Source organism: Thamnophis elegans, chromosome Z (genome assembly GCF_009769535.1).
Source record: "Thamnophis elegans isolate rThaEle1 chromosome Z, rThaEle1.pri, whole genome shotgun sequence".
NCBI lineage: Eukaryota > Metazoa > Chordata > Lepidosauria > Squamata > Colubridae > Thamnophis > Thamnophis elegans.
Genome location: NC_045558.1, coordinates 126,919,206 through 127,063,384, shown reverse-complemented (window position 1 = coordinate 127,063,384; position 144,179 = coordinate 126,919,206). Strand labels below are relative to the sequence as shown.

Here is a 144,179-nt window from a genome sequence, read left to right as displayed (position 1 = left end):
TTTGGATTCAGATTCCCTTACTTTTGGGACTCGGTACTTTGCTTGTTCATATTAAGCCAGAATACCAGATTCTGTAACAGCTTTGTTCCCTATGCCATCTATCCGGTAAAGTCAAAAGATTCATTTTTCTCCCTATGTACAAGTATACATCTGAACTACATTGTGTTGTTTCTCTGTGTCATAGAATATATGTGGGTATATGTATTTGTATTCATTTGTTGATTTATTTTGTCATGCTTATGTAGTGTATATTGGAGATGGTGATCCTTCGAGAGCTACTGTATATGCAGCAAAATTTCACTTTAATGTATGCCAATTAGTGTACATTCAAAGTGACAATAAAGTTATTATTCTATTCTATTCTATTCTATTCTATTCTATTCTATTCTATTCTATTCTATTCTATTCTATTCTATTCTATTTTACTCTACTCTACTCTACTCCATTCCCTATTCTGTTCTGTTCTGTTCTGTTCTGTTCTGTTCTATTCTATTCTATTCCATTCCATTCCATTCCATGCCATGCCATTACTTATTCTCTTCTGTCCTGTTCTATTCTATTCTATTCTATTCTATTCCATTCCATTCCCTGTTCTGTTCTATTCCATTCCATTCTATTCTATTCTATTCTATTCTATTCTATTCCATTCCATTCCATTCCATTCTATTCCATTCCAATCCATGCCATTACTTATTCTCTTCTGTCCTGTCCTATTCTATTCTATTCCATTCCATTCCATTCCCTGTTCTGTTCTATTCCATTCCATTCCATTCTATTCTATTCTATTCCATTCCATTCCATTCCATGCCATTACTTATTCTCTTCTGTCCTGTCCTATTCTATTCTATTCTATTCTATTCCATTCCATTCCCTGTTCTGTTCCATTCCATTCCATTCCATTCCATTCCATTCTATTCTATTCTATTCTATTCCATTCTATTCTATTCCATTCCCTCTTCTCTTCTCTTCTCTTCTCTCCTGTCCTATTCTATTCTATTCTATTCTATATGGTGCCGCCATCTTGTTTTTTGCTTCTGCACCTGTGCAGAATTGTTTTTATTTCTGTGCATGCGCACATAGTGCGCATCAAGCGTGCATGTGCACATGCTCCCATAAGCGCATCCCTGAACGAACCAGCAGTAAAAGAAGCCAGAACCCACACCCGCTGCCTTAGCCTGCTCCTCCCCGCATTCCTCTGAAGCCAATGAAGTCACTCCCCCGATCCATGTTTGCTCTAGCTCTGACTTCTCCTCACCTGCAGATTCAGGCTCCGATGGGGGCCATGACAGGTGTAGTAAAATTATATCATGTTGATTAGTATCTTAAGATTGCATCCTGTTAAGTTTACATTACAAAAAAAAAAACACATCCTACAGTATCCAGTATCCATGAATGCATAAAATACCTTTAAAATGTTATTATGAACAGATTGAAATGGAAGAAGAAAGAAAACAGATGGGAAAAAAAAAAGATTTCATCTCAGTTATAACCAGAAATAAAGTTCACGGCTTTTTTTTAAATTTTATTTTTATTATGGTCAACCACAAGTAATCTTCCGCTTACGACTGCAATTGAGCCCGAAATGTCCCTTGCTAAGCAAGTTAAGTGACTTTTGTCCCATTTTACCATCTTCCTTGCCACAGTTGTTGAGTGAGGTTATGCACTTGTGAAGTGAATCTGACTTCCCCATTTAGGTTGCTTGTCAGAAGGTCCACGAAAGGTGATCTCATGACCCCGGGACCCTGCAACCGTCACAAATACGTGCCAGTTGCCAAGCCTCTGAATTTTGATGATGCCACTACCTTAAGTGTGAAAACATTTCATTAGTCTGTTGTAACTTCAAATAGTCACTAAACAAATGGTTGCAATGGTAGAGGACTATCTGTATATAGGAAAAGAAAAACAAATATTTGACCAGAACCAGAAGCTAAATAATAACTTTATGTAGTTACGAACATGAAAACAGTATAGGTGAAAATTGTTCTCCTGTTTGGATTTCTACCTATTTCCATATCCTTTGTTTCCTCTGAAAATAAGATCCAAATGGAAAATAAGTCCTAGCATGATTTTTCAGGACCCCAATCGCCAAAACAAAAGGGATGTGGTGGCTCAGTGGCTAAGATGCTGAGCTTGTTGATCAGAAAGGTCGGCAATTCAGAGGTTTGAATCCCTAGTGCCGTGTAATGGCGTGAGCTCCCATTACTTGACCCAGCTGCTGCCAACCTAGTAATTTGAAAGCATGTAAAAAATGCAAGTAGAAAAATAGGAACCACCTTTGGTGGGAAGGTAATGCTCCATGCGCCTTCGGTGTTTAGCCATGCCGGCCACATGACCACAGAGACATCTTCGGACAGCACTGGCTCTTCAGCTTTGAAACTGAGATGAGCACCGCCCCTTAGAGTCGAAAATGACTAGCACATATGTGCGAGGGGAACGTTTACCTTTTATCCCCCAAACAAGCCCCAGTTAAGATTATAGCAATAGCAATAGCAGTTAGACTTATATACCGCTTCATAGGGCTTTCAGCCCTCTCTAAGCGGTTTACAGAGTCAGCATATTGCCCCCAACAATCCGGGTCCTCATTTATTATTAGATTATCAGTTGGACAGATGCATTTAATGCCATATTAATAAGACATAACTGGAAAATAAGCCCTAATGCATTTTTGGAGCAAAAATTAATGTAAAACCCATTCTTATTTTTGGGGAAACATGGGTATATATGTAAACTTGAAGCTTTAAAAAGGGAAGATTAAACACTAATACAAATTAATATAAAATAAGGGAAAGGGGGGAGGAATCCCACCTATTTTCCATCACTGTCAACAATTATTTCCTTGCTTCTCAGCTTGCTCATGGCCATCTTCACTTCTTTGTTTCTCAAAGTATAGATCAAGGGATTCAACATAGGAGTGATAATATTGTAAAGGAGGGAGACCAGTTTGTCCACTGAGAAAGTGGAGAAGGGACGAGCATAGATGAAGATACATGGCCCAAAGAACAAAGTCACTACAATTAGGTGGGAAGCGCAGACGCTGAGAGCTTTGCGGCGCCCATCAGGAGAACGTATTTTCACTAGGATGGTAGTGTAGGAGGTCAACAAGATGATAAAGCAGCTGGTGGAGATAAGACCACTATTGGAGACCATGAGGAGCTCGATGATATATGTGTCGGTGCAAGCCAGTTTAATGACTGGTGGCACATCACAGAAGAAGTTGTCCACCCAGTTGGGTCCACAGAAGGGTAACCTCATGGTGAGGATAGTCTGGACTGTGGAATGGGTTAAACCACCCATCCATGAGGCTGCTACAAGCCAACTGCAGAGCTGCCTGTTCATGATACTGGGATAATGCAAAGGCTTGCAAATGGCAACATACCTGTCATAGGCCATGACGGTGAGGAGAAACATCTCTGCAGCACCTACAAAGTGGAGAAAAAAGAGTTGGACCATGCAGCCCTCAAAGGAGATGCTTCTCTTCTCAACCAAAAAGTCAACCAGCATTTTGGGAGCTGTCACTGTAGAGTAGCAAAGATCCAGGAAGGACAGATTCCCTAGCAGGAAATACATGGGGGTGCGTAACTGGGGAGTAAATCCCACTGTTAACATTATGAGGGTGTTTCCTACGATGGTGGCTATGTAGACTAGGAGGAAGACCACGAAGAGAACAACTTGGGATTGCCACGTGGGAGAAATGGCTGCCAACAGGAATTCATTGATCCTTGTGCCATTCTTTTTCTGGAAATCCATCTTATCGGCATTTGGAGGTTGAATGGTGGTGGAAGAGAACAGATTCATTCTACGAGACAGCGGGATTCTTTCTTCAGATATGATTTGCTTCCAAGGGAAGGGAAAGCCCAAAGGAAAAAAATATATAATATCATTATTAATAAGATGTTGAGACTCTAGAAAGAGTGCAGAGAAGAGTAATAAAGATGATTAGGGACTGGAGGCTAAAACATATGAAGAACAGTTGCAGCAGTAGTGCGTTGCAGGTAGTACGCCCTGGTACGGGCATACCAGAGCCTGCCCGGAGTACCGGGTACAGTTCTGGTACAGTGCTCCGGAGGGTCTACCCACCCACCTGCGCTCCTTACCTGTCCTTTAAAGCCTTCAGCGCTTCCACGCACGAGCATGGCCCGTACAGCACCTGTGCAATGCTCCGCCAAGAAGCTGGAGCATCGCGGAGGTTTACGGAGGCATTGCTGGAAGGTAAGACGCATGTGTGTGCTGCACATGTTCATGTGGAGGACCCCGGGCCCCGTTGCAACTGTACCAGTTGCAACGGGATCTGGAACCCAACACTGAGCTGCAGAATTTGGCATGTCTAGTTTAATGAAAAGAAGGACTAGGAGAGATGTGATAGCAGTGTTTCAATATCTCAGGTGCTGCCACAAAGAAGAGGAGGTCAAACTATTCTCCAAAGCACCTGAGGGTAGAACAAGAAGCAATGGGTGGAAACTCATCAAGGAGAGAAGCAACCTAGAACTAAGGACAAGTTTCCTGACAGTTAGAACAATTAATCAGTGGAACAACTTGCCTCCAGAAGTTGTAGTTGCTCCAACACTGGAAGTTTTAAAGATGTTGAATAACCATTTGTCTGAAGTGGTGTAGGGTTTCCTGCCTAAGCAGGAGGTTGGACTAGAAGACCTCCAAGGTCCCTTCCAACACTGTTATCTGATTCTATTCTATTAGTCAACAGGACTCAACTTTAATTCTGGAGGTACCACTCTTGCTGAAAAGAAGAGCTGAAAACAAAGCTTTAGATGGCTGGAGACTAAGACATATGAAGAACAGTAGGAGGAAGTGGTTATGGCTTGTCCATTGAAAAGAAGGACCAGGGGTAGCAGTGTTAGGTAGCAGTGACAGCAGTTATTTGAGGGGCTATCTCAAAGAAAAGGGAGTCAAGCTATCCTCCAAAGCACCCAAGGGCAGGACAAGAAGCAATGGGTGGAAACTAACCAAGGAGAGAAGCAACCTAGAACTAAGGAGATATTTCCTGACAGAACAATTAATCAACAGAACATCTTGCCTCAAGAATTAGTCAATGCTCCATCACTGGAAGTTTTTAAGAAGATGTTGGATAACCATTTGTCTGAAATGGTATAGGGTTTCCTGCCTATGTGGGGGGGTGGGCTAGAAGACCTTCAAGTTCTCTGCCAACTCTGTAATTCTCTTATTTCTCATCCATGTAGCTTCTGTCTGTTCCTGCCTTCATTAAACAAACTTTCCTCAATAAGAGTCTTTTCAAATATTTTGGGATTACAATCCCAAAAATTTGGAGACAAACGTGTAAATATCTCAGTATTGATGTATGAATATCAAACTCACATTCATACTTGAAATTCAAAATTTGTTGAAATGAGTAGAATTATAAATATGAGGATAATCATGTTAATATGTAATAATTAGGTAATAAATCTCGAGCTCTGATTCAGTTAAATTCTTGGAATGCAAAATACTTTCTAATAACTAGTGCTACCAGTTAGGGTTTCCTACTTTCAATATTATCGTTCACAATAATTTATTGAAACATTACAAAACATAGAGATAATGAGCAGATCAAAACTTTGGATAGCAATAGGAGCCAGCCTAATCATTCCTTTAGTGTATTATGTAGCTATAATTCCTCCTTTTTAGAATTTCTTTTTATTGATTTTTATTAACATACACAAAAAACCAAAACACGAAAATAATAGCGATGGCGATGTACACATTGTTAAAGAGAAAAAACAGCATAAAAATGCTTTAACAATAAAAGTGAAAAAAGTATGACAAAGAAAAAAGAAAATATAATAAGGTACTTATTATTTGTTATTAAGGTACTTATTATTATTATTATTATTATTAGTAGTAGTAGTAGTAGTAGAACTGAAATAGTTTATTGTTATAATGCCATATTCTTCTCTGAACCTCTGCAAACAATGTCAATATTCACATCTAACAACTTTTAAGAGAGTAGCAAATCCATCAAGCAGTTCTTCAAAATCTAATTTTCTGTAGTTTAATACTGGTTTGAAAGAAAGGGAAAAATAATAATTTCTATGATTGGTATACTCAATATGTCAAGAGTAATTGCCTCTCTGGAGAGGGGTACATTTTAAAACAAATTCTAGAAGTTAAATACATTGAATTATGTGCTGGTCATTCAAAATATTAAAGAGAAAATTAGTTAAATCAAAGAAACAATGGCAAATAATTGTTTTCATTCATGGTGGATTCCTTTTCATAGTTTCACACTTTAACTTGTTTAAGATTTCATGCACACACATATAAGGAACTTTTTTTTTAGAAATGCAGATGCTAGTCTTCAAATGAAAATGTTTCCATCAACTGAATTATACTCATAATTTTCTCCATGTCTGGAGAAGCGGGGAAGGAGAGAGGGAGGGAGGGAGAGACAGACAGACAGACAGACAGACACAGAGACACAGAGAGAGACAGAGATAGAGGCAGACAGACAGACAGAAAGACAGAAGAGACAGAGAGCGAGACAGAGAGAGAGATGTGAAAACAGAAGGAATAGAGAAACAAATGAATAAATACTTGATATAATACCCCAGATTTAGCCCCAGCTTACCTGTGAATTCTATGATTTGGAGAGAAAAATAGGCAACAACTGATTGCATCAAGTCCTACTTATTAGATGCTTTTGTCTGGTCTTTGAAGGAAAGAGAATACTGCAATAAAATCTTTTATTCCTATAACTTGGATTCAATAACAATAACAACAATTACAGTACCATCTCTATGTGGTTTGCAAAAATCTCTAAAGCCAGATTTATGGTAAATATTGCAGAGTTAATGTTCAGATTCCAACTTTTATGTGCTTCTTCTTTGAAGAAAAATTTAAAGAGATTAAGATTATTCTACCCGATCTGTCTGCTTTACCTTACATACTTGCCCTGGAGGTTACACATATTTGCCACTGTCAAATCACATCTTAAAATGAGGTCTTTGGGGCATCAGTGAATTGCTTTTGAATTTGCCTGGACTCTAATCATAAAACTGACAAATGGAAGTATGGGGAAAAAAATAACTAATAGATCTCTTTGGACCTCAGCAAGATAGTTGGGAGTTCTCATTAAAGATCTGAGTAGATTGATTGCTTGATCCATCAGCCTCAAAGAAAATGATGACAAAGTTTTAGCCAACTTACATTTTAGCACAATTAAGTTAAAACTAGTAGAGTATTTTGGCCAATTGAAAAGTTATTCTTATTTGTTCTTTTGCTTGCTTACTTGGTTATACATTTCCTGTTCTTTTGTTATACATCAAATGCATCAAATCAAATTTTATTACAGTCATAGACCACCATATGGTTATAACAGGGGTGGGTTCTGGCAAAGGCTACTGCCGGTTCCCTTAGGGATGCATCATGCGCGCTTGATGTGTCCTGTGTGTGCATGCACAGTACAACTAAAATTGCTCTCTGCATGCACAGAAGCAAAAAATAAGAGGGTGGCGCCATAGGGAGAACTGGTTTGAAGGTATGGCAGACCTGGGTCACTGCCGGTTCCAGTGACCCAAGCCGCCAAGGTGCTACAGGTTTGACTGAACTGGTCTGAACCAATAGGAACCCACCACTGGGTTATAAGTACTGTAGATCGAGCAATATGCAACATTGATCATTATAATGATTATAATCATGGGCACACTTTATCATGGACTTGTGTTAAAGCAAAAAAAAACTGGGCAAAAATACATAGATGGCTAGAAATGATAATAGGGAAACATGTAGATTTTAAACCTGAACTGTTTTTATTAGGGATTAGGGGAAAAACTGATAAGAAAAGTATGTATTTAATATTACATGTCCTAATAGCAGCGAGGATTATCTTTGCACAATGAAGAATCCACAACCTTCATAGAATAACTAGTCCTCTGTTATTCAGATCTGATCACCATGATGTTTTTCTTTATATTTAAACAAAATTTAAATGGTTGCAACTTTTACCCATTATTGCTATCCTCACTTTTTGGGTCCATAGAAGATAATTTTGTAGCTTCTTTTGAGAAATCTGAAGATAGCTTTTATGTTGTTTGCCCTTTGAGGTAGACCAGACAAGAAGCATAGACAAGAGTGTGAACTCTTATCTTTATGGTAAGATTATATTAACAGAATCTTGGAAGTCTCAAAGTATTTCTCCCTCCTTTCCTTTTAGTGTCTTTAGAAAACTAGGGAGGGTCTCTTCTGAAATGTTTCCCATGACATATTCCCTTTTGTGGGTTCAGACATCTTTAAATGTTGGTTGTCCAGTCTGATACTCTCCCTCCTGGTCATTCTCACATACTATGATGCATCTCACCCTCTCTTCTTTTGAGATTGAACATCTCAAGTTCCTTCAACCTACTGTCATTGGCTTGGTCCTCAGGCCCCAGTGTGTTAGCAATAGCAATAGCAGTTAGACTTGTATACCACTTCATAGGGCTTCTCTAAGCGGTTTACAGAGTCAGCATATCGCCCCCACAGTCTGGGTCCTCATTTCACCCACCTCGGAAGGATGGAAGGCTGAGTCAACCTTGAGCCGGTATTTAGGTATTTTAGGTATTTATTGGGATTTATAGGCCGCCCTTTTCCCTGAGGGGACTCAGGGCGGCTTACATTCGTAGGGAAAGGGGAAGTGCAATATAACACAAAAACAGTATGTGACTAAAATAAACAGTAAAAAACACAACTTTCATTCAGCATTCAACACTCGGGCGGGGTGAATTAGGAACTTATCCCCAGGCCTGGCGGGATAGCCAGGTCTTGAGGGCTGTGCGGAAGGTCTGGACGGTGGTGAGGGTGCGAATCTCAATGGGGAGGTCGTTCCACAGGGTCGGAGCTGCTACTGAAAAGGCTCTCCTCCGCGTAGTCGCCAGTCGGCATTGACTGGCGGATGGGATTCGAAGGAGGCCCAATCTGTGTGATCTAATTGGTCGGAGGGAGGTGATCGGCAGGAGGCGGTCTCTCAGGTATCCAGATCCACTACCATGGAGGGCTTTAAAGATGGTGAGTAATACCCTGAAGCGCACCCGGAAATCGACAGGTAGCCAGTGCAGCTCGCGGAGGATGGGTGTTATGTGGGCGAACCGCAGTGCGCCCACTATCACTCGCGCGGCTGCATTCTGGACTAACTGCAGTCGCCGAATGCACTTCAAAGGCAGCCCCATGTAGAGCACATTGCAGTATTCCAGCCTAGAGATCACAAGGGCTCGAGTGATTGTTGCGAGTGCCTCCCGATTCAGGTAGGGTCGCAACTGGCGGACCAGGCGAACCTGGGCAAATGCCCCCCTGGTCACAGCTGACAAATGATGGTCAAAAGTCAGCTGTGGGTCCAGGAAGACTCCCAAGTTGCGAACCCTATCTGAGGGGTGTAAAATTTGACCCCCCAGCCTGAGCCGGTGAGATTTGAACCGCTGAACTGCAGATAACAGTCAGCTGAAGTGGCCTGCAGTACTTCACCCTAACCACTGCGCCACCTCGGCTCTTTTTTTTGTTGTGATCTGCCAGCAGTCTGCAGAGCTGGCAGCAGTGTCAGACAGTGAGGAGGGGAGGGGAGGAACATGGGCCAGTCCTGGAGTCTGGGGAAGGCTCGGACAAGGGCACTGAATTTGAGGCAGAGATGGGGCCAAGGTCATTTAGTGGTGATATGCTGCCTCCAGAGTCTGACATCAGCAAGGCAGAAGAACAATGTGAGCCTGTTCCCAGTGTGCACATGCACAGAGCTGCCAGAAAGCAAGAATAGTTAAGATAAAAGGAGTGACTTGGAAGTAAGGCTTGGAGATGATTGGCCCCTCTCATAAGACATAAAAGAGGAGCAAATGGATGTGAGCCTTTGCAGGAAGCAATTTTGTTCATTCTGGTCGGTTCATACTCCGAAACTCTGTTTGACTCTGTGCTCCATTTGGCCTTGCAAAACTAATTGGCAATTAAGTCCCTGGCAGCATTTCAAGGGAGATAAAGGTGGGTGCTTATCAGCCTTACCCTGAAAGACTATGGCAGACTTCTGTTGGACTCTTCTCAGACTGTTTCTGAATCATTACGGGTTGTGAATGACCATAATTCACAGCCATTTAAATAAAAAGAGGGTTTTGGGACAAAGAGTGTGATTTATGCTTTCTCAGGAAGCCTAGGTCAGAACACAGTGTCATCTTCATGGTTATTGGGATTTCGTTGCATTTAAGTACAATGAAAATAAGGATTATACTTAATTATCTGCATATGTCCTAATTGGTTAATGTGACTGAGAATGTGGTCTCACCAGTGCCAAGTACATAGTGATTGTATGTATGTGCATATGTGGTTAAACAATTTATATGGCTGTCCATCACATAGCAATATCTATAGCAACATCTGGATGGCGTACAAGCAGATAAAACCAAAAAGCAACAATAAGTCTTTGGTATAACACTTCTTCCAATGCATCACAGAACTGAGTTAGTCATTCTGGAAGCTGCCTTAGACTACTTGTTCATGTTCAGCTAATTGTCATTCTCCACACCCAAGACCTTCTCTGATACAGGGGTGAAATTCAGCAGGTTCTGACAGGTTCTAGAGAATGGGTAGTGGAAATTTTGAGTAGTTCAGAGAACCAGCAAATACCACCTCTGACTTGCTCCAGGGTGGGGTGGGAATGGGGATTTTTAAGTATCTTTCCCCTGCCATGCCCACCAAGCCACGGCCACAGAACCAGTAGTAAACATTTTTGAATTTCACCACTGCTCTGATCCAGTGTTTCCAAGCCATGGCCATATCAAAAACAGTTATGCACACAAGGAAGCTTCTTTGGCATTATCTTTGCCGAAGAGTGAAAGTATAAAGTAGATTTAACTATTGTTGGGAAAAAAAATTCCAGGAAATTCTTCGAATGAGAGAAGTTTTGAGATCATCTCTTGGAATTCTGCTGAATGCTCCATTCTAAGTATTACTCCTCCTCCATTCCCATTAGATACCTCAAAGCAGAGTGTATGTAGTTAATTGTGTGGTTCCCACCAGGGGTGAAATCCACTTAACTTTGCTACCGGTTTGGTAGAAATGTGAGCATGAGTGTTTACATGCACATTCATCTCCACACCTGCACAGGACCTTCTGTGAATATTAAAATGACATCCAGGCAGGTGGGTGGAGGCTGTTATCAAGTGCGCCTGGCAAGTGAGTAAGCGAATAGTGAGGGGAAGAAATCCGCTGTGCCACGCAACTTAGATTACCTAGAAAGCAGGAAATATTGTTTTCTAGCTAATACAGGTGAAACTCAAAAATTTAGAATATCGTGCAAAAGTTCATTTATTTCAGTAATGCAACTTAAAAGGTGAAACTAATATATGAGATAGACTCATTACATGCAAAGCAAGATAGTTCAAGCCGTGATTTGTCATAATTGTGATGATTAAGACTTACAACTCATGAAAACCCCAAATCCTTCGCTCGGTGAACACTCTGATGGGGCGCAGGAGTTCATGGCTTCCATGACAGCCATGGGCTTGACCCAGGTAATTCGGGGCCCAACCCATTCAGCGGGTCACATGCTCAACCTCGTATTTCTCTCGGAGCAGTGGACTTGTGATCTTGGTCTGAGGGGTAATGAGATCATACCCCTGTCGTGGTCAGACCACTGCCTACTGAGGCTCGACTTTCGGAGGCCAAACCCCCACTGTAGGGAGGAGGAACCGACCAAGTGGTTCCGCCCCAGGCGACTTATGGAGCCTCTGAGGTTCCAGACGGAGCTTGGGGTTATTCCTGATACTCTCGCCCACAGTCCGGTGGAGACTCTGGTTGCTGCCTGGCACTCGGCAGCATCGGAGACCCTTGACCGGATTGCGCCACTACGGCCCCTCCGAGGCGGCGGATCCCGGAGACCTCCCTGGTTCACTGAGGAGCTCCGGGAGATGAAGCGCCGGAGGAGACGCCTAGAGCACCTATGGAGGTCCGATAAGTCCGAGTCGAACCGAGCAATCCTAACAACCAGCACCAAGGAGTACATCAGGGCACTTAGGGCAGCAAAAAGATCTCACATTGCCACCTTGGTTGCGTCCGCTGAGTCCCGCCCAGCCACCCTGTTTAGGATAACCCACTCCCTCCTAAATAGGAGGGATACAGGGGAACCCTTGCAGGGTAGAGCTGAGGATTATGCCCAATTCTTAGCGGACAAAATTGCTCGGTTTCGGTCGGATTTGGACTCCATCCCTGCAGTTCCAGCCGAGACACAAGAGGATGAATTGGTAGACCACCTCTGGGTTGAGTTTCAGGATGTTGCCCCTGGGGATGTGGACAAGGCCATGAGAGCTGTGAGTGCCTCCACCTGTGTACTGGACCCGTGTCCCTCATGGCTGGTTGCCAACAGCAGTGAGGTGACACGAGGCTGGATCCAGGCGGTTGTTACCGCCTCTCTTCGGGAGGGGCACTTCCCCGCCGCACTTAAAGCGGCGGTGGTGAGACCCCTCCTGAAGAAGCCATCTCTGGATCCAGCTGTTCTTAACAACTATCGACCAGTCTCCAACCTCCCTTTTGTAGGGAAGGTTGTCGAGAAGGTGGTGGCCTTCCAGCTCCAACGGTCCTTGGAGGAAGCAAGCTATCTCGACCCCTTCCAGTCGGGCTTCAGACCCGGCTACAGCACAGAAACCGCTTTGGTTGCATTGACCGATGATCTCTGGAGAGCCAGAGACCGAGGCCATCCCTCTATCCTGGTTCTCCTCGACCTCTCGGCGGCTTTCGATACCATCGACCATGGTATCCTTCTGCGACGACTGTGGGAGGTGGGGGTGGGAGGCACTGTTTTGCAGTGGTTCTCCTCCTACCTCTCGGACAGGTCGCAGTCGGTGTTAGTGGGGGGGCAGAGATCGACCCCTAGGCCCCTATCATATGGGGTGCCGCAGGGTTCGGTCTTATCCCCCCTACTATTTAACATCTACATGAAACCGCTGGGTGAGATCATTCGGTGGCACGGGATAAAATACAATCAATACGCGGACGATACTCAGTTGTATCTGTCCACCCCGTGCCAACTCAATGAAGCGGTGGACGTGATGAGCCGGGGTCTTGAGGCCGTTATGGACTGGATGAGGGCTAACAAGCTTGTACTCAACCCGGAGAAGACCGAGTGGTTGTTGTGTTTCCCTCCCAATAATTCGATCAGTGTTCCATCACTCAGGCTGGGGGGTCAAACTTTATACCCCTCAGAGAGGGTTCGCAACTTGGGAGTCCTCCTGGATCCACAGCTGACTTTCGACCATCATCTGACGGCTGTGACCAGGGGGGCATTTGCCCAGGTTCGCCTGGTACGCCAGTTGCGACCCTACCTGAATCGGGAGGCCCTCACAACAGTCACTCGGGCCCTTGTGACCTCTAGGCTGGAATACTGCAATGTGCTCTACATGGGGCTGCCCTTGAAGAGCATCCGGCGACTTCAGCTAGTCCAGAACGCGGCTGCGCGAGTGATTGTGGGTGCACCTCGGTTTGCCCACATAACACCTATCCTCCGCGAGCTGCGCTGGCTACCTGTTGATCTCCGGGTGCGCTTCAAGGTGCTACTTGTCACTCATAAAGCCCTCCATGGTAGTGGATCTGCGTACTTGAGAGACCGCCTCCTGCCAATTACCTCCCTGCGACCAATTAGATCACATAGATTAGGCCTCCTCCGAGTACCATCTGCCAGTCAGTGTCGACTGGCAACCACACGGAGGAGAGCCTTTTCAGTAGTTGCTCCGACCCTTTGGAATGATCTCCCCGTGGAGATTCGTACCCTCACCACCGTCCAGACCTTCCGCACAGCCCTTAAGACCTGGCTAGCCCGTCAGGCCTGGGGATGAAGATAATCTGTCCCCACCCGAATGATGAATGAATGTTGTTTACTATTTTACCTTTATGTACTATTTTGTGTCTATTGTCTGTACTCTCCCTTCCCCATTTTATGTAAGCCGCCCTGAGTCCCCTCAGGGAAAAGGGCGGCCTATAAATATTAATAAAATCACTAAAAAAAAAAATCACTAAATCCACAATCTCAGAAAATTAGAATATTGTGAAAAGGTGCAATATTCTAGGCTCAATGTGTCCCACTCTAAGCAGCTAATTAAGCCATAACACCTGCAAAGAGTTCCTGAGCCCTTAAATGGTCTCTCAGTCTGGTTCAGTAGGAATCAGAATCATGGGAAAGACTGCTGACCTGACAGTTGTGCAGAAAACCATCATTGACACCCTCCATAAGGAGGAAAAGCCTCAAACAGTAATTGCAAAAGAAGTTGGATGTTCCCAAAGTGCTGTATCACAGCACATTAATAGAAGGTTATGTGGAAGGGAAAAGGATGGAAGAAAAAGGTGCACAAGCAGCAGGGATGACCGCATCCTGGAGAGGATTATCAGGAAAAGGCTATTCAAAAGTGTTGGGGATTTTCGCAAGGAATGGACTGAGGCTGGAGTCAGTGCATCAAGAGCCACCACACACAGACAGATCCTGGACATGGGCTTCAAATGTCATACTCTTCTTGTCAAGCCACTCCTGAACAACAAAGAACATCAGAAGCATCTTACCTGGGCTAAAGAAAAACAGACTTGGTCTGTTGCTCAGTGGTCCAAAGTCCTCTTTTCTGATGAGAGCAACTTTTGGCATCTCATTTGGAAACCAAGGACCCAGAGTATGGAGAAAGAATGGAGAGGACACAATGCAAGATGCTTGAAGTCCAGTGTGAAGTTTTCACAGTCTGTGTTGATTTGGGGAGCCATGTCATCTGCTGGTGTTGGTCGACTGTGCTTCATTAAGTTCAGGGTCAATGCAGCCGTCCATCAGGAGATTTTGGAGCACTTCATGCTTCCTTCAGCAGATGAGCTTTATGGGGATGCTGACTTCATTTTCCAGCAGGGCTTGGCACCTGCCCATACTGCCAAATGCACCAAAACCTGGTTCAATGACCATGGGATTACTGTGCTTGATTGGCCAGCAAACTCGCCTGACCTGAACCCTATAGAGTATCTATGGGGCATTGCCAAGAGAAAGATGAGAGACATGAGGCCGAAAAATGCAAAAGAGCTGAAGGCTGCTATTAAAGCATCCTGGTCTTCCATAACACCTCAGCAGTGCCACAGGCTGATAGCTTCCATGCCACGCCGCATTGAGGCAGTAATTGCTGCAAAAGGGGTCCAAACCAAGTACTGAGTACATATGCATGCTTATACTTTTCAGAGGTCTGATATTGTTCTATGGACAATCCTTGTTTTATTGATTGCATGTAATATTCTAATTTTCTGAAATTGTGGATTTGGGGTTTTCATGAGCTATAAGCCATAATCATCACAGTTATGACAAATCGGCTTGAACTATCTTGCTTTCCATGTAATGAGTCTATCTCATATATTAGTTTCACCTTTTAAGTTGCACTACTGAAATAAATGAACTTTTGCACAAAATTCTAATTCTAAGTCTACTACTACTGCTATTTTCGAGTTTCACCTGTATAAATCACGCGGCACAGCTGTCTGTCAGAAAAACTGGCTCATCATTTTTTTTACTACTGGTTTAGGTGAATAGCTGGCATCTTTGCTACCAGTTCGGGCAAACCGATCCAAACCGGTAGCATTTTACCCCTCGTTCCCACACAAAACACATACAGATGTACCGTGAGAAGACAGCAGAAATAAATGAGACTCACCCAGTGTTTTACTGCATGACAGAGAGGAAATCAAGTTTCAAGTGATCTATACATAGTCCTCAACTTACAACCATTTGTTAGTGACTGTTAAAAGTTACAAAGGCACTGAAAAAAATGATTTATGACCACTTTTCACATTTACGACCATTGCTGCATCCCCATGGTCACGTGACCAAAATTTGGATGCTTGGCAACTGATATTTATGACGGTTGCAGTGTCCTGGGGTCATGTGATCACTTTTGCAACTTTGTGACAAGCAAAGTCAATGGGGAAGCCAGATTCCCTTAACAACTGTGTTAGTAACTTAACAACCACAGTGGCTCATAAAACTGAAAAGACAGGTCGTGAAATAGGGACAAGAAGTTTGTTTTGCTTAGCAGATTTCATGGTTTTTCAGAGTTTAAGTACTATTTACTATCAGCCTGGTCAACAAGAATGCAAATTATAAATCCACAAAATGGGTAAATATATCATCTTATATGTCCCAAAGATGCTTTTTCGAGAGGCAACTGGTGTAAGCGTTCCAAATACCATGTAAAATTAAATCAGAATCGAAGCCAAAACTATGCTTAAAGTTCCAATTTAATAAAGCAGGCATGTTGGCATAGTGCTATGGGATTCCGACTCTGGAAGTTACATCAGAATCCCACCCAGTTAAAAGTTCATGATCTTGCTCCCACACCCACAGTCCATCACATGGTCCAATCTTCTTCTTCCACGCTGGAGTCTACGCCTAACTGCTTCCGTCCAGGTGTAAAGGTTTGGGAGACAAAAGATGACCTTGAGCTTCTAGGAAGGAATTTCTTATTTTGAAAACAACACATTCTACCCTTTGCTAAATCCCCCGTCTTAATAAGAGTGTGGCAGGCCAAAGATTCTTAAAGGAACCGCTGCAGGCCTGACAACTGGACTTTCTGGTTTTTCTTTGAAGATGTTTCGCTTCTCATCCAAGAAGCTTCTTCAGCTCCAGAAAGTCCTAGTTGGCTCTTGAAAAAGCACCTTCGGGACAACCATGGCCTGGATGATTGAGAATATCCATAGACATCATCCTACATGTTTCCTGCAGAGGAGGTACTGGAGAACCATCTTTTTCATGGCGGTTGTTATTTCCTTGTTCCGGAGGGTATAAATGATGGGGTTGAGAAGGGGAAATATGATGGTATGGAAGACAGAGACCACTTTATCGGGTGCATATTCATCAAAAGGACGGGCATAGATGTAGATGGCAGGACCAAACATGAAAACGACAATGGTGATGTGAGAATAGCAGGTGGAGAGAGCTTTGCTAGCTGATTCGCCCACATTCTTCTTAAGCACACTCAGCAAGAAGGCATAGGAAATCAACAGTGCCACAAAGCAGACCACAGAAATCAGACCACTGCTGAAGATCATGACCATCTCCTCCCTGAAGGAATCACTACAGGTGATCCTCAGCACTTGGGTGATGTCACAGAAATAATTGTCCAATTCATTAGGCCCACAGAACGGGAGGCGGATAATCAGCACAACCTGGATCAAGGAATGGATAAAGCCTCCAGCCCAGGAAGCCACCACTAATACGATGCAAAGTCTTCGGCTCATCTGGACTGAGTAATGCAAAGGCTTGCAGATGGCAACATAGCGATCGTAGGCCATGACGGTGAGTAGGAACATCTCTGCAGCCCCCACAAAATGGAGGAAGAAAAGCTGAGCAATGCAGCCCCCGAAAGAAATGACTTTGCGCTCGGCGAAGAAGTCAACCAACATCTTTGGTGCAGTGATGGAGGAATACCAGATGTCCAAAAAAGCCAAGTTGGCTAACAGAAAATACATGGGGGAGTTGAGGTGTGCATCTCCTCGGATGGTAATAATAATCAGCACATTGCTTGGTAAGACGATGAGATAAAAGATGAGGAAGAGAGCAAAGAGAAAAAGCTGGATGCCACGTTCATGGGACAGACCCATCAGTATGAACTCAGTCACGTAAGAACTGTTCTTCACTCCCATAGATGGTGGGTGAAATAGGGCAGAAGGTGACTCTACCATCACAGATTCAACCACTCTTGTTCCAGTGTTCAATTTCTGGATACAAAAGAAACACCCAGAAAAAAGTGAATAAATGGTGGGGAAAAGAGTGGGAAATAAGAAACTGATCAACTGAATTAATAAGACAAAGGACCGAGATAAACTAAGGACAGAATTATTCACATACATCTCCAATAATTTTACCTTCTGCTACTTTATGAAAGGTAGATTCCCTGGGAAGCGTTTACTGAAATAAGGGAAGAAGAAAAAACCAAAAACAAACAGAAACCATGGAAGAGGAGGGGAAGAAAAAAAGAGAAAAGGACAATATTATAGTAGATAGTAAGCAATTCAGTTTTTAAACGTTGTGTTAAATGTTGACGACAGGATAGAATTGTGACAATTCCCCCATCCCCACTATATTTGGAACTTTCATTATATTTGCAATGATGTGACCTTCTGGTTTACATTTATGTAGTACCCTCATAGAATAAGGCAATTATTTCATGGGAAGGGATTAGAGTTGGAAAATAAACAAATACAATAATTCTGTTGTTTTGCAAAGTGATCTCAATTATGTGTCTGAATGGTCATCTATTTGGCAACTTCAAATTTCAATTAATAAATGCTCTGTCTTGCATATTGGTAAACGTAATCAAGATGTCAAGTATAAACTAAGTGGCATTGATCTAGCAGCTGACTCTCACTTTGATAAGGACCTAGGTGTACTTATCTCTGACGAGTTATGCTCCACAGCTCACTGTTGCTAAAAAAAGCCTTAAGAGTTGTAAGCTTAATTTTGGGAAGCTTTTTTCCCTGGAAACATTGTATTGCTAATTAAGAGCTTATAAAACTTACGTATGCTAGACCAATCTTGAGTATTGTTCAACTGTTTGGAATTCCCACCATATATCCGACATCAGTACAAATGAGCGGGTTCAGAAGTATTTCACGAGAAAAATCTTGCACTCCTCCGTACACAATATATGTAGTGATATTTTACATGTAAATGACTTTCTCTGTTTTAATCGCAATAATACATGTACAAACAGCCGCTTTAAACACAATATAAATCATTCTAAACTTGACTGTAAAAATATGATTTATGTAGTAGAGTTGTCAAAGTCTGGAATGCCCTACCTGATTCAGTTGTCTCAGCTATAAATTTTCACAGTTTCAGTCACAGTTTGACTTCCGTGGACCCAATTCATATTTAAGTGGTCAGCAGAGGGGGTGTGCATAAGTGCACTAATGTCCCTATTGTCCCTGTCACTATATTTTTCTCCTACTCTTGTTCCCATTTTTGTTTGATAAATTCCAATAAATAAACTTTTAAAGATAGTTATTTCCTACTGCATGCATGGAACATTCTCTGTGAGGTAAATGGCTATTGGGAAATAAAGGCGTATCTGATATCAATGAGTCACAGCTCCATTTATTGTGATTAATAAAGTTTTAGTAATACCTACCAGCAACAAAGTTGAAGCAATCTCTTTCTACCAGAAAAGGATCGGCTGCTCTGAGAGGACCATCTTCTCAACAACATATAGATTGATCTACAAAGTGCAACAACATCCTAGCTTAAGGATCTGGGCTCAGGCAACACTTAAGGAATCACAGTAGGCAACTCGAAGAGATGTGAATTCTGTGGGGAATCATTAAAAGTGCAACTTGCTTCTTTCCCTTGAGGGATGAAGAAGGCAAAGTTTTAAGGAGGTCCCCAGATGGATCTAAAGGTTATACTCAGAGCTGAACAATATGAGGGGTTTGTGAGCAACATGCTGAGATTAAAGGACATTGATGTGTTCCTTGTTATCCGGACTCCTGTCTATTTTGTTTTGCATTTTCAAGTTTTTTTTTAAAATTATGTTAATACCTGCATAATGTATGAAATCAAATACCATAGAAATACCATGTCATGACTAGGGATGACACGACAGATGTGTCTCTATGAGAGGTTGCTACACAGAACAGGGGGATCAACTCATTCTCCAAAGCACCTAAAGGCAGGTCAAAAGTAACAGACAGAAACTTATCATGAGAGATTCAACTTAGAACTAAATTGAAATTTGTTGACAACAATTAATCAGTGGAATTGGCTTGCCTCCGGAAGTTGTAGGTGTTCCATCATTGGGTGTTTTTAAGTAGTGATCAGATATCAGTTTGTCTAGAATTCTATAGGAACAATTGATTGAACAGAGGTTGGACTTGGAATCCTTTATGGTCCTTTCCAACTCTGTTATTCTGTTATTTTGTCATGGTATTTACAGAAATGTCATTGTAGCCTGTTCTGACCCCCTCCTCCGTCCAGTAACAAATGCCGAGACAAGCTTAACTGGAATTTCACAGCACTTTAATTAACCGGAAACATAAACTTCGGTGGCTGAAAGCCCAAGCATAAACAAACAGATAAGAACCTTGGCAGCAACTCAGACTTCGACATAGGCAGATAACAGCTTCTCCAGCGTTATGAATGAAGTCAAATCCTGCAAATCAGACTCCTCCCAAAGTCCCTCCTTAAATACAATCTTGAGAGGAGCCTAATTACAACCAGCTGAGTCCAATTATCTTTTGTAACTGCATAGCTGTGTTCTCTGTCGATCTGCCTGGCGTTGCCTGGCATCCAGGACCACCTCCCTTGTCTCCTCGTCACTACTCCAAGGCCTGATGTCATGAGCACCTTCCCTTCGGCTCTCACCACTGCTCCATGCCTCAAGTGCCTCCTGGTGGCCAGAAAGCCTCTCTGTGCCCTGCTCAGAGTCAGAACCCTGTCCAGGGTCCTCCACCTCTCCCTCAGCCGACTCATAAGGCCCCTCACTATCGGAGTCTATTTGCACCTGCTGGGCCACAACAGTAGCCATACAAATACCATGCCATATCATGGTTCTTGTCCACAAGGGAAAGTTCAAGAGAAAAGTCGAAAATACCCTTGACCAGTCCTAACCTTGGAAAAACCAAAATGACCTTTCTCAGATTGAAATCCTTAGAGGAAAAAGTATAGGACCACAAACAAATTTCTCTCTCTCTTGTGTTTAGATTTTTATGGTCTTTAAGGAAGCATTCTATTCTCGGCTTCACTCTCCAGTTTCAGGGATCCAGATTAAAAGGGACTAGAAAAGGAAGGAAGGAAGGAAGGAAGGAAGACTATCTGCACGAGAAGCTAGAAAACAGCTCCTGATTTGAGTTGGCAATATTAGATGAAGACTTGCAACTATTCCTTTCAAAACCATGTGTCAGGGTTCCAAATAGCATCCAAAAGTAAATTAGAGTCAAGGCAAAGTATTGCTCAAAGTTCCAATTTATTAAGAGAGCCACCTTGGCACATCTGGGAAAATTTAAAAGCTTCCCCGTTTTCCCCACCAAGTTAAAAGTTCAGGATGTTGTCCCCATGCCCACAAGTCCATCATATGATCCAATCTTCGACTGCCATGCTGGCAGTTCCACCGTTCTAGTTCCAGGCAAGTGCAGAGACAAAGGATGACCTTGGCTTTCTAGAAAGAATTTTGTTGTGACTACATAGTATGTGACTCCTTACAACCCCCCCTCCCATTTTCCCACAATAGAAAATGCATAGAAGAATAATAGAAAGTATGGCAGTCCAAAAATCCAAAAGAAAAGATGGCTGCAGACCTGACACCGTGAGGGTTTCAACATCTCTTATATTTAACTGCAGCTTTAGGAAGAAACTAGACAGAGGTGGGTTTAACATAATTTTACCACCAGTTCACCGTGCATCGAAAATGTGAGCACACACCTGCGCATACGTGCAGCTTTCTGTGCATGCATTTTGCTCACATGCACAGCTTTCATGCATGCACGTGGCATAGAAAACGTGGCTAAATAGGACAGCATAGCACCGGGGTGGGTGAGTGGGCCCAGCTGCAGGTTGCCACTATCAGTTTGCCTGAACTGGTCCGAACCGGCTGAATACCTCCACTGGAAGTAGGTAATCTGTAAAACAAACCCCTGGATTCTACAACCCTGTTTGGTTGCAAGAACAGTTCTAAGGGTCTTATACACCTGTGGACAGACTATAGTGCTTTTTTGGGGGGGAACACATCTATCTATCCTCTCACAAAGACAAAATAAAAGCTAGGGTGATAGGAAGCAATTTCATCATCACTAGGTAGTGCTAACCCTAGCAATAGCTCTTGACTTATATATCACTTCATAGTGCTTTTAAAGCCCTCACTAAGCAGTTTACAGAGTCAGCCTATTGCCCTCAACAATCTGGGTCCTCCTTTTACCAACCTCGGAAAGATGAAAGGCTGAGTCATCCTTGAGCTGGTCAGGATTGAACTGCTGACAGTAGGCAGTGTCGGCCTGCATTAATGCATTCTAACCACTGTGCCCCCACAACTCTGGTAGGAAGAACTTCACCAATAAATTACATTTTTTAAAAAGAAACCAGTGAACTATTTTGGGTCATATTTTATGTCCACTCCCATCAAGATGCCCAAATGTGACCAAGCACCTCAAAAATATGAAGAACAAATAATCCAATCTGCAATAAACGGCTTTCCTATAATTAATAATTTATATTTCTTATAATTAATAAGAGCCGAGGTGGCGCAGTGGTTAGATTGCAGTACTGCAGGCCACGTTAGCTGACTGTGATCTGCAGTTCAGCGGTTCAAATCTCACCGGCTCAAGGTCGACTCAGCCTTCCATCCTTCCGAGGTGGGTGAAATGAGGACCCGGACTGTGGGGGCAATTTGCTGACTCAATTTGCTAAAAAAATTTGTAAACCGCTTAGAGAGGGCTGAAAGCCCTATGAAGCAGTATATAAGTCAAATAAATAAATAAATAAATAAATAAATAAATAAATAAATAAATAAATAAATAAATAAATCCACATCACCTCGAACCATGTACCTTTAATATCATTCACTGTCCACTTTTTTTTTAAAAAAAAGAACAAATGTCCAGTAAGAACACATTTCCTGTAAGATGCCAAGTTATTATGCAGCAGTGAGCTATATTTTAAGAAAAGGGAAGTCTCATTCAAATCAAGTTCAACTCTTGATAACTTCATGAACATGCCCATGTATTGATAACCTGTACAGATTTAATTTTTAAATGCTCTTTTTGGGGAGGAATTGTTATCTCTTAGTCTATGTTAGAGGGATGCGGTGACTCAGTGGCTAAGATGCTGAGCTTGTCGATCAGAAAGGTTGGTAGTTTGGTGGTTTGAATCCCTAGTGCCGCGCAACGGAGTGAGCTCCCATTACTTGTCCCAGCTTCTGCCAAGCTAGCGATTCGAAAGCATGTAAAAATGCAAGTAGAAAAATAGGGAACCACCTTTGGTGGGAAGGTAACAATGTTACATGCGTTTAGTTGTGCCGGCCACATGATCATTGAGACGTATTCGGACAATGCTGGCTTTTCGGCTTTGAAATGGAGATGAGCATCACCCCCTAGAGTTGGGAACAACTAGCGCATAAGTGCGAGGGGAACCTTTACCTTAGTTCAGTGTTTCCCAAAGTGTGGTACGCATACCTCCAGGGGTACAGGAAGAGTTTGGTGGGGGTACGCGTTGCACCGGAGTTTGGTGGGGATCACCTGGGAATATCCACTGCACCGTGCTTAGCTGCACCCACAGAACAAGGAAAGAAATAGGTGCGTATCACAGTTTTTACATGGGAACTGGGCCCATCGTAGATTGTATCGCAACTCATTATGGTGGGAACTTCTGCGCATCCTTCGCGCAGCTCGGGTTCAGCCATTTTTAAACTGCGGGAACATTAACAATTGACGTTGAGCCATGGAGCTGTTTAAACGCTGGAGAATTGCAGTGTTATCTAATGGTTAGACAGTCTTGTGAGGCATGACACGGCGTGAATATACTGCACTTTGTTACAGAGACAACTTACTTCTTTAATAGTTAGTTCCGGGCACCTGTTATCGTGCTTTAGTAAGTTCCACTGATTTTGATTATTGAACCGCATCTCAGTTTAAAATTAACAACCAGGGAACCAAATTATGATGATCTGTCATCTCAACATAAACAATTTCATCCTTCTCATTGAATCAAATAAATGTTCTTTATAATATAACTTTCGTTTATTTTGCGTATGTACCAAAAAAATAAAAAATAAAAATATTTTGATTTTTATTAAAGCATATGTTTTTTATGAGGGGTACTCAGCATTACGAAAATTATAGAAGGGGTACACATATGTCAAAAGTTTGGGAAACACTGCCTTAGTCTATCTTACTGCTTATTGCTGATTACCTTTTCAATACTAACTAGGCCCAGCCCTGCTTAGATAATAAAGCTGGCTAAATACTTCTATGGAGATGGCCAGGCCAATATTGTAAGTAATGTCTGGGAAATCTTATGGGCCACTGAAGGGTTTTTCAGGGGTGGTTTGTCATTGCCTTCTTTTTAGGGCTGAGAGAAAGTGTCTGGCCCAAGGTCACTCAGATGGCTTTCCCTCTCAAGTGGGTCTAGAACTTGTGGTCTCCTGGTTTCTACCCTGGTGCCCTAACCACTACACCTCTTTCCTTCAAATTACAGAAAAAGGCAAATGAGAGGCCTCAAGTGTATTGGTTTGAAAAAAATAGACTAAGTAAATACATGTACATAACTCTGTGAGCCAAATGTATTTCTTCCCTGCCTCTGGATTTGTGAGAAAGTAACTCATTTCAGTAGGGATGTGGTGGCTCAGTGGCTAAGAGGCTGAGCTTGTCGATCAGAAGGTCAGTGTTTGAATCCCTAGTGCCGCGTAACGGAGTGAGCTCCCTTTACTTGTCCCAGCTTCTGCAAACCTAGCAGTTTGAAAACATAGTTAAAAAATGTAAGTAGAAAAATAGGAACCACCTTTGGCGGGGAGATAACAGCGTTCTATGCACTTTCGGCCTTTAGTCATGTTGGCCACATGACCAATGAGACATCTTTGGACAGTGCTGGCACTTCAGCTTTGAAATGGAGATTAGCACCGCCCTCTAGAGACAGGAACAACTAGAAGATATGTGCAAGGGGAACCTTTACCTTAACTCATTTCAGTGACAATTAAGAACAGAGCAAGGGCAATATACATCCTTCTTTCCTAATAATGCTGCATCTACACTCAATCATGAGCTTTCCTTGTAGGTGGAGACCCATGCCTGTGGTGTCAAAAGAAAATTAGGAGTTTGGTAGCAGGTTTTCTGACTAGCAATTTCTTTTTTTAAAAAAAAGCATATTCTTTGATAAGCAGCAGTTCCCTTGATTTGGTGCATAGAATGTCTACATCACAGATTCTTAACTGGGCAACTTTAAGAACTTTGACTCCCAGAATTCTCCAACCAGACATGCTGGAAAATGGAAAGTTTATAGCAGTTCTTGCTCACTTTCCTTTCAAATAGAAAACAATGTAGGTGGATCCCAATGACTTTTCATGCAGCGGACTTAAAGGTATTGGCTATTAACACTCCCATGAAATGTATCTACCCTTCACTTCATTTTAATCAAAGCAATTGAACTTTCCTGAATGAAAAGGACACGTCTAGAGACAGAGGGTAAATTTTCCTTGAGCTTTTCCAAAGCCACTTTCAAATCTTGGTTCCTCGGGGTATAAATGAAAGGATTCAGGACAGGTGTGGTGATTCTGTAGAGAGCAGAAGCTGCTTTATCCAAGGGAAAGCTGCAGAAAGGATGGGGATAAATGTAGATGCAAGGACTCAAAACTCAGGGTTACTATCATGATATGAGATGTACAAGCAGAGATAGCCTTGCTCTGGCCTGGAGAAGACTGTCTTGAGCTGAGTATCCCTGAGAGAAAGGGATACCCAAGCTAGTGTTACCTTAGACATGGGAGCCAATAGGATGACTTTGACCCAATTCGGAAGGAAATAGCAAATGACTTCTGAGAATATTGTAAAAAAAAAAACCTCTCTATGGTCTTGCCCATGTAGTTCCTCAGGAGTCAAAACTGATTTGAGGCACACACACACACACACACACACACACACACACACACACACACTCAGAGTATCATGAGGAACAGGACCTTTTGGGAATGGTCCCATAGTTATGGAATGACCTTCCAAAGAAATTATCCTTGGCATTCAGGGTTAAGTATCTTCTGAAAGGTCTGTTAGAGTCAAGGGTTCAGACTTTGCATGACAAGTCTCTTCTTGCCCCAAAGGTGCTTTTTCAAGAGGCAACTGGACTTTCTGGTTTTTCGTTGAAGACATTTCACTTCTCATCCAAGAAGCTTCTTCAGTTCTGACTGGATAGAGGGGAATGGAAGGATTTATACTCCTTGCAGACAGCTGGTCATTTGCATTCTTTAAGTGAGTCATTAAGATCCCCCCCCTGTAGGGTTATCTGTGTCAACAGGGTCAACTGAGTGGTAAAAATGGGTGTGGAGCCTTCTTGGAACTATGTTGCAGGACTGAAGAAGCTTCTTGGATGAGAAGCGAAACATCTTCAAGGAAAGTCCAGTTGCCTCTTGAAAAAGCATCTTTGGGACAACCATGACCTGGATGACTTAGAATCTCCATAGACAATAAGTCTCTTCTTGGTATTGCAAAGCAGAATGTTAACATAGAATGAAAAAAAACAACACAATTGGAAGGGACATTGGAGGTCATCTAAAATCCAATCCTCTACTCAAGCAGGACAAGCTATTCCATGGCTGTCAAACTCAATTGCATCATGTGACGTATTGTGCCATATCACAACATTTTTTTGCCCTTGCAGGGTGGGTGTGACCTGTGCATGATGCCTCCGCCCCAGGGGGCCACCAGTTTGAAAGGCCTGACTTGTTCCAATTCAGACAAATGGTTTTCACTCCCATCTTTTTTTGAAAGCCTGCAGTACTGGAGCACCAACCATTTCTGAAGGCAAGCCATTCCATTAGTTGATTGCTCTCCCTATTAGGAAATTTCTCTTTAGTTTTAGGTTGCTTCTTTTTTGTTTGATTGTTTCCATCAATTGTTTTTTGCCTTGCCTTCTGGTGCTTTGGAAAATAGTTTGACCCATTTGTCTTTCTAGGAGCACTTCAAATATTAGAATATTGCTATCACATCTCCACTAGTCGTTCTTCTCACTTGACTAGACATATAAAATTCCTGCAACTGTTCTTTTTATTTATGTATTTGCCTCCAGCCCTCTAATCATCTTTATTGCCCTTCTCTGCACTCTTTCCAGAGTTTCAACCACTTTTTTTTAATATTGTAGTGACCAGAACTAGATGCATTATCCCACGCGTGGTCTTATTAAGGTTTTATAAAGTGTTGTTAGAATTTCATATGATCTTGATTCTATCCCTCTATTAATGAAACCTAGGATTGCCAGGAAATGTATATGAACAAATGAATATTACACATTTAGGTAAAGATGAATGATACTGTTTTATTGAATTATTGTTATTAAGATATCATTTGCAACACCTAGATAATTCTACATGCATATCAATATTGTGAATAAATGAAATATATTTTAAAAATTATGATGACTTCCAGCAAACAGTTTTCTCATGACTAATTTCTAATTCTCCAAGCGAGGAAAATACTTCTAGAAAACCCTGAATCTGCTCCATCTGACAGAGTCCAGGATTTGATTTGATTTTGATTTTATTAATATTTGTATGCCGCCCTTTTCCCTGAGGGGACTCAGGGCGGCTCACACAAAATCAGGGGAAGGGAAAACAAACATTGACAAAGAAACATACAATAAAATAGTCAGCAACATACATTCATCATTCGGGAGGGGCAGCTATCCTTGTCCCCAGGCCTGACGGGCTAGCCAGTTCTTAAGGGCTGTGCGGAAGGCCTGGACGGTGGAGAGGGTACGAATCTCCACGGGGAGCTCGTTCCAAAGGGTCGGGGCTACTACTGAGAAGGCCCTCCTCCTTGTAGTTGCCAGCCGACACTGGCTGGCCGATGGAATACGGAGGAGGCCTAATCTATGTGATCTTATTGGTCGCAGGGAGGTAATTGGCAGAAGGCGGTCTCTCAAGTATCCAGATCCACTACCATGTAGGGCTTTATGGGTGACTAGTAGCACCTTGAAGCGCATCCGGAGATCGACAGGTAGCCAGCGCAGCTCGCGGAGGATAGGTGTTATGTGGGTGAACCGAGGTGCACCCACAATCACTCGCGCGGCCGCGTTCTGTACTAGCTGAAGTCACCGGATGCTCTTCAAGGGCAGCCCCATGTAGAGCACATTGCAGTATTCCAGCCTAGAGGTCACAAGGGCCCGGGTGACTGTTGTGAGAGCCTCCCGATTCAGGTAGGGTCGCAACTGGCGCACCAGGCGAACCTGGGCGAAAGCCCCCCTGGTCACAGCCGTCAAGTGGTGGTCAAACGATAGCTGTGAATCCAGGAGGACTCCCAAGTTGCGAACCCTCTCTGAGGGGTATAAAATTTGACCCCCCAGCCTGAGTGATGGAATATTGATCGAATCTTTGGGAGGGAAGCACAACAGCCACTCGGTCTTTTCTGGGTTGAGCACAAGCTTGTTAACCCTCATCCAGTCCATAACGGCTTCAAGGCCTCGGTTCATCACGTCTGCCGCTTCATTGAGTTGGCACGGGGCGGACAAATACAATTGAGTATCGTCCGCATATTGATGGTATCTAATCCCGTGCCTGCGGATGATCTCTCCCAGCGGTTTCATGTAGATGTTGAATAGTAGGGGGGATAAGACCGAGCCCTGAGGCACCCCATAAGTTAGGGGCCTAGGGGACGATCTCTGCCCCCCCACTAACACCGACTGCGACCTGTCCGAGAGGTAGGAGGAGAACCACCGCAAGACGGTGCCTCCCACTCCCACCTCCCGCAGTCGTCGCAGAAGGATACCATGGTCGATGGTATCGAAAGCCGCTGAGAGGTCAAGGAGGACCAGGATGGAGGAATGTCCTCCATCTCTGGCTCTCCAGAGATCATCGGTCAATGCGACCAAAGCGGTTTCAGTGCTGTAACCGGGTCTGAAGCCTGACTGGAAGGGGTCTAGATAGTTTGCTTCCTCCAAGGACCGTTGGAGCTGGAAGGCCAGGAGACTCTGGATTTGTTGTATGCTTATTTGGTTGATTGGTTGCTTGTTAATAAAATTTTCTATGCCACCCATCTCCCCTGTAAAGTGACTCAGGGCAACCTACAGGTTCTAAAACAAATATAAAAATAATAAAAACATGAAAGCATTAAAATTGCACAGATTAATATTTTAAAAAAACAGATGGGTTGCCATATCTGCAAGAAATACTCACCTGCAATGTTCAGAAAAGATAACAAAAGAGAACCATCAGCCCCCTCCCCCCCAAAAAAATTGTTGTCCAATTCCTCATATTTTCTTCTGTGGTGCAACAATGGGACAAATGTATTTTTTCTGCACTTGGCTCATAGCCTCCCTCATATCTCGATTTCTCAAGGTATATATGATGGGGTTGAGAAGAGGAGTGATTATTGTGTAGAATATGGATGCCAGATTATCCACACTGGTGTTAAACAGTGGGACAAGGTACACAAAAAGACATGGTACAAAAATGAGACTGACTACTGTTAAATGAGAGCTGCAGGTGTACAGAGCTTTCCCTCCACTCTCTCTGAAATGTCCTTGGAGTGTGGTCAAGATGATGGCATAGGAGATCAGCAAGATAACGAAGCACACCAGGGACAGCAGACCACTGTTAGCCACCATGAGTATCTCAGTCACTCGGATATCAACACAAGCCAGTTTGACAATCTGTGGAACGTCACAAAAGAAATTGTCCACTTCATTTGGCCCACAGAATGGCAGTCGCAGGACCAGGAGCAACTGGCTGCCAGAGTGAAGGAGTCCTCCAGCCCAACAGAAACACAACAGCCTAATGCAGCATGGACGGTTCATTGTAGTTGTGTATGTCAGTGGGTGGCAAATGGCCACATAGCGATCGTAGGCCATGAGGGTCAGGAGGAGCATCTCCGAACCTCCAAGGAAGTGTAGAAAAAAGAGCTGGGACATACATCCCCCAAATGAGATTGTCCTGCCACAGGTGATGAGATCTGTTGCTACCTTGGGAATGACCACTGAACCCAAGGCAGTATCGATGAAGGATAAATTAGCTAAGAAAAAATACATGGGTGACTTTAGAAGGTGTGGATCTATATGCACTGTCAATATTATGAGAATGTTACCCAACAGTGTGGCAGCATAACACAGCACGAGTAAGATAGATAGAAGGAGTTGGATGGGTCGAGATTTGGAAAGACCCAAGAAGGTGAATTCAGCAACTCTGGAGGCATTCATGAAGGTGCCAGGACCTTGCAAGGGAAACAAGAGTAGTTTAGCTCTGCAACTTTCAGCACCTTCTCCTATTAATTCTTTGATAAATGGATCAATGAATAAATTTGTATAGAAATAAAATGAACCCATGATGCCACATAGTGCAAAGAGAACCAATATTAACTTCAGAATCTATCACAAGACACTCTCCAGAATGTCTTTCACATGTCTACGTCCATTCATAGAAATCCGAATTTATATAGGTCAGTAGATGCTGGGGACTATACTTCTTTGCAATCTTTGGAAAGCTACCAATTCCCAGCTAAGAAAGAAGCCAGAACTCCTGAAAGGAGATTCTAAATTTCCCTCCCACCCAGAATAGATTGATTTATTCATTAATCTATTCCATTTTCATATCGGAAGAATCAAAACAAATCATTTCACATGCAGCTCATGAAGCATAATATTTTTCTGGACAGATCACAGATAGTCTCACATGAACAGTTTCTCAAACACTGAATCTTTTCCACCAGTACTTCAGACATCTGCAGATGTTTTTTAAAAAAATAACAGTACCAATGACAGCAGTAGTGCTCCACGTTGCTGATATGATCTAATTATAAGAAGCAGAGAAATCTAGTATAGAAAGGAACCATTCACCATTAAGTAGCAGCATCCTACAATTGTCCATCTAAGGATGACAAAGAATGACTTTCCCTAGCTAACCAAAGTCCATTTAAGATATGATTCTTTGCGAGAATTACCTGATTCCGAACCTCTATGGAAAGTAGTGAGTGGGAGTTAGATCCCCATTCTGTTTTTTTCCTAACCCACTTCTTGGAATTTTTCAAGGGAAAAAATGTAACACTTTAAATAGATCATGTCTGCTAAGTAGGAATTAACTCCCACTGGGAAAAAAGTCTTAGATGTAAGTCCATGTGTGTAGCATACATAGTTCTAGATGACAGATATTCATCTGGCTTAATCCTGAAAACACAATCCTATATCCAATCTGACACTTCCGACCAGGAGACAAAGTGAAGTATGAGTGTCAAGATTTATTTACGCACTCATTGTAGCAAATCATTTTCAGAGTCTTGAAAAATGTGTATGGCAAGCTGATCTCAATGATCAGGAGTCAGCAAATTGTGTTGGGAGAATTATGCACCAGTTAAGTAGGCATGTAGCTGCAATCTGCTAGAAAATCTGTAGGTGTCTGTGTGTATCTCTGTTATGTTTAGATTTGCATTCTCTTTTCTTCCTTGGGGTAGCCACTTACTTGCTTGTTTTTAAATCTGTACTAGGTCTTAGGTCAGTAAACTATTTCTATGGTATTAGAAAGAGAGCAACTAGCATAGTAGGGACAGAATACTCATTATCATCCCACTCATTCCACCAAATAATATAGGGCACATCTGTATGTGCCTGGAGGGAGGGAGGGAAGGAGGGAAAGAGAAAGAGAGAGAGAGAGAGAGAGAGAGAGAGAGAGAGAGAGAGAGAGAGAGAGAGAGAGAGAGAGAGAGAGAGAGAGAGAGAGAGAGAGCTAACACTGTTTTATAGCTATTCTGTAGGAGATGACCAGGCTGAGCCTGAGGGAAGGGTCAAACACATCATCAGTCATGAGTTCCTGCATACCCACAAGAGCTCTAAGTCCAGCCCACCCTGAATTTATTTCTATTCTTAACTTCTGCTAATTTCCCTTGACTGTTAGTAGTTCAGATTCTTGTAGAGATCTTAAGCTTGCAATAAATCTTTATACTCATTTGGACTGTCTGAATCTTCTGATTTCTCCTGCACTTGACATGTTACCCCAAAGAATGGACAAAACAATGGGTTGGCATCTCATCCTAAGGTCTCTAGCAAAGTGCACCTTTAAAGCATCCAACTTTCAGGCTCCCTAATTGTCCATGGCTTCTATCTCAAGACATCATTTCAGCTCTGATTCCCAAGATGTATTGTTAACCTGCCTTATAGCACCTTTGTGATCCCTTGAGGGAATAAGGAAATCGATAAAGGAAAGTTTAAGAGGGAAAAATAAAGAATAAAAGAAGTGTTTCTGAGCAATGATTTCAGGTGCTTGTGTAACAAGTAGCCCTCCATCTCGCCATAGTGGCCAGAAACTAATGACTTAGTTTCTTAGTATTAGTGCAGAAATGGAGCTTGCAAAACCTTGTTCTCAAGTTCCTCAAACCTCCTTCCCAAAACAGGCAAGGTCCACCCTGCACATCAAAGTCACCCCAAAGTTCTTAAAATGGAATCAGTAGCCCTGCTTTGTTCAGGACTAACCTACCTTCTACAAAGTTACTTTCTTTCTGAAACCAAGTGGGAGAATCTCATGTTATCTGCTCATTCTAGTTGCTTAGCGAGACTTCCAAGACGCCCTAAAGATCACACCCACAGATGAGTTTCTAGAGAAGTCTACTATGGTTACCTTTTTTTCTCCCTCTCTCTTTTGAAAATCAAGGACAGGGTGACTCCTGCTTCTCCTGCCTCTACCGCACCAAGCAACGCATAAGAAATAGTTCAGTAGGCTCATTAAACCTTGGGGAAGCCAGTCTTTTGAGGCCCTTCCCTGGTCCCCAATCAAAACCAGATAATTGCAAAAGCAAAGGGAGATACTGTTGTAGGAAAGAGAGCAGATGAGGGCGATATGGATTTTTGTTTTGATGTGCCCCTAGATACAACCAAGTGAATTACGTTGTGGTTTAGGATGATGAGAGTTAATGAGGTACAGTGATTCTAGGCAGTGGTGGAATTCAAATAATTTAACAACCGCTTCTCTGCTCTAATGATTTCTTCCAACAGCAACTTCACCAAACTGCTCAGAAAGTTAACAACCAGTTCTCCTGGAATGGCACAAACTGGCTGAATCGCACCACTGATTCTAAGGCTTGACTGGCAGTTGAGAGACCCAGGTTCTAGTTTATACTTAGCAGTGGAAACTCATTAAGACTCTCAACAAATCACTCTTTCTCAGCCCATCATACCTTGGGAGAAAAATAGGAAGAGGAAGCATAGAAGTAGGCCTCCTCCGAATTCCATCCGCCAGTCAGTGCCGACTGGCGACTACGCGGAGGAGAGCCTTCTCAGTAGCAGCTCCGACGCTTTGGAACGATCTCCCCATGGAGATTCGTACCCTCACCACCATCCAGACCTTCCGCACAGCCCTCAAGATCTGGCTATCCCGTCAGGCCTGGGGATAAGACCCTAATCTCGCCCCACCCGAATGCTGAATGAATGTTGTGTTTTATTGTTTTATTTTATTATACTCCACATTTTCTTTTTGTGTTTTGTCTTGCACTCCCTTCCTACAAATTGTAAGCCGCCCTGAGTCCCCTCAGGGAAAAGAGCAGCCTATAAATGTCAAAAAAAAAAAGAAGCAACATGTATATTTAAAAAGATGGAACACAAATCAAATAAATAAAGGATGACTCCCTATTGTCTCCTATACTAAACATAGAAATGTATTGGTTAAGTACATGTAGCTCTCAACTTAAAACTGGTCAGTTACGGACCCTCCCTCCCCAAGAAGTACCTACACAACACATATTTAAAGTTCCAATGACCTTTGTTGGTTTCTCCCCCCCCCAGTCATGTGATTGCATTTTGTATGTTTGTCAACTGGCCACATTTATGACAGTTTGCAATATCCTGTGGTCATATGACTGTGATTTATGTTTATTGCCAGAAACAAGTGCTTACTTCTGCCAGTTGAAGACTATTTCACTATATAATTTTGGCATCACCTAACAACTGCCTCAAAAATGTTGTAAAATTGGGCCATCCTCCCAAGTAACAAGACCCTATGCCAAGTAAGGCCTCATAGGTCATAAGAAGAGCATGGAAGGAACTACCAAGACAGTGCAGATTGCAAAGCAAAGTTATGCCTACCATTGACACATTGTGGGTGTCTTGATTTTGACCATCATGACATACAACAGAAATCTCAGGCTCCATTATAGTTGTAAGTTGAGAACTACCTGTAGTTAGACCTTATAAAGTCTTGCTCATGGAGTTCTGAATGAGAAGGTAATGTTGAATATTGACCTCCTTCCTGCTCAGGAAGCATATTTAATAGGGATGTGTCATCATTTTGACTGTGTTTGTGTTAATACTTGGGCTCCATTTCAAAGGAAAATCAAAATGGAAGTCCATTACTGCAAATTATTCAAATAAAGTATAATTAGCTATTTAATAGAAGTTGTGAATGTTCCATCAGTGGAATGTGTTAGGAAGAGATTGGATAACCATTTGTCCATCTCAGGGGTGTCAAACTTGATTTAATAGAGGGCCACATCAGGGTTGTGTTTGACCTCAAGGGGCTGGGGGGAATGGCTAGGGTGGGTGTGATACAGAGGTGGGTTCCTACCAGTTCATACCAGTTCGGTAGAACCGGTTCGTCAAATCTACCGAACTGGTTAGAAGATGTTCCACCAGTGGACCTGGAAAGCAGGCCACACCTACAGAAGAGGTTCAAAAATTTTTTGAAACCCACCACTGACACACACACACACAGACAGACAGACAGACAGACTCACACAGAGAGAGAAAGAGAAAGAGAAAGAAAGGAAGAAAGAAAGAAAGAAAGAAAGAAAAAAAGGAAAAAGGAAAAAGAAAGAAAAAGAGAGAGAGATGAAAGAAAAAAAGGAAAAAGGGACAGAGACAAAAGGAAGGAAAGAGAGAGAGAGAGAGAAAGAAAGGAAGAAAGAAAGAAAACACATGGTCGGCAAGCCACTCCCACCAGGTCACATGGCCGGCAAGCCACTCCCACAAAGGAGGCCACACCCACAGAGTAGGTTCGAAAATTTTTTGAAACCCAGGACTGGTGTGATAGCTCGACATCATTCATTGAGGCTCCGTTTTCAGCCACAATGGCCTCCTGCAGCCCTCTGCCAGTGAAAACAGAACCCAGGTGAGGGGCATGTGTGGCCCATCTGGACTTCATTTTCAGTTGCGATGGCCTTTTGCAACCCTCTGCTAGTGAAACGGAGCTCCGCTTTCATTGGCAGAGGCACCGTGGGCAAGTCTGCTGTTTCTGGGGTGGCCCCATGGGTTAGATCTCAACATACCACAGACCATGAATTTTACGCCACTGGCCTAGCTCATCTAGTTGTATTTCCTGTCTGGTCTGCCTATTAAGTCAAACAATTGTTGAGAAGGTGGTTACTCAGAAGTTTATGAGAACCTTGGAAGAAGTTATTTATCCAGACCTTTTGCACTTGGGATTCAGGCCAGGATTTAGTATAGACAATGGCCTTGGTTACATTTGTGGATTATCCGTGGAAGAAGCAGGATGAAGGTGATGTAACCAACTTTATGCTCCTTGATCTCTCAGTGGATTTCAAGATTGTGGACCACAATATCAGACTGGGTTGTCTCTAGGGGTTCGAAATAGGGGGTATGATTCTACAGAAGCCATTCCTTCCTCTAGGCTAGTTTCAGTTGGTATTGGTTGGGGGGGGGGAGACATGTGATTCGCCTGGCTCTTCATTGTGGGTGCCACAGGATTCACCTCTGTCCTCCTCTAATGTTCAAAATCTACATGAAACACCTGGTGGGATCATTGACTGATTTGTAATTCAATATCATTTGTTTATGTTTATCCCAGGCCAGGTCAACCTTCAGTACCAATGTTTGCAAGTTATGTGAGCTTGATCTGCTCAGTTCGACCAAGACCGAGTGGCTGTGGATGTTAAGTAATTTTTCATCTTTAACCATAGATGGGGTAATACTTCCCCATTTAAGAGTAGTGTACAATCTTCTTGAGGTCTTCTTTCATTCCCAATTCCTGCTGGATGAACAGTGGCCAGAAAAGTATTTGCACAGTTTCTTCTCGTTTGCCATAGCTACAATTCTTTTCTAGATCAGAAGTCCTTCAGATGGTTGATCCTTAGAAAAGAGATATAAATAGAAAGAGAAAGGAACAAGGCATAAAATAAACAACTCAGATGACACATTATCAAATCGGGGTGGGAGGGGGATAGGAAAGTATTAAAATACAAGTATACAAGTTAAAAACGGTGCAAGTAGATTTATTATTGGAAAGTAAAATGTTATACAGAGAAAATTATTTTTATGTAAATACAAAGCTCGGATAGCTGAAATGCCATCCCAAGAACCCATCAGAGAAAGTAATAAGCAAGGGCAACAATGGAAAGGAGGGAGGAGGAGGAGGGAAAGGAAGGAAGGGTAAAGCAGAGGAAGTAAGGGAGGGGAAGCAAGAGTAGGAGGGAGGGTAAGAAGGAGGAGAAGAGAAGAGGAGGAGGGGAAGAGAGGGGAAGAAGAAAGGAGAGGAGGGAAGAAGAAGGCAGAAAAGGGAGGTTGAGAAGATAGAAGGAGCAAGGTTATTGCAAAATAAGATTGGGACACGGAGTGGCAAGAAATTGACCCAAACTGTATGCTATATATTTGTAAGAAGATAATGATAAATAATAATGATTAAAGGATAAATGTTAATAGGACCTAAAAGAATGTATATTTGTGAATGAATTTGAAAGGGAAAAAATAAAAAACTTTTTTTTAAAAAAGATGGTTGCTCCTGTCTTAGTCATCCGAGGCCTTAATGACATGTTGTACATGAGGCTCAGAGGTGGGTTCCTACCAGTTCGCATCTATTCAGTAGAACCGGTTCGTCAAATCTACCGAACCGGTTTGAAGAGGTTCCACCAGTGGACCCGGAAAGCAGGCCACACCTACAGAAGAGGTTCCAAAATTTTTTGAAACCCACCACTGGTCCTTGGATATGATTATTCTACACTATCATGCTCATATTTATAAAACTCAGTGCCTCTGTGAAAGGTAAGGATGACTACTGCGTTTGTGGTGCAATCAGAACATTGCGTGTGTTGAAGTTGTTTTAACGCAAACCAAAGATGCTTTTTAAAAAACAAGTTTACATCATATTCTTATGCATGCCAGGGCTGTGTGTGAGGTAATTTAAGGTGGTTCTGACAAGTGTCGTCGGCATCTTCATATCCGGTCACATGGGTGGCAAGCCACTCCCATCCAGTCACATGGGCAGCAAGCCACTCCCACAAAGGAGAACACACCCACATAGTAGGTTCGAACAATTTTTGAAACCCGTCACTGTTCCAGGCCCTCCTTAAAACCTACATGACATAAGATCTGGTTATTTGGGGGGGAATCACCTATTTCCTATGGCATCCAGTGGGCAGGCCACAATTTGTTCTGACAGGGTTGGCACACTCCAAGCAATATTATCTATCGGGACTCTGGAAGTATGCTTTTACTGTCATGGATATGAACCCTTCTCCTGCAAACTCCACTCCCTTTCGCACCTCTTTTATTTCCCCTCGGAGGGGCCATTCATCATCTGGTCTTAATCCCAAGTCGACCCCTGTTCTTTAATTGTTCCCTTCATCTGGAAACTCTGCACATGCGCACACTGGGAACAGGCTCCAACTGTTTGTCTGTCTCACTGATGTCTGACTCCGAAGGCAGCTGATCACTGGCATATGGCTCTGGCCCCCTCTCTGCCTCCAACACAGAGCCCTCATCAGAGGCTTCCCCAGACTCCAGGACTGGCCCATGTCCCTCCCCAACCTCCTCATTGTCTGAATCTCCTGCCAGCTCCACTAGTCACAGGTGGGCCACAACAGGTTGCAACATTTGAGGGTTTTTTTTAAAAAAAAAAAATCTAGAAAGGAGGTGAGAATGAGGAGGTCACCCAGTGAAATTAAATCTTGTAGAAATAAAGTAAAAAGATTTTAATATGCATACAACATTTAATTCAGTTTTGGAAGTTGCTACCATGAGATTTGTTGCTGGCTATCAGCTGGGATGGCTTCAAGAAAAAGTTGGACCAATTTACGAAAGTCATGGGGATCAAAGGGTGCTAGCCTTGTTGGCAGAGTGACCGCCTCCAAAGGCCATCTGGTGTGAGACTAATGGGATTCTTTATGCAGTTGGTTGGTCACTGTAATCTGGACTAGGTGGGCAAGGGATCTAACCCAGCAGGGCGCTGCATATGTTTTTCTATTAACTTACATTGCAAAGCATGATTAGCATTATTCTTGGTTTCACTGATGAGTTTATAATTCAGTGTCTAGTGTGAATATCAGAAAATTGTTAGATCTGCATCCAAAGTAAGATTCATCTATAAATCTAACCCCCCCCCAGTTCTGTATTTCCTTGGGATAGAGATGGAGAGATGGACCATATTGTCATTACATAAATTATATAACATAAGTATTTGTATCCATTTTCGGGCTCTTGAAAATCCACCGTATTATTAATGGCAGCAGCAAGCTGTTTCCCTCTACATTTTTCAGTTCTGCAATTTAGGAATTACATCCTAAAACATGTCATAATCCCAAAAATCGAGGAGGCAAAATATTGGGACTTATTGTTTATATTGGGGCAATTTAGAGGTGGAATTTAATGACAAAATAGGTGATGTTAGTCTTGTGAAAGAATATCAAATGTCATTGGCTAAGGTGGCCATAGGTAATAGAACACTACTGGCATTAATAGACTGTATCCTGCATTCTGCAGGGAGATCTCCCACTAGCAGAGTTTATAATGTGTTGATTATAAATAGAAGCAGACTCCCAAAAAATGTTTGCATGAAAGACGGGTAAATCTTGAATTTGCAAACTCATGAACTTCTTTGCTATAGCAACCCTCTATGGTTGTGTTTGTTCCTATGTTTAAATGCTGCCCCATTTGGAATATTTGAGGTCTCACTAGGTTTCTTACCAGCAAAAAATAAAATAATGTGTCAACTTCTAAAGCGTTGCCATGACTATTATCAGGCTTCCACGGGAGGGAGGATTCCATGCATGCCTTCAGCCAGAGTCGGATATCATGTGTCTACAACCTAGTTAGAGAATGTGAGTTATGACGCATGACAGAAGGGAGGGGATACAGGGGTAAAGTTCAAACGCAATTAAGTGAACACAGTTTTGACTCTGCAAGAGCTCACGCCAGAATGTTGATCCTAATAAATGATTGGATTTCTTTTGAACTTTGTCTCGAGGCTCGTAAATTAATTAGGTCATCTTCTGGGAACTTCACATAATGTTTATTATTACTTTTGGTTAAAAGAAAAAAGCCTTTTAATACAGCTTTGTGGTTTGCTTTTGTATTTTCTCCCTGTGATGGACTACAGAGAAGCAGCAGTTCCCCAGGAATGGAGGAGCATATTATAAGGAGGGGGACAAGTTAAGTGGCAACTGTAGGAGATGACCAAGATAAGCCTGAGGGAGGGGTCAAGTGTGTAATCAGTCTCAAGTCCCTTCATACCCACAAGAGATCTAAGTCAAGCCCACCTTGAATTTTGTTGGCTCTTATCTATTGCCAATTTGCTTTGACCATTAGTAGTTCAGATTCTTGTAGAGAGTGCTAGCATGCAATAAAACAGTATTCATTTGAACTACCTTGACTCCTGATTTTCCATTCAGAGCTGATAAGAGACAGAGGAAGAGAATTAGAATAGCCACTTCCTAGAATCTCCCTCGATATATCCATTAGGGCGAGAGCAGTATTGGTTTAGTCTGGCAAGATTCTGTCTATTGATTGTGACAGAGTAAATGGGATTGTGGGATTCTTCTATGTCATTCTTGGGCTGGTCCTGATATTCTTTGGCTATATAATAATCTTTAGGTGTTGAATTTTATATTCTAAGTGGTGAAAATCCCACAACAGCAAGGATTTTGCTAGCCTAGTCTTTGCAATCAAGTGATTTATTTAATGGTATGTTTGTTCCTCAGCTAATTAGTCTGTTTTGTATTTAATATTAATTCCAATCAGCAAAGAACATAAGACATTAGTGGAAGGCTAAACAATAAAGGATTCACATTACCAGCAAAATCAGTTCGGTCAGAAATGGTGAGCCCTACTGTATCTGAACTATGTATTTCAACTCTGGTGCTGGAGAAGACTCCTGTGAGTCCCTTGGACTGCAAGGCGATCCAACCGGTCAGTCCTAGAGGAGATCAACCTTGATGGCTCTTTAGAAGGCTAGATCCTGAAGATGAAACTCAGATACTTTGGCCACCTAATGAGAAGGAAGGACTCACTGGAGAAGAGCCTAATACTGGGAAAGACTGAGGGCAAAAGAAGAAGGGGACGACAGAGAATGAGGTGGCTGGATGGAGTCACTGAAGCAGTAGGTGTGACCTTAAATAGACTCCAGAGGATGGTAGAGAACAGGAAGGCCTGGAGGAACATTGTCCATGGGGTCGTGATGGGTCGGACATGACTTCTCAACTAATGACAACAATAACTGTATGTGGAGAACACTAGTGGCCCCCCAAAAATGAGGCTTGAACCATCCCTATTATTATCTATCAAGTGGTAAGAAAGTATTCTCAGGGACAAACAATATTTATATTTTCCCTTCCTTTTGAAAACAGCGGGCAAGCATGTTTTTCTTAGTCACACGGCCCATTGCCTCTTTCATTTCCTGATTTCTTAGAGTGTATATCATAGCATTAAGGAATGGAGTGATTGTGGTATAAAATACGGATGCTACTTTGTCCAGAGTGGAGCTGAAGATGGGAACAAGATATACAAAGAGGCAAGGCAGGAAGAAAAGACTAACCACCATCAAGTGAGAGCTACAGGTGTACAGAGCTTTCCCTCCACTCTCCTTGAAGCGGCCTTGAAGCGTGCTCAGGATAATGCCATAGGAGATCAGCAAGATGACGAAACAAAACAGGGAGATCAGGCCACTATTGGCCACCATGAGTATCTCAGTCACTTGGGTGTCAACACAAGCCAGTTTGACTATTTGTGGAACGTCACAAAAGAAATTGTCCAGCTTATTTGGCCCACAGAATGGTAGCTGCAGGACCAAGAACAGCTGGCTACCAGAGTGAAGGAGTCCTCCAGCCCAGCAGAAGCACAAGAGTCTAACGCAGTGTGGACGGTTCATCTTGATTGTGTATGTCAGTGGATGGCAAATGGCCACATAGCGATCGTAGGCCATGAGGGTAAGAAGAAACATCTCTGAACATCCAAGGAAGTGTAGAAAAAAGAGCTGGGACATACATCCCCCAAATGAGATTGTCCTGCCACAAGTGATGAGATCTGTTGCCACCTTGGGAACGACCACTGAACCCAAGGCAGTATCGATGATGGATAAATTAGCTAAGAAAAAATACATGGGTGACTTTAGAAGGCGTGGATCTATATGCACTGTCAATACAATGAGAAGGTTGCCCAACAGAATAGCAGTGTAGCACATGATGACTAGGACAGATAGAAGGAGCTGGATGGGACGAGATCTGGAAAGTCCCAGGAAGACAAATTCTGTGACTTCGGAGACGTTCATGAAAATGACAGGGCCTTACAAGGAAAAAGAGGAATTATTTAGTTCTCCAGATTTTAACACCTTCATCTATTAATCAAGTGATAACATGAACCAATGAACCAATGGTACTCTTTAAAATTGAATAAAAGTAATGTGAATGCACAGTGTCCTATATTGCCAAGAAACAGAATATTTACTTGAATATACATTACATGATACTTTATAATAGAATAATATTCAGAGGTGGAGTTCCCCATTCTGTTCCAAGTTAGATCATAGAGGCTGAAACTGAAATGCCAAGTAATAATGGATGTTAAATAGCGATATCACTTAATCTATATACCTTTTCACAGTGCTTTACTAGATAGATAATGAGATGATAGATAAATGATGATAGATGATAGATGATAGATGATAGATAGATAGATAGATAGATAGATAGATAGATAGATAGATAGATAATGAGATGATCAATAGATAATGAGATGATAGATAGATAGATAGATAGATAGATGATAGATAGATAGATAGATAGATAGATAGATAGATAGATAGATAGATAGATAGATAGATAGATAGAGATAATGGGATGATGGATGATGATAGATAGATAGATAGATAGATAGATAGATAGATAGATAGATAATGAGATGATCGATAGATAATGAAATGATAAATAGATGATGATAGATGATAGATAGCTAGACAGACAGACAGACAGTCAGATAGATAATGGGATGATAGATGATGATAGATGATGATAGACATAGAGAGAGAAAGAAAGAAAGATGATGATAGATAGATGATAGTTAAAGATGAAATAAACAAATAAACAAATAAATGAATGTGATAGGGATAGATGATACACAGACAGATATGCTACTGAATGAGAGAAACATGTTCCTTTCCCATTAATACCTAGGCAACAAAATCCACAAAATCTCAAATCCACCAAACAGCGCAGAAGACCTACCCCATATTGTTCCTTGCTTCCAAGAGATCAATTCACTTCCTTTTTTCAAATAGGCATAAGTAGCCTGTCTTACAATTTAATTAGGGTTATGAATCTATCTTGAATGATAAAGAAAACAAATTAATGAAATTGAGAAGGAATGAATAAAAGAAGGCAAGAGTATTTGAATAAAAATATCAAAGATCTGTGTAGCAAGAGTGTCCATCTACCATAGCATACGCCAAGAAGCTAATCACCCAAGGTATCATCATGTAGGAAATACAGAAATAATATCCTTAGTTTTCAGCTTTTTCAAGCTTCCCAAAATAAATTAAACTCTTTTTTTGACATTCACTCTGTTTTCATCAGAATAGCTGGGTTACTTTGGCCCAGTCATTCAGTCCTATTCACCTCACACAATTATTTGTTTGGTGGGGAGGGAGAGAAAAGAAGTATTAATAATTTTTCTGCCTTGAGTTACTTATAAAGTAATAAAGGTAGGATAAAATCAAATTAATAAGTATATAAGTAAATGAATAATTAGCCTTCAAAAGCTTTCAAAATGCAATGCATAGCTTTTCTTTGTTCATTGCTCACCTATCTTCCAAAAACTTACTCTCTTTCTGAATTCAATACAGATCCATATTGCCTGTTCTTTCTAAATACTTAAGAGCAATCTCTCAAACCAAATAAAGGTAAAACCTGTAGGTAAATGTGTGAAGAAATTTATAATTACCTTTTTTTTTCTCTTTAGGAAATCAACCACTCAGTTTGACAACGAAATGAGTCCTCCTTTTCCTTCTGCTAAGAAGCACAGTTGAAATATTCAATGGCTAGCTGTCGGGCCTTTGGGATACTGGTCCTATGGGGTCGTGCCTAAGTCCCAAACCAGAAGAGATAATTGTCGAAGTTAATGGAGATATTCTTAAGGTAAAAAAAAAAGACTCCAGAATTTAATATATTTCTTTTTATTTTTTTATAGTCTGTAGCTGAATGATAATGACAATGATGAAGATAAGACTTGCCATGGCATAATGGTGAAGAAGATGTTTGGCTGCCTGCTGGTCTATCTTCATGGAGGTTGACTTGGTGACATTGGGCCAACCATTTTTTCCTTACCCGGTGTTGAGAACTCAGAAAGTCCTCGACTTATGACCTAGCGCCCAGCAACAAGCCAACCGTGTCCTGATTGGCTAAGGCATGCCTTGGCTAAGCGCGGGCCACTAGGGGCGCGCTTATTGGTTTTCCCTGCTTGACAACTCCCTATAAATAGCTGTCAAGCAGGGAAAGGTGCTGAATCGCCTTGTACAAAGTTCTAGCTTAGAAACAGAGCAGTTGTTCCTACTGCAGTCTTGTCTCCTGCATTGTCCTTTACCGAACTCGCAAAACCCACGATTCTATATTGACTTGTTTTGGGGGGAAACAGGGAGGGGAGAACTCTATGTTGCGTTATGCTCCTATATAAATGGAGGGAGAAAATAAATCTGATAAGTAAATGAAAACAATATATCCCTTTTGCCTTCTGTGCTGTACGTTTAAAAGGGGGATGAAATAGTCATAGCCAGTAATGATATCCTATTTTCTTCACTCACCCAGGGGTTCGGTAGCAGGAGTGCACACATCTCGGCATTCGCAGAAGGTCCTTGATGATGTCTGGGTGGGCGGGTGGAGCTTGCGCCATCACCACTACCGGTTTGCCTGAACCAGTGTGAAACAGCAGCATATCATCCCTGGTCATGACTCAGAAATGCTTGCTAATGTAGTTACTGCAATTAGGAAACAATGGCAGCACGATACCAATAATAGATAAATGTCCTTTCAATCCTGCTTAGAAAGCATCTTGAATATTCAGGAATGTGTCATAGAGTTTGATTCTCTGCTTGCCAGATTTACTGAACTCCATTCCAACCCAAGCCACAAAAAGGAAAATCAAAATGGAGGACCACTATTGTTAAAATTTCCAAGCAAAATACAAACAGACTCCTCTTTCCGCTCACCTACTCCCTCCCTCCCTTCCTCAAAGATTATAAAAATATTTGAAAAGAATACGCTGACTCCATACATATTTAAGCAATTCCACTCATATCTTTTGCCCTAAACCAGTTGTGCATCATGGTCAGTATCATTGAGGAGCAGTGACGTGTGGTGAGGTTTATGGCTGGTGAGGCACTGACACAGGGGTTTCAAATTTTTTTAGACTTGTGGACTTCAACTCCCAGAATTCCACAGCCAGGCATGCTCAGTTCTGATTTAAAGCAACAGCATTTGTTTTTCTCCTTTGCAAAATAGTTTTCCTTCATTCTTTTTCTTCTCCCTCCCCCTCCTTCCTCCCTCTCTCCCTCCCTCCCCCCTCTCTCAAACAAACACAAACACAGAAGTTGGATTGGATATATTTTCCAATGGCTTGAAAGCAGCTCCTCTGCCATACCCCCCCTTCCCCTGCTGCCTTCCAATCCGAGCCTTTGATTACAGGTGGAGCCACGTTGCCTTTTCAAACTTGTAATCAGTGATGCTGGGCTTATATACTTTTATTTTTGTGTGTGTGTTTGTGTTTGAAAAGGCAGCATGGCTCTACATGCAATCAAACTTTTTGAATTCCTCCCCCTCCCTCCGACCCACACACGTACCTTTTCCAGCTGTTTCAGAGAGGATTTCAACTCTGCTCTTGCTGCCATCATGAAAAGAGAAAAAAATGAGCTGAAGTCTGGCTGAACTAGTTGCTGCCAGAGCATCTAAAAAGCCTCTAAAAATGCCCTCTACAGGAGGCAGGAGAATGACGTATGTCAGGAATTTTTTGGCTTTTAACCCTTGCTTAGCTCTGCTCGAGTGATTATAAAGTCAGACTAGATGAGGCACCTCGTTCTCCTGCCGCTTCCTGTAGAGGGCACTTTTTTAGTGGCTTTTTAAAATAGTTAAGCACTAAGCAGAGTCATCCACTGTGACTCTGGCAGCAACTAGCTCAGCCTTTTTCCTTTTACATTTTTTTTTCTTTTCATGATGACAGTGGTGAGGCTCTGCCTCCCCTGCCTCCCCTGACTGCACGCCCCTGTTGAGGAGCTTTTAAGAGTCTAATCCCCTGAGACATTTGGCTTGGAAAATATCCACATTAATGTCTTCATATCCGTTTAGGCTAGGGGTGCCAAACTCAATTTCATTAAGGGCCCATCAGAATTGTGTTTGACCTCGGAGGATGGGGAAGTGGCCAATGGGTGTGACCAGCTTGACATCACTCATGCAGGGGGTGCCTGTGGTGGCCCGAGAGCTCTGCCAGCAAAAAGGGGTTCCCAAGCTCCATTTTTGGTTATGACAGTTCCTTGCAAACCTCTGCCATCAAAAATGGAGCTCAGGAGGGCCACCTGCAGTCTTCCTGAGCTCTGTTTTCACTGGCAGAGGCACCATAGGCCAGTCTTTCAGAGGGCAGCCCTGCGGGCCAGATCTAAGCACTGAACCCGGCCCGCAGGCCTTGAGTTTGACACCCCTGTTTAGGCCATACTGCTGTCAAATGAACACATATTGTGATTAAAGAAGCCCTTCCCCATCAAAGTTCTGCTCCAATGAATTTAGCAGGTTTCTCCTGGCTGAGCAAGGCAGAAAGATTAGAGCCCACTCATAAATTCCAATTTTGTCAAATGCAAAACAAGTGATTTCAACCTTGGTGCACATTGACCTACAAACCAGGGGTGGGATCCAGAAGTGGGTTCCTACAGGTTCGGCCTGGTTGGGCTGAATAGGTAGTAACTCGGCGGGACACGTGACCGAACTGGTTCTATCCTTGGCGGCGCCATCTTGATTTTCTGTTCTGCGCATGCGCAGAACAATCTTCCTTGAAAAAATGTCGTCCCCCCCCTTTTTAATGTTGTGCGCATGTGGAGACCTTTTAAAGTGTAAAAGCACACATGCGTGGAGTACTTTTCGGGCACTGAACTGGTAGTAATACCAGCAGGAACACGTCCTGGTGGAATCCTACCAGTTTAACCACCAGTTCACTATCCGTGTGTGTGCAATTCACAGGAAAATAGCTGAGGTGCAGAAATCTACTCTGCTGTGCCTATCAGCTGGTCTAAAAACCAAGGAAATATAGTGGGTATATCCCAGGGATGGGCAGGCGGACTCACTTGATGATTAAAGTGAACCAGTTCACTCTCAGCTGATCTTCGGAGCTACTGATTCTGCCCAACCAGTAGAATCCCAGCCCTGCTACAAACCTTACCTTCCAGATACAGATAATCCTCGACTTTTAACAGCTTAGTGACAATGGCACTGAAAAAAAGTTACCATTTTTCACACTTGTGACCATTGTAGCATCCCCATGGTCACATGATTTACATTCAGATGCTTGACAGGTGACTCATCTTTAAGATGGTTGCAACCTCCCAACGTCACCTCTGCAATCTTATGACGAGCAAAGTCAATGGGGCAAACCAGATTCACTTAACAACTGTGTTACTAATTTAACTACTGCAGTGATTCACTTAACAAGTGTGGCAGAAAAAGTCGTAAAATGGGGCAGAACTCATTTAACAAATTTCTCATTTAGCAACATAAATTTTGGGCTCAATTGTGATTGTACATTGAGGACTACCTGTAGCTATTTACTTGACGAATATAGTTATGTGTGATGTGTGCTATTGAGTTTGGTATACAATGATTCAATTATTATATTATGATAAGTTTAATACTGTTTTTGATTGATTACAAGAGGTTTTATTAAATAGTCCTCATCGTTAGCTCCATGCTTTTCACATGTAACATGAGTAGCTATGTACATTTTCTACAAACAAACAAACAAACATACATTGGCTTTGAGAAAGATTGCCCTCTTCTCCTTGGTGGATTTGAGTGATCATACATGGAAACTTGGATGTGTGTTGAACAGCTCTGCAATTACTCCTTTAGTCATAAGAAGAATTATTCCTAAGAAGCTAATCTGTGAAATCACAAGGATTTCTGAAGCAGCCTACTCATGGTTTCCCATTTTTCTAAAACCACTGGGGGGAAATGAATTTCTTCTTTACCCGTCCCATTGCCTCCTTCATTTCTTGATTTCTTAGAGAGTATATCATAGGATTAAGGAAAGGAGTGATTGTGGTATAAAATACGGAAGACACCTTGTCCAGAGTGGCACTGAAGATGGGAACAAGGTACACAAAAAGGCAAGGTAGGAAGAAAAGGCTGACCACCATCAAGTGAGAGCTACAGGTATGCAGAGCCTTCTTTCCACTCTCCTTGAAGCGACCTTGAAGTGTGCTCAGGATGATGCCGTAGGAGATCAACAAGATGATGAAACAAACCAGGGAGAGCAAGCCACTGTTGGCCACCATGAGTATCTCAGTCACATGAGTATCAACACAAGCCAATTTGACTACCTGTGGAACGTCACAAAAGAAATTGTCCACCTCATTTGGCCCACAGAATGGAAGCCGTAGGACCAGGAACACCTGGCTGGAAGAGTGAAGAAGACCTCCAACCCAACAGAAGCACAGCAATCTAATGCAGTGTGGTCGGTTCATCGTGGTTGTGTATTTCAGTGGATGGCAAATAGCCACATAGCGATCATAGGCCATGAGGGTTAGGAGGAGCATCTCTGAACCCCCAAAGAAGTGTAAGAAAAAGAGCTGGGACATACAGCTCCCAAATGAAATAGTCCTGCTTTGGGTGATCAAGTCTGCTGCCAACTTGGGAACAACTACGGAACCCAAAGCAGTATCAAGGATGGATAAATTAGCTAAGAAAAAATACATGGGTGAACTTAGAAGACGTGAATCTATATACACAGTCAATACAATGAGGAGGTTTCCCAACAGGATGGCAGTATAACACATCGTTACCAGGATAGATAGAAGAAGTTGAGTTGGCCCAGATTTGGAGAGACCCAAGAAGGTGAATTCTGTGACTCTGGAGGCATTCATGAAGGTGATAGGACCTTACAAATACAAAAGACAATTATTTACTATTGCCAATTCCAGCACATTTTCACAGTAACCAGCAAAGTGTCATAGGGTACAAAGAGAAGTAATATCAACTTCAATATCTATTACTAGCTGATCTCCCTGGTTCTTCTCTTAGATTATAGAGGACTGAGTTATTGTGATCCAGTGGATTCTTGAAACTATAGTCCTGCAATTTTTTAGTAGCTACCACTTCCTCGCTGAGAATGCAGTCTCCAACTACTGCAGTCTCCAATCGAGATACAAAAAAGACATAAAAGAATAGGGAATATAGACAGAATTACAACAAATAGATAAAATTTTAATTGGCCCGGAAAATAAATTCATAACAAAAATTTACAAATATTTATTAGAAGTAACATTAGAAGAAGAAAAAGTTAAAGGCTGCATGGGCCAAAAACTTTGGTTATAACATAGATCTAGTTGATTGGGAAAGAATTTGGAGCACAAATTATAAAGGTTTAGGTTTAGGTTTCATTCAACTTGTATGCCGCCCTATTCCCGAGGGACTCAGGGCGGCTAACAAAACCAAGGGAAGGCGGAGGGGACAATACAAAAGGGAAGGCAACAGCAGCACTTAAAGAAAATATGTACAAAATGTTTTATCGTTGGCATTTATCACCAACAAGATATGAAGCCGACCTGCTGGAAATGTAAAAAAGTACAAGGGACTTGTTATCACATATAGTGGACCTGCCCTGAAACACAAAAATATTGGACAAAAATTTGGAAATGGGTGCAAGAAATTACAGAACAGATAAAATACAAACCTGAAATCTTTCTGCTGGGAATAATCAAAGGGAAATATATAAAGAAAATTAAGTACATATTAACACATCTGCTAACTACAGCTAGAATAGCATTTGCCCAATGCTGGAAACAAAATAATACCCCCTCAGATGAATTAGTGATAAAAAAAACTTTGGATTGTGCAGATCCAAATTAACATTGAAATTAAAAGATAAAGAAGAGTCGGCATATTATGAAATTTGGAACAATTGGTACAAATGGCTGCAAAACAAGAATAAAATTAATTAAGCCAAAAAACAATATTTATAAATATATATAGAACTGTGAATAAAGTGTGTAAATATAGAAGCAAAATATTATATACATGTACAGATATGATCACATAACATTGTTGATGTAATGACTGTAAGGTGTTGTAGAAGGGAAAAAATAATAAAAGAAATGTGCTAAAAAAAAAGAGAGAGAATGCAATCAGAACTTTCATTGAACCAGAGAGAAAATTCTCAACTGCCTTTACACCCAAATTTTGTTTTATTAAGCTATACCATTTTTGTAGGTCAGGATCACAAAGAATCTGATTTCAAAGAATTTCATATTTAGCTTGTGAAGCACATTTTTTCTGAAGAGATCCTAATGTTGTGCAATTTGCCTTTGCCAAACATTAAATGAAGTAGATGAGTAGATATCCACCCATGTCTTGAATCTCTTCCACTTGTATTTCAGAAATGTCTGGAAACTTAAAAATGAAGAGCAGTAGCACAAGCAGCAGTATGATATGCAGTATGATATGCAGTTTGATATACAATATACTATGAGCCAGCAGTGTGTAGTGGCAGCCAAAAGAGCCAATTCAATCCTTAGCTTAACAGAGGGATACAATCAAGATAAAGTGAAGTACTAATACCACTCTATAAAACTTCAATAAGACCACACCTAGAATACTGCATCCACTTTTGGTCACCACACTATAAAAAACAATGTTGAGACTCTAGAAAAAGTGCAGAGGAGAGCAACCAGGATGATTAAGGGACTGAAGGCTAAAACATATGATGAATGGTTACAGAAACTGGGCATGGCCACTCTAGTGAAGAGAAGGACCAGGGGATACATGATAGCAGTGTTCCAATATTTGAGGGGCTGCACAGAGAGGAGGGGGTCACACTATTTTCCAAAGCACCTGAAGGCCAGACAACGATGGATGGAAACTGACCAAGGAGAGATTCAATTTAGAAACAAGGAGGAACTTTCTGACAGTGAGCACAATCAACCAATGGAACAGCTTGCCTTCAGAAGTTGTGGGGGCTTCATCAGTTGAGACTTTCAAGAAGAGATTGGACTGCCATTTGTCAGAAATGGTGTAGGGTCTCCTGCTTGAGCAGGAGGTTGGACTAGAAGGTTTCTTCCAACTCTGTTAATCTGTTACTCTCCAAGGCTTCTTGGGAGACAATTGAACACATATTTTGCACCATGTGTTTGTGAAATTATATTCTGGCAGTTATCTAGGGAATGCTAATACATGTATGTACCCACATACATTGTCTAACTGAAATCCATATTACTGGCTGTCTACCTATTTCTATCTGTCTGTCCATTATCTATCTATCTATCTATCTATCTATCTATCTATCTATCTATCTATCTATCTATCTATCTATCTATCTATCATCTATCTATCTACCTACCTACCTACCTACCTACCTACCTACCTATCTATATCTTTCTTTCTTTCTTATTCTTATTACTATTATTATTTGTCTATCTTCCTTACTTCCTTCTTACCTACATCTTTCTTTCTTTCTTTCTTTCTTTCTTTCTTTCTTTCTTCTTCTTCTTCTTCTTCTTCTTCTTCTTCTTCTTCTTCTTATCTATAGTTATATCTATATCTTATTATATCTATCTATCTATCTATCTATCTATCTTTATCTTTCTTTCTTATACTTATTCTTATTACTATTATTATTTTTCTATCTTCCTTACTTCCTTCTTACCTACATCTTTCTTTCTTTCTTTCTTTCTTTTTTCTTTCTTTCTTATTCTTATCTATAGTTATATTTATATCTTATTATCTATCTCTATCTATCTATCTATCTATCTATCTATCTATCTATCTATCTATCTTCATCAACAACGTTATCATTATCACCACCATCATCTATCTATCATTCACAGAGTTCTATGATCCACAATACACTAAACAGATGGCTCTCTTGCTTCTAAATCTACTTTAGACTTTATGCTAGCAATAACCTACATCATTGGTATTAGAATGAGAGCTACCTGCCCCCTCCTCATCTGCATATAAACACAGCACAATTCTACAACCCCACCAATTCCAGACAACAGTATAGGACAGCTACAGCTCACATTCCATATTAAAAAGGTATCATGTCTATCAACTCCATTTTAGATCTCTTCACCAAAGAGAAGTATCTCCCACCTTTTAGTAGACCATAAGACTACTTTCACCCATCATGTCAAATTTTGTCCCACTGTTTTAAAGATTTCTTTGATATCTTTAAAATATTTTCCTTTTCCTTCTTTTCCTCCTCTTCAGCCTGCTTAACCTTTTCATTTGCCATTTTAATGTGTGTTTTATGTATGCATTCACATGTTGCTTAGAGACTGGAAGAAAAGTTTACCGTAATTGCCTCTCTTCCTAGACATCATCCCACTTCATATTCTTTATCTGTATAGTTAGCCAGTGTCGGATTTTTGAAGTGTGCTCTCATGAGCAATAAAAGAAAGAAATAAAATCAAAAAGGAAAAAATAAAATAAAAGAGGAAACAATCTGAGAAAAAAACCTTATGATGACTGTATGAGAAGACTATCCCAGTGTAATGGCAAATATAATCAATCAAGGACAGAATTAAGTAGAAAATATAAAAATTCCTGTCCATTGTTACTGTTAGCCTTCCTGAACATCTATCCAAACTAGACTAGATGTTCCTTTGGACTTGTCCTATAGGTGATAACCAGGCTGAGCCTGAGGCAGGGTCAAATGCATTATCAGTCATGAGTCCCTTCATGTGCACAAGAGATCTGAGTCCAGCCTACCTTGAAATTCTTTGATTCTTATCTACCACCAATTTGCTTTGACTGTTAGTAGTTCAGATTCTTGTAATGAGCTTAAGCTTGCAATAAATCTTTATACCCATTTGAACTGCATTAACCTCCTGATTTCCCTGGCGTTTTAAACTATGTGTTCTAGGTTTTTCTCACTAAACTGTCAATATGAGCTCAGACACTCTTAGTAGAAACCCATAAATTGTTTCAACATATCCTCAAAAAGACGCTATAGGGCACTGCACACCAGAACAACTAGACACAAGGATAGTTTTTCCCTGAATGCCATTCACTCTACTAAACAACTAATTCCCACAACACAGTCAATAATTTACTAGGAATGTATTACTATTCTTCTCTTCCTTCCGAGTATCTATCTCTCCCCACTTATGACTATAACCATGTTGCTTGTATCTTTCAATTTATATTGTCTTTATTTGTTTCCTAATACGATTTGATAGCTTATTAGTAACCTTGACTATCACTAAGTGTTGTAGCTTATGAATCTTGATGAATGTATTTCATTCTCTTTATGTACATTGAGAGCATATGCACCAAAGACAAATTCCTTGTCTGCCTAAACACACTTGGCCAATAAAGAATTCTATTCTATTCTTTATTACCTGTTCATCCCAGTTGCTAAGAGGATCTCCAAGCTGAAATAAAGGTAACACCTATAGGTTAACATCTGGAGAAGTTCATTACCTTTTTCTCTTCAGAAAAACAGGTAATCAGACTAACAAGGAACAACACCTACTTCTGTTTTTCAACAGTGTATCAAGAAATGCTTAAGAAATATTTCAGTGACTTACTATTATACTCTTGGGAGACATTCTTATGAAGTTGTTCCCAGGTTGCCAATCAGGAAAGATAATTGCAAAAGCAAAAGAAGATATTGAAATGAAAATATTAGATTTTATTGCATTTTTAAAATATGCATCATTATAGTCTATGTCATGTGGAAGAAAGATGATAATAATGATGAGAGTTAATGTGGGACAGTGGTTAAAAGGATTGAAAATGAGCAGGGGGGTCCCAATTCTAGTTTATCTTCAACTATGGAAGCTGATTTGTCAATTTTGGACCATTTTCTCTGACAGCCCAACCTATTTCTTAGGGCTGTTGTTTGATTGAAAAATATGGGGAAGCACTTGAGCTCCTATGTGGAAAAAGTAGAATACAAATCTAATAAATAAATGATGAAGGAGATGAAGATGAGAATATGAATGATGATGTGAAGATGATGGTGACAATAATGGTCTCCTTTTCTTTCCCATATTGCAGGATGAAATGGAATTTAAATAGAACCAGAGAAGGTTGCTCTTGGGATTGTTGCAATAAAATGATGCTGGCAACTCTTCAGATAATACCAAACTTTATCCTCCATTATGCTCTGGAAGCATATCTCAAATTCAGTAACATGTCCTACATTTTATTCCTGAATGTTTGTGGGAATGATTAAGCTCTATTCTAAGAGCTTAATGATATCAACAAACATTTACATTGATGGGAAATTAAGAGAATAGACCATGAGTGCAAATCATTATTAACCAAAATATGGACCTACTCCTTCCTTTCTCCCTTCCTGCCTGCCTGCCTGCTTCCCTTCCTTCCTCCCTTCCCCCTCTCTCCCCTCTTTTCTCCCACCCTCCCCTCTTTCCTTCCTTCTTTCCTCCCTCCCTCTCCTCTTTCCTCCCTCCCTCCCTTCCCTCTTTCCCTTCCTTCCTTCCTTCCTTCCTCCCTCCCCTTTCCTTTCTTTCTTCCTCCATCTCTCCCCTCTTTTCTTCCTCTCTCTTGTCTTTCCTTCCTTTCTCCCCTCTTTCCTCCCTCCCTCTCTCCCTTTTCTTTCTTCCCTCCTGCCCCTTTTTCCCTCCCTCTTTCCTTCCTTCCTCCCCTCTTTCCTCCCTCCCTTTTCTTTCTTCCCTCCCTCCCTTCCTTCCTTCCTTCCTTCCTTCCTTCCTTCCTTCCTTCCTTCCTTCCTTCATCAAAGAGAATGGAAGCATTTATAAGCAGTATACTGAAACCACATGACTTCCTAAGCAATTGAGCCTGTGTTCTTTGTCCAAATTCATGCATGCATCAGCTTGGTCAACAAAGTGGAGGAGTAACATGTGTTGGGGCTTTTAAAAGTCCATTCTACTGAAAGCAGGACATCGGAATAATTCAGCACTATATATCTATGTCATCCATACATGCTACACTATTTGAAATTTGAAACTGATGCACATTAAGTTTTAAAGTTTGGAAGCCTTCTCCATCAGTATTCTTCTTTAACAAAGATGTTACTTCCCTGTAGACTAAACAGGACAGAGATAAGGCAACCCACTTACAAAAACAATGGGAACCTATTTTTACTTCCTTTCAAGGGAGGAGTTTCCTTTCTCAAAAGCATAATAATCCCAATATGGGTCGCCAATTGCTCACATTGCATTTACTGCCTAATGCTGGATTGATGATGGCCCTTGTTGAAAGAGGAACATCCTTTCCAGTGTGAGATCATGAACATGTTCACAGACACTGTTGAGCAATTGCAACTTTTGAAGCTTTTTTGGATGAAAAGTGAAAGAACTACTACTACTACTACTTCCTCCTCCTCCTCCCTTTTCTTTCTTTCTTTCTTTCTTTCTTTCTTTCTTTCTTTCTTTCTTTCTTCTTCTTCTTCTTCTTCTTCTTCTTCTTCTTCTTCTTCTTCTTCTTCTTCTTCTCCTTCCTCCTCTTCCTCCTCCTCATGGAAAACAAGTTGCCTTTAGAAAAAAAAGCACCTTTGAGATAGCTATGAATTGGATGGCTGAGAATCTCCATAGATGTCGAGCAATTATTTTACAGGTAGTTCTTCAATAACAACCATTTGTTTAGAAATCATTCGAAGTTAAAACAAGACCAAAAAATGACATGACTGGTCCTCACACTTATAACAGCACAGCATCCCCTTAGTCGCATGTCCAAAATCGCAGGTGCTTGGCAACTGCCATGTTTTTATGACAATTGAAGTGTCCTCAGGTCATGCGGCTGCAATTGCAACCTTCCCAACTTGCTTCCAATAAGCAAAATCATTAGGAAAATTTGGGTTTGCTTCTATCATTGGGAACATGGAAATAAGGCAACTTAAGAAAATAAAAGATTTTGACTCAGTAGAAATGCAAACTAGCTGAAGTGTAAAGTGAATGAGTTATATTTTAACAACATGAAAATGTTCAATAGTTTAGAATTTTTCTCCCCATATCACTATAATATTCAAAGACATTTCTATTTCGCATCTTTCACCTTCTAAATAAGGGAAATATGAATAACAAAACAGATGAAAGATGGGAAATAGAAAAGAAACATTTTTGAGTATTATAGTCATATGGGAAAAAATAGTTAAGATAGAGATAAAAATAAGTGGGAAATAATAGTCTACAGTATATATATTAATATATTAAGATATATGAAAGAACAAGAGGTAGGTTTAGAAACTGAAAGGCAATAGTAAAAGGTATGTGTAAACAATATGAAATAATGAACTGAAATGTAATAACTATGAGTAATAATATTTGCCTATTTGTATTGAAATGTATGATACCCAGGTATCACACCATTCATGCATTGATTGTCAACTCATAAAGCATTTGCATGTCTGTTATCAAGTTGCCATGGTGAGGAATGTGGGGGGGGGAGCATTCCATGCATACCTTTGGCTAAAGTCAGATCTCAGATTACTACAGCAGGCTTGTGAGGCATGCACCTCATTGGAGATTGTGATTTATGACACAGACTGAAGGGAGGAAAGAAACAGGGGCAAAGTTCAGCCATAATTTAAATGAGGTCACATCTGACTGCAATGGGGTATTGCTGAAATGGTGCCTTAATAAATGACTGGATTTCTTTTGAAACTTGGCTCGAGGCTCATGAATTAATTAGGGCATCTTTCATAAACCTGACATTGATATGTATAAATAGTATAAAATAAAAAACTTGACTTGAAAAAGAAGATTTTTTTCCCAGTGGAAAGTTTGGAAAAACTTACTGGCAATCCAGCTACTTTGGTCAGCTGACTTCCACAAGAGATGTTGAGTAGACATCTCCATTGAGTGGAAGGTGGAGAATTTAATGAAAAAAGATATGACATTAGCCTTGGTACCTGCAACGAGCAATAAACATTACCCTAAAATAGGAAGATTTTGCAAGATTTTTTTAGGTTATATAAAGCACTTACTTTTATTTATTTATTTATTTTTTCAAGCGTGAATTAAATAACATATAAGTATATGTATAAACATAATTATGTACACATGAAATGAATACGAATACAAGAGAATATTAGGACAGGGACGGTAGGCATGCTGGTGCGCTTATGCACACCCCTTAGGAATGGGGTGAGGTCAACAGTAGATAGTATAAGGTTAAAGATTTGGGAGTTTGGGGAAGAAACCACAGTGTCAGGTAGTGCATTCCACGTATTGACCATTCTGTTGCAAAAGTTGTATTTTCTGCAATCAGGTTTGGAGCGATTTACCATAAGTTTGTGTCTATTGTGAGCTCATGTGTTGTTGTGATTAAAGCTGAAGTATTCATTGATAATTTTACGTACTACCCTTAGGTCGGATCGAAGGTGGTGAAGTTCTAAGTTGTCTAAGCCCAAAATGTCAAGTCTGGTAGCATAAGGTATTCTGTTGCGAGCAGAAGAGTGGAGGACTCTTCTCGTGAAATATCTCTGGACTCGTTCGATTGTATTAATGTCTGATATGCAGTGCGGGTTCCAGACAGATGAGCTGTATTCAAGAATTGGTCTAGCAAAAGTTATCTTTGCAGATAATAATCTCTTTACTATTTTAATTGACTTATTCCATATCTACTGACTCCTTCCCCTATTTGAGCACTTAGTGCTTCAAGGACTTCAGAGACCAAAGCTACATTTTTTTTCAAAATGTTTTTCACAATGACACTCACATTGTCATTAACCACAAAGTTCAAATATACCACAAAAAATATACACCTGGATCAAGTATTTTGGGGGTGATTTGTGATTTATAATATATATATATGTCTGCCCATCTAATAATTAATAAACAAGCATTGGTTTTAAAAGCATTATTCCTGTTATAGAGTAGAGTAGGGTAGGGTAGGGTAAGGTAGGGTAGGGTAGGGTAGAATAGGCTAGGATAGGATAGGATAGGATAGGCTAGGCTAGGCTAGGATAGAATAGAATAGAATAGAACAGAATAGAAAATATGGAAGAAGGGAAGGGAATAGAATAGAATTCTATATTGGCCAAGTGTGACTGGACACACAAGGAATTTGTCTTTGGTGCATAAGTTCTCAATGTACATAAAAAGACAAGATACATTCCTCAAGAATCATAAGGTACAACATTTAATGATAGTCATGGGGTACAAATAAGTAACAATCAATATCAATATAAATCATAAGGATACAAGCAACAAAGTTACAGTCCTGCAGTCATAAGTGGGAGGAGATGGGTGATAGGAACGATGAGAGGACTAATAGTAATAATTAGAGAACATTTCACTAAGGCAGCTGTTGTTGGCACCATCTTGGATCATGAAGATGATCTTTATCTGACCGATCTATAAGTCATAGATCGGTGGACCATGTCCCCTATTACTTATGTAGTGATAAGGATAACTCCAGAAAAGATGATCTCAAGGACCAAAATGGAATTTTGGAAATTCAACTTACATTTTTCCTTTCTTCTGATACCAATGGTTAAACATGAATTTCTTTGTCACCCAGCCCATTGCATCCTTCATTTCCTGATTTCTTAGAGAATATATCATCGGATTAAGGAAAGGAGTGATTGTGGTATAAAATAAAGAAGATATCTTGTTCAAACTGGAGTTGAAGATGGGAATGAGGTACACAAAGAGGCAAGGTAGGAAGAAAAGACTAACCACCATCAGGTGAGAACTACAAGTGTACAGAGCTTTCCCGCCACTCTCCTTGAAGCGGCCTTGAAGTGTGTACAGGATGATACCATAGGAGATCAGCAAGATGATGAAACAAAGCAGGGAGAGCAAGCCACTGTTGGCCACCATGAGTATCTCAGTCACATGGGTGTCTGCACAAGCCAGCTTGACTACCTGTGGAACGTCACAAAAGAAATTGTCCACTTCATTTGGCCCACAGAATGGCAGCCTCAGGACCAGGAACAGCTGGCTGCCAGAGTGAAGGAGGCCTCCAGCCCAACAGCAACACAGGAGTCTAACACAGTGAGGACGGTTCATCTTGATTGTGTATGCCAGTGGATTGCAAATGGCCACATAGCGATCATAGGCCATAAGAGTGAGAAGAAAAACTTCGGAACCTCCAAAGACATGTAGAAAAAAGAGCTGGGACATACAGTCTGCATAGGAGATGGTGCCACCATGGGTGATCAGATCTGTTGCCATCTTAGGAACCACCACTGAACTTAAGGCAGTATCAATGATGGATAAATTGGCTAAGAAAAAATACATGGGTGACTTTAGAAGGCGTGGATCTATATGCACAGTTACTACAATGTGGAGGTTGCCCAACAGAATGGCAGTGTAACACATCATTACCAGGACAAATAGGAGGAGCTGGATGGGCCGAGAGCTGGAAAGACCCAGGAAGACAAATTCTGTGATTTTTGAGGCATTCATGAAGGCAATGGGACCTTAAAAAGAGAAAAGACAGTTATTTAGTATTGCCACTTTCAGGATCTTCTCTTCCTAATCAGTGGCCACATGGCTTTCTCTTCAGGTATGAATAAAAATGAAGAGAGCTCAGTAAGCCACATAGCAGAAAGAGAAATAATGTCAATTTCAGTATCTATTATAAACTTCCTGGTACTCCTATAAATTAGAAACATAGAAGACTGATGGTAGGTAAAGACCTAGAGGTCCATCAACTCTACCCTTTGAGTTTTTTGTTTTGCTTTTTGTTGTGTTTTTAATTTATGTCTTTATGTATTTTTAATTGTTTATTTTAATTTTTGATAGTGAGGGACATGTTTATCCCAAGCCTGTTTAAACCCATGACTGACCCACTACCTCCTCTTTAACATCCACTACTCTTTCTGCAAAGTAATAATTTCTAACACTACGTTAGAACTTCCTTCCTTCCTTCCTTCTTTCCTTCCTTCATTCTGTCCCTCCCTCCCTCCTTCCTTTTATTTCTCTCTCCCTCCATTCCTTCCATCCTTCCTTTTCTCTCTCCTTCCTTCCTTCCTTCCTTCCTTCCAGTTTGAGGTTATGACCTTGTGTTCTTGATTTTTGCTTAATATTGAAAATACTGCCTTTGAGAATCTTTTTTCACATCCTTGATATATTTAAAGGTTTCCCTCTATCCCTTTGGTCCTTGAGGCTGTACCACCAGGCTTGAAATTTTGGGCTTAGACAACACGGAACAACATTGCCTGTGGTCTGACCTAAGCATAGTACACAGAATTATGTGCTACAATGTCCTACCTGTCAACAACTACTTCAGCTTCAACCACAATAATACACAGGCAAACAAAAGATACAAACTCAAGATAAACCACTCCAATCTATTTTGCAGAAAATACGACTTCAGCAGCAGAGTGGTCAATGCCTGGAATGCTCTACCTGACTCAGTTGTTACGTCCTCAAACCCCCACAGCTTCAACCTTAAACTGTCTACTGTTGACCTCACCCCATTCCTAAGAGGTCTATAAAGGGAGTGTGCATAAGTGCACCAGAGTACTTACCGTCCCTGTCCTACTCTCTCCATTTATTTGTACTCATTTCCTTTTTCATGTCCATGTTTAAACTTACACCTGTTATCTTGTACATGTTTGACAAATTAAATGAATAAAATAAATATTCAGTACCTCCAATTTCTCCTGATACGTTTTTGCATCATTTTTGTTGCCCTTACTTAAAAAAAAAAAACATAGATTATGGAGGTTACCATGATCCAGTGGATTCTTCAATATCTTCAATATTTAGTGGGCTACCACTTCCCTACTGGAATGGAGCCAAAACTTGCATTGAACTAGAGAGCAAATTCTCAACTCTGTTTCCATCCAATTTTTGTTTTATTAATCTTTACCATTTTCATAATGACAGAAACAGAAAGTATATGATTTCAAAGAATTTGCCCTGTCAGTATTGGTGTGTTCTTGGTGGTTCCTTGATTAGACTGTTGTTTGATTGCTTGTCTGTTTTGGTGGTTCTTTGATTTGGGGCATTGTTTACTGCTTAACTGTTGGCTTAGTACCAATATTTGGTGTTAATTTTTGCTTATCTGGGTGTTGATTGCTGGCAGGAGGTTTTTACACATGGCTTGCACCTTATGTTTGGGATACGGTTCTCTGGTAGTAAACTAGGCAATGCCAATCCATTTACATACATTTTCTAGCTGACCTGCATATTTCTCTGTCTGTCTGTCTGTCTGTCCGTCTCTTTCTCTTTCATATGTCCATCCATCCATCCATCCATCCATCCATCCATCCATCCATCATCTCTTAGCCGCCCGGAGTCCTTCGGGATTGGGTGCCATACAAATGCTATTAAACTTAAACTTAAACATACATCCATCCATCCATCCATCCATCCATCCATCCATGCATCATTCCCTCCAATCTATCATCTCAACCGCATAGAGTTTTTTGACCCACAGTCAACTTCTCACTTGCTTCTAAAGCTACTTTAGATTTTATGTTAGTAATCCATGTCACTGCTAGTAGAATGAAAGCAACTTGTTCCCTCCCCATTGACACATAAGGAAATCCCACAGTCCTGCCAATTCGATTCAGCAATATAGGACAACCGATTTGAAAATATAGCACATCTATTCATCCTGTTTTAGAGATAAGTATCTTATAACATTTAGCAGTTCATAAAACCACTATCACCCATCATGTCAAGTTTGCCTCGATGATGCATTTGTTTGATATCATTAAAACACTTTCCTTTCCCCTTCACCTTTATTTTACTTCATATATATGAAGCAAAATTCAGATTTTTGGACTGTGCTCCCACGAGCAATGAAAAAAATAAAGTCCAAAAAGGGGGAAAAAGAAGAGATTATTAAGAGATATGGGATAAATGGTATAGGTGGATGGAGGAAAGAAACAAGAATCAATGAAAGATAACATAACAAAACTCAAAAAATAATAGTTATGAGTAAAATAAGAGGGTTAAGAATGGTGAAATCCGAATGAAATACAATAGAAGGGGAAATAATATAAGGTGAGCGGTATCGATTGATAATTGCTATTAGAAAGAACAGGAAGCTCCTGTTCGTATTGTATTGTGTAAATGTGGTGTACGTCTAAGTTTTGTGTTTGTATACAATTTACATGTTTGTTAATAAAAAAAAAAATTTAAAAAAGAAAAGATTATTTGACAAAAAAAATCAGATGTCTGTATAATAGGAGTATAATTATCCAGGACAGTACAAATAGGAAATATAAAAATAGAATCTACTGGCTTTTATTCTCAGCCTTTCCAAACATCTATCCAAAATAGATGAGATCTTTCTTTGCATTTGACATGTTTTATTTTTTTTCTTCTCAGTAACCTCTCAAAATGATCTCAAAAATTCTGAAACTAATGCCTAATATCCATTAGAAAGTTCTCTTTTGTTCATTGCTTACCCGCCTTCTTAACAATTATTCTTTTCTGAAGTCAGGTAGCAGACACCCATATTACTTTTCCATTCCAGTTGCTAAGAGGACCTCCAAGATGGAATAAATATAACACCTATAGGATAAATTCTGGAATAAAGACAATGCCTATAGAAGAAATTCTGGAATAAAGACAACACCTATAGGAGAAATTTCTCATCTGGAGAAATTCACCATTACCTTTTTTTTTCTTCAGAAAAGCAAGCAATCAAACTAACAAGGAACAACACCTACTTCTCCTTCCAACAGTGTACACTTAAGAAATATTTCAGTATCTTATTATTATACTCTCAGGAGACATTCTTATGAAGCCGTTCCCAGGTTGCCAATCAGGAAAGATCGTTCATACAAACCTTTAAGACAGGTGTTCCTTATCTATTCTTCTTTACTTCCTCTTTTATTATTTTGGGTGTTGAGGGAATTTATGTATTTATTTAGTACTAGCTGATAACCTGGCATAGCCCAGGTATGTATTTATCCCAAACCTGTATTAGAAGTAGCCCCCTTGTAGACTGTTGCAAAGCCATTACCATGGCAACTCCACTGTGCTGTACAGTAGAAGCCATTTTAAGGCACAACATGCTGTATTTCAACAGAACCTCAATCCAAAATGCACACCATCGCTCTCAGAGGTACTATGACTTGACACTATAGATATAATTCAGTCCTTTTCATTTTAGCAGCCCAGGTGTTCCAGAGTTACGCTGGAACACACCCACACATGGACACACATGGACACACAGACACACAAAAAGACAAGTATTTGTTTCTAGAGAGTAAGGACTATGTGTACCAAGTTTGGTTGAGATTGCTCGAGGCATTCCAGAGTTGTGCTAGAACACACACACACACACACACTTATAGATAGATAGATAGATAGATAGATAGATAGATAGATAGATAATAGATAGATAGATAGAGCTGCCCATTATTACCAAAGGTGAATCATCATACCTCCCTTTAGGTTAACCTTAATGTACAAATCTCCCCTAAAAATCCAAACACCAAAATGGACATAAATGGATGATGAAAACAATTCAATGAAATATTTGAATTTATTGCAATAATGTACATCTAAAAAGTTCTTCACATTGTTCAATATGTTTGCATTTTGACTTTCCATATGTGAATTCAACTACCACGTATGCTTGTGTTCTTATGTTCTTATCAATATACTGTGCAAAGCATGATTAGTTTTACCATTTGCTTCGTTGATGAATTTATGAATCCCGCTTCAAGGTGCTAGTCGTTAGTTTTAAAGCCCTACATGGTACTGGACCTGGCTACCTGAGAGACCGCCTCCTGCCATTTACCTCCCAACAACCTATAAGATCACACAGGTTGGGCCTCCTTCGGGTGCCGTCGACCGGACAATGCCAGCTGGTGGCTCCCCGAGGGAGGGCCTTCTCTGTAGCTGCGCCAGCCTTATGGAACGAGCTACCCACTGAGATCCGGGCCCTTACCACTCTCCCGGCCTTTCGTAAAGCGACCAAGACCTGGCTGTTCCGGCAGGCCTGGGGCTGTTGATTAAAATCCAGCCCCACTTGGTTGAATGGATGATGTCTTATTTTAAATAACTGTATTTTAATTTTTATGTTTTACTTTTGTTGTGACCAACCCAGAGTCCCTAGGGAGTGGGCGGCATACAAATCTTATTAAAGTTGCAAAGTACATGATATGAACAACAAATAGTTCACCTTTCAATATAAGCTTGTTGTACAAATAAAACCCATATCTTTGTGTTTTTCAGGGTCCAGGTTCTTGTGAATTCATTCCTTAGAAGAGAAAACCTTTTTAGTTATGTTGTTTTGTTTTAATTGGATCTACAGTCAAAAACAGTATGATATTCCTAGAATTGATGAGCTCAAAATGTTGACACCATTTTTTTCCATTTGGAAGAGGTATGGGTACAGTTTCATTGGAAAGTGGGAAACCTGAGCCTTGATAGTCACATTGCTCTATAAAACTTACTCTCCAAATAGGAAAACATAGCCAGTTCTTTGCAGTCCACATATTCCTTTATTTGTTCATTAGAATTATTCATCTCTTTGAGTATTTCATTTTAATCCATAAATGACATGCTATGACTAACTGCTCAAGACCTTCAGGGAACAGTGAAGGGCTAAAGCCTCTATAAAGTATAAAGCATTCATGTTTCCACTAAAGCCAGTGTTTCAATGTATCTAAGAGGAAATATTGACTTATATGTTTAATTGTGCTTATCTCAGCAGCTATAAATGGGACAGGTGAAATTCAGCAGGTTCTGACAGATTCTGGAGAACCAGTAGCAGAAATTTTTAGTAGTTCAGAGAGCCGGCAAATACCACTTCTGGCTGGCCCCAGAGCGGGGTGGGAATGGGGATTTTGCAATATCCTTCGCCCAGGAATGGGGAGGGAATGGAGATTTTGCAGTATCCTTTCCCTGGAGTAGGATGGGAATGGAGATTTTGCAGTATCCTTCCCCTGGAGTGGGATGGGAATGGAGATTTTGCAGTATCCTTCACCCAGGAATAGGGATTTTGCAGTATCCTTCCCCTGGAGTGGGATGAGAATGGAGATTTTGTAGTATCCTTCCCCTGCTATGCCCACAAAGCCACGCCCACAGAACAGGTAGTTAAAACATATGAATTTCACCACTGGAAGTTAGGTGCTGAGGTTCACTACTATGGCCATTACATATACAATAGTAGGAACTACAATACCAAATAAGATTATCGGAAACAAGCAAGCTTTTTTTGAAACATCTACTCATCCTTCTGATTCTTTTTGAGACCAGTGGGAAAACGTCAATTTCTTCCTCAGCCGTCCCATTGCCTCTTTCATTTCCCGATTTCTTAGAGAATATATCATCGGGTTAAGGAAAGGAGTGATTGTGGTGTAAAATACAGATGCTACTTTGTCCAGACTGGTACTGAAGATGGGAACAAGATACACAAAGAGGCAAGGTAGGAAGAAAAGACTAACCACTGTCAAGTGAGAGCTACAGGTGTACAGAGCCTTCCCTCCACTCTCCTTGAAGCGGCCTTGAAGCGTGCTCAGGATGACACCATAGGAGATCAGCAAGATGATGAAACAAACCAGGGAGAGCAAGCCACTGTTGGCCACCATGAGTATCTCAGTCACATGGGTGTCAACACAAGCCAGTTTGACTACCTGTGGAACATCACAAAAGAAATTGTCCACCCCATTTGGCCCACAGAATGGAAGCCGTAGGACCAGGAACACCTGGCTGGAAGAGTGGAGGAGGCCTCCAACCCAACAGAAGCACAGGAGTCTAATGCAGCGTGGTCGGTTCATCGTGGTTGTGTATGTCAGTGGATGGCAAATCGCCACATAGCGATCGTAGGCCATGAGGGTTAGGAGGAGCATCTCTGTACCTCCAAAGAAGTGTAGGAAAAAGAGTTGGGACATGCAGCACCCAAATGAGATTGTCCTGCCACTGGTGATCAGATCTGTTGCTACTTTGGGGACTACCACTGAACCCACAGATGTGTCAATGATGGATAAATTAGCTAAGAAAAAATACATGGGCAGCTTTTTAAGATGTGGATCTACATGTACAGTCAGTACAATGAGAAGGTTGCCCAACAGAATGGCAGTATAGCACAATGTGACCAGGGCAAACAGAAGGAGTTGGATTGACTGAGACCTGGAAAGGCCCAGTAAGATGAATTCGGTGACCCTGGAGGCATTCATGAAGGTGACAGGACCTTGGAAGAAGAAAAAAAATAAACCTTTGTCATTACAACCTTCTCATACTAATCAATGACAACATGGAATAGGGAACAATTTTTCTAGTTGAATAAAAAGTAAAATGTACCCCTTCAGTCTTGTATTGCAAAGAGAAAGTATTGAATTTTTTTTAAAGAATAGTTTGCAATGAACCGTTTCCTTTCAGATTTTATTCTGGCTTACATTACTCCTGAAGCCCTAGGGATACTGTTTTTTTATTATTATTATTGAATTTTTTTTTAAAAAAAGGCTTTTACAAATATTTACCTCCCCTCCCCCACCCTCCCCACCCGAACCCAACCGCCACCACCCCCGACTTCCCAGAACAAATACACGGTGTAAATCTTTAACAAAGATGTTCTAAAATAAAGTTAAAGAAAGTTAGTATCATCTTTCATTTGAGCTTTAACTCCTCTTTTGCTAGGCTAGCTCTAAAGAGATTATATCATTCCTTGCTTCTTCAGTCGTAAACTATCTGGAATTTCTTAGTCCCGTATTTATTTTGAATATAGTCAATCCATCTTCTCCACTCCAGTTTATATCTCTCATTTGAATGGTCCTTGAGATATGCTGATATTTTAGCCATCTCTGCTAAGTTTGTTACTTTTAATGTCCATTCTTGAATAGTAGGCAAATCTGCCTTCAAAAATATGGAACGCTTCACGAATTTGCATGTCATCCTTGTGCAGGGGCCATCTTCTCTGTATCTTTCCAATTTTAGTATATGTGCTGCCAAAGCGAGCATTAGGGATACTGGGTTTTGTAGTTCTGGAATGTTTGGCTGATTACAGTTCTACACTCCAGCTGGGGGGAAATCCCACATTTTAACTAAAGTGAGGTGAGATTCTGGAACCCTGATATCAACATCACCAAATATTGTGCTTTATGTCCTCAATATTTCATTTCGTAGATCACCAAGTCTCATTAAAGCTTCTTTTGTTAAACTGACATTAAATAAAGTGAATGTTATTCACTTTATTAAAGAAGTTAATTTATTATTGCATGACTGTCTTCCCCAGGCCTGGCAGATTTATAGAAGAAGCATTTTCTTGTAGAATATTGTATATGTCTGTAATACATTATTACATATTAATATTAGTAGCAGTAAATTCTAAGGGAATGGATTTGTTTTACATTTGAAAAACAAGGAAATCTAAAGTCATATGTAACTATGAAGATATAGCTAATAAGGCAAAAAAAATTGGGTTGAGGGTAATAAAAATTGATTCCTGAATCCAACTAAGATCCATCTAAGCCATGACTCTTGGCAAGACTCTCCCAGTTTCACATTTCTATGGGGGGGACATATAGCAAAATACCACTCATGCAACATCACAAAATCTCCAGAGCCCTAAAGCCTACAAACATGAAATTTGGCATGTATCTTCCTCTTCTAGGTGCTCGCTTAGAAAGGATTTTTCAAAATGACCATTAGTATTTCTTATACAGTAATTAACACATTCTGATGTTAAGGCATTCAACTGCCCCTCCCCACCTGAAAAGAACTCTGTTCCAACTGCCAGTTGCCTCACATTCCATTACCTCAGTTCAAACTGTCTGACATTCCATTCCTTCACTTAGGAGCAGCCTGGGGCTTCTTACAGTACTAAACATCAGAATCTCACCAAAATGTCTATGTTTTCCACCTATGGAACTGCTTCCGGACTCATGGCAATGGGACCAATATTCCCTTATGTGTTTCAATCACCAACCACCACTGAGCCAACGGATTGTGTACCGAATTTCTCCTGCATAGCCCAATCATATAGTTTCGTCATGAAGCATGGGTATCCAGCTAGTATCTAATAAGTTAGATACTGATATCCTTTCTCCTCTTTTCCAAACAACTTTCCCATTTTTTTCAAGGGGAAAGTTAGCACCCTTTAAAAAATTCATACCCATTTGCCCAGAAACAATTCCACTGCAGAAAATATTTACATCTTGAACATATTTCCAAGTAATCACAAAAGTTCAAGACATAGTCCTGAAAACCTGATCCTGTAGACAAGCTACTTACTGCTACCAGGAGGGAAAAAGAGGTATGATATTAAAGTAAGATAGACCCAGCGAATAAAGCAAATACTTTTCAGACTCATGTGAAATGTGTGTTTTGTTCATGAAATCATGCACGCGACTGATCAGAAGTTAGTACAATGTTTCTGTGCAACTATTCTCCACAATGTAAGCATATACTTGCAATATAAAAGCATATAGATAATGCAATTAAAATTGTAAAGATATACAATACATATAGATATACATACAGATATACACATGGTATACATATACTCTTTTATATTGCAGCACAGTAGCAATGTTAAAATATTCTGTGCTACATTCACACACATACACACCACTATGTGTGAGACCTCTGGATCCACAGGGCACTAAAGAGATTGCTTCATCCTCAGCCTCCATATTTACCATCATCTATGTAGATTCTTCGTCATCCAGGATATGGTTGTCCCAAAGGTGCTTTTTTAAAAGGCAACTGGACTTTGTTTTTTCCCCCTTGAAGGCATTTTATTTCTCATCCAAGAAGCTTCTTCAGTTCTGAGTCAGAACTGATGTTTCTTAGATGAGAAGTGAAACATCTTCAAGGAAAAAAAACAAAGGCCAGTTTCCTTTTGAAAAAAAAAGCACATTTGGGACATATTTGCCATCCTGTTGTTCTTTAGAGATATCTGCTTGCTTCCAAAGCTACCCTGGATGGATATTAATTTAGTAACCCATTTCTAGCTCTCCACTAATACATAGGCAATAGAACATCCACAGTCTTGCCAATTCCACCCAACAACAGGACACCTACAATCCACCTACAATCCAGGGGGGCATTCGCCCAGGTTCGCCTGGTGCGCCAGTTGCGACCCTACCTGAATCGGGAGGCTCTCACAACAGTCACTCGGGCCCTTGTGACCTCTAGGCTGGAATACTGCAATGTGCTCTACATGGGGCTGCCCTTGAAGAGCATCCGGCGACTTCAGCTAGTACAGAACGCGGCTGCGCGAGTGATCGTGGGTGCACCTCGGTTCACCCACATAACACCTATCCTCCGCGAGCTGCGCTGGCTACCTGTCGATCTCCGGATGCGCTTCAAGGTGTTATTAGTCACCCATAAAGCCCTGCATGGTAGTGGATCTGGATACTTGAGAGACCGCCTTCTGCCAATTACCTCCCTGCGACCAATAAGATCTCATAGATTAGGCCTCCTCCGTATTCCATCGGCCAGCCAGTGCCGGCTGGCAACTACAAGGAGGAGGGCCTTCTCAGTAGTAGCCCCGACCCTTTGGAACGAGCTCCCCGTGGAGATTCGTACCCTCTCCACCGTCCAGGCCTTCCGCACAGCCCTTAAGAACTGGCTAGCCCGTCAGGCCTGGGGACAAGGATAGGCGCCCCTCCCGAATGATGAATGTATGTTGCTTGCTATTTTATTATATGTCTCTATGTCAATGTTTGTATTCCCCCTCCCTGATTTTATGTGAGCCGCCCTGAGTCCCCTCAGGGAAAAGGGCGGCCTACAAATATTAATAAAATCTCTCTCTAAAAAATATTTCTCCCCAAAATAAATATATTATGCATTCCAATGCATTTTACATCTGCTCCACAAAGGATGCGTATATGAATGCTTTGGTACACCTGCTTTGAGTTTCTAGCCGAGAGTTCATTTAAACCATCCTTCTTTAGTGGATTGGGAAAGAATTTGGAACACAAATTATAAACTAACACGATCAGCAGCACTTAAAGAAAATATTTACAAAATGTTTTATCGTTGGCATTTATCACCAACAAGTTTGGCTAAAATGTACCCAAACATGAAGCCGACCTGCTGGAAGTGTAAAAAAAGTACAAGGGACTTATATGGTGGACCTGCCCGGAAACACAAAAATATTGGACAAAAATTTGGAAATGGGTGCAAGAAATTACAGGAGAACAGATAAAATACAAACCCGAAATCTTTCTACTGGGAATAATCAAAGGGAAATATACAAAGAAAATTAAGTACATATTAGCAAATCTGCTAACTACAGCTAGAATAGCATTTGCCCAATGCTGGAAACAAAATAATGCCCCCTCGGACGAATTAGTGATAAAAAAAACTCTAAGTAGACTTTTAAAGCCATCTCTCTTTTATGGTTACTTACTGTCCATTTCTTTGGGCCAATACATTCTTCCCCTTCTTGCTCCTGGTTTTGTGAGCTGGCACTGAGATGCATTAGGATATCTTCAGAGCTGAGGTTCCTGAATGGAGAAGGGAAGTATAAAAGTATAAAAATAAATAAATAAAGGGGAATATATATCTTTATTGGCCAAGTGTAATTGAACACACAAGAAATTTGTCTTTGGTGCATATGCTCTCAGGGTACGTAAAGAAAAATAAAATACAATATTCATCAAGAATCATAAGATACAATACTTAGTGATAGTCATAGCTTACAAATAAGCAATCAAATTATACTAGGAAACAAATAAAATAATATAAATTTTGAAGATACAAGCAACATGGTTATAGCCATAAATGAGAAGAGATAGGTACTAGGAAGGAAGAGAAGAATAATAGTAATAAAGTCTTAGTAAATAGTTTGACAGTGTGGGAATTAGTTGTTAAGCAGAGTGGTGTCATGGTGGGAAAAACTGTCCTTGTGTCTAGTTGTTCTGGTGTGCAGTGCCTTATAGCGTCGTTTTGAGGGCAGAAGTTGAAACAATTTATGTCCAGGATGTGAGGGGTCTGTGGATATTTTCATAGCCCTCTTTTTGACTCATGCAGTATGCAGGTCCTGGATGGAAGGCAGATTGGTAGCAATTGTTGTTTCTGCAGTTCTAATTATCTAATTGTTCTCATTTCGTGCATAAATCCACCTTACCAAAAGAGATCAAAGACACATTTCTATCAGTTGGAACTTCATTAAAGGAGAATAAAAATATCTTCAAAAGCTCTCAACCTGGATGTTGTGTCTTTCCTTTGAACGTTGCTCCTCGTTTCCCCCTTCCCCACTTACTCTTCTTCTAGAGCCAAGAGACAGAGATCCACAGTACCTGCTCATTCCAGTCACTTAGTGGCTTCTCCAAGCTGGAATGAAGGTAACTCTAAACCGTGATTGTCTTTTTCTTTTTCCAGGAGTGGAATATGAAGCATACCGTCTGACAAAGGAGGGGCACCTCCTTTTTCTTCCTCCAGGGCATCAATCAATACAAATGAAGCATTTCAGTGACCCATTATTAGGCCTCTGGGACAATGGGCTTATGAGCCTTATGAGTCAGGGGAGATAATTGCAGAAGTCAAAGGGCATATGGTTGAAGTTGACTAGGATAGTTGGATCTTTAACGGATTAGCAGAGTTGGAAGGCACTTTTTAGGTCTTCTAGTCCAACACACACAGACAGACACAGACAGACAGACAGACACACACACATACACAGCCCAAGCAGAAGACCTTACACCATTTCTGACAAATGGCAGTCCAATCTCTTCTTGAAAGCCTCAAGTGATGAAGCTCCCACAACTTCCGAAGGCAACTTCTGTTCCATTGGTTGTTCTCATTGCCAGAAAATGTCTCCTTATTTCCAGGTTGAATCCCTCCTTGACCAATTTCCATCAATTATTCCTTCTCTGGCCTTCAGAAAATAGTTTGCCCCCCTCCTCTCTGTGATAGTCCCTCAAAGATTGGAATACTACTTTCATTTCTCCCCTGGTCCGTCTCTCCACTGGACTAGACATACCCAGTTCCTGTAACCGTTCATCCTATGTTTTAGCCTCCAGTCCCCTAATCATCTTGCTTGCTCTTCTCTGCACTCTTTCCAGAATTCAACATATTTTTCTAGTGTGAGGACCAAAACTGGATGGAGTATTCTAGGTGTACTTACTAAGGTTTTATAGAATGGTCTTAGTATCTCCCTTGATCTTGATTGTATCCCTCTGTTGATGCAATTTAGGATTGCAATTTAGGATTCTGCGCAAGGAGATACTTTTATGAATCCTTTATGAGAAGTCATTTTTATGGTCTCCAGTCTGAGGAAAAAAATGGATGATGATGATGATGATGATGATGATGATGATGATGATGATGATGATAGAATTGTAAGCTGCCCAGAGTCACTTGGTTGACTTGGGTAACTATGGAATTTGTTTGAATGGATGAACAAATAAATGATGGTGATAATTACAACTCAAGCACTGAGCTTCCTTTGTTTTTTTTGTAGAAGATTGACATAGTGTTACTATGGGTGTTCCTTGACTTAGGACCATAAGTGAGCCCAAAGGTTCTGTTGCTAAGCAAGAAATTTGTTAAGTGAGTTTCCCCCCCCCATTTTATGACCTTTCTTGCCACAGTTAGGAAGTGAATTGCTACAGTTATCCCGAAGGTGCTTTTTCAAGAGGCAACTGGACATTTAGCCTCTCATCCAAGAAGCTTCTTCAGCTCTGACTGGATGGTGGGGAATGGATCCAGCCAGAGCTGAAGAACCTTCTTGGATGAGAAGTGAAATGTCTTCAAAGAAAACTAGAAAGTTTAGTTGCCTCTTGAAAAAGCACCTTTGGGACAACCATGACCAGGATGACTGAGAATCTCCATAGTCAATCACTTTAGTTATTTAGTAACACAGTTATTAAGGGAACTTGGCTTCTATATTGAATTTTATTGTGGAAAGTACCGTATTTTTCGGAGCATAAGATGCGTCAAGGTTTAAGAGGCATTTAAAAAAAAAAGATTTTGCATTCTGCAAACCTCCCAAAAATGGCTTGTTTTCATGAAAACGGGCCCCTTTTGTCAAATAAAGGGCATTAGGTAGCTTATAGAGTGCTCCTGGGGGCTGGGGGGGATTTGAACAAAAAACAGCCAATTTTTGCTCATTTCTGCCCTCCCCAGTCCCCAGGAGCTCTCTGAAAGCCTCCTATAAGCTATGCATTTTGGTGAGGAGGTGGGGTTTCAGGAGGCAAAAATCCTGCGTATTCAGTGTATAAGACGCACCCAGATTTTCACCCTATTTTTTGAGGAAAAAAGGTCTTATGTTCTGAAAAATATGGTAAATGATTTGTGCTCTTAAAAGCCCATTTCTTCTAAAAGAATTGCCTGTGTTCAGGCGCTTAGAAACCAGCATGTATTTGGGAAGCTTGGTTGAAGCATCCTGGGGTCATATGGCCACTACTTGCGACCTTCCCATCCATTCATGCTCTGTGGCTATGAATGGGAGACACATTGGGGTGAGTTTAGGGGAGTCATTCCCCATCAACCTTCTGCTCCAACTAGCTTTCCAGCTTTCCCACATGTTTGGTGAGTATCTAATAAAATTGCAGTCCAGCTGTGAGGCTCTTAAAGGTGGGCTGTTTCGACAATCTACCACAGGGGTGTCAAACTCAAGGCTAGATCTGGCCCATGGGATGCTTAAATCCGGCCCATTGGGCCAGCCTGGAAATATCAAAGGGCTAGCCTACAGTGCCTCTGGCAGCTAAAATGAACTGTGTGCAGGGGGCCCTGTGCCTCATTTTCACCCTCCATTGTCTCCTGGAGCGCTTTGCTGGCCAAAAACAGCCCAAAAGAGCCCGAAAACAGCTGGCAGGGTGCTGCAGGAGGCCATGGAGGGTGAAAATGAGGCACGGGGGGCTGCGTGCAGATCACCCATACCCTGTTTTGACCAGCAGGGTGTCGCAGGAGGCATCTGTCCCCTACCTCCACCCCTCTGGTCTGCAGAGAACTACCACGCTGACCTGGCCCTCAAAGAAATCCAGTTTGACATCCCTGACCAGTGGTGAAATTCAATTTTTTTTACTACCGGTTCTGTGGGCGTGGCTCAGTGGGAAAGGTGTGGCTTGGTGGGAGTGGCTTGGTGGGCATGACAGGGGAAGGATACTGCAAAATCAGTCAGCCAGACGTAATATTGCCAGTTCTCTGAACTACTCAAAATTTCCACTACCAGTTCTCCAGAACCTGTCAGAACTTGCTGGATTTCACCTCTGTCCCTGACCTACCATGGCACTAAGGAATATCTTGATTCAACAAGGAGCACAGTGGCTCGAATAGTTGGGATGCCGGGCAGGTGGTTGGAAAGCCCACATTTGAGACCTGAGAGTTGCCATGGGGAGGGGTTGAGCTCTGGTCCTTCACTCACCAAGTTTCTGCTGGGGACATGAAAGGACGCACACACACACACACACACCTCACGCAGGGCAATGGTGATGTCACCAGCTAATCCTTCCAATCCAGAAGCGCCTTGGTGTTTCTGACTCAAGTGCAAAATCTGATTCCAATAGGTGTGTTTAAAAGATATGTTACATTCTTTTTTAAGACTTTTTTTAAATTTTTCTACAAACACATTGTTGTGTAAAAAGTGTGGACCCAGAGTTACATTTTAGTACAAGTAAAACAATACCCTTCATATTCAACACAATTAACAATCTTATAGATTTTTAGTAGTAATACACATATTTTGTTGAATTACAATCTTTCCTTAAATATTCAATATTTCAATATATTGATTTTTTTTTGCCAATCTCCATATTCTTAATATCGCTCCTTTTACTACAAGCAAAGCTGAGATCTAAACCCGATAAGTTTTATTTTTTAAAAAATCAAGACAGAAATATAAGATTTTTTTACGGTCAAAACAGTAGGTAAAAAGGGCATTTCCCCCCCCCAAAAAAAAGATGCTGAACTCTCCTTCACTCTATATCTACAAGTATTTGTTTGTTTGTTTTATTTCTATAACCGTTCATCCGAGTAGATGACTCTGGGAGGCCCACAATCCAAGTAGGGATGCGATTGCCATTTGTCAGTTGTGTTTTAATTAAAATTCCTACATGGAGCTGAATTAATATTGAACTTCGTCTGTGTGGATCCTTACATCAATACAAATAATAAAGATCATTCCATTTACCAAACTTTGTCAGTGTATTCTTTTTTCCAGTTAAGAAATAAAGGGATTCAATAGAGGAGAAAACTCAATAACAGAGGAAAACTTTCAACCTGTCTAGAAGGGAATGATGAAAATAGTTGTATGTTGTGGCCCAGCAGGAGCCGTTGGAGCTGCCACCAGACTCTGACAGCGAGGGGCCCTATGAGTCGGCTCTGGAGGATGTGGAGGATCCTGGACAGGGTTCTGACTCTGAGCAGGGCACAGAAAGGCTGGTTGGCCACCAGGAGGCGCCTGAGCCTTGGACTAGTGGGGAGGAGACAAGGGAGTGTGATCGTGACATCATGCATTGGAGCAGTGGGGAGGAGCTGAGGGAGTTGTTCCTGGATGCCCGGCACCGAACAGCTAATAGGCATAAGGAACAGTTGTGCAGTTACAGGAGATAATTGCACTCAGCTGGTGGTAATTAGGCTCCTCTCAAGACTATAAAAGGAATGATTGTGTACACGCCCTTTTGCAGGAGTCAACATATTCACTTGAGCTGAAGAACTCTTGGGGCTAGCTTGGCAGGCTGGATTGCTGCCAAGGTTAGTCTATGCAGGATTGCTGCCAAGGCTTAGACTGTGCTAGATTGCTGCCAAGGCCTGGACTGTGCTGGCTTGCTGCCAAGGTCCTTTCTGTGTGTCAATAAATCCTTGCAGTATCTTTGTCTCGACATGCTTTGGTGTAGGACAAGGGGGATCAGAACAGTTATATGTATAACATTTCCCCATGTTAACGGTGCATTTTCTACATCTCCAGTTTTCATGGTACAATGGCCATTGTAGTGGCTATGGATGTGCTCTACTCATTAAACCTCTTTGTCCAACATATCCAGGGGTGTATTCAGCCAATTCTCTCCAACTTGGATGAACCGGTAGTGGCGGCTGTGGGAGGCTCTGCCCACCCCCACCCCCCAATGTAATGCATGAGCGCTGCACATGCGCAGACGTGATGTGTGCACCTCACATCTGTGAACCAGTAAGGAAGGTAAGTGAATCCCACCGCTGAAGGTATCAATATGTTGTCTGCCACCCCTGGATATGTTGGACATGAATGCAGTACTGACTTGAAGACCAAGTAAAACTGTCACCTACATGGATGGGAACCAGAGGTGGGAAATAAATAACCAAATAGAATTTGTTTCACAGCTGTGTGGAGCAAAACAACTCATACATGTTCTATTTTCCCAGAAGATTGTAAGAAAGGGCACCTCTTCTTTAATTTCTTCATTGCATTGCTCATGTCTCGGTTCCTCAGAGTGTATATGATTGGGTTGACGGAAGGTACGATTAAGGTGTAGAAGACAGATGCCACCTTGTCCGTATGAGACCTGGAGAAAGGCACTAAATAGACAAAGATGCAGGGCACAAAGCTGATGAAGACCACAATGAGGTGGGAGCTACAGGTGGCCAGGGCTTTGCCTCCACTCTCTCTGAAATGGCCTCGAAGGTTGGTGACAATGACACTGTAGGAAGCAAGCAAGGCAAGGAAGCACACAAGGGAAAGAAGGCCACTATTGGCCACAACCAGCAGCTCAGTGATGTAAGTGTCTACACAAGCCAGCTTGATCACCTGTGGGAGGTCACAATGAAAATTGTCCAGAGTGTTTGGCCCACAGAATGGGAGCTGGAGAAGCAAAAACATCTGGATGGTGGTGTGAATGAGGCCTCCAGCCCAACAGGAGGCAAGAAGTCTGATGCAACGTGGACGGTTCATACTGGCCATGTAGGTCAAAGGGTGGCAGATGGCCATGTAACGATCGTAAGCCATGAGGGTTACAAGGAGCATCTCAGAGCCCCCAATTAAGTGGATAAAGAAGATCTGGATCATACAACCCATGAAGCTGATGGTCCTGTTGCAGCTCGCTAAATCTGTTAAAAGCTTGGGTGTAGCCAGTGAGCCCAAGGTGATGTCAAAGACAGACAGGTTGGCCAAGAAGAAGTACATGGGTGACTGAGAGAGGTGGGGCTCTCCATGCACTGTCACTACAATGAGGAGGTTGCCAATGAGGCATATTGTATAAGCAGCCAAGACTAACACAAAGAGAAGAAGCTGGATTGGCCGAGAATTGGAATGACCCAAGAAGATAAACTCTGTGACAGTAGAATCATTGAGGGCTGCAAGTAGACCTAGAAGAAGATAAATTGACATTGTTGTGAGTTTGGGGACTCATCAACAGAAACTAGGAATGAAATGCTTCTTTACAAGTTCCATTCTTGAGACCATGAGTTCTCTCCCTCTCCTAGGCATGAAAGCCAGTTGGGTGACTTTTGGTCCCTCTTCCTCATCCCAACCTAATTCTTAGGGTTGGAATAAATAGAAAGCGGGGGTTTAAGTAATGTACCATCTTGAGTTTAACCAAAAATAAAGGTGGGATAAACATGCAATGAATTTAAAAATAAATGTTAGAAATATTTTGAGCTCTCAAAAAAAAATGTAATTTATAAAGGAGACGACCAATGATATTTACAAACAAAATATTTCATTTTAGTTCTTGTAGATATTAAATAAGCTCCATTCCCATGGTGATTGTCAGATTAGAAACTCAATGGAACTATACAAACCGTGCATCATCCCATCTGCAAATCACAATCTGTAAAATGATGGCTAATCATCAGCGTCTTTCTTTCTTTTCTCTTGATCACTGATTGTAAAACTGAGTTCGGTTATCATGACACTATCATGGTGTTACCCCACTTTCACTGTGCCACTCCATCCATAATTCCATCATCTATCTGGCCATTGAAGATGGACATAAAGTGGGAAAGTCACAATAAACTTCCCTATGTCACCAGGCTTGAAATTTTGGGTTTGGGACAATCTGGAACTGCGCCACCTGGGGTATGATCTAAGCACAGTACACAAAATTTTCTGTTACAATGTCTTACCTGTCAACAACTTCTTCAGCTTCAACCTCAATAATACATGGGCAAACAATTGATACAAACTCAAAATAAACCGTTCCAAACTTAATTGCAGAAAATACGACTTCAGGAACAATGCCTGGAATGCTCTCCTTGACTCCATTGTTTCATCCTCAAACCCCCACAGCTTTAACCTTAAACTGTCTACCATGGAACTCACCCCATTCCTAAGAGGTCCATAAAGGGCGTGTGCATAAGCACACCAGTGTGCCTGCCATCCCTGTTCTACTGTCCCCATTTATTTCTACTCATTTTCTTTGTTCGTATCCATGTTTATACTTATACCTGCTATCTTGTACGTGTCTGACAAACTAATAAATAGAAATACAAAATACAAAAGTTGAGATATGTGGAAAACATTACAACTCATAGAGAAAAGGAGCAGAGTTTTTTAATGCATGGCGTGATGTTGTTTCTGACATTTGTCCTTCCTTATTTTTTGTGTGGAAATCCATTTTGATGTAGTGGCTAAGATGTTGGGCTACAAACCAAGAGACCCTGAGTTCTCTTCCACTCTTAGGTGTGAAAGCCAGTTGTGTGATTTTGGTCAGTCCCTCATCCCAACCTAATTCATAGGGTTGTTGTGAAATAAATATAAAGCAGGAGCATTAAGTAATGCACCATCTTGAGTTTTAAAAAAATAGAGATGAGATAAGCATGCAATGAATGTATAAATAAATGTTAGAAATATTTTGAAATCTAAGAAAAAATGTGATTTATAAAGGAGATGACAAATGAGAGAGGGAGAGAGAGAAGATAAAGATGACAGGTAGATAGATTATTAGATGATAGATAGATAGATAGATAGATAGATAGATAGATAGATAGATAGATAGATAGTAGATAAGAGAGAGAGAGAATTAGATATTAGATAGAAGATAGATAGATAGATGATAGATAGATAGATAGATAGATAGATAGATAGATAGATAGATAGATAGATAGATAGATAGATAGATAGTAGATAAGAGAGAGAGAGAATTAGATATTAGATAGAAGATAGATAGATAGATGATAGATAGATAGATAGATAGATAGATAGATAGATAGATAGATAGATAGATAGATAGATAGATAGATAGATAGATAGATGCTAGATGAGAGAGAGGGGGAGAGATAATTAGATATTAGATAGATTTAGATGATAGATAATAGATAAAATAGATGAACAGATAGACAGACAGATAATGACAGAGGTAGAAGATTATAGAATTGCATAAATGATGTTACTGCCAAGTCTCTGCCCTTAACACATCCCTTATTCAGCAATACAAACTTTGTTGCTGCGCTGTGTTTCTATTCACTTAACCAAGAGTAATCCCCACTGGTTTATGAGACTTAACTGCTGAATATCATGCATATGTTTGTTCTGTCAATTACATTAGAAGGACTATTCTTCCTGTAGATATACGTATTGCACTATTTCCTGAACAAAACTGTGAAGTCTCAGCTCTATGTATGGATAAATAGGAGCGAACATTCTGCCTTATCACTGAAACCTCTGAAAACATGCACTCTGGCTCTCCCGCTGAAGTGCTATAGCCTACATCCATGAGTAGCCTTGAAAAGCAGGACAACATTTTTAACCTTTAGAAGATAAATGAAACAAGAATTGGAATATAATTTTTCCCTCCCTAAACCCAATGATATCTTCCTTTTGTTTCATCACAAGAAGTAAAGAGTATTATGTTTTACACAGAGTTTTAGCAGCCTACAAATTTATTCAGCTTATCCTTGAGGGTGATTTAAGAGCAAGATTTTTGGCATTCCAACAAGCAATAAGATAAACATTATCCCAAGACCAGATTCTAAAAAGAATCTAACTGCATCAGGGTCTGAAACATTCCCCCAGCCCATTTTTCCAGCCAATATCTCCAAATTAGAGACTTATTTAGAAATATCAAGAAGGCATTATACTTCTTGCTCTCAAGTACCAGATTTGCTTTGGTGAAGTGTATGATACCTTGATTGTTGGCCAACATCAGTCTTTCTCCAGAAGATTATTCCAATTCCTTGAACTGTTGACCTATTAAAATGATATTGTAAAACATTAGAAAAGGTGTCACCATGATGTAAAAAAAGACGCGGAGACTCTAGAAAGAGTGCAGAGAAGAGCAACAAAGATGATTAGGAGACTGGAGGCTAAAACACGAAAAACAGTTTCAGGAACTGGGTATGTCTAGTTTAGTGAAAAGAAGGACTAGGGGAGATATGATAGCAGTGTTCCAATATCTAAAGGGCTGACACAAAGAAGAGGGAGTCAAGCTATTCTCCAAAGCACCTGAGGGTAGAACAAGAAGCAATGGGTGGAAACTAATCAAGGAGAGAAGCAACTTAGAACTAAGGATAAATTGCCTGACAGTTAGAACAATTAATCAGTGGAACAGCTTGCCTCCAGAAGTTGTGAATGCCCCAACACTGGAAGTTTTTAAGAAGAGGTTGGTTAACCATTTGTCTGAAGTGGTGTAAGGTTTCCTGCCTAAACAGGGAGTTAGAGTAAAAGACCTCCAAGGTCCCTTTCAACTCAGTTATTCTAAGAGAAGTATTTTAATTAAAGAGAATATAGACTTAAATACATGCAGATCTCTCTACGATGACATGCCGCCCGGAGTCCTCCGGGATTGGGCAGCCTATAAATCAAATAAATAAATAAATAAATAAATAAATAAATAAATAAATAAATAAATAAATAAATAAATAAATAAATAAATAAATAAATAAATAAATGCAAACTATGGGAAGAAAGGCAAGTGAAGAATAGTATCTAAAGTAAAACCCAACACCTTGTATCACTTAAAAGTAGAGGTAGAACAAATATGGATCTAGATCTCCTCATAGCAAAGATGATGTTTAGCAGTGCTATCATAATATACTATCTATTTCAATGATATGCAGATCAGCCGATATTCCTCAGGCCTCATTGTTTGACCTAACAACAAAATATCATAACTGAAACTATTGATAGAAAGAAGAATGGGGATAGGAAGAAAGAATCAAGAATGGATGTCTCTACTCAGTTCTTGAACTGAAAGTAAATTCTTGATCTGAGCACAAACAGTTTAGCAACTACTTGAATGGATGTTTGGTAGAAATACTCCAGAGTAAATCCTAGACCTGAAATCTTTTCACTCCTATCTAGAGGACGGTGAAGGGACAAAAGCGAAGGAGGGAGAAAATATGAAGTACAATGTAAGTCAGAAAGGAACACAGATCAAAATATGAAAAGCTACAAAATTCTGCCTGGGTGATTTTTGAGCCTGTGATAATCTGAACTATCTCACAAGTTCTATTACAAAGCTAAAAAGGATTAAGAACCATATATCTCATCATCTATGGAGATTCTCAGTCATCAAGCTCCGACCATTTGCCTAAAGAGTAAAAAAAGCATAAATTCTTCTTCAGAGAAAAGGAACAAGTTAATTAGTCACCCTTCTTTTGAGCTTGCAATATTGATCATAGTTCTTGCATTAACAAAGAAAGTAATTTACTCTTTATCAAAGCCTTTGGGATACCAGCTCTTCATTGTAACTTAAGGGAGTAAGTGACAAGTCATGCCCCCAGTTAGAAACAGTTGCCAAAATAAATAATTGATCTTGGAGATGAGTCTAAAAGACAACTAGGTAATCTCTTGGGCTATAATCTTTAAAGTACTTACTTTTGACAACAATAGGAGCGATGGGAAAATATGTCCACTTCTTGTTCTCAGTTTTCCAGTTGTTCCAGACTAACATGGAGGTCATCCCATTTGCACAATCATTGTGCCCATATTTGTTTGGCCCTGTCTTTGGGGAGTTGTAGGAACAAGTGTTGATACTTTTAACCAGTTTGGTGTAGAGGTTAAAGACACTAGAGTAGAGACAATGAATGAATTATAGGCCTGCCTTAGACACAAAACCCACTGAGTGACTTTGGGCCAATCCCACTTCCTCATCCCTAGGAAAATGAAATGACAAAGCACTTCTGAGAAAATTGCAAGGACGTGTATCTGCAGGTATCAGAAATCATAGTGACCTTGAAGAACCACAAGACTTTTTTTTTTTTAGGGGGAGACACCATTGAGAGTCTGTTTTGAACTCCTGATGACTCCTTGGACTAGTCCCTGCAAATGTCTTGGCAAAATTTTTCAGAAGTGGTTTGCTACTTCTAGACATCCTTGGATAATCTCAAGAAGTTAATGAATGTTAAACCAGTTTTATAGCCAGATAGCAGCCAATTATAAAATCCCAATCTAGAAATCCCAGAATGAAGGCTAGATTGTGAATTTTAAAAAAAAATGCGAAAAGAAGTAATGGTATATTTATTTATTTTATTTTATTTTTATTTTGTCAAGCATGTATTAGACAACATATGTATAAACATGATTTTGGATACATGAAATAAATACAAATAAAAAGAAACATTAGGACAGGAATGATAGGCACTTTAGTGCGCTTACTCACGCCCCTTACGGACCTCTTATGAATGGGGTGAGGTCAACAGTGGACAGTCTAAGGTTAAAGTTTGGGGGGTTTGGGGAAGAAACCACAGAGTCAGGTAATGCATTCCAGGCATTGACCACTCTGTTACTGAAGTCATATTTTCTGCAGTCGTGTACTATATTACCAGAGAAGAAGCTACGCAAGATTAGATTAACAACTCTTTTTGGCAATGTTATTACATTGGGCTCTGGTACTTAGATCATTAAATAGGAGTACTCCAAGGTCCTTGACAGAGTGAAGGTCATCTACAAGGTTGGGTCCACCCAGCTTGTATTTTATGTTCTGATTTCTTCTATGCTGTTGCCAACAAAACTCATCCCTGAAACTGTGAGAAGTCAGGTTCAAATCAAGGGAGCTTCCATTTTACTTCTTCCCACCAGGCTTTTATTGTAAGAATGTCCTTAGAACATTGAAAACAATGTGGTTTAAATATGAAATTGGCTATTGGTAATTTATCTTGTGAGACGTTGCTCACCAAGACACATATGTTCACAAATAAGGAACAGCCTTCCCAGACATGATTTTACATATTCAGATGAATATCGAGAGAATCCGTGAAAGATGCTAAAGAAAAGGGAAAGTGGTTTAGACCAGAAAAAAAAAAGCTTTCTCATTGGCTTGTTGGTTTATTCGTGTCAGATGCATCACAACTAAAATAAGGCACATGATATAACACAGAATTTAAAATATAAAATACAAGATTAAAATACGTACAAGTTAAACAGGTCTTGCCCAGACTTAGCAACATTAATTGTGTTCTGTCACACTGCCATGAGGTCCTCAAATGTGCATTGATCGGGACACAAAGGGCAGGTACACATATGTGTTGTTGTCTGAATGTCAACAAAATTGCAAAAGGGCAGAAGCCACCGGATAGCCCTATTTATTCAGAGTGGTTCTGAATCTTGTTGTACCCATGCGCAGTGAGGTTCTCTTTTCTCATTGATGGCTCAACATGTGTTATATGCTAACCTACATGCACCATTGGCTCCCATCCTCTTTGCATTTAGGAAAGCAGCTTAAAACTTTCAGAACTTGATGATGACAATGATGATGGTTTATATTTTTCTTGTATTATTTCAATATTTGAGATGTTCTGTTTTTCATTTTTGCTTGTATGCGCTATCCTTTACAATAAGGGGAATCTTTATATTATTCTTAACATGTCAGAACTTCAATATTTAGTGTTTCTCACCACGGATGACAGTGGTTGTAATTAAAGGTAAAGGTTCCCCTCACACATAAGTGCTTGTCATTCGCGACTCTAGGGGGTGGTGCTCAACTCAGTTTCAAAGCTGAAGAGTCAGCACTGTCCGGATACGTCTTCATGGTCACATAGCTGGCATGATTAAATGCCAAAGGAACATGGAATGCTGTTACCTTCTTGCCAAAGGTGGTTCCTATTTTTCTACTTGCATTTTTACATGCTTTCGACTGCTGCTAGGTCGGCAGAAGCTGGGACAAGTAACGGAAGCTCACTCTGTTACGTGGCGCTATGGATTCAAACCGCCAAACTGCTGAGCTTTCTGATTAACAAGCTCAGTGTCTTAGCCACTGAGTCACCACATCCTCAATGCAGTGGTTGTTATTAAAACAGCAGACCCATAAAAACACCTGCACACAGATATAGCTAAACACAAGTCTAGTGGAAATTAATTATAATTAGCATTTATTTATTGAACTCATGTCATGGAACTGGCATTGATTCCAATGGCATTTGATATATGAGTCATGATTCCATGCATTTTCTTCTTAGAATATCCTTTTAATTGAAGTGATGACAGCAATAGAAACAGCAATAGCACAGACTTATATACCGCTTCATAGTGCTTTACAGCCCCCACTAAATTGTTTATAAAGTCAGCATGTTGCCCTCAACAATCTAGATCCTCATTTTACTGACCTCAGAAGGATGGAAGGCTGAGGATCGAACTCCGGGAGTGAGCAGTGAGTTAGCCTGCAGTACAGTACTTCATTCTAACCATTCTGCCACCACAGACCTTCCAACAGTCTTGATTTGCAAAGTTGATACATAATGTATAAAACAAAAAATGTTATGCTGACTACATGTTTTGACTTTTCAAAAGATATTGGGACATCACTGCAATAGTTAAGATGTTAAACGTAGAAACTCCATCTTTAATTATGGAAAATCATCCATCTAGAACAGTGTTGCCAAACCTTTTCAGCATTGAGTGCTGAAATAGGAGCAAGCACATGCACCCACATGTGTGTGTGTGCCAGAAACCAGAAGAGCAGCTGGCCCAGTGTCTATGCAAGCACTAGGAAGATGTTCATGCACATTGGCTAACTGGTCTCCATACGCACATGCATGCCAGAAACTGGAACAACGGGTGACCAGCACGCATGCGTGTTCCAGAATCTGGGAAATCATGTGCATGCATGCTGGGCAACTGTTTTTCCAGCTCCCATTGCTCCTGCATGTGTGAAGACCAGTTGGTCAGTGTGCTGGAACTTGGAAGAGCAATGGGTGATGGCTTATGTGCCTAGAGAGATGGCTCTGCATGTCCCTTCTGGCACTTTTGCCACAGGGTCTCCATCACGACCCTATACTATTCTGCACGAATGGCTATGCAATCTTCTCTTAAAACTTCCAGTGCTGGAATACCCACAACCTCTGAAGGCAAACTGTTCCACTAACTGATTGTTCTAACTGTCAGGAAATTCCTCCTTGTTTCTAGCAAAGAGTAATAATACTGGCAAAGATTAATTTTCATTGTAGACAAATGGTCCCCCCATTTAACTCTTGCTGGAAAAAAATAATTGGTCTTGACCAATTTTCCTTTTCAAATCAAATTATTCTCATACTAAATCACCTTGAGGTAGGAAGCGTAGAAACTAGAGTAAAGTGACTCATTTAGATTCTATCTTCAGAGCCAACCATTAGCCAAGTAATACTTTGCAGTCATTTCCTGGCAACCAACTGCTCAAGAAAAATATTGGATTTTTGTTGATTTTTGTGTGAGTCAATGTTGATGAGAAATAGGGAGAGAATTGTATACATTCAGGGCTGCAGCATATACATAAAGGTATACACTTTTTCTACTTACATACATTGGGACCTTCCATTTCCATTCTGATTGAACTATCTGTATATGCAGGGAAGATACTGCAGTAGAACTTGGACTGGACCAGGGGTGGATTTCAACCAGTTCGCGGCGGTCCCTGCGAACTGCTTGGTCGGCGAACCCGGAAGTAAGTAACTTCTGGGAACGGCGAAGGGCCCACCTGCCCGCCCGCGCTCCTTACCCGGTTTTGATGAGTTCTGCGCTTCCACGAATGCGCAGGACGCATACAGCGCCTGCGCGATCCTCCAGGAGCAGCTGGAGCATCGCACAGATGCTAGTACACATGCATGCACTGCACACGTGCACGAGGACGCCGCCGGCCCCGTTCCAACCGAACCGGTTGGAACGGGGCGAGAAACCCACCCCTGGACTGGAAAAATGTGCCATGGTCACCATCAAACAGGAAAATAAACTACCAACATCATCTATATTGTGATAGTTGACATTATTGACTCTGATATTTCTGCCAATAATTTACGCAGAGCCTCCTTCACTTGATCATTCCTCAGACAGTAGATCAAGGGGTTGAGAAAAGGTATAATGGCAGCATAGAAGAGTGTTATGGTCTTATTGATCTTTAAATAACTTTCTCCAACTGGAATGACATACATTGCTCCTACCGTGCTGTAGAAAAGGGTCACCACCAAGAGATGCATAGATATAGTGTTGAAGCCCTTCCTGCAATTCCCTTTACTGGAGGATTTCATCAAAGTGTAAATCACAATGCCATAGGATAGCATGACAAATATTACATTGCTTAAAAACAGAAGGTGCACAATAATCTGGCAAATCAAAGGAGCATTTCCAAGTGGAGGACAAGCCACAGAGAGCAGCGGAATGAGGTCACACAAAAAATGGTCAATAATGTTGGGTCCACAGAAGGACAACTTGGAGATCAAAGCAACAGGTGTGATGTATCCCAGGAAACCAAGGAGCCAACATGCGGTTACCAGAATGTAACAGGAATGTGGGGACATGATGGTCTGGTAGTGTAATGGGTGGCAGATGGCTAAGTATCGATCCAAAGCCATGGCTGAAAGGAAGAAGAATTCAGTGGTGCCAAGAGAGAACAAGAGATAGAACTGGAGGAAGCAAGCATGGAAAGAGATGACCTGGTTATGGGTCGTAAGGTCAAAAAGCATGCAGGGAATCGTGGTGGTCACGTAGCACATCTCCAGCCAGGAAAAGTTTTTCAGAAGAATATACATGGGGACCTGGCCCAGATGGCTATCTCGACAGACCAGGGTTATAATGGTGCTGTTTTCAACCAGTGTTAGAACATAAAGGGCAATCAAGAAAAGAAACAGCAAGAAGCGTTTTTGCTGATCCATTCCAAATCCCAGCAAAATGAACCCCTGGGCCGCAGTCCCATTTGCCAACTCCATCTGGAATCATATAAGTTCACAAAGCACAAGGTAACTATTCTACATATCAAAAATCTGACAAAACATTATGCCTTGTGACTAATGACATCTGAAATAATAGATACTCAAGACTTTCAATGTTCATTGAATAACATACTTTGGTCCTTGATGTCTGTATAGGATACTGGAAAGTATCTCTACATGAATTTAGCCATCATTGAAAAATATAATCTCTGAAAAGTCTGTACAAAACTGCTTATTAGTGGAAAAAATGTATCAAAAGATGTAGGAGAATTATTGGTGAACAAATATTCAAAGAAAAGTGCATACAGAAGTATAGACCTATTAGTATAAATATTTTAAAAATTCCAGGAGAGAGGAGAAAAAAAGTAAGAAAAATGTAATAAACCAACTTGCTGAACTTTAGATATTGCTTATATTATTATAATTTGCAGCTCTTGGGATAATATCCCATAACTGTTTCTATCATGTAATCAGTTCAATAAGTAAACTCTAATATTGATAAGGGCCATTATCCTTTGTTATCTTTGATTTTTTTTTCTTTTGACAGCAGAACAATTGGAAAACTTGCATATAAATGCAGTAGAATCGTGATACCATATAACTAATGCATGCTGCAAAATAAAATCTTGAGTTCAGCTATAGCAATGATTATCCCATCTCCCTAAAAAGCATTCCTTAACCTTTTTAATGTTACTTGTCTACAATCACAAATGCACTTTTCTAGGTATTAGTCCCACTGAATTTAATCAGGATTATTTATATCTGTTCTGAAAAAAAAAACTGCAAAAAAAACTTCACATGGTTTATTTATTTCAGTAGCATGAAATGTAGTTTAATATCTTTCCTTCCTTCCTTCCTTCCTTCCTTCCTTCCTTCCTTCCTTCCTTCCTTCCTTCCTTCCGTCCACAGGTTAATATCACAAATTGTAGCAAGGTATTGACTTCCTGTTATTAAATGCAATAAATGGGAATTCTATGCCAATCTCTCCATCTCTTGATCTTTGATGGAATGTGATAAAATTACTTTGGATAAACTTTAAAGATTCAAGAGGAGCGGTCATTTCTCTTTGCTTCCTGCCCAGCTGTTCTCAAAAATATAATTTCTATTTTCATACCTTAGCGGAGTAAAAAGATTCGTCTCTAAAGCAGAAAGCACATCCGAAAAAATGGGTTGCTGCACATCATAGGTGCTTGTCCAGAAGACTAATGGAGGAATAGGTCATATTGTGAGATTAGAAATCGAAAGAGTCACCATCATTATGTAATTAGTAAGAGCTCAAAAGTTGTACAAACATTCTCACAACTGAGTTTTATCATTAACTGGCAATGCAACTGGGGAATACACTTTTCAGGAACAAGGCAAGTTTGTAGTGAAATAGTGTATCATGGGAGGGAAAATTCTACTTATATCAAATTTCCACAAACATATTTTTTTAAAGAAAATACTTAAGAAAGTTGTTTTCCTCCCCAGTAAAACAAATCTATTTTATTAATTCTGGATATTGAATAATAATCAGAACTACAATATAATAAAATGTACAGTGCAAAAAATCCATGCAAAGTCAACATCAGGCAATAGTTTTCCCCTAGTACATTAAACATTCAACATCTATGACAAATTAATAGTTTTCTTGTCATTGTAGTAATTATGGACATTGCTGCCTTGGCATTCTTCATCCATTGATGGTATAGTATTCACTATATTCTCTTTTTTTCCCTTGGCTAATGAAGAACATAAGGGACATGGTGGCTCAGTGATTAAGACACTGAGCTTGTCGATCAGAAAGGTCAGCTGTTCGGCGGTTCGAATCCCTGGTGCCGTATAACAGAATGAGTTCCCGTTACTTATCCCAGCTTCTGCCAACCTAGCAGTTTGAAAGCATGTAAAAATGCAAGTAGAAAAATAGGCACCACCTTTGACGGGAAGGTAACAGCCTTCCATGCACCTTCGGTGTTGAGTCATGCCAGCCACATGACCATGGAGACATCTTCGGACAGCGCTGGCTCTTCGGTTTTGAAGTGGAGATGAACACCACCCCTTAGAGTTAGGAATAACTAGCTCATATGTGCAAGGAGAACCTTTACCCTTAATAAACATCATAGTTAATCGAACTAATTAATTGTAATTCTTTTATCTAATGCAATTTTTATGCTTAGTACAAATCTCAACTCCCCATAGATCCTCAAATGAATTTCCGATCAGGATGTACAATGTACTTTGCATAGACATATTAAAATGGACAAGAAAAAACCCTTTTGACTATACAGGTATTCCTTGACTTACAACTGGTTACTTGGCAAATGTTCAAAATTATGACCTCCCTGGGACTACTTATGAGCAGGATTCAAAGTTCCGATGGCTACCTTCCCTATAGTCATGTGATTGCATTTTGTGCATTTGGCAACTGGGGTCAGCCAGGAGTGGGATTTGGGGGTTGTCCAAACTGTACAGAATCTTAGCTAGAGATTTGCCTGGACCCCTGCGAATCCTCAGCAGCCCACCCCTGATGTAGATGTTCCCCATTTAATTCATGTTAAAATAAGTTTGGTCTAGACTCTCTTTTTCTTCTAAAATAAAATATTGGACTACTTCAAAATGAGTTGCATATTAGAGTGGAATAATTTCTTCAGAGTCAATCTTTAGAGTCACCCATTAGCTAAGTAGTAAGTCAACTCTTTGGAAGTAACTGGTCAAGAAAAATCTAGGATTTTGCATTGTTTTTTTTTCTGTGAGGCAGAGTTGAGGAGAAATAGGGAGGGAAATTGTATGAATTCAGGGCTACATCATCTCTCACGTATGCAGAAAAATAAATATAATTCGGATTTTGTACCACCAGGTACAAAACTCTTTTTTACATTGTGAAAGTTGTCATAACCCACCCTGATATTTCTGCCAATAATTTATGCAGAGCCTCCTTCACTTGATCATTCCTCAGACAGTAGATCAAGGGGTTGAGAAAAGGTATAATGGCAGCATAGAAGAGTGTTATTATCTTATTAACCTTTAAATAACTTTCTCCAACTGGAATGACATACATTGCTCCTACCGTGCTGTAGAAAAGGGTCACCACCAAGAGATGCATAGATATAGTGTTGAAGCCCTTCCTGCAATTCCCTTTACTGGAGGATTTCATCAAAGTGTAAATCACAATGCCATAGGATAGCATGACAAATATTACATTGCTTAAAAACAGAAGGTGCACAATAATTTGGCAAATCAAAGTTACATTTCCAAGTGGAGGACAAGCCATGGATAGCAGCGGAATGAGGTCACACAAAAAATGGTCAATAATGTTGGGTCCACAGAAGGACAACTTGGAGATCAAAGCAACAGGTGTGATGTATCCCAGGAAACCAAGGAGCCAACATGCGGTTACCAGAATGCAACAGGAATGTGGGGACATGATGGTCTGGTAGTGCAATGGGTGGCAGATGGCTAAGTATCGATCCAAAGCCATGGCTGAAAGGAAGAAGAATTCAGTGGTGCCAAGAGAGAACAAGAGATAGAACTGGAGGAAGCAAGCATGGGAAGAGATAACCTGGTTATGGGTCGCAAGGTCAAAAAGCATGCGGGGAATCGTGGTGGTCACATAGCACATCTCCAGCCAGGAAAAGTTTCTCAGAAGGATGTACATGGGGACCTGGCCCAGATGGCTATCTCGACAGACCAGGGTTATAATGGTGCTGTTTTCAACCAGTGTTAGAACATAAAGGGCAATCAAGAAAAGAAGCAGCAAGAAGCGTTTTTGCTGATCCATTCCAAATCCCAGCAAAATGAATTCCTGGGCCGCAGTCCCATTCGCCAACCCCATCTGGAATTATAAAATAAAATCACCATTGCATAAAAAAATGTATATGTGTTGTTCAGTTGCTGTGTTAGGATCATTTCTTCCCAACCACATGGACAGCAGCTCATTAGGTCCCCTGCTCTCTACTGTCTCCTGAGTCTGTCCAAACTCACTCCCACTGTGTGACGATGCTATCTACCCATCTCATCCTCTGCCATCCCCTTCCCCTTTGCTTTCTGCCTTTCCCAATGTCAGAGTCTTCTCCAGTGAATCCCCTCTTCTCATTTGGTGGCCAAAACATTTGAGCTTCAAAAGATTCATCTAGTCACCCATATTACAACTGCACCTTGGGTCGTGATGTAATTATTTTGTATATCATAAACTGAACTGAATATTATTCCTCATACCAATGACAATTAAAATAATAAGGTTAGATATTCATGTTCATTGAACAATACAACAATATCATGGTGCTTCATAGCGGCAGAACAAGATACACTATTCTTTCTTTCTTTCTTTTTTTATTTCTTTCTTTCTTTTAGTATTATTTGATAACCTTCATTCTTTTTTGCATGTTCAATTAATTACAATAACAAACTGGGTAGCTAGGGGTGTGTGTGATGCCTTGGGTTAATAAAATAAATGGGAAAGCTGTGAAAATCTGTTTACCTCTTGACTTATGATGGGAATGTGCCAAAATTACACTGGATAGACTTTGAAGTTTTATGTGGAAGTATCATCCCCTACAGTTCATTTATGTATTCTTCCTACCCAACAGTTTTCATAAATAGAATTTCAAGTTTCATACCTTAGCAGAGTAAAAATATTGGTCCCTATAATGGTAAGCTCATCAGAAAAGTTGGTTGCTGTATATAATTGGTACATGTCTAGAAGACTGATGCAGAATAAATCATGTGGTGAGATTGATAGTAGAAAGGCTCACTATTTATGTATAATAAGTAAGAGCTCAAATATTGTAGAAATATTCTCCCAGTTGACCATTATCATTATCTGGAAATGGAACTTGGGAATATACAAGGCCAATTTGCAATTAAATAACATATCTCAGGAGAAAGAATTCTATCTATACCAATATTTCCTCAAAAATACCTTCCGAAGAAAATATCTAAGAAAGTTTTAATAGCAGAATTGCAAGGGGCCTTGGAGGTCTTCTCGTGCTGGGGTCTCCAACCCATGGTCTGTGGAACATGTAGCATGCCAGAAACCAGGCCATGCAAACAAGCGAAGTTCTAGCCACGGGAGGTAGGCAACGCATGAGACCATGCTCCCTCCAGTCCGTGGAAAAACCTCTCTCTATGAAACTGGTCTGTGGCCCCAACCAAAAGGGCCATTGTTCTACTCTTTGCTCAAGCAGGAGACCCTATATCAGTGATGGCGAACTGAGTGTTGAAAGGGGAGTACTTCATGGGCACCCATCTGGGCTGCAACCAGAAAGAGGAGTTTACCCAGGGGGACGCAGGTGGCAGAAAATAAACTTTAGATTTCTGGTGTGCGCATGTGCCCCTGCCAGCAAGACTTCCAGTTACTGCAGTGCATGCACATGTGTCAATCAGCTGGCCGGTGCACATGCTCTCGCTGGAAAATGAAAGACCAGCTCTTCCAGTGTTCAGCACTGCTGCATGCACCAAGGCCAGCTGATCGTCGCATGTACATGCATGCCAGAAACCCAGAAGAGGAACAGGCAATGCCATGCATGCCAGGTGACATGGCTTCGCTTGCCACTTCAGGCATTCATAGGTTCACCATTTCAGCCCTATATTATTCCAGACAAATGGCTATCCAACATCTTCTTAAAGACTTGCAGTGTTGGGGCATTCACAACTTCTGGAGGCAAGCTGTTCCACTGATTTAATTGTTCTCACTGTCAGGAAATTTCTCCTCACTTCTAAGTTGCTTCTCTCCTTGGATTCCACCCATTGCTTCTTGCCCTGCCTTCAGGTGCTTTGGAGAATAGTTTGACTCCCTCTTCTGTGTGGCAACCCCTGAGATATTGGAACACTGCTATTATGTCTCCCCTATTCCTTCTTTTTATTAAACTAGACGTACCCAGTTCCTGCAGCTCTTTGTATGTTTTAGCTTCCAGTCCCCCAATCATCTTTTTTTCTTTTCCCCCGGAAAAAAAATCTACTTTATTAACTATTCTTCACTCTCCACTATGTATTCAGGCGAATATAATGAGATTGTCATTTGTTTCAATATTATTCTGCAGAATACAGTTTGATTGTTCATCCATGAACTCTGTTCATGAGAAATTTTGGTTAGAAATCACACTGGAACCTATTTGCAAATTTTCCAGTAAAAGATTGCAAAACGAGGATAGCAAATATCCTGAAATTTATCACCCATCACTTCCTTGTAATGATTACTTAATGGGTTTAATGGAAATGGGATTTTATGAACTAGAAATGCAAAGTAAAAGTATAAGCAGACCAGAACTGATCAGTAAAGGCTTTGTCTATAATTCATGAGACCTGGTGCTATGTAATGAACTATATCGGGGGAAAAAACAACAACAAAACCCACAACAGACAATTGATTTGCAATGAATATAACTGCATCCTACATCTAAACGTATGATCTTGCACACTTTTCTTATCATTATAGTAGTTATGGGCATTGTTTCATCTGTTTATCCTCTCTTTTTTTTTTCAAGGTTTAGAGAGAAGACCAATAGAAATGATTTTTTTTTAAATTCCAGGGTTGAACTATGAGATTCTTTGCATTCTCTGAGCTTGATTGTTTGCCTGCAGATATTTCATTGCCCAACTAGGGTTAGGATTAGTGATAGAATTAGAAGGGAGTAGGATTTGCCAAGGGACTTGGTGGCTTAGTGGCTAAGATGCTGAGCTTGTCGATCAGAAAGGTCGGCAGTTCAGCAGGTCGAATCCCTAGTGCTGTGTAACCGAGGGAGCTCCTGTTATTTCTCTCAGCTTCTGCCAATCTAGCAGTTCGAAAGCACGTAAAGATGCAAGTAGAAAAATAGGAACCATTTGAGTGGAAAGCTAATAGTGCTCTGTGCACCTTCAGTATATCATCATGCTGGCCACATGACCCTGAAGAGGTGTTTGGACACTGCTGGCTCTTTGATGTAGAAACAGATATGAGCACCACCCGTAGAGGCTGAAATGACTATCACGCATGTGTGGGGTAACTTTTACCTTTAAGGATTTGCCAATTAAAAAGAATTTGGATTTTCTCCAGTCAGGTTTATGTCTTTTCCATTGTGACCTTTTTCAGCAGAAATCTTACCCCCATTCTTCTGATCAGCTTGCCCAGTGCCTCTTTCACTTTGTCATTCCTCAGGCAGTAGATCAAGGGGTTGAGAAATGGTGTGACAGCAGCATAAAATATTGCGATCACCTTACTAATGTTTGGGTGGCTTTCACCATGTGGAATTACATACATTGCCCCTACAGTACCGCAGAAAAGTGTCACCACTAGGAGATGCATGGAGATGGTAGAGAAGCCTTTCCCGCACCGACTTTTGCTGAAGGATTCCATCAAAGTGTTGATCACGTTACCATAGGAGAATACCACAAAGAAGACATTGACCAAAAACAGAATTTGCATGCTAATTTGCATGATGAGGGGAGCCTTCCCAAGAGGAGGACAAGCTAAGGAAAGAATTGGCCCAGGGTCACAGACAAAGTGGTCAATGCTGTTATCTCCACAAAAAGACAATTTGGAAATCAAAACAACTGGGAGAAGATATCCTAGAAAGCCCACCAACCAACATCCAGCTACCAGTCTATAGCAGAAGTTTGGGGACATAATAGTGGGGTAACGCAAGGGGTGGCAGATAGCTAAGTAGCGATCTAAAGCCATGGCTGAGAGGAAGAAAAATTCGGTGTTGCCAAGTGAGAAGAAGGTATAAAATTGGAAGAAGCAGGCATGGAAGGAGATGACATGGTTTTGGGTTGCCAGATTGTACAGCAGGAGGGGAACACTGGTAGTCACGTAGCAAATCTCAAGCCAAGAAAAATTGCTTAGCAGAATATACATGGGGACTTGGCTTAACTGATTATCTATAAGGACCACAGTGATGATTGTGCTATTTTCAACCAAAGTGAGCACATAAAGGACAATCAAGAAAGCAAACAGCAGGAATTGTTTCTTCTGATCCAGTCCAAATCCCAGCAAAATGAATTCCCGGACTGCTGTTCCATTGGTCAACTCCATCTGTAATTGTATGTAAGAATCACTATCATATAAAGCTACATTATTGTTATTATCTCAGATGCCTATTGCATTAGCTTGAAAGAGAAACATATTCATGAATATATATATATATATATATATGTGTGTGTGTGTGTGTGTGTGTGTGTGTGTGTGTGTGTTTTTATTGTGCTGATAAATAAATAAAGGGAGACTAGTATAGATCTATTTCAAGCTATTTAGCTCTCATCAGCTAGCCATACCCTTACTGGGATTTGAACCTGGGCTATATTACATACTAGGCAGACTCCTTAGCCATTAGGCCACAGGCTCTTATCCGTTATCAGCGAAGCCAGGGTGAAAGGTATCTATTAGATTTTTACAACCCCTGGTAAGCCCCAATTATGGGAGGAAGCTAACTGCTTCCATCATCTGTCAATCGGCTCGTCACAAGAGTCCATCACGACAGAAACCCAATATTTTTACTGTTGCCTTTGTTATATTTGTGTTAAATAAAGGGAGACTAGTATAGATCTATTTCAAGCTAATTGGCTCTCATCAGCTAGCCATACCCTTACTGGGATTTGAACCTGGGCTATATTACATACTAGGCAGACTCCTTAGCCATTAGGCCACAGGCTCTTATCCATTATCAGCGAAGCCAGGGTGAAAGGTATCTATTATATTTTTTTTATATATCTCTATATATATCTCCATTTAGCAATCAGTTGCCGTTTTTCTACAAATTGCCAGAAATGTTAAAGTTCTACCATATCTTTCCTAATGACCACAAAAAAATGGATTGTTCCAATATTTATCTGCATCATGTAGATGTATGATACTTTGAAAAAACGGTTACTTCGAAGTTTAATTATAATATTTGAAAAGCACTGGTTTTTTTCAGATGCTACAGAGGTGTGCCGTATATGAAACAATAACTGAGCAAGCACTAGTATTCAAGAATCAAGATCAACTCATATATCAAACAACTCACAAACCCGTTATGTCCTGTAACCAAAAACAATACAGAATGATTATAGAGTATATTTTGGTTTTAAAAAGACAAATAATTACCTGTTTTATTGTGGTATTTTCATTCATAATCCTAAACTTGGAATATATGCCCCTACTATGAGCATAAAAAATTCTATATGGCACCTGTCTATATGGCTTAATCCAGCATTGGCTCAGAGATATTCTGCTGAAAACATTTGAACCCTTCCTCTCACCGAAAAATTATATTGTTCTAAAAAAAATTCTAAATTTCCTTTCCTTCCATGATCCCCTGCAAAATCCTAGTAACAACCTGAGTATAAAGTATAAAGATTATAATGAGTGGTTAAAGTGCAGCACTGCAGGTGAAGACTCCTGCAAGTCCATTGGATTGCAAGGCGATCCAACCGGTCAGTCGTAGAGGAGATCAACCCTGACTGCTCTTTAGAAGGCCAGATCCTGAAGATGAAATTCAAATACTTTGGCCCCCGAATGAGAAGGAAGGACTCGCTGGAGAAGAGCCTAATGCTAGGAAAGATTGAGGGCAAAAGAAGAAGGGGGACGACAGAGAAGGAGGTGGCTGGATGGAGTCACCGAAGCAGCAGGTGTGAACTTAAATGGACTCTGGAAGATGGTACAGGACAGGAAGGCCTGGGGGAGTGTTGTCCATGGCGTTGCGATGGGTCAGACACAACTTTGCAATTAACAACTTCTGCTGATCACCCACTGCCAGCAGTTTGGCAGATCAAATCTCATGAGGCTCAAGGTTGACTCAGCCTTCAATTCTTCCAAGGAGAGTAAAATAGGACCCAGATTGTTGAGTCCTGTAAACCACTGTAAAGCACTATAAAGTGATATATAAGTCCAAGTACTAGTGCTATAAAGTCTCATGTCCTTCTAGGATCCTTTGCAAAAGCCTAACAAAGCTCCCAGTTCAGCATTTTTGCTGAGAGCCTCAGGCAGACTCACAAATAGAGCTACTGAAACCAAAGTGCATTGTAGTCAAGTCAAATCCTCTTGTTTTGTCACTTAACTTCTCTGCATTATTGGGAGTAAAGCTTAGAAATAATATACTAAATCTTCCATTCTTTTCTGTCCTTCCAAAATATCCGTGATCAGAGACTTTGCACTCCAGGACAAAGGGACAGAGAGTGAATGCATGAAAAGTCCTTTCTCTCCAAAAAACATTCCCTTCTCATAACTCAGCTGGATTTAAGTCATCTTTTCCCCTTGGGAAGATTCTGCCCAAGGACTTCATCATGATTCAGGAGGGACAGTGTTCTTTCAACTGCCTGACATGGTCCTTTCCCTGCAGGACCAATCAGCAAAGAGTCTCGGTGGAAATTCTCAATCATCCAGGTCATGATTGTCCCAAAGGTGATTTTCCAAAAGGCAACTAGACTTTCTTGGCTGTTTTTTTTTTTAATTACTTCTCATCCAAGAAGCTTCTTCAGTTTTTCAGTTCACTTCTGTTCAGTTCTTCAGTTCTCCAGAACTGAAGAAGCTTCTTGGATGAGAATCAAAACGTTTTTTTTTTAAAGCAAGGAAGTCCAGTTACCTGTTGGAAAAGCAGCTTTAAGACAATCAGGCAAAGAGCACAAAGGACTCTAATATAGATTTACAAGAGGGGAAACTCCAGCTATGTTCCGGAATGTGTGCACTAGCATTTCAGAGTTGCACAGCCTATCGATTATCAAAGAAATGCTATTTCCCAATCTCTCTATATAAAAGTGAAATGCTGCTCATACAGAATCATGAAGTCTCAGAACTGTAAAGCTTACAAACTTGAAATTTGGCACTTATGTTCTTTTTGGCTTCTAGATACGTGCTAAGAAAGGATTTTTCAAAATGACCATCAGATCATTAGTATTTCTTATATTATTATTAACACGCTCTGATGCTAAGGAGTTAGACGTTCTACTCCTCCTCCCCACCTGAAAATAACTCTGTTCCACACTTGGGCGTGGCCAGTGTGTGACTTATCCAGCCTACTAGCTGGGAGTTTGGAGAGGACCCCGAGGGAGAATAGGGAATAGGATAGCATTCATATTGGTTCATATTGAGCCAATGATAAATCCAAACTGACTTCATTCCCTCCATAAAATTCATTGCAACGGTAGACTTATTCTATTGCTGTTTTGATAACAGCATAATTTTTGGGAGTCAGAAATTCTTTCAAACATGTTTACAGCAGCCTCTCCTTGAGATCTGCCAAGATAACAAGGTCTTCCAAATCCTGCTCAACCCTAGACTTGTTTATTGTATCCTTACCTAAACTTGGAATAGAGCTTTCTTAGAATTTATTATCGATTTCCTCATGTCAAAGGCCAAGTTATCATCTGACTCCTTCTGGCTTCCTCTGCATTATTGGGATAATTTATTTAACACATTATCTGAAACAAAACTTTCCCAATCATGTTTGACAGAGGCCCACAGTTCACAGTTCTTGTTGGTAAGGTGTGCTTTAATTATGAACATAATCACCAATTCTTTCTCTATCACTTGAAGAGAATATATAAGTGAAATTGGCTGATAACATTTATACATTGGATTTACAGAAGATGTTTGTTAAAATTGTTTGAGCTGCATGATGATACATGGTGAAGATGCTTTCGTCCCATTCAGAACATTGAGAAATCAATCCTAGGGAGCAGCAAATGTTTCTTTCCTAAAGTGCAAAGAAAAAATATCTGCTGTGAAATCCACAGCAGCGTCAGGAAGGGCATCCGGCCATTAAACATCCAGCTCCATCCAGTTGACCTGATTTAAGGGATTACGGGGTCTTAAAAAGGGAGTTTTTAAAAAAATTGTTAACATTGTCAGTGATTTTGTGAGAAGAGACAAAGAGAAAATTAAAATAAATAAAGTGTTTGGATAATATTTGAAAGGACTGAAGATTGACATTGTTAAGAGCAAGGAGAAGGAAATGAACTTGAATTATAATGGCAGAAAAAAAATCATGTTTGCAGAATGTCGTACATTTAGAATGAAAGAATGTAGAACTCAAGTGTTCATGTTGAACCAGGCAATGGAGTCATTCATCCAAACTTCCTTCATTCCCTGCATAAAATTGGTAGACTTTTTCTGTTGCTGTTTTGCTAAACATGGGAGTCATAAATTCTTTCGAACATGTTTACACCAGCCTCTCCTTGAGATCTGCAAAAATAACAAGGTCTTCCAAAGTCTACATGGCAATGAATTTTACGGAGGGAATGAAGGCAGTTTGGATTAATCATTGGTTCAATATGAGCTCTGAGGTCAAAATTCTTTCAATCTAAATGTGCAAGATTCTATAACCATGATCCCTCCCCCACCATTGTACTAGACTATATATGATGGCTTGCTACTAAGCAAGAACAAAACTTCAAAAAGAAGGAGATATAACTATACCTAGTGCCATTTAAACTTTCTATGACAATCACATACTTCCTATGACAAAAATATCAGGAATCCAGAAGCATCTTTTTCAAGTAACATTTGTTAAAAGACACACATTTTTATGAACTACAGTGACAGAAATAGGACCAAAATTAAGAAGAGGTAAAGGGGGAGGAGAGGAGAAAAAAAGAAGACAGATTAGTTATGCAGATACAGGTTACATACATAACTGATTACGAGCATCAATTAACAAATGTAATGTATTAAAACCCATTGGGTTTCTTGAGATCTGATACTGACTGAATTGTTGTTTTTTAAGATTTTTATTTACAAACATGTAAAATACACACACATAAAAATTAGACTTATACCACATTTATACAATACAATACGAACAGGAACGTCCTGTTCTTTATAATAGCAATCATCAATCGGTATCGATTGATGAGTTGTTTTGATGTATGTCGCTTCAATAATTTCTTATTCAATGGAAAAGTCCTACTTTTCCAGAAGAGTCACTTTGAGAACTGCTGGGGAAAAGAAATAGGTATGGTACATATGGAATGTGTTGAAATTACATACTTGTTGAAATATTACAATTTGAAGTAACAACTGCAAGAATAAGCATTACTGGTATTCATATCACTATTGTTATTTAAGTTGCATGATTAAATATTATTAATATTAAAGGGAACATTACTATTAAAGTTTAATGGTTCCATTCTATTAATTTGCATAACATTTCCTTTCTCCCCATTGTCCACAGCTGAAGGTGGCCTCTCTACTTTCATAGTATAAAAAGAGAGAGGTACTCAAAGGAACTATTAAGATTCTCAGAATAGACAATTTGAGAAGCTGTACAAATGAACAGCTCTGATATACCACTTCCTTGTTGAAATATTACAGTTTGAAATAACAATTGCAAGAATAAATATTATTGATCTTAATATTTCTGGTATTGCTAAAACTCAAGAATTAAAATTATTGGTACTAAGGGCAATATTGCTTCCATACTTGCATAATATTACCTTACTCCTCATTCCCCACAGTTACAGTTGGCCTTCCCACTTTCACAACTGCTCATCTAGCCTAACAAACTAATACTTGATCGTGATGTAATTCATTACAATCTCATTTTATTTCCCTATATAACTCCCTTCTTCCTCAACACCCTAACCAATGCTTCCTTCACCTGATTATTCCTGAGGCAGTAGATCAATGGATTAAGCAAAGGTGCCACAGCAGAATAGAACAGTGTCATCACTTTAATATTCTCGGTATGGTTTTTCTCGCTGTGCCCAATGTACATAGTGGCCACGGAACCATAAAATAGTGTCACCACTGCTAGGTGAGAAGACACAGTATAAACTCCTTTGTTTCTAGTGTTCTCACTGGACTTTTTTATCAGGGTGAAAATAATCCCCACGTAGGAGACTGCAATGAAAAGGAAAGTGCCCAGGATCAGGGCAGAAGTGATGACATAGCAGAAAAGAGAGAGAGATTCCGGGGGATGACAAGCCAGGGCTAGAAGTCCTCCAGAGTCACAAATGTAGTGATCAATAGAGTTGGGACCACAAAAGGACAGCCTGGAGATCAAGAACACTGGGACAAGGTACCAGAGAAAGCCAATAACCCAACAAAGAGTCACTAGGAAGAAGCACATCTTTTTAGACATAATCTGTGTGTACCGTAGTGGGTAGCAGATGGCCAAATATCGATCCAAGGCCATGGCTGAGAGAAAGAAGCATTCAGTGGTGCCAAGGGAGAAGAAGACATAAAATTGGATGAAGCAGGCATGGAAAAAGATGACCCCACCTGGGAAGGATAGGTCAAAGAGCATCCTTGGCACTGTAGCACTTACATAACAGACCTCCAGCCAGGAAAAGTTGCTCAGCAAAATGTACATAGGAAGGGAAGACAAGTGGGCATCTTGAGATACTACCAGGATGATGACCATATTTTCAACCAAAGTGAGGATGTAGACAACTGTGAATGAGATGAATAGTAGCAGGTGTCCTTGTTGTTCAACTCCGAAGCCAAGCAGGACAAATGCTGTAATAGTGGATGAATTGAGGAACTCCATCTGAAATACATAGAACCGGGCAGCAAAGAGGCTAACCATTGATTGTGGACTAGATTTTAGATTTAATGCTATACATTATGATTAAATGAAGCATCATCTGACACAATGGGAAATTATCTTCAACAAAACTATGCAGCTGATTTAGAAATGAATCGATTATCAGTTCATTTCTGGGTATCAAACATACAATTACTCCAAATCAGAAGCAAGTGCATGGAAAAACAGTTAAAATGCTCCTCTGACTTCCACTTTATTGGAAAGGTCACTCTCTTGAGTTTGAAAGACAAGGTTATAAAACCTTCCAATGAGAAAACAGATGGTATCCAATATGTACTCTTCTTTGTGGATAATTTAGGGTCAGTGGCATCAGAAAAAAAAACCACCTCCTTTCCAATCAAAGTAGCTTTTCTCAGTTGTTCAGTTCAATCTTGTACATGCCATCCATTCTGAAAGTATTCATTATCTATTCCCTCCTTGTTTGGCTATTTGTCTTTAATGCAATACATCTCAAATCATCCAAGATATGGAAAGAATTGCAATCCAGAACTGAATAATATGATCCCAATTCTGCTTTGGGACCAAACAAAGATTAGGGAAATTACACAGTTTGAAATTATGAGGTGGTCAAGAGAACCTTTTCTTTTGAGTTTCACATGACACACAGCTCAAGATTCTTGAATAAGCATTTTACACATTTAGATCTATACCTTTTCTTTTCCCTATAACAAATTTAATAACATTTGGGGTTTCATTTATCAGCCTAACTTCATTTACACTGTGCTCTATTTTAGCTGCAATCTCATCATTCTTCTGAGCAATTGCCTAGTGCCACAATGGCGAACCTATGACATGCATGCCCGAAGTGACACACGGAGCCATTTCACCTGGGACACATGGCACTGCCTGTTCCTTTTCCAGGTTTCTGATCTTCATGGGCATGGCAGTGTTCAAAACTGGAACGTTTTTGGCATGGGCATGGCCAGCTGATCGTTGTGTGCAAATGTGCACCAGTAACTGGAAAACTAGGTGGCTGGTGCACATTTGTGCACCGGAAACCGGAAGTTCATTTCCAGGCATGTGAATGCATGGAAATGAGCCCTTTGCAGCTCCTCTTCTGGGTTGCGTGGCTTACGAGTCCACACACACTCTCTTTTTGGCACACGGTGCCAAAAAGGTTCACCATCACTGACCTAGTGCCTGTTTCACCTTCCATTCCTTAGACATTAGCTCATGAGATTGGGAAATGGTGTACACTACAGCATAGAATATAGTATTAATTTATTACTTCAGAGTGGCTTTCTGTCCCAAGAATTCAATGCATAGCTCCTTCTGTGCCATAGAAAAGTGTCACTGCCAAGAAATGCATAGAGATGGTGGAAAAATCTCCTTTTGCAACTGTCATCAAATGACAACCACAGTGCTATGTATACAAATAACAAAGATTTAAAAGAAAATAACATTTCCTTTTTTAAAAAAGTATGCGTGGTAATTTGGCAAATCAGGAGAATATTTCCAAAGGAGAACAAGGCAAGAATAGAATTGGCACAGGATCACACAGAAAATGAACGTAAATGATATTATGTCCACAGAAAGGTAATTTTAAAATCATGATCGCTAACTATACATATCCCAGGAGACAGAGATTCCAACAACCAGCCACTAGAACATAACAAGAATTTAAACATATAGCATTTGAACACAATAGCGGGTGTCAGATCGCTAAGTCAGATGGCTAAACCATGATGCAAGGCTGTGGCTAAGAGAAAGAGGAATTCCAGGTTGCCAAAGAAAAATAAGCTGTAGAACTGTGGGAGGTAGGTACAGAATGAGATGACTCCAACAGGAGATTCCAGGTCAAACAGCACACAAGGTATAGCATCACTCACATGACACATTTCCGTCCACAAGAAATTGTTCAACAGAATGTACATAGGATGCTGGGACACATGAACACCTTGGTTTAAAAGCACAATAATGGTGATCTTCTCAGCCAGGATAAGCACATAGAGAATGCAGAAAAAGATTAATAATATGAATTGCTTTTGCTGGTCCACTTGAAGACCCAGCAAAATGAATTCTTGGCTTGTGGTCTCCATCTGGAATCACAAGAGAGAATCACATTCCTTTAGGCATCCTAAAAAAAAGAAGGTTAAAAAGCTGGTGGCTCATTAAAACATAATAACAAATCATTAGGATACAATTCTGCTTCATCATGCAACGCGTCTGTGAAATAAAATATGGAATAAAACTAATTAAAGTCATTCATTTAAATAAATTAAAATCTGGGAAGCAGCCTAGAATTCCGGAGACCTCTCACAATCCCTCTGTTCTACTTTGGCTTTTAACATAATTTGTACTGATCTATCAAAATTATTTTTGAAAAGCTTTAAATGTTATTCTGAGATGGACACCTACCTCACCCATCTCTCTGTAGTTCCAACCCAAAATCCTTTTATACGCATATATAAAGCAACAATTCCTGTACCTCTGCTGAAATCAGAATGTTCCTTCATCCAGAAAAAGGTTCATCAGAAATATTGAAATAATATTTGTTTAGACAAATGTTGGTTTCCACATGCTAGTTTTCTGAGTGATTGTTGTCTAGTTGTTGGTAGAAAAAAAATCACAGAATATACTGTATATATAGAGGGAGACTCACTCAGCTATTTCTGAATAAACACTCTGGGGATTTATCATTCGTTAGATAAGGAACCTCTTGTGAGAGATTGTTTTGGAGATCTTTCTCCAGAGAAAGATAGTTGATTGAATTTGTCTCCAGATCCTTTCATTTGTCAGGAATGATGTTGTTCAATATCCAAAGAGACTTTCTCAGGAACAATAATTCTTTTTACATCAATTTCCCCCCACGAGTCCTTACAGAGCAAACATCGAATTTTATTTTTGCTTCCCTTCCAAAAATTCATAGTATTGAATATTCTCTAAATATCCTACACAATGAATACATGGGAGCAAGGCAGGAAAATAATCTTTTTTCTCCCTTAGGTAAAGGTAAAGGTTCCCCTCGCAAATATGTGCTAGTTGTTCCTGACTCTAGGGGGCGGTGCTCATCTCCGTTTCAAAGCCAAAGAGCCAGCGCTGTCTGAAGGGTTCCACCACAAAACCGCGGTAGACAAAAGCACACTCGACGAAAGCGCGTACGTGACGTCATCACAGCGCGACGAAAACATTGCGGTGTGATCGATAAATGTAAAAATAAAGCAAAAACCTTACCCTAACCCCCCCAAACCTAACCCTAAACCTAACCCTAAACCTAACCCTTAACCTAACCCTAAATCTAACCCTAAACCTAACCGTTAACCTAACGCTAAACCTAACGCTAACCCTTAACCTAATGCTAAACGTAACCCTAACACTCTAAACCTAACCCTAACCCTTAACCTAACCCTAACCCTAACCCTAAACCTAACCCTTACCTTTATGTGAATCGGCTTGCTTTAATTTTATTTTTATTTCAATTTTTAATTTTTTTCATCACGCTGTGATGACGTCAAATGCGCGCTTTCGTCGAGCGCGCTTTTGTGGACCGCGGTTTTGATGGGTCACGGTCTGAAGACGTCTCCGTGGTCATGTGGCCGGCATGACTAAATGCCAAAGGCGCACGGAACGCTGTTCCCTTCCCACCAAAGGTGGTTCCTATTTTTCTACTTGCATTTTTACATGCTTTTCGAACTTCTAGGTTGGCAGAAGCTGGGACAAGTAACGGGAGCTCACTCCATTATGCAGCACTAGGGATTTGAACTGCAGAACCTTTCTGATCAACAAGCTCAGCATCTTAGCCGCTGAGCCACCACGTCCCTTAATGACCCACAAAAATGACAGTTCTGTTACCAACTCTACTGCAAATATTGAGAAAGGGAGAAGTCCGAAATCTTTTAGATATTTGTAGAAATGGGGAAAGTTAACTAGTGCTTCATAATTAGATCATCTAGATGATGTTCTATTTTGTAGAAATGCTTATGCATGCATGTAATATGTGGACAGATAAAAAAAAATACAGTTTTCAAGTCTCAAGTATACTAACAACTTGCCGCAACAGCCACACTAAAAAAATATCAATGCCATATAAGTAGATCATGACTTCATTTATTGTAACAGCTACAATAAAAGGATCTTGCATATCTGAATGTCTTTCCTCCTTCACTTTACCTTTGTATGAACTAGCTAAGGGACTGCCTGAGGCATTTTCTCAAGACATTTTCTTAGCCCAGGTTCAATCCCCTCTTATCTGACCTTTGTCTTGGTAGCAGCTTTTTCCCCTATCCTTCAAGACTATTTCCTAAGCGCCACTACCACTAGTATTAGATTGGATGGACGGATGAGGCAGACTCAGTAACAACAGCTCTTTATTAGTGGCAACTATATACAATCCAGCAAAAACTCTGTCTGGCAACAGTCCTTTTATAGGGAGCTGTCAGACCCTTCGACCAATCAGATTTGAATACTGTTCCCACCGGAACAGAGGACCTTGGTGGAAACTACTATACTGATTATCAGCATGCAACAATTACACTACCATGCCCTAAAACAAAAGTGTCAGCTTTGAAATTCTCCACTTTTTTTTTAAAGTGGGCAATGCTTAAGAAACAAATTTCCAGTCAAAAAGTTTGACTGAAGTTCCCATTAGGAAACTATTAAGTTTCTTAATATAAAATATAGGACTCCATCAAGGAAGTGAATATTTACCCAATCCAGTTAAGTTGGCACCTTATTTGTTTGCTTCCCATCTCTGTCAATTATCTTGTTCATATTAATTTATTTTACATTACGCTATTTTTATCTGTCTTAAACTGTAACACAACTTCTTTTCCTTTTAGTGTCTGGGAAACTAGTGAGGGCCTTCTGAAATGTTTCCCATGCCATCTTTCTATCTCTCTCTCTCTCTCTCTCTCTCTCTCTCTCTCTCTCTCTCACACACACACACACACACACACACACACACACACACACACACAAACCATTTTGGGGTTTAAAATGTGGAAACATATGGAAAATAATATTCTTTCCCCAGAAAGTATTGTTTTATCTATCCTAGAAATATTCAAAATGAAGAATCAAAACTCCCACTATGTAGTGACAATTGAGCGTAACAGTGTTGACGAACCTTTTCAGTACCAAGTGCCAAAACAGGACTGTGTACACCAGGGGTGAGTTCTTTCCAGTTCTAACCTCTTCTATAGAAGAGGTTCCACAAACCTACAGTGCCATTTAGAACCGGTTCCAGCTAACTCCCCCCACCGCCCATCTGCACATCATCAAGATGAAGAGTAAGAGGAGGAATTCTGGGAATTGAAGTCCACAAGTCTTAAAGCTGTCAAGTTTGAACACCCCTGGGGTTTTTTTCCCCTAAAGGGTTAGGGGTGCAAGGGTTTTGTAACTTGACAGCTTGAAAGGCTTGTGTGTTTTAATGCCAGAGTTCCTGGGCCAACATGACTGGAGGAGGAATTCTGGGAGTTGAAGTCCACAAGTCTTAAAACTGTCAAATTTGAACACCCCTGGGGTTTTTTCCCTAAAGGGTTAGGGGTGCAAGGGTCTTGTAACTTGATAGCTTTAAGGCTCGTGTGCTTCAAATGCCAGCGTTCCTGAGCCAACCTTTTGGTTATTAAGCAAGAGCGTTCTTAAGTGAGTTTCACCACATTTTACAAGTTGGCCATGCCCACCCAGTCATATGGCTGGCAAGCCACTCCCACCCAGTCACATGGCCAGCAAGCCACTCTCACAAAGCAGGCCACACCTAGAGAAAAGGTTCTAAAACATTTGAAACCCACCACTGGTGTACACATGTGGAAGCGCCAGAAGCTGGAAGAGCAGTTCCACGGCACGCATGTGCATGCCAGGAAGCTGAGTTTCCGGTTTCCAGCATGCACACTGGTCACATGGTCTTCCAGTTTCTGGTACGCATGTGTGCGCAAAGACCAGCTGGCTGGGGCACATGGGTGTGCCAGAATCCGGAAGCTCAGTTTTCCTGAGCACGCATATCCGCCAGGAAGTTGTTCTTCTGGTTTTTGGCACTCCCGCATGCATGAAGATCAACTGGACAACACGGATGTGTGTGCCAGAACTCGGAAGAGCAACATGCGATGACTGGCGTGCCCAAAGAGATGGTTCTGTGCGTTACTTCCAGCACACGTGCCATAGATTTGCAATCAGGGGACTATAACCTTAAACCCTTGGTTAAAGTTCAGTGCCATGATCTAATTCAGACAGGAGATGGCACTAAAGTTAGTTATATGTCCTCTTTTTTTCTTTTTTCAATTTTGTTCTTGCTTAAAATTAGTAACAATGTTTGATATTTAGATTGGAAATATCATGTTTGCAGAACATTTAGATTGAATAAATGTGGGGGTGTCACAAACCCCTTCAATCATGTTTCCAGCAGCCTCTCCTTGAGATCTACCAAATGCTACCCAACCATAGCCTTGTTGGGTGCAACCTGACCTAAACTTTCTTGACAATCTCGTGCTTCTTATAGCAAATAAATAAATAAATAAATAAATAAATAAATAAATAAATAAATAAATAAATAAATAAATAAATAAATAAATAAATAAATAAATAAATAAATAAATAAATAAATAAATAAATAGTATAGAGCATCTTTTTTCATTTTTTTTTAATACACAACATTTATTTAAAAACATACATTTAAAAGAACTGCAGTTGACTTTATTTTAGATGCATTGATTGGCTAGAGAGGATTAGGATTTAAATTGGAGAGAATAGAGGAGAAGATTGGGGGAGAAAGAAGACAGATTATGCACATACAGGGTTACATGCAAAATAAATGACAAGTACTTTATAAAATTAACAAGTGTAATGTATTAAAAGCCAAGTGTGTTTCTTGACATCTTATGATATTAACTCAACCCTTTTGAAATATATGAGTACAACAATTTCTTACTCAAAGGAACTATTAAACTTCTCCCGAATGGTCAGTTGGAAAAGCTGTACAAATGAACAGCTCTGATATACCACTTCCTTGCTGAAATATTACAGTTTGAAATAAACAATGGCAAGAATAAGTATTATTGATTTTAATATTTCTACTGGTGTTAAAACTGCAAGAATTAAAATTATTGGTACTAAGGACAATATTAGTATTAGGGTGTAATGGTTCCATACTACTAACTTGCATAATATTACCTTATTCCACAGTTGAAGGTGGCCTCTCTACTTTCGTAGTAAAAAAGAGAGAGGTACTCAAAGGAACTATTAAAATTCTCAGAATAGACAATTTGAGAAGCTGTATAAATGAACAGCTCTGATATACCACTTCCTTGTTGAAATATTACAGTTTGAAATAACAATTGCAAGAATAAATATTATTGATCTTAGTATTTCTAGTATTGCTAAAACTGCAAGAATTAAAATTAATGGTACTAAGGGCAATATTGCTTCCATACTTGCATAATATTACCTTACTCCTCATTGCCCACAGTTATAGTTGGCCTCCCCACTTTCACAACTACTCATCTATCCTAACAAGTATGATTAATACTTGATCGTGATGTACTTCATTACAATCTCTTTTTATTTCCCTATATAACTCCTTTCTTCCTCAACACCCTAACCAATGCTTCCTTCACCTGATTATTCCTGAGGCAGTAGATCAATGGATTGAGCAAAGGTGCCACAGCAGAATAGAACAGTGTCATCACTTTAATATTCTCAGTACGATTTTTCTCGGTGTGCCCAATGTACATAGTGGCCACAGAACCGTAAAAAAGCGTCACCACTGCTAGGTGAGAAGATACTGTTTGGAAGCCCTTGTTTCCAGTGTTTTCACTTGACCTTTTTGCCAGCGAGAAAATAATCCCAACATAGGAGACTGCAATGAAAAGGAAAGTGCCCAGAATCAAGGCAGAAGTGATGACATAGCAGAAAAGAGAGAGAGATTCCGGGGGATGACAAGCCAGGGCTAGAAGTCCTCCAGAGTCGCAAATGTAGTGATCAATAGAGTTGGGACCACAGAAGGACAGCCTGGAGATCATGGATGCTGGAGCAATGTAGCAGAGAAAGCCAATAACCCAACAAAGAGCCACCAGGAGGAAGCACATCTTTTTAGACATAATCTGTGTGTACCGTAGTGGGTAGCAGATGGCCAAATATCGATCCAAGGCCATGGCTGAGAGGAAGAAGCATTCAGTGGTGCCAAGGGAAAAGAAGACATAAAATTGGATGAAGCAGGCATAGAAAGAGATGACCCCACCAGGGAAGGACAGGTCAAATAGCATCCTTGGCACTGTAGAACTTACATAACAGACCTCCAGCCAGGAAAAGTTGCTCAGCAAAATGTACATAGGAAGGGAAGACAAGTGGGCATTTTGAGATACTACCAGGATGATGACCATGTTTTCAACCAAAGTGAGGGTGTAGACCAGTGTGAATGAGATGAGAAGAAACAGCCGTCCTTGTTGTCCAACCTTGAAGCCAAGCAGAATGAATTCCTGCAGTGTTGTTGCATTAAACTGTTCCATCTGGAGCACAGTTCCCAGAGAAACAGTTGATCCAAAGTTTCCTAGAACTGATCAGTCCTGATTCAACTTTTTGTTTTAATGATATGAATTGGAGAGAGAGCAGTCAACAGAGGTTTTGGAAATAGCAGCCAAGAGAAGCCCGTCCTACTGTAGAATTGCTGGATCATGATGTAATACATTTCTCTATTAGTAATTAGATTGTAATAAGTCAGATACCTGTTAAAAGAGAAATTGATTTAAGTCTTACCTGGTGTGTTTCTTTTTGCCAAATACCTTGTCATCCATTCACTGAAGTTATTTAAAAAGTTAGTATTCTATGATTTTTGCATACACATTCTTTTCTATATGTGTCTATATATGTTTCAGAATCATTTCTTTGTGCAAAACTCTTCAAATATCCAAGCAAATTCTAAGAGTCAGCAGCTGCAGTTGGTCTTATCAGCAACTTACCCAAAAATGAACAAGTAAAAGAAGCAATGATACAGTGGTCAAAAGTGTTTGGATATAATATAGAATTAGAGAATTGGCAAAATAAGAAATTATAAATTAACAATGGCAACTTCACATAAAGAAAACTCATATAAAAATTTTTATAGATGGCATCTACCACCGGATAGGTTAGACAAAATGTTCAAAAATATGTATAGTAGATGTTGGAAATGCAACCAAAAAATCTGGCACATATTACCATCTGTGGATTTAAAGAAAAAAATCAGGGAAAAATATGTATATGGTTAGTAAATATGTTAGGAAAACATGTAGACCTTAAATATGCCAGTGGATGAAGAGATAATTAAGAAGATATTGTTCTGTGCAGAAATGGACAGATTTACATGGTAGAACGAAGATACAGAATACTATCAAGAATGGAATTTATTTTATCAATGGCTGAAAAAGGGGTAAAGATTAAGAATATAATTTTATTATTAAGCAAACAAAGTAACCCAGATACCACAATTTATTAAGTACTAATTAAATGTAATAGTAGGGAGGGAGGTGGGAAACTGGCCCAAAGTTATTGTCTTTTTCCCACCCACTACTTTTAACAATTTAATCAAACAAGATTAATTTTCTTCCTTCAACAAAGTCTGCACTTTCCAAGGAACCATTCTCAACAATCCAGTAAATTTGACTAAATCTGTCTTCTAAAATTATATTATCTATTTCGCTTTGTTAAGAATTCTTTCTGTACCATAGCTGTGCAGGATGAGACGTTCCAGCCAAGCAGCTACATGCAGTTTGTCTGGTGCTCAGATTTTCACTTCCTGGTGAAGGAATAAAAGATTTAAGCTTGGTTTCATGCGTCATACTGAATTTAAATTATTCTTATTTTCAAAAATTTTCATAAATCAATGGAGGACATGTTTCTCAAGGATATTCAACTTGAAAACACAATGTGTAAAGATTGAAGCTGGCAAGGTGGAGACTAGTGATTCTCAGGAACACACATACACACAAACACACCACTTTTTCCAGGAAAAAAATGGGAGGTTGCAACCACAATACTCTCTCATCTCATCAAGAAGGTCTACCTTGAAGTGGGATTCTAATGCCTCCAAAATATTTATTTTATTGAAACATGCCTTCCCTTCTCAGCTTATTTCCAATATCCAGATGCAGCATGTTCCTTTGTGTACAGACTGAATTCCTTAATTAATATTTGAATTGTATGTTTATTATTTACTTTTAAAGGCAGTCTTTTCACCATGCATTCAGCAACTCCTTTCCATCAGGCTCAGAAGATGTTCTTGAGAACATAACTGAATATCCAGTTGACATTTTTGAGTGTTTAAAATGTTCATCTCCTTCTCTGTGATTTTAAAGGCTTTTCATAGAACAGGTTTCAAAATCAGGGTGATTTTCTCTTGCCATACTTTTCTCCATGCCACTAATAAATTGATTAGATTCACTTTTCTGTGAGATCTGACTCGCCATCTTCAGGCTGGTGTTTTCGGCTTAAAGCCAAAATATGTGTGTGTGTGTGTGTGTGTGTGTGTGTGTGTGTGTGTGTGTGTGTATAAATATATATTTGTAGATTTTCATGGGTGTAGGAATGCTGGTCTTGTTGTATTCGGGTCTATTTCCATGTAAGATTGAGATTGTCTTGGCAACATTTCGGCGACGTCTCAGTTGTCATCTTCAGGCTGGTGTTTTCAGCTTAAACCTTAATTTCTACTGATCTATCAAAATTATTTTTGAAAAGCTTTAAATGTTATTCTGAGATGGTTACCTACCTCACCCATCGCTCTGTAGTTCCAATCCAAAATCCTTTTATATGCATATATAAAGCAACAATTCCTGTACCTCTGCTGAAATCAGAATGTTCTTTCATCCAGAAAAACGTTCGTCAGAAATATTGAAATAATATTTGTTTAGACAAATGTTGGTTTCCACATGCTAGTTTTCTGAGTGATTGTTGTCTAGTTGTTGGTAGAAAAAAAATCACAGAATATATATATATATATATATATATATATATATAGATAGATAGATAGATAGATAGAGAGAGAGAGAGAGAGAGAGAGAGAGAGAGAGAGAGAGAGAGAGAGAGAGAGAGAGAGACTCAGCTATTTCTGAATAAACACTCTGGTGATTTATTCATTGGATGAGGAACCTCTTGTGAAAGATTGTTTTGGGGATCTTTCCCCAGAGAAAGATAGTTCATTGAATTTTTCTCCAGATCCTTTCATTTGTCAGGAATGATGTTGTTCTACATCCAAAGAGACTTTCTCAGGAACAATAATTCTTTTTACATCAATTCCCCCCCCCCCAACGAGTCCTTACAGAGCAAACATTGAATTTTGTTCTTGCTTCCCTTCCAAAAATTCATAGGATTGAATATTCTCTAAATATCGTCCACAATGAATACATGGGAGCAAGGCAAGAAAATAATCTTTTTTCTCCCTTATGTAAAGATAAAGGTTCCCCTCGCACATATGTGCTAGTTGTTCCTGACTCTAGGGGGAAGTGCTCATCTCCGTTTCAAAGCCAAAGAGCCAGCCCCGTCTGAAGACGTCTCCGTGGTCATGTGGCCGGCATGACTAAATGCCGAAGGCACACGGAACGCTGTTACCTTCCCACCAAAGGTGTTTCCTATTTTTCTACTTGCATTTTTACATGCTTTTCGAACTGCTAGGTTGGCAGAAGCTGGGGCAAGTAACGGGAGCTCACTCCGTTATGCAGCGCTAGAGATTTGAACTGCAGAACCTTTCTGATCAACAAGCTCAGCGTCTTAGCCGCTGAGCCACCACGTCCCTTAATGACCCGCAAAAATGATTGTTCTGTTACCAACTCTACTGCAATTATTGAGAAAGGAAGAAGTCTGAAATCTTTTAGATATTTGTAGAAATGGGGAAAGTTAACTAGAGCCTCATAATTAGATTATCTAGATGATGTTCTAATTTGTAGAAATGCTTACGCATGCATGTAATAAGTGTACAAATAAAAAATATAGAGTTTTCAAGTCTCAAGTATACTAACAACGTGTCAGCCCTATAAGGGGACCACAATAAAAAAATATCAATGCCATATAAATAAGTCATGACTTCATTTGTTGTAACAGCTACAATAAAAGAATCTTGCACATCTGAATGTGCTTCCTGCCTCTCACTTTACCTTTGTATGAACTAGCTAAGGGACTGCCTGAGGCATTTTCTCAAGACATTTTCTTAGCCCAGGTTCAATCCCCTCTTATCTGACCTTTGTCTTGGTAGCAGCTTTTTTCCCCGATCCTTCAAGACTATCCCCTAAGCACCACTACCACTAGTGTTAGATTGGGTAGACGGATGAGGCAGAGTCAGTAACAACAGCTCTTTATTAGTGGCAAATATATACAATCCAACAAAAACTCTTTTATAGAGAGCTGTCAGATCTTCGACCAATCGGATTTGAATACTATTCCCACCAGAACAGAGGACCTGGGGGGAAACTACTATACTGATTCTCAGTATGAAACAACTACACTACCATGCCCTCAGTGGAGGGTTTCTGCCTGTTTGCACCGGCTAGGGAGAACCAGGTGGTGAAATTTACCAATCCAGTGAGAGGAAGTTCGACCGGTGGACCTAGAAGTAACTTCCGGAATGCCTGCCCCAGCCCTGTCACTCGCTAGCTCAGCCCGTCCATCCAGAAGCTGCTCCATCATCCGCTCCCCCCGTCTGTCCACACTATCCTAGCTCAATTCGGTGTCAAGTCCCATACCTGGGAGTGGGGGTGGTGAACGGAGAAGTATGGAGGGGCACAATCTTTTAAAGATTGGGTGGATGGAAACACAGGAGCCATGGATGTGCAAAGAACAAGATCTTTATTGTAACAGAAGATGACAGCGATTCAAAATAGGCAAGCTCGCGCCAGGGTATTTATAATCAGTATGTAGCAAGTTAGCACCAATCAGGGGCCGAGTACTGCACAGCAACTGCTGATGCAGTACCTCGGCCAATCAGGACACATTGGCTGGTTAGCAACAGTCTATGCTGTGTCCCAGCCAATCAGGGCACAGCATAGACTGTTGCTGGCCCTTTAGGAAGGAATAGAATAGTCTGGATATTTAACACAATCCACCAGACAGCAGTGGCAAACTCAGGAGTTTTCTGCTGGATTCCTCTCTGTCCTGCCTCCTCTGATCTCCCAAAGTTCTTTCTCCAGAGTGTGATAGCTTTCTAATGGATTTCCCTCTGTCCTGCCTTCTCCGATCTCTCTAATTTTGGCCCTTATTCCTCCAGTTGTCTATTTTTGGATGGTTTTCCCCTGTCTTCCCCCCATTCATAAGAGTCCCAAAATTTTTGCCACATGGCTTGGGGGGGGGGGCGTGTGATGTCAAGTTCTCCATACCCGCCCAGTCACATGACTGCCAAGCCACACCCACAAAATAGGCCATACCCACAGAATACGTTTTACAAAAATTTGAAACCCACCACTGCAAAATGCCATCTTTGAAATTCTCCATTTTTTTTTAAGTGGGCAATGCCTAAGAAACAAATTTCCAGTCAAAAAGTTTGACTGAAGTTCCCATTAGGAAACCATTAATTTTCTTAATATAAAATATAGGACTCCATCAAGGAAGTGAATATTTACCCAATCCAGTTAAGTTGGCACCTTATTTGTTTGCTTCCCATCTCTGTCAATTAACTTGTTCATATTAATTTATTTTATATTAAGCTATTTTTATCGGTCTTAAACTGTAGCACAACTTCTTTTCCTTTTAGTGTCTGGGAAAATAGTGAGGGCCTTCTGAAATGTTTCCCATGCCATCTTTCTATCTCACACACACACACACACACACACACACACACACACACACACACACACAAGCACCATTGTGGGGTTTAAATGTGGAAACATATGGAAAATAATATTCTTTCCCCAGAAAGTATTGCTTTATCTATTCTAGAAATATTCCAAATGAAGAATCAAAACTCCCACTATGTAGTGACAATTGAGTATAACAGTGTTGACGAACCTTTTCAGCACCAAGTGCCAAAACAAGACTGTGTACACAAGGGGTGGGTTCTTTCCAGTTCTAACCTCTTCTATAGAAGAGGTTCCACAAACCTACAGTGCCATTTAGAACCGGTTCCAGCTCCCCCCCCCCCCCGCACCGCCTGTCCACACATCATCAAGATGAAGAGTAAGAGGAGGAATTCTGGGAGTTGAAGTCCACAAGAGATAGTTCTGTATGTCACTGTGTGTCACTTCCGGGACACGTGCCATAGATTTGCAATCAGGGGACTATAACTTAAACCCTTGATTAAAGTTCAGTGCCATGATCTAATTCAGACAGGAGATGGCACTAAAGTTAGTTATATGTCCTCTTTTTTTCAATTTTGTTCTTGCTTGAAATTAGTAACAATGTTTGATATTTAGACTAGTTGAATGATTGGAAATGTCATGTTTGCAGAACATTTAGATTGAATAAATGTGGAGGGAGGGAGTGTCACAAACCCCTTCAATCATGTTTCCAGCAGCATCTCCTTGAGATCTGCCAAATGCTACCCAACCATAGCCTTGTTGGGTGCAACCTGACCTAAACTTTCTATGACAATCTCGTGCTTCTTATAGCAAATAAATAAAGAGTATAGAGCATCTTTTTCAAAAAAAAATTTAATACACAAAATTTATTTTAAAACATACATTTACAAGAACTGCTGTTGACTTTATTTTAGATGCATAGATTGGCTAGAGAGGATTAGGATTTAAACTGGAGAGAATAGACAAGAAGATTGAGAGAGAAAGAAGTCAGATTATGCACATACAGGTTACATGCAAAATAAATGACAAGTACTTTATAAAATTAACAAGTGTAATGTATTAAAAGCCAAGTGTGTTTCTTGACATCTTATGATATTAACTCAACCCTTTTGAAATATATGAGTTCAACAATTTCTTACTCAAAGGAACTATTAAACTTCTCCCGAATGGTCAGTTGGAAAAGCTGTACAAATGAACAGCTCTGATATACCACTTCCTTGCTGAAATATGACAGTTTGAAATAAACAATGGCAAGAATAAGTATTACTGATTTTAATATTTCTACTGCTGTTAAAACTGCAAGAAGTAAAATTATTGGTACTAAGGGCAATATTAGTATTAGGGTGTAATGGTTCCATACTACTAACTTGCATAATATTACCTTACTCCAGAGATGAAGGTGGCCTCTCTACTTTCATAGTAAAAAAAGAGAGAGGTACTCAAAGGAACTATTAAAATTCTCATAATAGCCAATTTGAGAAGCTGTACAAATGAACACCTTGACATACCACTTCCTTGTTGAAATATTACAGTTTGAAATAACAATTGCAAGAATAAATATTATTGATCTAAATATTTCTACTGCTGTTAAAACTGAAAGAATTAAAATTATTGGTACTAAGGGCAATATTGCTTCCATACTACTAACTTGCATAATACTATCTTACTCCTCATTGCCCACAGTTTAAGTTGGCTTCACGCTTTCACAACTACTCATCTATCCTAACAAACTAATACTTGATCGTGATGTAATTCATTACTATTTCTTTTTTATTTCCTTATATAACTCCTTTCTTCCTCAACACCCTAACCAATGCTTCCTTCACCTGATTATTCCTGAGGCAGTAGATCAATGGATTGAGCAAAGGTGCAACAGCAGTGTAGAACAATGTCATCACTTTAATATTCTCAGTACGATTTTTCTCGGTGTGCCCAATGTACATCGCAGCCACGGAACCGTAAAAAAGGGTCACCACTGCTAGGTGAGAAGATACCGTTTGGAAGCCCTTGTTTCCAGTGTTTTCACTTGACCTTTTTGTAAGCGCGAAAATAATCCCAACATAGGAGACCGCAATAAAAAGGAATGTGCCCAGAATAATGGCAGAAGTGTAGACATAGCAGAAAAGAGAGAGATTCCGGGAGATGACAAGCCAGGGCTAGAAGTCCTGCAGAGTCGCAAATGTAGTGATCAATAGAGTTGGGACCACAAAAGGACAACCTGGAGATCAAGGATGCTGGAGCAATGTAGCAGAGAAAGCCAATAACCCAACAAAGAGCCACCAGGAGGAAGCAGACCTCTTTAGACATAATCTGTGTGTACCGTAGTGGGTAGCAGATGGCCAAATATCGATCCAAGGCCATGGCTAAGAGAAAGAAGCATTCAGTGGTGCCAAGGGAGAAGAAGACATAAAATTGGATGAAGCAGGCATAGAAAGAGATGACCCCACCTGGGAAGGACAGGTCAAAGAGCATCCTTGGAAGTGTAGCACTTACATAACAGACCTCCAAGTGGGTCAAGTGGGTTTGCTGCTAACGTACCTGCCTCCCAACTGCGTTGCAGCATCCCTCCCCTCGCTCCTCGAGTCAGTAGCCGAGCTGGCAGTTGAGTTCCCCAGGCTTATAGTTCTGGGGGATTTCAATTTGCCATCGCTCGGTGAACGCTCTGATGGGGCGCAGGAGTTCATGGCTTCCATGACAGCCATGGGCTTGACCCAAGTAATTCGGGGCCCAACCCATGCAGCGGGTCACATGCTCGACCTCGTATTCCTCTCGGAGCAGTGGATGTGTGATCTTGGTCTGAGGGGTAATGAGATCATACCCCTGTCGTGGTCAGACCACTGCCTACTGAGGCTTGACTTCCGGAGGCCAAACCCCCACCGTAGGGAGGAGGAACCGACCAGGTGGTTCCGCCCCAGGCGACTTATGGACCCGTTGAGGTTCCAGACGGAGCTTGGGGTTATTCCTGATACTGTCGCCCACAGTTCGGCGGAGACTCTGGCTGCCACCTAGTATTCGGCGGCGTCGGAGTCTCTTGACCGGATTGCGCCACTACGGCCCCTCCGGGTCAGTGGATCCCGGAGGCCTCCTTGGTTTACCGAGGAGCTCCGGGAGAAGAAACGCCGGAGGAGATGCCTAGAGCACCTGTGGAGGTCCGATAAGTCCGAGTCGAACCGAGCACTTTTAACTACCTGCACCAAGGACTATGTCCGAGCACTAAGAACTGCAAAAAGATCATACATCTCTGCCTTGGTTGCGTCCGCCGAGTCACGCCCAGCCGCCCTGTTTAGGATAACCCGCTCCCTCCTCAATAGGAGGGATGCGGGAGACCCCTTGCAGGGTAGAGCTGAGGACTATGCTCAATTCTTGGCGGACAAAGTAGCTCGGTTTCGATCGGACTTGGACTCCACTGCAGTAGATCCAGCCGAGACACAGGAGGACCACTTGCCACACCATCTCTGGGTTGAGTTCCAGGATGTTGCCTCTGGGGATGTGGACAAGGCCATTCGAGCTGTAAGTGCCTCCACTTGTATTCTGGACCCGTGTCCCTCCTGGCTGGTTGCCAACAGCAGGGAGGTGACACATGGCTGGATCCAGGCGGTTGTGACCGCCTCCCTTCGGGAGGGGCACTTCCCCGCCGTACTTAAAACGGCGGTGGTGAGACCCCTCCTGAAGAAACCATCCTTAGATCCAGCCATTCTAAACAACTTTCGTCCTGTCTCCAACCTCCCCTTTATCGGGAAGGTTGTTGAGAAGGTGGTGGCCTTCCAGCTTCAACGGGCCTTGGAGGAAGCTAGTTATCTTGACCCCTTCCAGTCCGGCTTCAGACCTGATTACAGCACAGAAACCGCTTTGGTCGCATTGACCGATGATCTCTGGAGGGCCAGAGATGGAGGCTATGCGTCCATCCTGGTTCTCCTTGACCTCTCAGCGGCTTTCGATACCATCGACCATGGTATCCTTCTGCGACGTCTGCGGGAGGTGGGAGTGGGAGGCACTGTTTTACGGTGGTTCTCCTCCTACCTCTCGGACAGGTCGCAGTCGGTGTTGGTCGGGGGGCAGAGATCGTCCCTGAGGCCCCTAACATGTGGGGTGCCGCAGGGTTCGGTCTTATCCCCCCTACTATTTAACATATACATGAAACCGCTGGGCGAGATCATTCGGAGGCACGGGATAAAATACCACCAATATGCGGACGATACGCAACTGTATCTGTCCGCCCCGTGCCAACTCAATGAAGCGGTGGACGTGATGAACCAGGGTCTGGAGGCCGTTAGGAACTGGATGAGTGCTAACAAACTGGTACTCAACCCGGACAAGACCGAGTGGCTGTTGTGCTTCCCTCCCAATAATTTGGCTAATACACCAACGCTTAGGCTGGGGGGTCAAATTTTATACCCCTCAGATAGGGTCCGCAACTTAGGAGTCCTCCTGGACCCACAGCTGACTTTTGACCACCAGCTGTCAGCTGTGACCAGGGGGGCATTTGCCCAGGTTCGCCTGGTCCGCCAGTTGCGGCCCTACCTAGACCGGGAGGCTCTCACAACAGTCACTCGAGCCCTTGTGATCTCTAGGCTGGAATACTGCAACGGGCTCTACATGGGGTTGCCCTTGAAGTGCATCCGGCGGCTACAGCTAGTCCAGAATGCAGCCGCGCGAGTGATAGTGGGCGCACCGCGGTTCGCCCACGTTACACCCGTCCTCCGCGAGCTGCACTGGCTACCTGTTGGTCTCCGGGTGCGCTTCAGGGTACTGATGACCATCTTTAAAGCACTCCATGGTAGTGGATCTGGGTACTTGAGAGACCGCCTTCTGCCGATTACCTCCCTAAATCGACCAATTAGATCGCACAGACTGGGCCTCCTCCGAATTCCATCTGCCAGTCAATGCCGACTGGCAACCACACGGAGGAGAGCCTTTTCTGTTGCAGCTCCGACCCTGTGGAACGACCTCCCCGTTGAGATCCGTACCCTCACCACTATCCAGACCTTCCGCGCAGCCCTCAAGATCTGGCTCTCCCAGCAGGCCTGGGGATAGGTTCCCAATTTACCCGCCCGAGTGTTTGATTGCTGAATGAAAGTTGTGTTTTTACTATTTTTTTCTTTGTTCACATACTGTTCTGTTTTTGACACTGCACCCCCCTCCCTTGTGGTTGTAAGCCGCCCTGAGTCCCCTCAGGGAAAAGGGCGGCATATAAATCCCAATAAAACTCAAAAACTCAAAACTCAAACTCCAGCCAGGAAAAGTTGCTCAGCAAAATGTACATAGGAATGGAAGACAAGTGGGCATCTTGAGATACTACCAGGATGATGACCATGTTTTCAACCAAAGTGAGGGTGTAGACCAGTGTGAATGAGATGAGAAGAAACAGCCGTCCTTGTTGTCCAACTTTGAAGCCAAGCAGAATGAATTCCTGCAGTGTTGTTGCATTAAACTGTTCCATCTGGAGCACAGTTCCCAGAGAAACAGTTGATCCAAAGTTTCCTAGAACTGATCAGACCTGATCCAACTTTTTTAAAAAAATGATATGAATTGGAGAGAGAGCAGTCAACAGAGGTTTTGGAAATAGTAGCCAAGAGAAGCCCGTCCTACTGTAAAATTGCTGGATTATGTTGTAATACATTTCTCTATTAGTAATTAGATTGTAATAAGTCAGATACCTATTAAAAGAGAAATTGATTTAAGTCTTAGCTGCTGTGTTTCTTTTTGCCAAATACCTTGTCATCCATTCACTGAAGTTATTTAAAAAGTTAATATTCTATGATTTTGTGTGTGTGTGTGTATCTGTGTATCTGTGTCTGTGTGTGTGTATATATATATATATATATATATATATATATATATATATATATATATATATATATATATATATATATATATATATATATATATATATATATATATATTGTTGTATTTGTGCTGATAAATAAATAAAGGGAGACTAGTATAGATCTATTTCAAGCTATTTAGCTCTCATCAGCTAGCCATACCCTTACTGGCATTTGAACCTGGGCTATATTACATACTAGGCAGACATCTTAGCCATTAGGCCACAGGCTCTATATGTGTTTGTGTGTGTGTGTGTGTCTGTGTGTCTGTGTGTCTGTGTGTGTCTGTGTGTGTGTGTGTGTGTGTGTGTGTGTGTGTATAAATATATATTTGTAGATTTTCATGGGTGTAGGTATGCTGGTCTTGTTGTATTCGGGTCTATTCCCATGTAAGATTGAGATTATCTTGGCAACATTTCAGCGAGGTCTCAGTTGTCATCTTCAGGCTGGTGTTTTCGGCTTAAAGCTTAATTTCTAGTGATCTATTAAAATTATTTTTGAAAGTTTTAAATGTTATTCTGAGATGGTTACCTACCTCACCCATCGCTCTGTAGTTCCAACCCAAAATCCTTTTATATGCATATATGAAGCAACAATTCCTGTAGCTCTGCTGAAATCAGAATGTTCTTTCATCCAGAAAAACGTTCATCAGAAATATTGAAATAATATTTGTTTAGACAAATGTTGGTTTCCACATGCTAGTTTTCTGAGTGATTGTTGTCTAGTTGTTGTAAGAAAAAAAATCACAGAATATATATAGAGAGAGAGATACTCACTCAACTATTTCTGAATAAACACTTCGGGGATTTATTCATTAGATGAGGAACCTCTTGTGAAAGATTGTTTTGGAGATCTTTCTCCAGAGAAATATAGTTCATTGAATTTGTCTCCAGATCCTTTCATTTGTCAGTAATGATGTTGTTCAACATCCAAAGAGACTTTCTCAGGAACAATAATTCTTTTTACATCAATTTCCCCCCATCGGTCCTTACAGAGCAAACATTGAATTTTGCTTTTGCTTCCCTTCCAAAAATTCATAAGGGCAACAGCCCTTTTATAGGGAGCTGTCAGACCGCTTGACTAATCAGATTTGAATACTGTTCCCCCCAGAACAGAGGACCTTGGTGGAAACTACTATACTGATTCTCAGTATGTAACAACTACACTACCATGCCCTCAGTGGTGGGTTTCTGCCAGTTAGCAACGACTCAGGAGAACGGGATGGTGAAATTTACCAATCCGGTGAGAGGAGGTTCGACCAGTGGACCCGGAACTAACTTCCGGAACGCCTGCCCCAGCTTTGTCACTCGCTCGCTCACCCCACTCCGTCCGGAAGCAGCTCCACCGCTCACTCCCCCCCGCCCGTCCACACTATCCTAGCCCATTTTGCTGTCAAGTCTCATACCTGGGAGTGGAGGTGGTGAACAGAGAAGCATGGAGAGATCCAGCGGCATAATCCCGCAGACAGCAGCGGCAAGCTCAGGAGTTTTCTCCTGGATTCCCCTCTGTCCTGCCTCCTCCGATCTCCCAAAGTTCTTTCCCCAGCGTGTGATAGCTTTCTACTGGATTCCCCTTTGTTCTGCCTTCTCCGATCTCCCTAATTTCGGCCCTTAATCCTCCAGTTGTCTATTTTTGGAAGGTTTTCCCCTCTCTTCCCCCCCCTTCATAGGAGTCCCAAAATTTTTGCCACATGGCTTTGGGGGGGGGGGAGGTCATGTGACTGAGTGTACCTGAGTGATGTCAAGTTGTCCATAACCACCCGGTCACATGACTGCCAAGCTATGCCCACAAAATAGGCCACACCCATAGAATAGGTTCTAAAATAAATTGAAACCCACCACTGCATGCCTTAAAACAAAAGTGCCAGCTTTGAAATTCTCCACCTGTTTTTTTTTTAAGTGGGCAATACCTAAGAAACAAATTTCCAGTCAAAACTTTTGACTGAAGTTCCCGTTAGGAAACTATTAAGTTTCTTAATATAAAATATAGGATTCCATCAAGAAAGTGAATCTTTCCCATGCCATCTCTCTCTCTCTCTCTCTCTCTCTCACACACACACACACACACACACACACACACACACACACACACAAACACAAACACACAAACACACAAACACACATACACACAAACACACACACCATTGTGGGGTTTAAACGTAGAAACATATGGAAAAATAATATTCTTTTTCCAGAAATTATTGTTTGATCTACCCTAGAAATATCCCAAATGAAGAATCAAAACTCTCACTATGTAGTGACAATTGAGTGTAACAATGTTGACGAACCTTTTCAGCACCAAGTGCCAAAACAGGACTGTGTACACCAGGGGTAGGTTCCTGCCAGTTCTAACCTCTTCTATAGAAGAGGTTCCACAAATCTACAGTACTGTTTAAAACCAGTTCCAGTTCTCTCCCCCCGCATGTCTGCACATCATCAAGATGAAGAGTGAGAGGAGGAATTCTGGGAGTTGAAGTCCACAAGTCTTAAAGCTGTCAAGTTTGAACACCCCTGGGGATCTTTAATTTAAAGGGTTAGGGGTGCAAGGGTCTTGTAACTTGACAACTTTAAGGCTTGTGTGCTTCAAATGCCAGAGTTCCTGAGCCAACCTTTTGGTTGCTAAGCAAGAGCGTTGTTAAGTGAGTTTCACCACATTTTACAAGTTGGCCACGCCCACCCAGTCACATGCTGCCAAGCCACTCCCACCTGGTCACATGGCCAGCAAGCCACTCCCACAAAGCAGGCCACACCTACAGAAGAGGATCTAAAAAAACTTGAAACCCACCACTGATGTACACATGTGGGGGCGCCGGAAACTGGAAGAGCAGTTCCATGGCACACATGTCCAAGCCATAGCAAATAAATTCTTATAGCAAATAAATAAATAAAGAGTATAGAGTATCTTTTTTCATGTTTTTTAATAAACAAAATTTATTTTAAAACATACATTTACAAGAACTGCTGTTGACTTTATTTTAGATGCATAGATTGGCTAGAGAGGATTAGGATTTAAATTGGAGAGAATAGAGGAGAAGTTTGGGGCAGAAAGAAGACAGATTATGCACATACAGGGTTACTTGCAAAATAAATGACAAGTACTTTATAAAATTAACAAGTGTAATGTATTGAAAACTGAGTGTGTTTCTTGACATCTTATGATATTAACTCAACCCTTTTGAAATACATGAGTTCAACAATTTCTTACTCAAAGGAACTATTAAACTGCTCCCGAATGGTCAATTGGAAAAGCTGTACAAATTAACAGCTCTGATATACCACTTCCTTGCTGAAATATTACAGTTTGAAATTAAACAATGGCAAGAATAAGTATCACTGATTTTAATATTTCTCCTGATGTTAAAAATGCAAGAAGTAAAATTATTGGTACTAAGGGCAATATTAGTATTAGGGTGTAATGGTTCCATAATACTAACTTGCATAATATTACCTTACTCCACAGTTGAAGGTGGCTTCTCTACTTTCGTAGTAAAAAAGAGAGAGGTACTCAAAGGAACTATTAAAATTTCAGAATAGACAACTTGAGAAGCTGTACAAATGAACAGCTCTGATATACCACTTTCTTGTTGAAATATTACAGTTTGAAATAACAATTGCAAGAATAAATATTATTGATCTTATTATTTCTGGTATTGCTAAAACTGAAAGAATTAAAATTATTGGTACTAAGGGCAATATTGCTTCCATTCTTGCATAATATTACCTTACTCCTCATTGCCCACAGTTATAGTTGGCCTCCCCACTTTCACAACTACTCATCTACCCTAACATGTATGATTAATACTTGATCGTGATGTAATTCATTACAATTTCTTTTTATTTCCCTATATAACTCCCTTCTTCCTCAACACCCTAACCAATGCTTCCTTCACCTGATTATTCCTGAGGCAGTAGATCAATGGATTGAGCAAAGGTGCACCAGCAGAGTAGAATAGTGTCATCACTTTAATATTCTCAGTACGATTTTTCTCGCTGTGCCCAATGTACATAGTGGCCACAGAACCGTAAAAAAGCGTCACCACTGCTAGGTGCGAAGATACCGTTTGGAAGCCCTTGTTTCCAGTGTTCTCACTTGACCTTTTTGCCAGCGTGAAAATAATCCCAACATAGGAGACCGCAATGAAAAGGAAAGTGCCCAGAATCAAGGCAGAAGTGATGACATAGCAGAAAAGAGAGAGAGATTCTGGGGGATGACAAGCTAGAACCAATAATCCAGCAGAGTCGCAAATGTAGTGATCAATAGAGTTGGGACCACAGAAGGACAGCCTGGAGATCAAGAAGACTGGGACAAGATACCAGAGAAAGCCAATAACCCAACAAATAGTCACTAGGAGGATGCACATCTTTTTAGACATAATCTGTGTGTATTGTAGTGGATAGCAGATGGCCAAATATCGATCCAAGGCCATGGCTGAGAGAAAGAAGCATTCAGTGGTGCCAAGGGAGAAGGAGACATAAAATTGGATGAAGCAGGCATGGAAAGAGATGACCCCACCTGGGAAGGACAGGTCAAAGAGCATCCTTGGAACTGTAGCACTTACATAACAGACTTCCATCCAGGAAAAGTTGCTCAGCAAAATGTACATAGGAAGGGAAGACAAGTGGGCATCTTGAGATACTACCAAGATGATGACCATGTTTTCAACCAAAGTGAGGGTGTAGACCAGTGTGAATGAGATGAGAAGAAACAGCCGTCCTTGTTGTCCAACTTTGAAGCCAAGCAGAATGAATTCCTGCAGTGTTGTTGCATTAAACTGTTCCATCTGGAGCACAGTTCCCAGAGGAAAAGTTGATCCAAAGTTTCCTAGAACTGATCAGACCTGATCCAACTTTTTTTTAAAAAAAATGATATGAATTGGAGAGAGAGCAGTCCACAGAAGTTTTCGAAATAGCAGCCAAGAGAACCACTGTAGAATTGTTGGATCATGATGCAATACATTTCTTTATTAGTAATTTAGATTGTAATAAGTCAGATACCTATTAAAAGATAAGTTGATTTAAGTCTTATCTGCTGTGTTTCTTTTTGCCAAATATCTTGTCATCCATTCACTGAGATTATTTAAAAAGTTAGTATTCTATGATTTTTGCATATACATTCTTTTCTATATGTGTCTATATGTTTCAGAATCATTTCTTTATGCAAAGCTCTTCAAATATCCAAGCAAATTCTAAGAGTCCACAGCTGCAGACTGTCTTATCAGAAATTTACCCAAAAATGAACAAGTAAGAGTAACAATGATACAGTGGTCAAAAATGTTTGGATATAATATAGAATTAGAGAATTGGCAAAATAAGAAATTATAAATTAACAATGGAAACTTCACATAAAGAAAACTCATATAAATTTTTTTATAGATGGCATCTACCACCAGATAGGTTAGACAAAATGTTCAAAAATATGTATAGTAGATGTTGGAAATGTAACCAAAAATCTGGCACATATTACCATCTGTGGATTTAAAGAATAAAAATTACAGGCAAAAATATGTATATGGTTAGAAAATATGTTAGGAAAACATGTAGACCTTAAACATGATTTTTTAAAATTAGGTATAATACCAGGAAAAAATTAATAAAGTGTATATTTAATTTTGCATGTATTAACAGAAGCAAGAATTATATTTGCCAGCATTGGAAAAATTAAGAAATGCCAGTGGATGAAGAGATAATTAAGAAGATATTGCTCTGTGCAGAAATGGAAGATCAAACAGAAAGAAGATACAGAATACTACCAAGAATGGAATTTATTTTATCAATGGTTGAAAAAGGAGTAAAGATTAAGAATATAATTTGTATTGTTAAGCAAACAAAGTAACCCAGACAACACAATTTATTAAGCACTAATTAAATGTAATAGTGGGGGGGGGGGAAACTGGCCCAAAGTTAGTGTCTTTTTCCCACCCACTACTTTTAACAATTTAATCAAACAAGATTAAATTTATTCCTTCAACAAAGTCTGCACTTTCCAAGGAACCATTCTCAACAGTCCAGTAAATTTGACTAAATCTGTCTTCTAAAATTATATTATCTATTTTGGTTTGTTAAGAATTCTTTCTGTACCATAGCTGTGCAGGATGAGACGTTCCAGCCAAGCAGGGACATGGCAGTTTGTCTGGTGCTCAGAATTTCACTTTCTGGTGAAGGAATAAAAGATTTAAGTTTGGTTTTATGCGTCATACTGAATTTAAATTATTCTTATTTTCAAAAAGGGTTGCTACAGATTTCATCCAACAAATAAAAGCTTCTTGGGAATTGCTCTGTTGAGAATAGATTTAATGCCAGGGAAACAAAATTTCCTATGGGAATGAATAAATCAATGGAGGACATGTTTCTCAAGGGTATTCAACTTGAAAACTCAATGTGTAAAGATTGAAGCTGGCAAGGTGGAGACTAGTGATTCTCCGGAACACACACACACACACACACACACACACACACACACACACCACCTTTTCCAGGAAAAAAATGGGAGGTTGCACCCACAATACTCTCTCATGTCATCAAGAAGGTCTACCTTGAAGTAGGATTCTAATGCCTCCAAAATATTTATTTTATTGAAACATGCCTTCCCTTCTCAGCTTATTTCCAATATCCAGATGCAGCATGCTCCTTTGTGTACAGACTGAATTCCTTAATTAATATTTGAATTGTATATTTATGATCTACTTTTAAAGGCAGCCTTTTCACCATGCATTCAGCAACTCCCTTCCATCAGTCTCAGAAGATGTTCTTGAGAACATAACCAAATATCCAGCTGACATTTTTGAATATTTAAAATGTTCATCTCCTTCTCTGTGATTTTAAAGGCTTTGCATAGAACAGGTTTCAAAATCAGGGTGATTTTCTCTTGCCATACTTTTCTCCATGCAGTCCTCAATGGAACTGGAGGGAAGTATGCAGTGGGTACCCCAAGGCTCTGTTTTGGGCCCAGTACTCTTCAATATCTTCATCAATGATTTGGACGAGGGGATAAAAGGGGAACTCATCAAATTTGCAGATGATACCAAGCTGGCAGGAATAGCCAACACTCTAGGCTTAAGATACAGAAGGATCTTGACAAACCTGAACATTGGGCACTATCTAACAATATGAAATTCAATGGTGAAAAGAGTAAGGTTCTACATTTAGGCAAGAAAAACAAAATGCACAGGTACAGTATAGGTGGTACCTTGCTCAATAGTAGTAACTGTGAGAGGAATATTGGAGTCCTAGTGGACAACCATTTAAATGTGAGTCAACCGTGTGCAGCAGTTACCAAAAAAGCCAACACAGTTCTAGGCTGCATAAACAGAGGGATAGAATCAAGATCACGTGAAGTGTTAATACCACTTTATAATGCCTTGGTAAGGCCACACTTGGAATATTGAATCCACAATCGCCATGATGTAAAAATGATGTTGAGACTCCAGAAAGAGTGCAGAGAAGAGCAACAAAGAAGATTAGGGGACTGGAGGATAAAATTTATGAAGAATGGTTGCCTAATATGACTAGTTTAATGAAAAGAAGGACAAGGGGAGACATGATAGCAGTATTCCAATATCTCAGGGGCTACCACAAAGAAGGAGTCAAGTTATTTTCCAAAGCACCTGAGGGCAGGACAAGAAGCAATGGGTGGAAACTAATCAAGGAGAGAAGCAACCTAGAACTAAGGAGAAATGTCCTGACAGTTAGAACAACTTGCTTTCAGAAGTTGTGAATGCTCCAACACTGGAAGTTTCTAAAAAGATGTTGGATAACCATTTGTCTGAAGTGGTGTAGGGTTTCCTGCCTAAGCAGAGGGGATGGACTAGAAGACTTCCAAAGTCCCTTCCAATTCTGTTATTCTATGTTCTAAATGTGACTGCCTCCTCCACAACACATTCTCTCCACTTGTGAGCTCAGAAAAGGTGACTATTAGTGGTCTCAAAACTGCTTTTTCAAAAGTCAACTGGACTTTGTTTTTTTTTTCCCTTGATGAAGACGTTTTGCTTCTCATCTATGAAGCTTCTTCAGAAAACTTAAGGATGTAAAGCGAAACATCTTCCTCAAGGAAAAAAAACGAAGTCCAGTTGCCTTTTGAAAAAGCACTTTTGAGGCAATCATGACATGGATGACTGAGAATCTCCATAGACATTAGACAAGACAAAAGGACTGATTAACTGCAAGAATTGACTTCTTTCTACCATAAGAGAACATAGCATGTTCTTTCTATTTAAACAACAACCCCAAAGAACCGAAAAGAAACACTCTTTGGGGCTTATAGATAACGATCTCTGTTCTTGTGAGGCAACAATTCCCAAGGGGCACCCAATACTTAACACAAAACTTCAAGGTTTGTAAATCACACAGCACTTCCTTTCTTCCTGCTCAGGTCCCTGAATATGATTTTTGAGCACCACTGTAAGAACGAGAAGATAACAGCTTTCTTTCACTCCCTAATCCTAACTTATTTCAACATCCTTTCTGAGGTAACACATGAACTATTCTTATAAGATAAGGACTGACTTTGTGAAGAAGGAACATGGAGGAGTTAATTTGATTAATTAATCTTCTTGAGAAGCTGCCATCTTCTCAAGAAAGAAGAGATTTGGTCAGCGAGATGGTGTGAGAACGATAAGGGATGACTAGCAACAATAAGCCATGACTGTGGGAGGTTTTTTATACTCCAGTTCAAATTGTAAAACAGTCAGACAAATATAATGGGTTGCCTGCTTTCGCTGATAAGAGTTAACAAACATCCAGCACTGTTTATTCTACTTTCCATCTATATCTCAGCACAAAATAGTATTTATTTTCTAGATTAATGAGTCCTCAGATTGCAATCAGATTTTAAATGAAGGATTCATCTAAACTGTTTAGTAACATGACACCAGGTGCTCCTTCTGTTTTCTCTTATCTGAATATCCCCTGTTGAGAAAGATTTTTGAAGAAATATTTTCAAATAATGAACACCCATTTCAGTACAGTTAAATCTCCTTCCAAGGATTTAATGAGGAAGAGAGAGAGACAATTTGGTGTAGTGGTTAAGGCATCAGACTAGGAACCAGGAGATTTCTAGACCTGCCTTAAGCACAACCCAGCTTGGTGATTTTGTGCCAGTCACTCTCCCTCGATCCTCAGAAGGAGGCAATAGCAAATGGCTTCTGGAAAAAAATTGTGCCAAATTGACTGCAGGGACATATCCAGACAATCTCCGACATGATTGAATGGAAGAAAAAAAATAAGAAAGCAGCTTTGCCTGAGTACCAGAGGACACAATATTATATTTAATGGATTAAAAATCTGGTCTGGTACAAGGGAGGTTTCTACATTGCTGGGAAACACAATAGAGAAGTTCAAAATTATTTCCAAAGATGGGTTTTTTCTCAATAAACATATCATATCTGAGAATGTCAGAGATGTTTTCTTGTACTATGCTGAGGGAGCTGATGATGGCAATTAAATGTTTGGAAAAGAGAAGTGAGGAGAAATTCCCATCAATGTTTTATCCTGCCTTTTATAGATACAGAGAATGACATTGCATGAGAAGCAGTGAGATGCTTCCCATCTAATGCTAGCCAGATCTATGAAAATGTACAGTCAGGCCAATGCCTCCTTTACTTATTTCACAGATCCTCTAGAAGGCAACCAACCATTATGTTATAAACTTCATGGTCTCCAGGCATTGTATTCATTGTTCAGATTCATCTTCCTTCCTTCCACCCTCCCTCCCTCCCTCCATTTTCCTTCCTTACTTCCTTCCATTTCTTCCTTCCTTCTCTCCCTCCCTCCTCCCTCCCTCCCACTCCTGCCTCCCTTTTCCTTCCTTCCTTCCTTCCTTCCTTTCTTCTTTCCTTCCCTCCCTTCTTCCTTCCTTCCTTCCTCCCTCCCACTCCTGCCTTCCTTTTCCTTCTTTCCTTCCTTCTTTCCTTCCCTTCCCTCCTTCCTCCTTCCCACTCCTGCCTCCCTTTTCCTTTCTTCTTTCCTTTCTCCCACTCCCTGCCTCCCTTTTCCTTCCTTCCTTTCTTCTCCTCCTCCCCACCCCTTCTGATTTTTAATCATGGTATGCAAAGATGTAACCTGCTGATGAAGATGGGGAGTTTTGTTTAGCTTCTTGTTCTGAAAGGGAAGACCAGATTAGTACAGGAAGGCACGAAATGAAGTTACAGAATATGGTTCAAGGTGGAAACTATCTTATCTTATTGCAGATGGTATCCTCCAACTGGACCTCAGTTGAGGAATTCGTGTTGCTGGGATTCGGAATTGGGCCACATAACAGATTGCTACTCCTTATCTTTTTCACTATTCTGTACGTGCTCACCTTGGTTGAAAACATCACCATTATTATTTTGGTGTGCCTGGACACCCACTTGGGCCAGCTCCCTATGTACATTCTGTTGAGCAACTTCTCCTGGTTAGAAATGTGCTATGTCTCCACAACGGTGCCTCGCATGCTCTTTGATTTAGCAGTCCCTGGTGGCATCATTTCCTTCCATGGGTGTTTCATCCAGTTCTACGTCTTCTTCTCCCTGGGCTGCACTGAATGTTTTTTCCTCTCGACGATGGCTTTGGATCGGTATGTGGCCATCTGCCGCCCACTGCATTACCCACACATTATGTCTCACAACTTCTGCTACCTGATGGTGGCTGTTTGTTGGGTTGTTGGCTTCCTGTGGTATCTTGTTCCAGCGAAGTTGATCTCCAAGTTGTCATTTTGTGACTCCAATGTCATTGACCACTTCTTGTGTGATCCGGGTCCGATCCTCTCCTTGGCCTGCCCTCCACTTGGGAAAGCTCCCATTTTCAGCCAGATTTGTCTCAATGGTCTGCTCATAGGCAATATATCCTTTGTCGTGGTCTCCTACAGCACAGTGATTTTCACTCTAGCCAAGACCTCCGATAGTCTTAGGAAAGGCTTTTCTACCATCTCTTTCCATTTAATTGTGGTCTCGCTTTTCTATGGCTCAGTGGCAGGCATGTATTTATTACCAGGTGGGGAAAGTCAATTAGGAGTCACCAAGGCTGTGACTCTCTTTTACACCGCCATTACACCCTTTCTCAATCCTTTGATCTACTGCCTAAGAAACAATCAAGTGAAAGAAGCCCTTGGCAGATTGCTAAAGAGAAAGGGGACACTAATATGGAGTAAGTGATTGTCTATTTGCACACACAAAAAAAGATATAGCACAAGCAAAATCAAACTAAAATGCTAAAACCTGCAGAAAATGCAAACTACAAAGTATGCATATTTAAATAATGTTCACGTCATCTTGAAATTGTCAATGTTTCAGCTTCCTCTTTATTTCCCCCCCAAAAATGTCCTTGGGTCCCACCTTATCCTCATAATACCCATATAAGTTATAGCAAGGCTTCATCCTACATCCTGTGAAGCCCCACACACTTGGGCAAAATCAAGAGAAAACAAGTACATAGATTTTACTAAAGTGGGATAAATTCAGAGTTTTGATAACTGCAAGATAAACTTCTCAACCTCATTTATAGTGAGTTAATTAAGGAAGAGTCCCTTATAGTGATTTGAATTCTTCCCAGATTTCTTTAATTTGAGCATGTTGATATTTATGAGCTAAGATGCTGTCTTCTCACTTGTCAATCTCTTGATCTCTCTTTTCTCACTTCCTTCTCTAGCTTCCTAAAAATCTCCCATCAATTGTCTAATCTTCAATATTTTAATGACCTAAAGAGCTTGGGAAAAGCTGTTCAGATTTGTAAATGAGACAAATTGGGATAAAATAGCTAACATCCTAGAAGATAGAAATAAATTGCAGAAGAATCTTGACAAGGCTGAAGATTAATCTCTGGGTAGATACTATGTGAAATACAGTAGGTGGTCCTTCAAATAACCTGGCTGTATGTCATGTGTGTGGCTCTGCAGGTAATAACCACATCTTGAATTTCACCTGGAAGCATACCATCAACCAGTGCAGCTCGCAAAGAAGCAAGGCACATGCTCATCATTTCCAAATGCTTTTGGGGTCAATTGAAGCTTCAGAGTAGTCTTCAAGAACTGATCTATGCAGAGAGCATTGCAAGTCAAATTATGAGGTGACAAAGGAAAAAGTGGCCATCTGAATGGCTTTCTAATACAGGACAGGGTACAAGTGGTAGGTGCACAAGAAGCTGTGCAAATACCAAGGAAACCTCCAGATTGTGAACTATTTTTGAACGTGGACATGTGATCCAAGATTAAAGGTGGAAAACCCATCATCTAGGAAAGACATAAAATCCACAGCCACTCGGTAGGATTAACTCAAAGTCTGTATCCAGATCAGCACAGGTTTTAAATACTGGGACAAGAACTTAACAGGATCAGTTGGCCAGCTTGGGGTCAAGAGTTATAAGTTGGTATCATCAGTATATCAATAATATTACCACCACCCCTAATACAATGGTTTCATTTAAAAATTAAACTGTGGAGGGAGAGAAACACAAAGAAAAGGCCTAGGGTGTGACTTCTTTCCTATCAACAAAATATGTTTTAAAATATCCTGAAGCAAACTTTTACATAACTAATGCTTGTTAGGTATCTGAATCTTCAGGAGAAAGCCTCTGGGAACCAAAGAGTAGAGTAGAGTAGAGTAGAGTAGAGTAGAGCAGAGTAGAGTAGAGCAGAGCAGAGCAGAGCAGAGCAGAGCAGAAAAGAACAGAGCAGAGCAGAAAATAACAGAACAGAACAGAACAGAACAGAATAGAATAGAATAGAATAGAATAGAATAGAATTCTTTATTGGCCAAGTGTGATTAGACCCACAATTTGTCTTTGGTGCATATGTTCTCCGTGTACATAAAAATACAAGATACATTCGTTATTAATCATAAGGTACAACACTTAATGAGTTAAGCAATCAAATCATACTAGGAAACAATCAATATACATTGTAAGGATACAATCACAGAGAATAATAAATAAAGAAACTATTAGACAGCATTTCACTGAGGCAGCTGTCAGAGGCATCATCTTGGAAATCTGAAGACTTGTGGAATCTCAATCATTTGTCAGATGAAAGTATAACTTTCTCCTACACTTCAGAAAACAAAGACAATATGCTCTGAAATATCCTCCAATGTAAGGCAGGGAATTTTATTTTGAAACAATTTTAATAGTATAGAAACATCTCCTAAGAGCAAACACAACCACAGTGTTAAAATATTGAAGGATTCTGTCTGAATACATTGGAATTGTGGATAAAATAAAGTTTTTGGCAATGTCTTCTCTTTTTATCACGTCTTTGATGGAAAAAAAATAATTTGAATTTGGGATTTATGAACTTTCATTTAGGATCATATGGGGAATTTTAAAAATAAAAATGAATATCTCTCTGTTATATATTTAACCTTTTTTCTCCTTCTTTTTTGTGTGTGGGTTTTTTTCCCTCTCCCTCTGCCTTTCTTTTTCTATTGTTATGTGATTATGTTGTCTATGTAACAAAAATAAAATTTAAAAAAAATATAAAAAAATAAAATAAAAATAACAAAAATAATTTAAAAAAAAAATGAATATAAAATACTTTCAACTTGGCTTTTCACATGTGTGTGTGTGTGTGTTTGTGGTGTGTATAAAAGCATTTCTTAAATGACTTTGTGGTGGTAGTCTAAGAATCTAATTACACAAAATATAATGGCTAATGTATGCCCAAAATAGCAGGAGATAGTTGGAAAAAATTGTTTAACAGGAGTAAAGAACATCCATGCACACCTATTACATGATTTTATAACATAACCCCAATATTCCTATCAATAGTCAATCCTTACTTGAGAAAAATAGGATAAGAATGGGAACCTTTCGATGAATTGTACACCTGCAAAATCTTTTAAGTGTTTTCACATCTTCAGATAACATTCCAGAGGTCTTCACATACTAAAGGTAAAGGTTCCCCTCGCACATATGTGCTAGTCATTCCTGACTCTAAGGGGTCGGTGCTCATCTCTGTATCAAAGCCAAAGAGCCAGCGCTGTCTGAAGATGTCTCTCTGGCCGACATGACTCAATACCAAAGGCGCACGGAACGCTGTTCCCTTCCCACCAAAGGTGGTTCCTATTTTTCTACTTGCACTTTTTTACATGCTTTCGAACTGCTAGGTTGGCAAAAGCTGGGACAAGTAACAGGAGCTTGCTCCATTACGCAGTGCTAGGGATTCGAACCACCAAACTGTTGACTTTTCTGATTGACAAGCTCAGCATCTTAGCCACTGAGCCCTCTTCACATACTAAATTTCAATTAAAAGATGATTGTCATTCTTTGGGGGTTGGCATCTGAAGAACATTCATTTACTTTTGATTTTGGATAGCTGGAAACAAAAAAACTAAGGAAATCCTTATACTGTGACCCAGTTGGTCAAAAGAATTGATTTCTCTGAGTAACATTAGTTGCACAACTATTGTCGTAAAATAACCATTTATATAAAGTCAGTTAAGCTTATGAGTTGTGCACACATATACACACCAAGACATATCTACAGGTAGCTTTTGACTTATGATCACAACTGAGCCCCAAATTTCTGTTGCTAAGTGAGATGTTGTGACTTCTGCCCATTTTATTACCTTTCTTATGATCATAAGTCCATTTTCAGTGCCATTATAACTTTAACAGTCACTGAAATGTTGTACTTGTATTGAGTAGCTTTGATTCTTGTAATGGGTAGAAGGAATAACCATGAGGTACGGTAGGAAGTTCCCTTATTCAGATGAAGGAGAGGTGGTTTTCAGCAGGTTCTGGAGAACCGGTAGCAGAAATTTTGAGTAGTTTGGAGAACTGGTAAATACCACCTCTGACTGGCCCTACCCCCATCTATTCTCTGCCTCCCAAGTCCCAGCTGATCAGGAGGAAATGGGGATTTTGCAGTATCCTTCCCCCACCATGCCCACCAAATCATGCCCACCAAGCCATGCCCACAGAACCAGTAGTAAAAGAATTTGAATCCCACCACTGAGACAATGGTCTGCTAAAAGAAATATGAGTCTGGGCTAGAATTGTAGTCTGAAAAGTCCAGCTACGATAAAGCATATTCTGACCCACAAAGTTGTGTTACTATAATCATATAATAACAATAGTATGAGTATGTATGACTTTGGTTTCCTAGATTGGTCTGCCTTGAAGGACTGACAGTTTAGATAGACACATCTATGTCATTTTCTTGGCAGCAGGACATAAAGGATCTGATATTTCACTGATGTTATTTTCTTTTCTTAGCAGCCCATTTTTATAGTTGAGGAATATCTATTGCTTTATTTATATTCTATGAACATTTGAAGGAATATACGATTTGTTGCTATTTGATATTGGGGGGGAAGATAAGCACCATAAACACCATGCTTGGGATTCTGAATTTTAACTTTGAGATATTCAAAGAACTTTCCCATTAGTAAGTTCTTGAGGTCAAGATCAGGAGCCAACAAACTTTTAACAAACTATAGGAAATGACTAAAGGGATTGAATGATCTCACTGGAATTGCCTCATGATGAGAGAAGAGGCCATAACAGTTGGAAAGTTTTCACAGTAAGAACTATCCAAGTGAACACAGCTTTGGGAAGTTTGCCGTTGTAGTTGGTAGAGCAAGAGTCAACGTGGTTGAAGAAATGAAACTTAGAACTCTTGGTGAACTCAAGCCAGGAAAATTTTCCAACTTAACTCCTTTCTGATTTCACAAGATAGTTTGTCTGTATGTTTGGGAAGGTCCTGTGGAGAAATTCTCTTATCATGGTCCTATGATTACAATCCTTCCTAACTATTTCTCAGCATCCAGCACATAACTTATACTATCAGCAGATCCTTCTTGGTATCTGAGCAACATCTTTGAGAAGGACCAAGGTAAGATACCACTGTGCTGTTTGGGAGATAATTCATGGGCAATTTATGACTTAAACATAGTGGCAGACAGAGTACCTTTGTTCAAATAAAAAACCTTTATGTGGGTATATTATATCTTAATCGCTTTTCTGTTTTCTGTAAATGCAAACATGAGGCTATACTGAGGTTGACCATTTCATCTTATTTATCCCTTTCTCTTTTTTTAGCTTGGATAATTTCCATTGTGTATTTGTTTTGTTTTGTTCATTTTGGAGTCCATTCTAAAGTAATGAGTTGAATTTGGGGTAACTGTACTAAGTTTATTAATCAGGTCAAAATACAATAAATGTTCAATCAATAATCCAAGCTAATTCTTGCCTCTCAGAGGGGCTTGTTACAGAATTAGAAATTAACAGAATTAGAAGGTACCTTGTAAGTCATCTAGCTCAAACAGGAGACCCAACATCATTTCTGACAGATGACAGTTTAATCTCTTCTTGAAAGCTTCCAGTGATGAAACTCCCACAACTTCCAAAGGCAACTTCTGTTCCATTGGTTGATTGTTCTCATGGTCAGAAAATTTCTCCTTATTTCTAGGTTGAATCTCTCCTTGTTCAGTTTCCATCCATTATTCCTTGTCTGGCCTTTGGGTGGTTTGGAAAATAGCTTGACCCCCTCCTCTCTGTGGCAGCCCCTCAAATATTGGAAGACTGCTATCATGTCTCCCCTGGTCCTTCTCTTCATTAGACTACCCATACCCAGTTCCTGTGACCATTCATTGTATGTTTTAGCTTCCAGTCTCCTAATCATCTTGCTTGCTCTATGTGTATTTCATACTTGGGACACAGCAATGGCTCAGTAAAAAGCAGAAATGGAATTTGAAAGGAAGAAGCAAGTAGAGAATATGAATATCAAACTTTGATCATTCCTGTGGAATATTATTCATAAACTCACCATTAAAGACCACAAAACTCCTGAATCCAGTGAAAGGATATTTTCACAATAGTCATCGTGACTTGTAATAAACATTGATAGATTCATCCTGCATGAATGTATCTGACCCTGAAAATCTATAAATGCATTGTAGTAAAAGATCAGCAACTTTCATGAGTTAGTACATGAAAGCATTCTCTGTGAAATAGCATTCTGGGCAGCCTCTTCTTGTCCTTCCTGAACTCACAGCTGTTTTTACAATCCTAAGCCCCCAAGTAACCATAGTTTCTTCAAGACTTACTCTGTAGTCCCAACTTTTTAAAAAACTGATCTGCTGTAGTGATTTGAAAGGAATAAGTAGGTAGACAACTTACTGTATCAGTCCTGTGGAACACCTAATAAAAACAAGCTTATTTTGTTGGGAAGATACTGTCAATGGAAGAAGAAAAAACAATGCCTTCACATTGGCCAACTTTTTATAGATGGGAAAGGACATGGTGTTCGGTAGAGCACAAATTAGTATGCTTCATTTTCCTATTTCTATGGTTGGGTTATGACAGAGACCATTATTTCAGCATTTTTCTCCACTGTGAACCAAATTCAGCCTCTGCTGTTGCAAGAAATGAACACTTGCATCTCCAACCATTGCAGGTTTAATTTGGTATACAGCGTTCCTTTCAAGTTGCAGGTTAATGCCAATTAATAACTACTATTGACAATACTGTGGTTTGTTTAGCAAAGAGAAATAAGAAGATTGGCTATCATTCCACCAGGTCTGCTAGGTTTGGATAGTTTCAATAGGTTTACTATATAGAGACATTTCTTAACATACATTAAACTTTACAAAAAATAAATATGCATGTTGTGAACATGTAAGATGGCAAGGCATGTCTTATTATGGGTGATGATAGATAGATAGATAGATAGATAGATAGATAGATAGATAGATAGATAGATAGATAGATAGATAGATGATAGATAGATAGACGATAGATAGATAGATAGATAGATAGATAGATAGATAGATTGATAGATTGATAGATAGATAGATAGATAGATAGATAGATAGATAGATAGATAGATAGATAGATATAATTCTTTATTGGCCAAGTGTGATTGGACACACAAGGAATTTGCCTTTGGTGCATATGCTCTCAGTGTACATAAAGAAAAATAAAATAGAATATTTCATCAAGAATCATAAGATGCAACACTTAGTGATACTCGTAGGTTAGGGTTAGGGTTAGGGTTAGGAACTAGGAATTATACTAGGAAACAAATGAAACTATAAATTTTAAAGATACCAGCAACATGATTATAGTCAAAAGTGGGAAGAGATTGGTACTAGATAGGAAGAGAAGAAGAATAGAAATACAGTCTTAGTAGATAATTTGACAGTGTTGTGGGAATTAGTTGTTTAGCAGAGTGATGACATTCAGGTAAAAACTGTCCTTGTGTCTAGTTGTTCTGGTGTGCAGTCACCTATAGTGTCATTTGAGGGTAAAAATTGAAACAATTTATATTGAGGATGTGAGGGGTCTGTAGAAATTTTCACAACCCTCTTTTTGACTCGTGCAGTTTACAGGTTCTCAATAGAAGGCAGATTAGTAGCAATTGTTTTTTCTGCAGTTCTGATTATCCATTGAAATCTGTATCTGTCTTGTTGGGTTGCAAAGCCAAACCAGACAGTTATGGAGGTACAGATGATAGACTCAATACTTTCTCTGTAGAACAGAATCAGCAGAATATGGGAATATGGGAATAAGGTGAGAGAAAGAATATGGGAAGAAGGGGAGAGAAAGCTGGTTTTTGGGGTAGTTTCTTTGAGTGATAATATCTTGGATTGCATCTGACCCAAAACAATGATAGATTGCATTGCAGAAATGTCAGCATATTTTACTCTCACCAAGCTGGCAATTTTACACATTGATCTCCATAAATCTTACATCATACATGCCTTAATCAAAAGTCTATTTCTATAACTGGCAGAGTAGAGCATTCAATCCTTGTGAAATATTTTTGGGAATAGATTTTTAAACAAATAACAAAACAACTTTTGCCTAATGACATGATATTTGTAAAGATGCCAGAAATCTAGATCTGCAGTTTTTCTACATGGCAGCTACCAAATACTGTATGCAATGATTTAAATCAACCAAAGTGAAGTTACAGAGTGTGGAAAGAGACAGGAAATGCTGAAAGCTTCAAGCAGGACTAAAGGTAAAGGTTCCCCTCGCACATATGTGTTAGTCGTTCCTGACTCTAGGGGGCGGTGCTCATCTCTGTTTCAAGGCTGAAGAGCCAGCACTGTCTGAAGACGTCTCTGTGGTCATGTGGCCGGCATGATTAAATGCTGAAGGAACACAGAGCGCTGTTACCTTCCCGCCAAAGGTGGTTCCTATTTTACTACTTGCACATTTTTACATGCTTTCGAGCTGCTAGGTTGGCAGAAGCTGGGACAATTAACAGGAGCTTGCTCCATTACGCGGTGCTAGGGATTCGAACCGCTGAACTGCAAACATCCCTAGCAGGACTAGTCAAGAACAAAACAGAGGTTCATTCTGTATTGAGAGACCAAGAGAAGAGAGAAAGGGTGTAGAGAACACTTCTCATCTCTGCTGCTTATCTCCCCCATTTCTTCTGCCTCCCATAGCAAGACGGTTGGTAAGTGAGAAGAATCCTTTCCCACTTTTTTAGCAATAGCAATAGCAGTTAGACTTATATACCACTTCATAGGGCTTTCAGCCCTCTCTAAGCGGTTTACAGAGTCAGCATATCGCCCCCACAGTCTGGGTCCTCATTTCACCCACCTCGGAAGGATGGAAGGCTGAGTCAACCTTGAGCCGGTGAGATTAGAACCGCTGAACTGCAGATAACAGTCAGCTGAAGTGGCCTGCAGTACTGCACCCTAACCACTGCGCCACCTCGGCTTCCATGTCTTTTCATGGAAGAGAAAGGGGATAGCCAGTCTTCTATTTTCAGTTATCCAACCCATGCAATCATCATTTCAGGGATCAAGGAACAAGCAACGGAGAAGTTACTCTTCCCCCTCTGATTTTTTCCCCCACTACCACTCAGGCAAAACTGGGCAAAGAAGAAAGAATAAGTGGGAAGAGCCGCTTTCCTCTATAGGAAGTGGAGCAGGAGCGTCTTTGCAGCCAGCAGAGAAAGCAAAAAATTCCCAGCTTTTCCTGTAGAGACTACCAGAAGGCTGAGATTCTCAATCATCAGGTTCATGGTTGTCCCAAAGATGCTTTTTTCAGGAGGCATCTTTTGAAGATGTTTCACTTCTCACCCAAGAAGCTTCTTCAGTTCTAACAGGATGGTGGGGAATGGATGGATTTGTATTCCTTGCAGACAGCTGAACATTTTCATTCTTTTAGAGGGTCGTTGAAGCACTTGGAGATTTATATATGTCCTCAGATAAATCTCAAATAAACTGATTAACCACAAGGACACAGATAAACTTTCAAGTGCTTCAACAACTCTCTAAAAGGATACAAATCACATTTTGCAGTATCCTTACCCTGGAGTGGGGAGAGAATGAGGATTTTGCAGTATCCTTCCCCTGGAGTGGGGTGGGAATGGATATTTTGCAGTATCCTTCCCCTGGAGTGGGTGGGAATGGAGATTTTGCAGTATCCTTCCCCTGGAGTGGGTGGGAATGGAGATTTTGCAGTATCCTTTCCCTGGAGTGGGTGGGAATTGAGATTTTGCAGTATCCTTCCCCTGGAGTGAGGTGGGAATGGAGTTTTGTAGTATCCTTCCCATGGAGTGGGGTGGGAATGGATATTTTGCAGTATCCTTCCCCTGGAGTGGGGAGAGAATGAGGATTTTGCAGTATCCTTCCCCTGGAGTGAGGTGGGAATGGAGATTTTGCAGTATCCTTCCCCTGGAGTGGGTGGAAATGGAGATTTTGCAGTATCCTTACCCTGGAGTGGGGAGGGAATGAGGATTTTGCAGTATCCTTCCTTTGCCATGCCCACAAAGCCGGTAGTAAAAAGTGTTGAATTTCACCACGGTGTGGGTTGCTTCTGGCATTGCTGCCAGTTTGCTTCACTTTTGCTTCACACACGCATGCAGAGTTACTATATATTGTTCTGCGCCAGAGATGGGTTCCTACCAGTTCGCACCTATTTGGTAGAACCGGTTCGTCAAATCTACTGAACAGGTTAGAAGAGGTTCCACCAGTGGACCCAGAAAGCATGCTACACCTACAGAAGAGGTTCCAAAATTTTTTGAAACCCACCACTGTTCTGCGCATTCGCAGAACATTAAAAAATTACTAAAAAAGATGCCGACAATTGCATCGACGACCTGGGAACCGGTTTGGGGGTGTTCCCACCCTGGGTTGCTGCCAGTTCAGGCAAACAGGGTGAAAATACCACTACCGGTTCACACAAACCGGTGTGAACCAGTAGCAACCCATCTCTGGTATAATATAATCCTTTGCTATGTTTGTGCGCAGAGTTTCTGGATAGCTGTATCATAGATATTGGAAAACATAAACAAACAAGTAAATAAAATGTGGGAGATGCAGTAAACTTCCAATGTAGGGTTGTCCTGTGCCAAATGCCAGCAGTGGAGTTATGCTGGCGTCTCCCCTGCTCACTTTTTAACAGGCCATTAAAATCACAAATGTCATCATCTCCAGAAAAACGATAGTCAAATTCATCTTTCTTTTTTTTTTACTTTAGATTTTATTTTGGATAAATAGGAAATTTCATGTTCATTTACAAACTGCAGGACCTAAATTCATTTCATAATGCTTTAATCTACATCCAGTTTTTTATTTTTTTTATTTTTTAAACAAACAAAAACAAAACAAAAAACTTTCCTCAATTTCGTCAAGCATGTCACTTGGTTAGAAGCTTTTTTGTGCATCAGTTTTTACAATTAGAAATAAGATCACTGGTTGTCCGTCAAAGTTAACTAACTACATCGCTATCATTGAGCATGATGTGTTCAGGTTACCATTAGTATTCCTTCATTTCAAACAAACCTTATATCCTTAAATCCTTAATTATCTATTAAGTAACAATAAATCCTTATAAGATTATAAAATCACCTATCTCTATCTATTGGCCTTACAAAATAAAATAAAAAATTACCATCGACTCATATTGTACATCGTTACTTTCAATTAACCACAATGTCAACCACCAATCATCCAAAGATAGCCAAATTCAACTTGAAGGAGCCACTGATATAAAATAATAATTCAATGTCCTTGTCTTCCTTTTTAAAAAAATTTTTTTTTTCATTATTGTACTGTAGGTGTATTATTCAAATGATTGCTTAAAATAGTGTGGTTGGCCATTATTCCTATAATGTACTAGGTCTGTGATTGTGACCCTATGGTGCATGTGCCACAGGTGGCATGGAGAGCCCTCTCTATGGCCAGACAAGCCATCACCCCAGACCAGCTTCACCGTGCATGCGTGCGTGCCTCCTGCAGGCCAGCTGGTTTTTGAGCCTCTGCCACAAATGCACGGAGGCATGCACACATGTGTGAGGTGGGAACACATGCAGGGACACACACATGTGTGTGGGCAGGGTCACACATTCATGAGCAGGGGTAGGGAGAGGAGGGGGATTGCGTACGCATGTGTGTGGGGAACACGGGTGGGTTGCACAAGCCAGCACAGGGCAATCCACATGCAGGTGGATTGTGCACACATGTGCGGGTGGTGAGGCACGTATGGGGGGGTTGCACGTGCATTGCATTATGGGTGCACGTGCGTGCGCTTTCACCATCCGACAACAAAAAAGTTAGCCATCATTGTCCTGGGTAATTCAGTCCATATTGTTTTCCCCCACAGGTTATTGCAATGTTAAAGCACAATTTAAAAATCAAAACCTTGGTGCCTCACTTTACCTGCCTGACTTCACAAATAATTTGAATTGTTTTTGGAAGTGATTGATAAAATGTGGTAAGAGAACATGGGTGAGGGTTTAAATTCTTATCTCATTCCAGATGGATTCAACCAATAAGACTTCAGTTGAGGAATTTGTTTTACTAGGTTTTGGAGTTGGACAGCACAACCGTGTGCTGCTCCTCGTCCTTTTCACTTTTCTCTATGTCCTCACTTTGGCTGAGAACATCACCATTATTATCTTGGTGTTTCTAGACACCCATCTGGGCCGACTTCCAATGTACATCCTGCTGAGTAACTTCTCCTGGTTGGAAATGTGCTACGTCTCCTCCATAGTTCCTCGCATGATCTTTGATTTAGCAGTTCCTGGCGGCATCATTTCTTTCAAAGGGTGTTTAATCCAGTTCTACATCTTCTTCATCCTTGGAGGCACTGAATGCTTTTTCCTTTCAATTATGGCCTTAGATCGGTACGCGGCCATCTGCCACCCATTGCACTACCCACAGATGATGTCTCAAAACCTCTGCTACATTCTGGTGGCTGTTTGTTGGATCCTTGGCTTTCTGTGGTATCTTGTCCCAGCGGTGTTGATCTCTAAGTTGTCCTTTTGTGGCTCCAATGTAATTGACCACTTTTTGTGTGATGCTGGCCCAATCTTATCCCTGGCTTGCCCTCCGCTTGGGATAGTTCCCACTTTGAGCCAGGTTTGCCTCAGCGGTCTGCTCTTAGGTAATATGACGTTTGTTATTCTGTCCTACAGCACTGTGATTTTCACTCTAATGAAGACGTCCAACAAAGGCAGTCGTAAGAAGGGATTTTCCACCATCTCTTTCCATCTAATTGTGGTCTCGCTTTTCTATGGTTCAGTGACAGGCATGTACTTGTTGCCAGGTGGAGAAAGTCAGCTGGGTATCACTAAGGCAATGACGCTCTTCTATACCACGTTTACACCTTTTCTCAACCCCTTGATCTACTGTCTGAGGAACAACCAAGTGAAAGAAGCACTGAATACATTACTAAGGAGAAAGATGAGACTCCTATGGAACAAAGAATAGTCAAACATTGTAGAAGTAATACATGAACAAAAATTAAACACAAGCGCCAATGTGTACAGTCTAAACCAAAGGCATGCTTCTTTAATAAAACAGTATTTATGTCGCGTTGAAATGAAAAATTCTAATGTCCAAGCAGGTCTGTGGTTACTACATGAATTTCATAATGCCTGCCCAACTGACCACAAACTTCTCATCCCATATTCTTCAATTGTTGTAAGACACTTAAACAAAGAATTTGAGAGAAAACATGTCAGATTGCAAATTGAGCCCAAACTGGGTAAATCAGTTATCTTACTTTACTTTATTGTCATTGTAAGTATATACACCAGAGGTGGGTTCCTATCAGTTCGCACCTATTCGGTAGAACCGGTTCATCAAATCTGCCGAACTGGTTAGAAGAGGTTCCACCAGTGGACCCGGAAAGCAGGCCACACCTACAGAAGAAGTTCCAAAAAATTTTGAAACCCACCACTGGTCCTTGGATATGATTATTCTACACTATCATGCTCATATTTATAAAACTCAATGCCTCTCTGAAAGGTAAGGATGATTACTGCATTTGTGGTGCAATCAGAACATTGCGTGTGTTGAAGTTGTTTTAACGCAAACCAAAGATGCCTTTTAAAAAACAAGTT

General features: G+C 40.5%; 15 protein-coding genes and 3 pseudogenes across 15 annotated transcripts; 2 read left to right on the top strand and 16 right to left on the bottom strand.

Annotated features, from left to right (window-relative positions):
- Window positions 1–2,805: 2,805 nt before the first annotated feature.
- On the bottom strand, window positions 2,806–3,747 carry LOC116522392 (olfactory receptor 4Q2-like). The gene has a single exon (XM_032237287.1). The coding sequence runs from the start codon at window positions 3,745–3,747 to the stop codon at window positions 2,806–2,808; it is 942 nt and encodes a 313-aa protein (XP_032093178.1).
- A 12,918-nt stretch (window positions 3,748–16,665) lies between these two features.
- LOC116521695 (olfactory receptor 4M1-like) lies at window positions 16,666–17,607 on the bottom strand. Its single transcript, XM_032236354.1, has one exon. It carries the CDS (start codon window positions 17,605–17,607, stop codon window positions 16,666–16,668), a length of 942 nt encoding a protein of 313 aa, XP_032092245.1.
- An 11,290-nt stretch (window positions 17,608–28,897) lies between these two features.
- LOC116521694 (olfactory receptor 4Q3-like) lies at window positions 28,898–29,968 on the bottom strand. The gene has a single exon (XM_032236353.1). It carries the CDS (start codon window positions 29,966–29,968, stop codon window positions 28,898–28,900), a length of 1,071 nt encoding a protein of 356 aa, XP_032092244.1.
- A 10,198-nt stretch (window positions 29,969–40,166) lies between these two features.
- On the bottom strand, window positions 40,167–43,783 carry LOC116521693 (olfactory receptor 4Q3-like). The gene is made up of 2 exons (XM_032236352.1): window positions 43,666–43,783; window positions 40,167–41,128 (listed from the first exon to the last, which is right to left on the bottom strand). The coding sequence occupies exons 1-2, from the start codon at window positions 43,781–43,783 to the stop codon at window positions 40,167–40,169; spliced, it is 1,080 nt and encodes a 359-aa protein (XP_032092243.1).
- Window positions 43,784–47,024: 3,241 nt separating this feature from the next.
- LOC116521691 (olfactory receptor 4Q3-like) lies at window positions 47,025–57,400 on the bottom strand. The gene is made up of 4 exons (XM_032236351.1): window positions 57,371–57,400; window positions 55,814–55,927; window positions 48,084–48,222; window positions 47,025–47,968 (listed from the first exon to the last, which is right to left on the bottom strand). The coding sequence occupies exons 1-4, from the start codon at window positions 57,398–57,400 to the stop codon at window positions 47,025–47,027; spliced, it is 1,227 nt and encodes a 408-aa protein (XP_032092242.1).
- An 82-nt stretch (window positions 57,401–57,482) lies between these two features.
- Window positions 57,483–59,205, bottom strand: LOC116521690 (annotated as a pseudogene).
- Window positions 59,206–64,168: 4,963 nt separating this feature from the next.
- Window positions 64,169–69,301, bottom strand: LOC116521689 (olfactory receptor 4Q3-like). Its single transcript, XM_032236350.1, has 2 exons — window positions 69,295–69,301; window positions 64,169–65,154 (listed from the first exon to the last, which is right to left on the bottom strand). The coding sequence occupies exons 1-2, from the start codon at window positions 69,299–69,301 to the stop codon at window positions 64,169–64,171; spliced, it is 993 nt and encodes a 330-aa protein (XP_032092241.1).
- LOC116523110 lies at window positions 65,797–65,897 on the bottom strand (annotated as a pseudogene).
- Window positions 69,302–75,204: 5,903 nt separating the features above from the next.
- On the bottom strand, window positions 75,205–82,768 carry LOC116521688 (olfactory receptor 4Q3-like). Its single transcript, XM_032236348.1, has 3 exons — window positions 82,761–82,768; window positions 80,617–80,807; window positions 75,205–76,166 (listed from the first exon to the last, which is right to left on the bottom strand). Exons 1-3 carry the CDS (start codon window positions 82,766–82,768, stop codon window positions 75,205–75,207), a joined length of 1,161 nt encoding a protein of 386 aa, XP_032092239.1.
- Window positions 82,769–84,953: 2,185 nt separating this feature from the next.
- Window positions 84,954–85,913, bottom strand: LOC116521687 (olfactory receptor 11G2-like). Its single transcript, XM_032236347.1, has one exon. The coding sequence runs from the start codon at window positions 85,911–85,913 to the stop codon at window positions 84,954–84,956; it is 960 nt and encodes a 319-aa protein (XP_032092238.1).
- A 2,854-nt stretch (window positions 85,914–88,767) lies between these two features.
- On the bottom strand, window positions 88,768–89,727 carry LOC116521686 (olfactory receptor 11H6-like). The gene has a single exon (XM_032236346.1). The coding sequence runs from the start codon at window positions 89,725–89,727 to the stop codon at window positions 88,768–88,770; it is 960 nt and encodes a 319-aa protein (XP_032092237.1).
- A 3,204-nt stretch (window positions 89,728–92,931) lies between these two features.
- LOC116521685 (olfactory receptor 11G2-like) lies at window positions 92,932–93,903 on the bottom strand. Its single transcript, XM_032236345.1, has one exon. It carries the CDS (start codon window positions 93,901–93,903, stop codon window positions 92,932–92,934), a length of 972 nt encoding a protein of 323 aa, XP_032092236.1.
- Window positions 93,904–99,394: 5,491 nt separating this feature from the next.
- On the bottom strand, window positions 99,395–100,333 carry LOC116523034 (olfactory receptor 11G2-like). The gene has a single exon (XM_032238190.1). It carries the CDS (start codon window positions 100,331–100,333, stop codon window positions 99,395–99,397), a length of 939 nt encoding a protein of 312 aa, XP_032094081.1.
- Window positions 100,334–107,889: 7,556 nt separating this feature from the next.
- LOC116520353 (olfactory receptor 11H6-like) lies at window positions 107,890–108,828 on the bottom strand. The gene has a single exon (XM_032234517.1). It carries the CDS (start codon window positions 108,826–108,828, stop codon window positions 107,890–107,892), a length of 939 nt encoding a protein of 312 aa, XP_032090408.1.
- Window positions 108,829–115,853: 7,025 nt separating this feature from the next.
- Window positions 115,854–119,515, bottom strand: LOC116520513 (annotated as a pseudogene).
- Window positions 119,516–123,741: 4,226 nt separating this feature from the next.
- LOC116520503 (olfactory receptor 11G2-like) lies at window positions 123,742–124,680 on the bottom strand. The gene has a single exon (XM_032234748.1). It carries the CDS (start codon window positions 124,678–124,680, stop codon window positions 123,742–123,744), a length of 939 nt encoding a protein of 312 aa, XP_032090639.1.
- Window positions 124,681–130,083: 5,403 nt separating this feature from the next.
- LOC116521684 (olfactory receptor 11G2-like) lies at window positions 130,084–131,028 on the top strand. The gene has a single exon (XM_032236344.1). It carries the CDS (start codon window positions 130,084–130,086, stop codon window positions 131,026–131,028), a length of 945 nt encoding a protein of 314 aa, XP_032092235.1.
- Window positions 131,029–142,590: 11,562 nt separating this feature from the next.
- LOC116521683 (olfactory receptor 11G2-like) lies at window positions 142,591–143,544 on the top strand. The gene has a single exon (XM_032236343.1). The coding sequence runs from the start codon at window positions 142,591–142,593 to the stop codon at window positions 143,542–143,544; it is 954 nt and encodes a 317-aa protein (XP_032092234.1).
- Window positions 143,545–144,179: the final 635 nt, after the last annotated feature.

Excerpts from the sequence above, each read along its gene's own strand:
- LOC116521687 (XM_032236347.1), bottom strand. The coding sequence starts at position 85,913 with ATGGAGTTGGCAAATGGGACTGCGGCCCAGGGGTTCATTTTGCTGGGA.
- LOC116521688 (XM_032236348.1), bottom strand. Across the intron at positions 76,167-80,616 it reads CGCTCCTATTGTTGTCAAAA|GTCTACTTGCAGCCCTCAAT; the intron begins GTAAGTACTTTA and ends ATCTTCTTCTAG.
- LOC116522392 (XM_032237287.1), bottom strand. The coding sequence starts at position 3,747 with ATGGATTTCCAGAAAAAGAATGGCACAAGGATCAATGAATTCCTGTTG.
- LOC116520353 (XM_032234517.1), bottom strand. The coding sequence starts at position 108,828 with ATGGAACAGTTTAATGCAACAACACTGCAGGAATTCATTCTGCTTGGC.
- LOC116521685 (XM_032236345.1), bottom strand. The coding sequence starts at position 93,903 with ATGGAGTTGACCAATGGAACAGCAGTCCGGGAATTCATTTTGCTGGGA.
- LOC116523034 (XM_032238190.1), bottom strand. The coding sequence starts at position 100,333 with ATGGAGTTCCTCAATTCATCCACTATTACAGCATTTGTCCTGCTTGGC.
- LOC116521695 (XM_032236354.1), bottom strand. The coding sequence starts at position 17,607 with ATGGGAGTGAAGAACAGTTCTTACGTGACTGAGTTCATACTGATGGGT.
- LOC116521686 (XM_032236346.1), bottom strand. The coding sequence starts at position 89,727 with ATGGGGTTGGCGAATGGGACTGCGGCCCAGGAATTCATTTTGCTGGGA.
- LOC116521691 (XM_032236351.1), bottom strand. The coding sequence starts at position 57,400 with ATGGTCCACCGATCTATGACTTATAGATCG. Across the intron at positions 48,223-55,813 it reads CCAAAGTAGCTGGATTGCCA|ACTGCAGTAGTTGGAGACTG; the intron begins GTAAGTTTTTCC and ends TCTCGATTGGAG. Across the intron at positions 47,969-48,083 it reads AGAACCAGGGAGATCAGCTA|GTCCTATCACCTTCATGAAT; the intron begins GTAATAGATATT and ends TGTATTTGTAAG.
- LOC116521693 (XM_032236352.1), bottom strand. The coding sequence starts at position 43,783 with ATGACCAGGGATGATATGCTGCTGTTTCACACTGGTTCAGGCAAACCG. Across the intron at positions 41,129-43,665 it reads CCTTCTGCGAATGCCGAGAT|GCCCTGTCATTTTCATGAAC; the intron begins GTGTGCACTCCT and ends TTTCCTTGTAAG.
- LOC116521684 (XM_032236344.1), top strand. The coding sequence starts at position 130,084 with ATGGTATCCTCCAACTGGACCTCAGTTGAGGAATTCGTGTTGCTGGGA.
- LOC116521683 (XM_032236343.1), top strand. The coding sequence starts at position 142,591 with ATGGATTCAACCAATAAGACTTCAGTTGAGGAATTTGTTTTACTAGGT.
- LOC116520503 (XM_032234748.1), bottom strand. The coding sequence starts at position 124,680 with ATGGAACAGTTTAATGCAACAACACTGCAGGAATTCATTCTGCTTGGC.
- LOC116521694 (XM_032236353.1), bottom strand. The coding sequence starts at position 29,968 with ATGGGTTCATTTTATTTCTATACAAATTTATTCATTGATCCATTTATC.